Raw genomic sequence first — 144,179 nt, forward strand, 5'->3', positions numbered from 1 at the left:
AAACAAAAGTAGACAAATTAGAAAAATTAAGAGAGGTCACAGGAGTAAAGGAGGAACAAAAAGGATTGGTACAAGGGGTTCAAGAGAAACAGAGTGACTTAGAAGATCAGGTTTTACTTTTGCAATTACGAGAACGGGAAAGGACGCTCAAAATCAGAGGACTACCAGATTCTGACTATGAGCCAGTCCTAGAGACATATGTGACACAGACAATTTCAGAGTGGATGGGGGAAAGCACAGATTGGCTGGATGGTTTAGTTGAAAGCTGTTTCAGAATTAAATCGTTTCATTGCAGAGAACGGAAGCAGCCAGGAGACCTTTTGTTAACACTAGTGACAAAAAAAAGCGAAGGATGCAATCCTTCAGAGTAGCTTTGAAAATGATCTTGTGGTTGCTGGGCAGAAAGTAGGCATTTTTAGAGAAAATCCTCTGAAATTGAGATTAAGAAGAACAAAATACCGGTTTTTGACAATGGTTCTTAGGAGAGCCGACATTAGATGCAAATGGGAATTCCCTGAGGGTATTTCCTTTACATACATGAAGAGGAGATATAAACTGACACCAGAATTTCAGGTGAGATAATTTCTGGATAAAAATAGGAGAGACTTATACCCCAAACAAGACAGGGGAGACCCCCGAGCTGAGCAAGAGAAAGTCTTGGAACAACTTGCACTGGAAGAGGTGGCATCAGGGAAAATAGATATTGTAACTGACTCTGAAAATGGCCAATCTTAAATTATTGAGATGGAATGTTAATGGTTTAAATTGTGAAGCCAAACGACATTAAATTGAACATGTAATAGCAAAACAGAAATTAGATATACGGTAATTTGTCTCCAAGTGACACATATTGCAAAAAAGCACAAAAGGGTCTTAATTAACAAAAAATTAGGTATGGATTTCATCTCATCCGATAAAACAAAAAAGAGAGGAGTTGTTTTTTATATAAATCCTGCACTTGAACCCAAATTGATTCAGAAGGACGAAAAAGGCAGAATTTTAATAATACAAATTAAAATCCAGGGAGAGAAAGTGGTATTTAGGCACCTAATGCTAAAAAAGCATCCCCCCCCCCCCCCCGAAAAAACTAGAAACAGAACTACTTGAATTTGCAGATCCAAAGATTATCTTAACGGGAGACCTAAATGGAGTTCCATCTTTAGACAAAGACAGATCAGCCAGGAAAAAGAGCCCAAAGAAGGTAAATTGCTAAAACTTTTTTTTTTTTTGACATGACTCAAAATCTAAAGCTGATAGATATCTGAAGAATGAGACATATGTTTGATAGAGAGTATACCTTTTACAGCCATGTACATGATAGCAGCTCGAGAACAGATTCTGTATGGATTTCCAAAGAATTGGAAACAAGAGTCAAAAAGATTGAAATCAATCCCAGAACCTTTTCAGACCATAAGTGGAACTACAAAAAGAAAGCCAAATCTTGGACTTCCGGGTTGGCGCCATCGGCAATGGCGGACTCCCTCTGATCCTCTGAGGGACCAGCTCCGCGGAAATCGGGTCTGCACCGCTGCGGCGAAGCGGGGACCCTTTAAAATCACAGGCGGGTGAAGCCTGGGAACGTGGGACTTGGCGGGCACCTTTTGCGCCCCCCCCAATCTGCAAAGGAACCCAGTTACGGGCTCCGGAGCGAGGAGGGGAGTGTGGCGCGGTGCTGTGAGTCGACTGCTTCTTCCTAGGAGCGAAGCCGCACAGCTGTTACCGGAGAGCGCTGACTTCTTCTTGTGACAATTCGGACTTAAAAGCAACTACCCGTGAGTAGGAAAAAATTGGAAAAAAAGAAGGAAAAAAGGGATTAATTTGGAACCGAAGCGGGAAGGTATAAACAGGAAGTCCGCCTTCCGCTTTTTGTAAATAGATCAAAGCAAAGAGACTTTGAGCTAAAATCCTGAAAGACGTCTGAAAAGGACTAAAATCCTAACGTCAAATAAGTGATCTCCCCTCCTGGTTGCAGGAGAGGAGGGGGGGAAAGGTTGGAACGATATTTTCCCTGCAGAAAAGAGGATAAAGCTTAAAATCCACCGCTTAAAAACCTGGGAACGGGCTGCCAATGGACAATAGCAAAGCCGTATTGTGAAAAGCGCTAAAGTACTTTTTTGACAGCTAACTCTGCAAGAGAGATACAGTGTTTCTGGCGCCCCCCCCCCCCCCGGTATCAAAGTAACTGGAAACTAAGGGAAATTGATACTATCGTCCATTTGGTGGATGGGGAACTAAAAAAGACTATTTTTATTAAAGTAACAAGTTTTGATTGATACTGTGTCCCCCTAGTGGAAGTTGGAAACTGCTACAATAACAACTGGGCTGGGGGAAATTTCCACTGCAAAACAAATTCCAGCCGTGGGACCAACCTTGAGCCTTATCTAGAGTGTTATGGCAGATGGAAAAGAAAAGATAGAATTGCTTCAAGAAAAAACAACGAGGTCTGGTAGATCTTTTCGCACGGATATTGGGCAGCAGAGAAGAGCTTCAACATCTGGCCCTTCTGTACCATCAGGGGATGCTCCTGCACAACCTAAACCAAAAGGCATGTCAACTGAAGAAGTTTTAGCTGCGGGATTAGCTAAAATTAATGAATCTTTGGATAACCTAACTGCAGAAGTAGCTGAAACAAATAAACGAGTTGCGGAAGCATCAGTTAAAATTGACCAAAATACTACAAGTATTAATAACTTGGGACAGAAGGTGATTACTAATATGGAGACTATACAGAAATTATTACAGGAATCTACCACGACCCGAAAGACGGCTAAAGAAGCTAAGGAGATAGCAGTGGCCACAGAAGAAAAGATACCACCGATTCACAGACAATTGGAAGACCATAGGTCAATGTTGTCTATGATTGAACTGAAGGAGAAACAAACAAACCTGAGGATCAGGGCTGTACCTGAACTTGAGAAAGATAAGTTGAGTGACTTTCTTATGCAGGAATTTGCAGACTTCTGGAAATTAGATTTGGAGAAGGAAGAGTTCAAGATAGTGAGTGCATTCAGGCTCGGAAGAGGGGGAAAGAAGAACAAGCTGAGAGATTGCTTCATTACCCTCAGATCAAAAGAGGAGAGAGACAAAATCTTGGGTCTGCATTTCCAGAAGGCCCTGAAAATACATCAGTCAAGAGTGGAGAAATTCAAGGACATTCCGAAATATCTTTTGGAACTCAGGTCTAATTACGGAGATTTGGTTGCCCTGCTGAGAAGCAATAGGATTATTTTTAGGTGGGAATTCCCCCAGGGCCTATCTTTTAGCATCAAAGGAAGAAAGATTAAAATAAGATCAGTGGACGACAAACACAGATTTCTGAAAGACTACGGGGAAGATCTACAGAAAGAACTTGGAGAGGAGTGAAGACTACGGGAAAGAGGAATAATAGACAAAGCAAAATTACCTCTTGATTTGGACAGTTTGGAGAAGGTGACACCACCGACAGAGCAAGAAGAATCACTGGGTGCAGTTGGAGGAAAAGCAAGGTAATTACATCATGTCTCTGCAACTATTAAGTTGGAATTGTAATGGTCTGAATTCCCCTCAGAAAAGGAGAAAGATCTTTCATTTATTAAAAAAGGAACAATTGGACTTGATTTGTCTACAGGAAACTCATGTGATAAGGCTACATAGGAAAGTATTGATTAATAAAAGACTGGGTCAGGAGTTCATTTCATCGGATAAAGTCAAAAAAAGAGGAGTAGTGATCTATGCAAAGGAGAGCCTATCACCGAAATTCATTTTTAAAGATGACCAAGGAAGATTTGTGGCAATTGAAATTCAAATACATGGAGAGAAGTTTTTGATAGTAGGAGTATATGCACCAAATGAGGGGAAATCTGAATTTTTTAAGACGTTGCATGAGACATTGACAGACTATTTGGATTATAATGTGATTTTGATGGGGGACATGAACGGAGTGGTATCTACAAATATGGACAAGGCACAAAGGCAGGTAGTTACTAAAGATGGTAGACTACCGAAAACCTTTTTTGAGATGACAGATAATTTGGATTTAGTTGATATTTGGAGAACGAAGAACCCCTTGGGGAGAGAGGGAACCTTCTTCTCTGAAGCCAAAATGACATGGACAAGAATTGACCAAATATGGGTAACTAGAGGTATGGCACCAAAGACAAGAAAAGTAGAAATCTGCCCCAAAACTTGCTCCGACCATAACGCCGTGAAGATGGAGATGAACTTAACACCAATTGGCTCCTTCAGATGGAGGATGAATGACACCCTATTTAGAGATGAAGAAGTGACTAAGAAGGCCCAAAAGACCTTGAGAGATTATTTTGAGATAAATATGAATACCACAGTTGAAAAAAGAGTAATCTGGGATGCAAGAAAAGTGGTTATGAGAGGGTTCCTGATACAACAGAATACATTAAAGAAGAGAGCTCAAAATGAAAAGAAAGACAAAATTCTGGAGAAAATAAAGGAAAGTGAGAAGAGATTGAGAGCAAAACCACAAGAAATATTGAGAGAGATAAAGTTATATCAAGTACAATATATGCAAATGATAAATCAAGAGATAGAATGGAAAATTAGACAAATGAGACAAAAGACATTTGAGTCGGCAAATAAGTGTGGGAAACTGCTAGCTTGGCAAATGAGAAAAAGACAGAACCTAAACACCATTACTAATTTAGAAGTGGAAGGAAAGACTATACAGAACCCAGCTGAGATTAGAAATTGTTTTCAGAGGTATTTTAAACAATTATATACACAAGGGCCACAGAAAGAGATTGATATAGATCGATTTTTGAAAATAAATGGATTACAAAAAATCTCTCAAGAAAACAAATTAAGGTTGAACTATAAAATAATTGAACAAGAGGTAGAAAGTGCCATTCAGAACATGCAATTAGGTAAATCTCCAGGGCCGGATGGACTGACTTCTAGATACTACAAATCGTTGAAAGAATGGCTGGTACAACCTTTGAAGGAAGTCTGTAATGGAATATTGGAAGGGAGAAGGGCATCAGAGTCGTGGAAGGAAGCGTACATCACACTTATACCGAAAACAGAGACTGCAAAGATGCAGCTCAAGAACTACCGCCCCATATCATTGCTAAATGTGGATTATAAAATTTTTGCAGATATTTTGGCCAAAAGATTAAAAAAAGTTTTAGTAGAAGAGATTCATAAAGACCAAGCAGGCTTTCTCCCGGGCACACATTTATCTGACAATATGAGAAACATAATTAACATTCTGGAATTGCTACAAGAGAATATTAACACCAAGGCAGTTTTTATTTTTGTGGACGCGGAGAAAGCCTTTGACAATATTTCTTGGAGTTTTATGAAGAAGAATCTCCAGGGGATGGGGGTAGGACAAGAGTTTGAAAATGGTATAGGTGCAATTTATTCTGAACAAAAGGCCAAATTAATTGTCAATAATGTTGTGATGGAGGAATTTAGGATAGAAAAAGGAACACGACAAGGTTGCCCAATCTCCCCATTGCTTTTTATATCGGTCCTGGAGGTCCTTTTGAACATGATCAGAAGGGACCAATGGGTTAAAGGTATACAGGTCGGAGCTAAACAATATAAATTAAGAGCATTTGCGGATGATCTAGTTTTAACATTACAGGAGCCAGAATCTAGTACTAAAAGAGTTTTGGAACTGATTCAAGAATTTGGTCAAGTTGCAGGATTTAAATTGAATAAGTTAAAAACAAAGGTTTTAGAAAAAAATCTAACAGGGGCAGAGAGAGAGAGGTTTCAGAATGAGACAGGTTTAACAGTGGTTAAGAAAGTGAAATACTTGGGGATCAATATGACAGCTAAGAATGGGAATTTATTTAAAGACAACTATGAAAAATGCTGGATGGAAGTGAAAAAAGATTTAGAAATCTGGTCAAATTTGAAGCTTTCACTGCTAGGCCGTATTGCTACGATAAAAATGAATGTATTGCCTAGAATGTTTTTTTTTCTTCAAACATTGCAAGTTATTGACAAAATGGACTGTTTCAAGAAGTGGCAGAGAGACATTTCTAGATTTGTCTGGCAGGGCAAGAAGCCAAGAATAAAATTTAAAATACTAACAGATGCAAAGGAAAGAGGTGGATTTGCCCTGCCAGACCTTAAACTCTATTATGAATCAGCAGCTTCCTGCTGGTTGAAAGAATGGCTGCTTCTTGAAAACACAGACATTTTGGATTTAGAAGGCTTCAATAACGCATTTGGATGGCATGCATATTTGTGGTATGAAAAGGTCAAAGTGCATAAAGCATTTAAAAATCATATTGTCAGGAAAGCATTGTTTAATGTCTGGATAAGATATAAAGACCTACTTGAAAATAAAACCCCAAGGTGGTTTTCACCGATGGAAGCGAAGGCTGTGAAAAAGCTCAATATGGAGGCCAAATGGCCGAAATATTGGGAAATCTTGGAACAAGAGGGAGATAAAACTGCAGAGTTTTGAAAAGCTAAAAAACAAAGTGCGAGATTGGCTTCATTACTATCAGATAATGGAGGCATATAAATTGGATAAGAAAATTGGCTTCCAGGTGGAAAAATCAAAACTGGAAACAGAACTGCTAGATTCCAAAACTAAGAATTTGTCAAAAATGTATAATCTGCTGTTGAATTGGAATACTCAGGATGAAATGGTAAAATCTGTTATGATTAAATGGGCACAAGATGTTGGACATAACATTATGATGGCTGACTGGGAACAGTTATGGACCACAGGTATGAAGTTTACGGCATGTAATGCCTTAAGAGAGAATATTATGAAAATGATATACAGGTGGTACATGACACCAGTCAAGCTTGCGAAAATTTATCATTTGCCCGATAATAAATGTTGGAAATGTAAAGAAACTGAAGGTACATTCTTTCACCTTTGGTGGATGTGCCCAAGGATTAAGGCTTTTTGGGAGATGATATATAATGAAATGAAAAAGGTATTTAAATATACCTTCCCGAAGAAACCAGAGGCCTTTCTCCTGGGCATGGTTGGGTTGGCCAATTGGTGTTAAAGAAGGATAGAACTTTCTTTATGTACGCTACAACAGCAGCAAGAATACTCATCGCGAAGTATTGGAAGACACAAGAACTACCCACTCTGGAAGAATGGCAGATGAAGGTGATGGACTATATGGAATTGGCGGAAATGACCGGCAGAATCCGAGACCAGGGAGAAGAGTTGGTGGAAGAAGATTGGAAGAAATTTAAAGATTATCTACAAAAATATTGCAAAATTAATGAATGTTAGAATGACGCTGGATTGAGGTTAAGGGTTTTTTAGTAATAAGGTTATGGATTGTTAACAGGTGAAAACTTAAAGCTATAATATATTAAGATCAAGATAAGAATAAAGGTAAAGAGGGAAAGGATTTGCTGAATAAATAAATTGAACTGGAATACAAAGAGGGGAGGTGTGGGGAGGTCCGGGAAACAAGCAAATACAAGATATGTTATGAAAGATTGAACTGTTTTTAATTGTTTTTGGTTTTTGTATTTTTCTTTTTTCTCTTTTTCTTTTTGTAATGTTATGGAAAATCTTAATAAAATATTAATAAAAAGAAAAAAGAAAGCCAAATCTCTTTTAGATGGAGATTAAATGATGATTTATTAGATGATCAAAAATTTGTTGAAAAAGCAAAAAAGACCCTGACGGATTATTTTGAAATAAACAGTCAAGGGCAAACAAAATTATAGACGGTCTGGGACGCAAGAAAGGCTGTAATGAGAGGACTCTTTATACAACAAAACTCATTTAAAAGGAAATTGAGAGAGAAAAAAGAAATATTAGAGGCAATTATGAAAAAGGAGAAACAGCTGCCAAACAAACAAATAAACAGCTGCCAAACAAAGCAAATAAAGAGGCAGTAAAACAGGCAAAGGGATGCGGGTGGCGCTGTGGGTAAAACCTCAGCGCCTAGGACTTGCCGATCGCATGGTCGGTGGTTCGAATCCCCGCGGCGGGGTGTGCTCCCATCGTTCGGTCCCAGCGCCTGCCAACCTAGCAGTTCCACAGCACCCTCGGGTGCAAGTAGATAAATAGGGACCGCTTACCAGCGGGAAGGTAAACGGCGTTCCATGTGTTGCGCTGGCTCGCCAGATGCAGCTTGTCATGCTGGCCACGTGACCCGGAAGTGTCTTCAGACAGCGCTGGCTCCCGGCCTCTTAAGTGAGATGAGCGCACAGCCCTAGAGTCTGGCAAGACTAGCCCATACGGGCAGGGGTACCTTTACCTTTACCTTAAAACAGGCAATTAAAACATTACAAACCCAATAGTCAATGATTATAAACGAGGAAATTAGCTGGAAAAGAGTAAAACAAAAATATTTTGAGCACGCAAATAAACCGGGGAAGTTGTTAGCCTGGCAGTTGAAAAAAAGTGCACAAAGGAACTCCATAAATAAAATTAACATAAATGGCAGAATCACAGACAAGCTGAAGGAAATAAGAGAAGGATTTGTTAAATATTTTTCTGAGCTGTATAGACAAGGGAAAGAAAAAACATTTAAGATAGAAGAGTACATCAGAAGTAGCAATATGCCATATTTAAAAGAAGAACAAAGGAACATTATTAACTCCCAGATAACAATGCAAGAATTACTTGAGGCAATAAAAAGCTCTAAAAATGGCAAGTCTCCAGGCCCGGATGGCTTTACGGCAAAATATTATAAGAAATTAAATGAACAATTAGTGAACCCATTGAAAGATGCTATGAATGAAATATTGAACACAGGCGAAATCCCAGAAACATGGAAACAGGCCTATATAACAGTAATTCCAAAACAAGACACAGATTTGCTGCAAATTAAAAACTATAGACCTATCTCCTTGTTAAATAATGATTACAAATTGTTTGCAAATATTCTAGCTAATAGATTTTTAAAAATATTAAATGAATATATACATCAAGAACAAGCTGGGTTTTTACCAGAAAGACAAATGAAGGAGGATATAAGGAATATTTTGAATATAATAGAATATTTGGAGGTTAAAAATGAAAAGAAAGTGGCAATGATGTTTATAGATGCTGAAAAAGCTTTCGATAATGTTTCTTGGAAGTTCATGCTAAAGCTGTTAGAACAAATCAGAAGCGGTTCTAAGTTTTTAAAAGGAATAGCAGCAGTCTATTCAGAACAAAAAGCCGAACTAATTATAAATCAGGTGATAGCGGATAATTGTAAGATCCAAAAAGGAACGAGACAAGGATGCCCATTATCACCATTATTATTTATCCTGGTCTTGGAAGTACTTGCCAAAAACATAAGAGCAGATAAAGAGATTACAGGTGTAAAAACTGGGAAAAGTGAATTCAAGCTAAAAGCGTATGCAGATGACCTAGTGATAACAGTGGAAGAACCTAAAACTTCACTCCCTAAAGTAATAGAAAAAATTCAGAAATTTGGGGAAGTGGCAGGATTTAAGCTAAATAGGAATAAAACTAAATTATTAGTTAAAAACATGAAGGAAGAAGAAAGAACCGAGTTAGAACAAAACATTGAGATTGAAGTCCATAAAAAGGTTAAATATTTAGGGATTTGGTTAACATCAAGAAATATAAACCTATTTAAAAATAACTATGAAAAAATTTGGCTTGAGGCAAAAAGAAATCTAAAAATATGGAGTAGAATGAATCTCTCATTGTTAGGAAAATATCGACGATTAAAATGAATGTGTTGCCAAAAATGCTATTTCTTTTTCAATCAATACCAGTCATCCTGAAAGATGAATGTTTTAAAAAATGGCAGAAAGAGATTATGGATGGCTCGTACACCCCAGGTAGTGTGGTTGCTGACCTTGAGCCAGACATCCTGGAGAGTGAAGTCAAATGGGCCTTCGAAAGCACTGCAAATAACAAGGCCAGTGGAAGTGAACTATTTAAAATTTTAAAAAGATGATGCTGTTAAGGTGCTACACTCAATATGCCAGCAAATTTGGAAAACTCAGCAGTGGCCAGAGGATAGGAGAAGATCAGTCTACATCCCAATCCCAAAGAAGGGCAGTGTCAAAGAATGCTCCAACTACCGCACAATTGCACTCATTTCACACGCTAGCAAGGTTATGCTTAAAATTCTACAAGGAAGGCTCAAGCAGTATGTGGACAGAGAACTCCCAGAAGTGCAATCTGGATTTAGAAGAGGCAGAGGAACCAGAGACCAAATTGCAAACATGCGCTGGATTATGGAGAAAGCTAGAGAGTCCCAGAAAGACATCTACTTCTGCTTCATTGACTATGCAAAAGCCTTTGACTGTGTCGACCACAGCAAACTATGGCAAGTTCTTAAAGAAATGGGAGTGCCTGATCACCTCATCTGTCTCCTGAGAAATCTCTATGTGGGACAAGAAGCTACAGTTAGAACTAGATATGGAACAACCGATTGGTTCAAAATTGGGAAAGGAGTACGGCAAGGCTGTATATTGTTCCCCTGCTTATTTAACTTATATGCAGAATTCATCATGCGAAAGGCTGGGCTGGATGAATCCCAAGCCGGAATTAAGATTGCCGGAAGAAACATCAACAACCTCAGATATGCAGACGACACAACCTTGATGGCAGAAAGTGAGGAGGAATTAAGGAACCTTTTAATGAGGGTGAAAGAGGAGAGCGCAAAATATGGTCTGAAGCTCAACATCAAAAAAACGAAGATCATGGCCACTGGTTCCATCACCTCCTGGCAAATAGAAGGGGAAGAAATGGAGGCAGTGAGAGATTTTACTTTCTTGGGCTCCCTGATCACTGCAGATGGTGACAGCAGCCACGAAATTAAAAGACCCCTGCTTCTTGGGAGAAAAGCAATTACAATCCTAGACAGCATCTTAAAAAGCAGAGACACCACCTTGCCAACAAAGGTCCGTATAGTAAAAGCTACGGTTTTCCCAGTAGTGATGTATGGAAGTGAGAGCTGGACCATAAAGAAGGCTGATCGCCGAAGAATTGATGCTTTTGAATTATGGTGCTGGAGGAAACTTTTGAGAGTCCCATGGACTGCAAGAAGATCAAACCTCTCCATTCTGAAGGAAATCAGCCCTGAGTGCTCACTGGAAGGACAGATCCTGAAGCTGAGGCTCCAATACTTTGGCCACCTCATGAGACGAGAAGACTCCCTGGAAAAGACCTGTTGGGTTGAAATAAACGACAGACGAGTAGTGGGTGTCATCTGGGAGGCATCTCCTCGAGCATGTCTCGGAGAGTCCCTTTTATTGAATATTACAGCATTGCCTCGTATGTGCTTGCTGCTGATTGGTTACACGTGGTGCGTTACATGGGTTACAAGGGTTGCGTATAAGACATACAAAGGTTGCGTATAAGACATTAATCATCATTAGATAAAGGGAACACAGAGTTAGACAGGCAGAAGACTTCCTTAGTAAACAATCTATAGTGATTGATGTAGTGAGACTCGAAGAACGTACAGAGTGCACTTAACATTTCAGGGTGATAAGGAGAGGATGTATACAGATAGATAAGAAGAGGTCAGGACACAACATTCCAGGATGGTGCCAGGGTGGTGAGAAAGGAATGTACAGAAAGACAAACTATGCATCATCTCCCACTTTCTTTTCTTATGTGCGAGGTTTTACTATATGATGTCAGGGTAAATAAAACAGGGTAAAGAAGACAGGGTAAATAAGACAAAAATATTTCGGGATACGTGGTATGCCAGCGCATGCCCAAAGTTATTTCGTCCACATCTCCCTTATCATCTACTGCTGGTGCTGCCACTTTGCAAAGTGGGCGGCAATAATCTTATTGGGTGGTTGAGGGGGAGAGAAAAGCCGAGACCAGAGACGTATGAGACCAGGAATGCATTGGATGAAGCAGCATAGCAAAATTAATATACATAGTATGACAATAGCAGGGGACGCGGGTGGCGCTGTGGGTTAAAGCCTCAGCACCTAGGACTTGCCGATCGAAAGGTCGGCGGTTCGAATCCCCTCGGCGGGGTGCGCTCCCGTCGTTCGGTCCCAGCGCCTGCCAACCTAGCAGTTCGAAAGCACTCTCGGGTGCATAAATAAGGGATAAATAGGGACCGCTTACTAGCGGGAAGGTAAACGGCGTTTCCGTGTGCGGCTCTGGCTCGCCAGAGCAGTGATATCACGCTGGCCACGTGACCCGGAAGTGTCTTCGGACAACGCTGGCCCCCGGCCTCTTTGAGTGAGATGGGCGCACAACCCTAGAGTCTGTCAAGACTGGCCCGTACGGGCAGGGGTACCTTTACCTTTACCTATGACAATAGCATATTGAAAAAGATTACGAAGCCAACTCAGATTCGGCAACCAGCCGGTGAGCCACTGGGTGAATGAATCCCTGAGGCTAGAGAGTCCAATGTCCTGTTTAATGTGGTGAGTAAGATTTTGCAAATGAGAGATTTGCCTATGAATGGCTTTAGAATTGTCAGTAATATTGAAACAGCACATTTCATCCACTTGTTCACAGTCATAATGATGAAGCATCAGCAAATAGTCAATAGCAGCACGATTTTGCAAAAGTCCATGCTGGAGTTCACTCTGTTCTTTATTCAAAAGGTGAAGGGCTTGTGAGGTAAAATTCAAAGCTTTTGCTGCGGAACAAGCTAAAGAGTTAATGTTCTTACTATTCCGTACAGCTAATCCAGGGACTCCTAAGGGAGAAACAGCTAAATAAATATATTCAGATCTACTGGGAAGAAAAACAGAATCATCACAATCATTAGTCAATTCGACAGAGCGGTGATATCTGGAGCCAGGCAGATGATGCTTTTTGGGCAATATGATGGACAGACGGCTTAAACAGCAGGGTGTCCCATGGCTGATGTTTGCCGGAATATAATGGAATGTATAGCCTGGACACGACCAGAACCAGCCTTCAGGCAACTCTGTGTATTTATATACATAGGAAATATTTACATAAGTAGAGCAATTAAAATTATCCTTGCCCATTTTCACACAGTTGGTTTTTGTGCAATTGACCATACGGGCACAAGTTACATTAAAGGAAGCCACGTATGGTGTCAGTAAATCAACGGCCAAAGGTGGGCGTCGGCGCACTTGGGTACCCCAGTTATGGTAACCGGAATAGCCAAGGGTGCGGAGAGAGTCATTTTGGGGTAGGGATGAATAAAACCAGGTATCATTTTGTATATCAGAAGGATCATGACAAACAGGGATAAGGCAAGAGCCAAGGATTTCACCTACTGATACCTGCTGGGTTAGACAAAAGGAAGAAACATTGAGGGTTTTTGCAAAAGATTCCCACACATTTGTTGGTGTGGAGCTACCGCTAGTAGGAGCGGAAGCAGAAAGGGGCAAAAACAAAATGCTGAAAATGAGCACTATCATGGAATTCATGTTAAGGCAGGAAATAAGACACAGAAGCAAGTTATCAGGGGTTGCTTCTAGCTGCTTTTCCTTTCTAAGTTGTTCAGCTTGAGAGGAGAGAGATTTTATTTGGCCCCACGTCACTGGTCCGTTACGATTTCCCCGCTTGCGAGTCCTGGGGGGGCTGGGCGGCGCATCTTGAGTGATCTGGATTTGATGGTTGAACTGCGGTATCGGATTCTGCAGGGCTTGTTGCCACGCCATGGTAGAGTGCTGGAATCCAGCGAGTACCCTGTGGAGTAGAAACTGCAGCGTAACCCTTTCCCCAGGTAATCAGTTTAACTGGTTCACTCCACTCGTTGGAGGGTAATATTTTATATCGGACCAGCGGGGCTGGAAGTATCTCTTTTTGCTGGAAATGTTTTTGAAGTCGAGTATACGATTGATGATCCTGTATGGAGACATTCAAATGATTGAGAGTAAAGAGAACACTAGCCAGCCAGCCTTCTTTTTCGGAAAGGGAGGCTGGGACTCCGGCCTTCTTTTCCTGCCGAATTAAGGCAGTTTTCAAGGTGCGATTGGCACGTTCAACAATAGCTTGGCCTTGAGAATTGTAGGGGATGCCAAATAAATGGTGAATATTCCAAGTTTCACAGAACTGAGCAAAAGTTTTAGCACAGTATGCTGGGGCGTTATCAGTTTTTAAGGAATGAGGCTTGCCCATGACTGACATGGTACAAACAAGATGATTGCAAACATGTTTAACCTGTTGTCCCCTTTGAGGGGTGGCCCAAATATAGCCAGAAAACGTATCAATGCAAACGTGTATGTACTTCCAAGGTGAGAAAGGGGAAAAGTGAGTCACATCCATTTGCCACAACTGGTTGGCCTCCAGCCCACGGGGATTGACACCAGGGCTGGGGTGGCCAATCTGGTTAGAGCATTGAGGGCATTGTTGGATGATTGCACGAGCCGCTTCCAACGGAATTTTGAATTGGCGGCTGAGGGCTTTTGCATTCTGATGGTGGAAAGCATGACTTTCAATGGGGGAGACAGGTAAAGCCCTAAGCAAAGAATCTGCTTTTGCATTGCCATCAGTGATAAAGCCTGGGAAAGGTTGGTGAGAGCGAATGTGCACCATAAATAGTGGGTGAGTGCGATTGGAGAGAAGCAATTGTAAGGACAAGAAAAGACTCAAAAGATTGTCATCCAATAAAGGACTTACATAGCTGCCCTGTAAACGGGTTATAACATTGGCAACGTAAAGGCTATCCACAACCAAATTAATTGGCTGTGAGGAGAAATGATGCAGCACTTTAACTGCAGCTGCTAACTCAGAACGCTGAGCTGAATTTTGTGGGAGAGTATAGAGGCTGTGCCATTCCTCATTTTGTTGCCATGCAACCACCCCCCTGGAGGGGGCTCCGTCAGTGAAAACAGTAGGGGCATCCAAAGGGACAGGGGATAGTATGGAAGAGAAAGATAGGGAAAATTGTCTGCCCATTTGCAAGCGAGGGTCTGCAGGGACATGGCAATCCACCGAACCGACGAAATCGGCTAAAGTACATTGCAAATCCATGCTGGTGGAAAGAACAGTCTCCCATTGCTCTAGAGGCATGGGCACAATAATTTTGTGGCAATCAATACTGTCAGGGAGAGGCAAACGGGAAAAGATGAAAGGACAGAAACCAGCAGTTATAGAGAGCCGAAAGAGATTATAAGCAGCCTGTCATCAGATAGTCAGTCTGACGTAGAGGGGGAGGAGGACGAGCCAGGCACAAGTCAAGCTGTACACAGAGTAAACAGAAGGAGGAGCCTTAGCCGATGGGGATGCTAGGTAAGAAGAAAGAGAAAGTAAGATTAGAGGGAACAACTGCCCACAAGGGAAGGACGCATAATCGTAACGCTGGAGATGTACGTTTGAACTTTGTCTAATAAATCAAATAGTTTGGAAACTGGCTGGGAGCCCAGAGCCTTATCTATGCCAGCTGGCCAGCATTAAGCTTCTGACAAATACCAAAAAGACTTTTGCAGCGGCGGCGTCCCTTGCTGATGATCTGAGCAAGGAGATCCACTAAGGGAGTCACCGTGTTTTTTGGTGTATGATGTAAATACAACCATTCAATAATATGAACTTTTGGTGGGTCTGATTGAATAAGGGCTGCAAAAGGTTGGACAGAATCTGTCATTATGACTACGTTATTGCTCGATCAACCCAGTGGAGACGCATGATTTCTTTCAACTGGGCAATGGTTTTCTGTTGAGAGGAGGTCAGAATAATTTGCTCACCAGGTGATTGATGGCCTTTTAAGGCTGAAAAAAGCGGCCGTAAGACTTCCAGGGGGATTTAAAAGTATGGTCTTATCCAATTGATGTTGCCCAGCAATTGTTGCAGCTGGACATATTTCAATGTTTTTGGAACATTAAGCTCAGGGACTATTGGAATGGAATAACTAGCTATCATTTTGTGTCCCAGGTAATGAAAAGGAGAGGATTCCTGCACCTTTTCAGGAGCAATTCGCAAACCATAAGTTGACAAACAGGCTTTTATATCATGTTTCCATTGAGGGGGAAGGTGGGGGCCAGCAATCAGAATATCATTCATGTAATGATAGACTAAAATGTGTGGATATGGAAGACGGAAAGGCTGGAGGGCTTGATTCACATAATATTGGCACATGGTAGGGGAATTCAGCATTCCTTGTGGTAGGACTTTCCATTGATACCGTTCCGTGGGCTGGCTATTATTTAACACAGGGACAGTAAAAGCAAAGAATTTACGATCCTTCTCCTGTAAGGGGATGGAGAAGAAGCAGTCTTGCAAATCTATGATAGCCAATTTATAAGAATGTGGGATCACATTTGGTTTGGGCAGACCACACTGCAAAGGCCCCATGGGTTCAAGGATTTCATTAATTTTCCTTAAATCCTGGAGAAATCTCCATTTTCCACTTTTCTTTTTTATGACGAAGATGGGGGTATTATAGGGGCTATTTGAAAATTCTATATGGTCTGCCAATAATTGTTCATTCACCAATTGTTTTAAAGCAAGCAGCTTTCCCCCCGTTATGGGCCATTGTTCCACCCATACAGGGGTGGTGGATTTCCAGTTGAGGGGAAGTGCAAGCTTACTCATTAAATTGAATGGTAGCTTCTAATTGTTGTAGTAAGTCTCTGCCCCACAGATTGAGGTGGATTTTCAGCACACAGGGCTGGATGTATGCGATGGTTTCAGAGCTATTAGGCAGAGAAACAGGCAGCCACTGTACACTTTTGGAGGAGGTCTGAGGTCCTCCCACACCCCAAACCGCCGAAGCAGACTCAAGGGGCCACGTGGGATCCCAGCAACTACTGGAAATTACAGAAATGTCTGCTCCCGTGTCAATCAAGCCTTCCAGAATTTTGCCATTGATTTTATACTTACGAAGAAGCTTCTGCTCACCAATCCTCTGGATTACAGCTAACAGCTGTGGAGGGAAAGGAGAGAGCTGGTGCAAATTACTATCCATAATTGAAACAGAAAGATGAGAGGGGAGCACTACCAAATGCGCCCAAGACTCACCCTTTTTTAACTGCATGGGCATATGGCTCCAAAGTTGAACCATGATTGTGCCCACATAGTCAGGATCTAGGACTCCTGGAATAACCCTAATTCCTTCTTTGGCCGCAGAAAATTTGGGTAAAATTAAACCTGCGACTTTAGGTGGTAGTAGGCCCGCCAATTGGGTGGGCATAAGCACAATTTCACCAGGTAAAACAGCGTCTTTGGTTTCCTGATTGATTAAATCAATGGTGAGATCCAAGGGTGTATCTTTAGAAAATGTTTCAATAGTGGAAGCTAAAGGCAGAGGGCTCTCTAATTGTCCTGGCCCGAGAGCTGGGCCCCCATGGAGTTTCCCGAACTCCTGCACTGATTTGCCCAATGGTAGCCTTTTCCGCATTTCGGGCATTTTTTGGAAGGCTTAGTCTTGTTGGTATCACCATTCCTGTTTGCTCCCCCGCCAGGGGCTCTGCATTGTTTAGCAAAATGGCCTGGGCGTTTGCAATTAAAGCAATTGCCCATTGGCTTATTGTTGGCTTGGATAGCGCCCGCAAGCAAAGACATTGCATGGCTCTGGCTGCCGACTTCTGCACAGGTTTGAATCATATCGGCCAGGTCGTATTTAGGGCGATGTATAATTGACTGCAAAGCCTTCTTGCAATCGGTGTTTGCATTTTCAAAAGCCAATTTTTTCAACAAATTCATTTTGAGCTGTAGTGTTATCAATCTGCCTAGTGATTGATTCTTTCAATCTGTCTATAAATTGATGGTAAGGCTCCGAATGTTGTTGCTTAATATTAACAAAGGAGCTCAGTGGTTGTCCGAAAGGCGCGTTGCACACAGGTCGCGGTGCGACTGAAATGTGCAGGTGTCAATGTTGCCTGGGCTGGTATGTTATCATACTGACCAGCGCCAAAAAGTTGGTTGGCTGAATGCTGTTGATCAGCCAGGGCTACTGCGCTATGCTTAAATTTACTTTCAAAAACCACATACTGAGCAGGAGATAAAAGCATGCGCATTAGATCTTTCCAATCTTGAGGTAGCATTGTGTAACCATTTGCTATTCCCTCCAGCATCCCTATCACATAAGAGGATTTTAGGCCGGAATCAGTAATGGCTTTCCTTAATTCTCTCATAACGGAATAAGGAATCGCTTCATACATTACTTGTTGTTGTGCAGTTCCTGGGTTCACATAGGAAATGGGGAACGCAGATGGCATTTCCCCCGGCCATTCAGCCTCTCCCTCTAAAGAGAGGAGCCCTTGCTTCCTAGCTTGAAAAAGCGAGGCACGCACAGCTCCTGTAGGAGAGCACGCAGGGGCTGAGGCAGGCGAAGGAGGGATGGGAGAGGGAGGAGGAGGGGTGGATGCGGGCTGAGGCGTAGGGAGGGGTTGGCAGGGTTGCGATTGAGTTGGGTTGGTTTGAGGTAAAAGGGTCGGGTAAGGGGGGGGATTGTCTGCTGCGGCTAAAATGGCAGGGGCCGACGGAGATGCCTGACATGCCTGAAGGGGGCCTAAAGACCCTGATGTTGGGAAAGATGGAGGGCACAAGGAGAAGGGGACGGCAGAGGACGAGATGGTTGGATGGTGTTCTCAAAGCTACCAACATGAGTTTGACGAAACTGCAGGAGGCAGTGGAGGACAGAAGTGCCTGGCGTGCTCTGGTCCATGGGGTCACGAAGAGTCGGACAGGACTAAACGACTAAACAACAACAACAAAGGACCTTGCTGGGTGAGTTATCACAGAGCAGAAACAGAGAGAAACCTGTGTGGAACATCAGCCCGTGTGACTGGCTGCCAGTGTGAAACCTGCTCATTGGCCAGGTCTCTATGAATACCAAGAGCCTGGCATTCCTGTTTTTTTTGTTTGTTTTAAAGTTTTTATATCCTGACATTCTCTCATCTCACATTGGGACTCAAATTGGCTTCCAACATTCAAAAGAATCATTGTAAAATACAAATAAAATCAAACCAGTTTAAAAAATAGCTTAAATACATCAAAACACTAGAACCAGCAGTTAAAATCCAATTTGACCTGACAGTAGCTGAATGATCAGTATCATCTGCACCTTAGTTTCCAAAGGTCCATCCGTCTATTGGCGGAAGGATAGCAAAGAGGGAGCCAGTCTAACCTCTCTTGGGAGGGAATGCTACAATCGGGGTGCAGTTTCTTTCTTGTGTCACCACAAACAAAGCTTCCAATGTTGATTGGACCATGAGAAGGTGCTGCCATGGACTGGCTGAACACAGGTATGGTGGGAGGCACCTGCTGCGGAACCCCCAAGGGACAAAGTTCTCAGAGTCCGGGGATTGGTGGTGGGACCACCAATGGTCAGAGGGAGAAGCCTGGAGAAGGAGGTGTTGAAAGCTGAAGCACTAACAGGTTCTAGTGAGCAGGGGGAGTCTGTGACAGAGAGAAGTCCAGAATCAGAAGTAGAGGAAGAAGCAGGACAGGAAGGAGACCAAGAGGCAGAGCGGAGTCAGGCTGGTGAAGATACCAGGGTGTCTCCCCCTCCTGCTGCCACAAGCTCTGCTCACCTCCCCCTGGTCTCCCAGGACCAGGAGAGGCACAAAGAGGGAGGAGCAGAGACAGGTGCATTGGCAGAATATCAGATTGCTTGGGAAGGATCTTGGGAAGAATCTAGGGGAGGAGGAGATTTAGGCAGCTGTGGGAATGTGGGGACCTTCAGCCTCCACAACTGCCTCATAGGGGCAGAGTGTTGGGATACTGCCAGGGAGATAAAGTCCATCTTGACTCCACGTCGTCTCCGGACATCCATCAATCTCCCGTAGACACGCAGTATCAGCAATTAGCGACAGGAGCTCCAGAAATAGCTTCCCAAAGATCCAGAGCTCTTGCACGCTCTATCAGCAGATATGCACAACGGAAGATGCACACAGGAGAGCATTATTTAGAGGCTTATTCAGCGTTGATCAGAACAAAGAAAAGCCATGACTGCCAGCATGAGAGAGTTCCGGCAGTGAGAGAGAACCGAAAGCAAAAGACTTGCATTCTGGGAAACAGCCAGGACCTCCGATGCAGTCAAACTCTGGGCTGAGTTGACTGGCAGATGGGCCAGCTTCAAAGCATTCCACATCCCACGAGCAGTGGTGTTGCCAGCTAGTGTGGCAATTTCCTCCAGAGAGACGGACAAGACTATTATGTCAATGGCCCTTGAATCTTGGGTCTTCCATCTCTCTGTCAGAGGAACTGGAGGGGCCTCACTCACATTATGCCACACTCCAAACTGTTGCAGTAAACTCTGACACCACTCTGCCCATGCCTCATAATTTTGCCGATTTAGCTTTGGGCACTCAGCAGCTTCAGAAGCTGTTTGAGAAGCTTGGAAAAACTCCATCCCAGCTTTTCACTTTAGGCTTCAATATCGTAACACAGAGTTGCTGTGCTCATTAGGTCTGACACCCAGCTGACCTTGTTTCTTCTAAGAAGGAGTTAACTTCATTTACTCTGTGTGATTTATTGCTGGCTGGCTCCCTTACAAGTGCTCACCTGAGGATCTTAGCACTTGAGGTTTTAGCAGGGTCATCAAAACAAGACATTTTGTCTCCTGCCCTCAAGACCAGGCTGCTGAACTCAAGAGACTCAGCACTCTGTAAAGTGCACCCTCTGGCTTGGATTTCACAGGAACCTCCTACTGCCTCTCCCTAATGGAACAGGAAGGAGACCAACCCCTCTTGTTTCTGCTTTCTGTCCTTGATAGGTCCTGAACTTTGAAAAGAATCTATTGAAGGCCCTTCCAGATTCGATAGGGGACCTTGTCCAGCTGCAGACGCTTAATCTGAAAGGTAGGAGGAAATGCCTCAGGCTGCAATCCGCAGGGATACGGGAACATATTTCACACTAATAAAAACACACAAAAATAGATTTATAAATAGTTGTAGTAAAAACATCCAATTCCTGCATCTGCCCAAACGCCTGGGGTAACCAAGAATGTTGTTGCCTGGTGCCCAAGCAGTGACAAGGCTGGTACCAGACGGGACTTCCCCAGGGCAGCATTTTCCATTCTAGGGGTCGATAGGAAAAGAATTGAAAATAAAACTTCTGACATCATCAAGCCATTATACACACACACACACACACACACACACACACATCCAAGAAGTGCATTAATATCTGCGTCTTGCACATTCTGCCTTTCCTGGCAGGCAACAAGCTGAAGGAACTGCCAGCCTCCCTAGCCTACGGACCTTAGACATCAGCGAAAACCTAATGCAGGAGTTGCTGCAGGCACTGGCTCACATCCGAACACTGGAGGTACGTGCCCAAAGAAGTTTTTGCTTTGTTTGTGTTTGTGTGATGCAAAATTCATATTGAGCGGGAGGAAGAGGTCAATATGGAGCTGGAAAGGAAAGCTTTGCTTCTTTCAGATCATACTAGGATGGGTATAAGCAGCTCTTCTCTTCCTGGGAAGCTTGTGTGCCAATCTAGACTTGTACAAAGGGCATGAATCTCAAGACTTCTCCTGCATTGCTCATCAACTAAGACCCTCCTCCGTCTGTTGCTGAAGTGTGTTGTGATTACATCAGTAGTTTAGTGGCCAGTTCAGAAGTGCAGGGTCCCTTCTTGATGGTCAAAGCCATGCCCCTTCACAGCTAGATCCCTTTCTAAAATGCAACAGTTTTATACTTAGACAGTAATAATAATTAGTGATGCATTGCAACAATCAATGCAGATCTTCATTTGTTGCCTTTCAGCTAGATCTTCCATTTACTGTGCAGGAACTGTGCAAATGATCTGAAGTCCTCCAACATCTTCTTTCAGAGTGACTTAAGTTGTGATTCTCTTGGAAGTTCCAACAGAACTTTCACACTATTCTCTAGAAACCAAAGCAGCTTTTGTTTTCAGGGTTCCTAAATGCTTAACTGTGGAGCTCGCATAACTCTTTCTCCTCAGTATTTTCCCTGCTTGCTTTCTCCAGAGTAATCCTTGGAGCCAGTCCTCAGAGGATGACTCCTCTTCCTTTCATTCTGATTAGCTCAAATCAACACAAAGGCTAAGACTTCTTCCCAGTGGCTAAAACACCCCCTTTTATGTGAATTGGGTGACATTGGAGACTGGGGCCATGGGGGGGGGGGTAGTAATGGGTCTTCAACCTTCCATGACTCTGGACCACTGCATTTCTGGGTAGCACAAAAGAGAAGAGGTTGTAGCCAACTAAGTTCTGCTCAGAGTAGACCCATCAAAATCAATGGGTCAAAGTCATTTGTTACATTTCAAAGCATCTACTCTGAGTAGGACTAGTACAGGAGACAACCGATGGCCTTTTTGGCAGTGGCTCCTTGATTTTAAAAAGCCCTTCCTAGAGGATCTCCACAGGCACTGACCTTGCAATTTTTCCAGCAATTAGTTAAGACTTTATTGTTGACCAGGGCAATTTGAAAGGGGTTCTGTTTGCTTTCAGCCAGCTTTTGGGTTCTATGTGGCTGCCTTTCAGTCAGTTTTCTTGTTTTCTGAGGGATTATATTTTTCCTTTTATTGCATTTCATCATCATTATTGTGAGCCATCCTGGGATCTGTTTCAAGGAAGGCATTTTGGATGATGATAAAATGCATTTCAAAAGAACTTTTTTTGTCCACCTCAAAAGGAATTTTGCAGGGCTAGAAAAGGTTCAGAAATTAGCAGCTAGGAGGATAAAAGGGATGGAGCAACTGCCCTGTGAGAGAAGGTTACAATGTTTGGGCCTTTTTAGTTAGAGGAAAGACAGGTAAATGTCAGGAGGGGGACATGATAGGGGTATATACAGGTGAAACTCGAAAAATTAGACTATCGTGGAAAAGTTCATTTATTTCAGTAATTCAACTTAAAAGGTGAAACTAATATATGAGATAGACTCATGACATACAAAGTGAGATATGTCAAGCCTTTATTTGTTATAATTGTGACGATTATGGGGTACAGCTGATAAAAACCCCAAATTAACAATCTCAGAAAATTAGAATATTGTGAAAAGGTGCAGTAGCTATTCAATCCATAACACCTGCAATGGGTTCAGTAGGAAGCACAATCATGGGGAAGGCTGCTGACCTGACAGTTGTGCAGAAAGCCATCATTGAGACCCTCCATAAGGAGGGAAAGCCTCAAATGTTAATTGCAGAAGAAGTTGGATGTTCCCAAAGTGCTGTATCGAAGCACATTAATGGAAAGTTATGCAGAAGGGGAAAGTGTGGAGGAAAAAGGTGCACAAGCAGCAGGGATGACCACAGCCTGGAGAGGATTGTCAGGAAAAGACCATTCAAACGTGTTAGGGACTTCCACAAGGAGTGGACTGAGGCTGGAGTTAGTGCATCAAGAGCTACCACACACAGACGGATCCTGGAGATGGCCTTCAAATGTCGTATTCCTCTTGTCAAGCTGCTCCTGAACAAGAAACGAAGTCAGAAGCATCTTGCCTGGGCTAAAGGGAAAAAAAGAACTGGGCTGTGGCTCAGTGGTTCCAAGTCCTCTTTTCTGATGAGAGCAACTTTTGCATCTCATTTGGAAACCAAGGACCCAGAGTCTGGAGGAAGAATGGGGAGGCACACAATGCCAGATGCTTGAAGTCCAGTGTGGAGTGAAGATTTGGGGATCCATGCCGTCAGCTGGTGTTGGTCCACTGTGCTTCATTAAGTCCAGGGTCAACGCAGCCGTCTACCAGGAGATTTTGAAGAACTTCATGCTTCCTTCTGCAGACGAGCTTTATGGGGATGCTGACTTCATTTTCCATCAGGAATTGGTACCTGCCCACACTGTCAAAAGTACCAAAACCTGGTTCAGTGCCCATGGGATTACTGTGCTTGATTGGCCAGCAAACTCGCCTGACCTGAACCCCATAGAGAATCTATGGGGCATTGCCAAGAGAAAGATGAGAGACATGAAACTGAGCAATACAGAAGAGCTGAAGGCTGCTGTTGAAGCATCCTGGTCTTCCATAACACCTCAGCAGTGCCACAGGCTGATCGCATCCATGCCACGCCGCATTGAGGCAGTAATTGATGCAAAAGGGGCCCAAACCAAGTACTGAGTACATATGCATGCTTCTACTTCTCATAGGTCCAATATTGCTCTATTTGCAGTCCTTGTTTTGCTGATTTGATTTAATATTCTAATTTTCTGAGATTGTTAATTTGGGGTTTTCATCAGCTGTGTGCCATAATATCACAATTATAACAAATAAAGGCTTGACATATCTTGCTTTGCATGTCATGAGTCTATCTCATATATTAGTTTCATCTTTTAAGTTGAATTACTGAAATAAATGAACTTTTCCATGCTATTCTAATTTTCTGAGTTTCACCTGTAAGTGTGATGCACTGGGCAGAGCGCTAAAAATTAGTCAGGGAGACTTGAGCCCTGCTTGGCCACCAAACGCATCAAGGTGGCTCTAGAATTCAGCAAGCATGTTTTCATAGGAAGTGGCCTTATACTGAGCCAGACCGTTGGTCCATGTAGCTCAGGGCCATCTACACTGGCTAGCAGCCCCTATTCTCAATTCCAGACAAGGTTCTCTTCCAGCCCTGCTTGAAGATGCCGGGCATTGAAGCTGGGACCTTCTGCATGCAAGGCAGATGCACTCTGATTGAGCTACAGCCCCTCCCAAGGCCCTTCATTCCAGGAGAGGAAAGAGTCTCAGAGGTATCAAGCACTGTTGGGCTGGTCCTCTCCACCCTGCTTGCACTAGGCAGGTCCTCTGTTCTGCTCACCTCCACCCAGAAACTGCTGGATGGCCTCTGTGCCAGCGCTGCAGATGTCATTGGACGGGTAGGACATGGACAAGGCATCTAGGGTCAGTGTCTGCAGAATAGACAGAAATATAATTATTTTAGAATGTAAGAGGAGCCTGGCTACTGGATCAAGGCCCATCAAGTCCAGCATCCTGTTGCGTGGCGATACCCGCCCCTCCCACAGATGGAATAAATAAGGACACCAGACACCAGAATTTAGATTAATGGGCGAAAAATGGCCACAACTTTATTGATTACAGGTAAGAGCGGTATTGGCCTTAGGCATTGGCCCTAACAGACTATCCGGTCTAACTGGGAAGGGTTAAGCACCAACAGGGGGAGCCCCCGAGATGCACATCCCTAGGCGCTCCCCAAGGGGTTACCGCTCGGGAGCGCGCTTTAGGCCCTAGCCTCCGTAGGTTTCGGACGAGGCAACGCCCCCCGGAGTTCTTTAATGAACTACCCTTCAAGAATTGGGGGAGGTGATGGCGATCCTCCCCCCGTCCTCATTTGCATAACAATACCCCAGCCAATGCCTAATCGCCACACGAGCCCAGCTCGCCGCCAATACCCTCAAACCTGTAACCAATCCCTGATTCCCTGAAAAATGTCGGCCAGCCAAATATTGTTACCCGCATCAGAGAGATGCACGCCATCCCCGCGATAGAGTGCTTCCTTGCTAAACTGGATGCATGGGTGTTCAATGACCCGCCCACCCATCGCAGCCACTCTACGCGCCACCGAGCGCTCCAGGATCCTCCTGGCTCTATTCACAGCCACGGGATTTGCGGCGTCCCGCCAACAGCGCCTCTCAAGCAACGATGACCAGATTATTGTTATATTTGAATACGAAGCCCGCAACTCCTCCAGGTCATTGAAAATATTCCACATTAAGTCCACCCCTTTTCTATAAGCCAGGTCGTTCTCGCCCAGTGGGATGACCAGCGCATCAGGTGGGCCTTCGGCTGCAATTCTTTTTGTTACTGCCGGGAAGAATTCTTCCCAACGCATTCCATGCTGTGCAATCCAGGACACTTCGACATTGCTAGGGAGTTGCAGGTCATCGCACCAGCCCCTGGTAACTGCACGCAGTCTTGCCCAGTGTACAATACTGTGGCCAATGATCCAGAGACGCACCGCCCCAATACCTGAAATAAGAGAGTAAGAGAGCCGGGTCAGGGGGATTGATGGGGGAAGGGGGAGTTAATGTGGTTTCTGGATGTATCCCCTGTACATGTTAGACTTCCACCGCCCCATGCCCATTATCCTCTCAGCCGGTAAACCCATGTGGACAGCGGTGGTCGCAGCCCCAATGCGGAAAGAGTGCGCGGCATACTCCTCAGGTGGAAGTCCAATGCCCGTGATCGCCTTGCGCATAACCCTCGTGAACTGGTGTTTTGACAGGTGAGAGCCATCAGCATGTATGAAGAAAGGGCCACTTGCTTTTGGTCTTAAGCACAGAAACTTTCTAGCGTCCTTTACCGGGCAGGGGCCAGCCTTCTGAGTTGCCTGCAGGCGGATTAGAGCCCCTCTACCAAGTTGATCGGTCTTAGAGCTGCGGATTTTTAATATTACTTCTGAGCTTGACAAGGTTACATCCTCTAACAGGAGCCCCCTATTGCTACTAGATGGCTGGTCCTCACAGACCACCTCGCCTATGCGTAAGGCACCAAAGAAGGCGAAGGAAAATGCTGTGGAAAATAACCTGGCTTCATACCTGGACCAGCAGATGACCCTGAGCTTCTTACGAATTTGCATGAGTATGTCATAAGTTATGGGCCTTCTGCTGTCGGCGTTAGGAGGCCGAGACCTGCGCCAGCCCTCCAGCATCTTCCGTACCACGAAGTGTGCACAGGGGTCGACTGAGAACAGGCTTTGGAGAAGAACGATATTGCCGCTGAATGAATATTGAGGGTTTTGGGGGCCCTACCTAGATTGCGGAGGCGCACAAGATATTCTATGACCTTTAACTTAGACGGGGGCCTGCCTGGTTTAAACCGCTCTTTTTCCTGGTGAAAATATGTGAAATCTAACCACGCCTTGTTATAGGATCTTAAGGTTGAGGGTGCAACTGCTGACAATATCCCCTTTATTGCTTCTCGTTGCCAATACTCCAGAGGTGCTCCGGAAACGGCTGCAGCAGCTGCTGCGCATCCGGCACCAATGAGCGAAAGTGATCCATCTGGAAACGAGATAGAGCATCCGCAATGTTGTTATCTTTTTTTTTATTTTTTTCCCCTTTTTTATTTTTTTTAAAAGTTTTTTATTTATACAACAAGAAAAACAAACAAACAGAAAACACAAATACCAAATTATACACAAATTACAAAAATAACCATAGACACATAATATTCTTAGCAAACAATAAAACATCTATTGGTCTTAACACTAAAGACCCAACCTCCCGTCTATTCCATACTTCAAATTCATATTACTTATTGCCAATACACATTTTTTTTTCATAATTAAACATATTCTCATTAAATCTAATTTCTTATATCTACTGTATTTTTCGCCCTATAGGACGCACTTTTCCCCCTCCAAAAATGAAGGGGAAATGTGTGTGTGTCCTATGGGGCGAATGCAGGCTTCACGGACCTCTCCGCAAGCAGCGGGAGCGCTCCCGCTGCTTGCGGAGAGCTGCCTGCATGCTGAAGCCTGCGCGCGCTGAGCACACCCATCGGTCCTCGGGGATAACATGTCGTATCTCGGGTGGTCCCTCTCCTTCCATGTACTCCGGCTTACGGGAGAGCGCATCTGCTCTTACGTTTTCTTTTCCCGGTACGTACCGGATCTCGAAGGAAAACTTGGAGAATTCCTGTGCCCATCGAATCTGTCTCTGGTTGAGTACTCGCGCGGTCCTCCAGTATTCTAAGTTCTTGTGATCAGTGCAGACCTGAATCTTGTGTTGCGCCCCTATCAACAGATGTCTCCATCATCGGAACGGCGCATAGATCGCCAGCAGTTCGCGGTCATATACGGTATAGTTCTGCTCCGATTTGCTCAGCTTCCTTGAGAAAATGCACACGGTCTCCAGTCCCCTTTGGCTCCCCCCTGCAAGAGAAGGACCGCCCCAATGGCTCGGTCAGACGCGTCGGTTTCCAACCTCATGGGCTTTGTCAGATCCACATGCAGGAGCTGCTCTTCCGAAGCGAACGCCTTCTTCAGCTTTTCAAAGGATTGCTGGGCACTTTCTGTCCAGGCGAACTTCTTCTTGCTGCTGAGACAATCGGTGATGGGCGCTGTCAAGTGGGCGAAGTTCTTGATGAACTTCCTGTAGAAGTTACTGAACCCTAGGAACCTTTGCACGTCCTTCCGGGCCTTGGGGGCCTTCCACTCCAGTACCGCCTGCACCTTGCTCGGGTCCATGGCCAGACCCTTGTCCGACAACTTGTACCCCAGAAATTCGACTTCTCTGGCATGGAACTGGCATTTTTTCCAGCTTGACCCACAGCTGGTGCTTATGCAGTCTTTTTAGCACTTCCCGGACGTCTCTGACATGTTGCTCCTCATTGTCCGAATAGATTAAGACGTCGTCCAGAAAGGCCACGCAGTTCTTGAACAGCAGGGGACCCAACACGTGGTGCATGAAAGCTTGAAAGCAGGCGGAGCCTGATTGTAATCCAAAGGGCATAACCAAGTACTCAAACGCCCCCAGGGGGGTGAACATGGTGGTTTTCCATTTGTCCCCTTCCCTTATTCTAATCAGATTGTACGCTCCCCGGAGATCCAGTTTAGTAAAAAATTTTCCCCGCCTCACTTGCGTTAAAATGTCATCAATCCTGGGCATAGGGAAGGTCACTGGTTCTGACACCAAGTTTAGGGCCCTATAATCAACAACCAATCTGGGTTGGTTTGTCTCCTTCTTGTCCACAAAGAACACGGGACTGCCCCCCACCGCCTTTGATTCTCTTATGAACCCTCTCTTCAGATGCTTGTCAATAAACTGCCTCAACTCCTGCATCGCCTTGTCAGACATGGCATACAATTTCCCCGTTGGTAACTGCGCCCCTGGGAGCAAGTTGATTTGGCAGTCAAAGGGCCGGTGGGGGGGGGTAGTTTGTCGGCCTCCTTCTCGCTGAAAACTTCCCTTAGGTCAGCATATTGTCTTGGCACCTCCCCTTTTGTTCCCACTGCCAGCCCAGCCACCCTGGCCACAGTCATTCTTGGGGTCCCCCCCCAGACAGTGATCCAAACAGTACGTAGACCCAAAGGTGACTGACTGCTGGTGCCAGGACACTACTGGGTCATGCAGGGCTAGCCAGCTCATTCCCAGTATGATTGGAGGTCCAGCTAGCGTGGCCACGTGAAAGGCGATGGTTTCTGTGTGCCTGGACACCCTCATTCGCATTGGTGGGGTCTGGTGTGTCACTTCCCCTCCCAGAAGTTCCCTGCCATCTATGGTGCTCACTTGCAAGGTATTAAGTGGAGTTGATGCTCTAGGGCAAATTCCCTGCTGAAGAAATTGCAGGAGCTGCTTGAATCCAGCAACCCCTCAACCTTGACTGGGTACCCGTTTGGGAGTTCTAGCACCACTTCTACAGCTATAGCTGCCCTGGGGGGCTCAGGTTGGGGAACTTTTATTGGTTGTTTGCCTGGCTGCCTTCCCTCTTGCTGGGCAGCCAGGCCCTGTCGTTTCCCTGCACCTGTTCAGGCTCTTGCTTTTCCTCCCCACTGGCAGCAGTTCCCGCCATCCCTTGCCACGCCTTTCTCTGAGGGCAAACCCTAGCAAAGTGCCCTGGCCGTTGGCAGAGAAAGCATTTTTTTACTGTTTTCCAATCCTTTCCCTCCCTTTTGCGACCTTCACTGGGTTTCAAAACGCTGCTGGCCCTGCCCCCGTCCACTTCCATGGGCTCCCCAGCCTGGGAAAGCTCTCCTGGTATGGCAGGAATGCGGTAGTCAAGGCAACGTTCCCCTCCCTTTCCCTCGCGCTTCTCCTGAGCGCGCGCTTCCTGGCGTACTCCAATAGCAAGCACAGCTTTGGTTAGCTGATCCATGTTCTGGGGACGGGGCGCCCTTGACAGTTCGTCCTTCACACCAGCAGAAAGCCCTTCCTCAAATAGCATCTGCACTGGTTCCGAGTCCAGAGACCATCCAAGTCGGTGAATAAGCATGGCAAAACGTGACCAGTATTCTCGAACTGATTGGCTCCCCTGCTTGCATCTCATCAGCTCCCGCCTGGTCACACTCTGTGCCACTTCGTTTGAATACATTGCATCCATCGCTTGGAAGAACTTCTTAAGGTCCTTCAGGGCAGTATTCTGCGTGGCCATAAGGGGCCTAATCCAATCTCTAGCCCCGCCCTGAAGGTGCCCCACCACGTAAGCAACTCTCTCTAAGTCGTCTGCAAAGTCATTATGCTGCAGTTCTAGGGCATATTCTATTTCCGTTCGGAACGCATTATAGTCCTGGGGGTCCCCCCCAAACTTCTGCACCAACCCAGGTACCTTCCTGGCGATGGGGGTGGGTCTGACCTGTGCATCCAGAGCTTGCCTTTCATCCAGCCTCGCCGTTAGGAGAGCCACATGCTGTTCCAAGTCTCGGTTCCTCTCAACCAGACTCTCCCCTCCAGCTGCACTCTCTTGAGCTCCGGATCCCCTGGTGACGCTCATGCTGTCTCTCCTCCATGCTGCGCACAAGCAACGTAAGTGACTGACGGATTGCTGTAATGGTTCTAGGGATTGCTTGTGCGTAAGTTGCCGTTACTCATGGCTAGCTTGCATGGTTGAACCCTTTCTGACAGGGCAGCCTCTATCTCGTGGCTGCCTCAGTCGCTGGCAGAATCCATCAGTGGGCATTTCTTAAACCGCTTCCAACATAAAAGCTGCTTGATGCCCAATCTCCTCCCCCGTTGCCTGCGCGAAAGCTTTTTGCGCAAGGTGGGTGTGGGCAAAGGAGCACTTGTCCCCTCTCCGCTTGTCTCCTGCAAAGAGTCCTGGAGCCTTCTTTATCTTTACATTTCCAACATTTGTTACATCCCTTGTACATCTTAGCTAATTTCACTGGTGTTAAGTACCATCGATACATCATTTTCATCACATTTTCTTTTATAGTTGTACAAGCAGTAAATCTTAATCCTTCTCTCCACAATTTCTCCTAATCCTCCATATATATGTTATATCCAAAGTCTTTCGCCCAGTCAATCATAACTGATTTTATCTCTTCATCTTTTGTGTGCCATTCTAACAATATGTTGTACATTTTAGCCAAAATTTTATAGTCACTGTTTATTATTTCTTTCTGGAATTTCGACTCTTTCTCCGCAAAACCATTTAACTCAAGCTCTTTTCTAAACATTTCATTAATTTGGTAATAGTGCAGCCAGTCATTCACATATCTTTTCACTTCTTCATATGGCTTCAACGTCCATTTACCGTCTATTTTCCTTATTAGTTCTCTGTATGTTACCCATTCCCCACTCATATTCGTCTTTTTCACACATAATACCTCCAATGGTGACAACCACCATGGTGTTTTTGCCTCCAACAGATTTTTATATCTTTCCCAGACTTCTATCAATGAGCCTCTTATGGTGTGGTTTCCAAACCCTCTGTGTACTCGCTTTTTATCATACCATAGATACGCATGCCACCCAAATCTATTGTCAAATCCTTCCAAATCCAACAAATCAGTATTTTCCAATTTTATCCATTCCTTTAACCAGCAGAGGCAGGATGCTTCATAGTATAATTTCAGGTCCGGCAGGGCGAAGCCTCCTCTTTCTTTCGCATCAGTCAATATCTTAAACTTTATTCTCGGCTTCTTACCCTGCCATATGAACCTTGAAATTTCTCTTTGCCAATTTTTAAAAATCGCTGCCCCCCCCCCTGATTACTGGGATGGTTTGAAACAGAAATAACATCTTAGGTAGCACATTCATTTTAATTATTGCGATTCTACCCCAAAATGAAAATTTCATTCTTCCCCACACCTCTAAGTCTTTTTTAATCTTACTCCATGTTGGAATATAATTATTTTGTTATAAATCTATACCTCTTGGGGTTAACCAAACTCCCAGGTATTTAACTTTCTTAACCACTTCTATTTCTAACTGTTGCTGCACTTCCTCAATAACTTTTAAGTCCATGTTTCTGCACATCATTTTGGTCTTTTTTTTGTTTAGGCGGAAACCCGCCAATTGTCCAAATTGCTCTATTTCATTCCAAACTTCCCTTGTAGTGTCCGTCGAATTTTCCAGAGTTAAAACCAGGTCATCGGCAAATGCTTTAGTCTTATACTGCTTGTTTCCTAACGTTATCCCTTTTATCTGTTGGTTATTTCTTATTGCTCTTAACAAAACTTCCAGGACCGTGATGAATAACAGTGGTGAAAGCGGACATCCTTGTCTAGTACCCTTCGTTATTTTTATACTTTCTGTCACCATGTTGTTAACTATTAATTTTGCTCTTTGGTCTTTATATATTGACCCTATCCCATTCAATAGGTTTTGTCCAATGTCCATCATTTCAAAGTTTTTTAACATAAATTCCCAAGAAATATTATCGAAGGCTTTTTCCGCATCTACAAATATTAACATTGCTTGCTTATCAATCCTGTCATTCAAATATTCCAAAACATTGATTATGTTCCTAATATTGTCTTTCATTTGCCTGCCAGGAAGAAAGCCTGCTTGGTCTTCATGTATCAACTCCTTTAACAATTTCTTCATTCTATTTGCCAATATATTAGCAAATAATTTATAATCATTATTTAAAAGCGAAATCGGCCTGTAATTCTTAACTTGGGTTAAATCTGAATCTTGTTTGGGAATTAAAGTAATATATGCCTCTTTCCAAGTTTCTGGTATCTCATTTCTCAATAATATATCATTCATTACTTGTTTCAGTGGTGAAATTATGATGTCTTTCATTTCTTTATAAAATCTTGCACTGAATCCATCCGGGCCTGGCGTTTTCCCACTTTTTAACTCTTTAATTGCTTTTTCAATTTCCTCTTGTTCAATCATCTCATTTAGTTTGCTTTTCTCTTTTGTCGGAATTTTCTGCACCCCTTTCTCGTTCAAATATTCCTCTATTTTCTTAAGGTTGTATTTCTCCTTCTTTTTATATAATTGTCTATAAAAGTCTACAAATCCTTTCCTTATTCCCTTCGGATCATCTATTTCTTTGTCATCAACCACAATCTTATGTACCATGTTCTGTTCTTTCCTTTTCTTAATTTGCCATGCCAACAGTTTCCCTGACTTATTTGCGTGTTCAAAATTCCTTTGTCTCATCATTTTGATGTTCCATTCCACTTCCTTATTTATTATCATAGAGAATTGCGTTTGTAAAGTTTTTATATTCATTTTCAACTTTTTATCATTTGGTTTGTCTATTAATTTTTTCTCAATCTCCATAATTTGCATTAAAATTTCTTTCTTCCCTTTCTCTCTCTGTTTGTTTTTGATTGCATTTTGTTGTATAAAGAAACCTCTCATAACTGCTTTTCCAGCGTCCCACACTATATTGTTTTTGGTTCCCTTATTCATGTTGTTAATAAAATAGTCGCTCATCTGCTTTTTCGCATTCTCTACTATTTTTTGGTCATCAAAAAGACTTTCATTTATTCTCCAACGAAAGGATTTTTCTTCAAATCCTTTTAGAGTACATTTTATTGGGTTATGATCCGAAAGGACTTTGGGTTGGATTTCAATCTTTAAAATTATTGATATTAAATCATTTGTTATCCAGATTTGATCTATTCTTGACATTGATTGATTTGCTTCTGAATGATATGTGAACTGTTTTTCCAATGGGTGTTTTAGTCTCCAGATATCAATTAAATTACAGTTCTCTACCATTGAAAAAAAAGTCTTCGGTAATTTCCCTTCCTTTACTTTCCTGATGCTCTCGTTCTGTCCATTTCCATCGAGACCACTGCATTCATATCTCCCATTATTATAATTTTCTGATCCATGTATTCAAATAGTTTCTCCTCTAGATTCCTAAAGAAGTCTATTTTGTTTTCATTGGGTGCATACACTCCGACAATTATTATTTTCTCTCCTTGCCATTTGACCTGTACTGCCACAATTCTACCTTCTTCATCTTTAAATATTTGTTGGGCTTCTATTTTATTTTTTATGTAAAGAACCACCCCTCTCTTTTTAACTTTGTCTGATGAAATAAATTCATTCCCTAATTTTTTATTTATTAAAATTTTTCTGTGTCTCCTCATTACATGTGTCTCTTGCAAACAAATAATATCCAAATTTTGCTTTTTCAAATATTGCTGAATTTTAATCCGTTTTTTTTATCGTTAATCCCATTAATATTCCATGTCCATAATTTTAACGCCATGATGATTTTTACTTTATTTATTTAATAATCAATTTTAATTTGTTTTTCTTTCTTTGTCCTCTTCTTCTTTCTCCTCTTTCTCTTCCTCCGAGTCTTGGGTAACTTCTCCCTCTGCTCCTGCCCCCAGTGGTACGGTCTCTTCACTTCCCAGTTCTTTATATCTTCTCATAAATTTGTCCAATTCATCTGGTCTTGTTATTCTATGTCTCTTCCCCTTGTATGCAAAGGAGAGCCCTTCTGGGAATTCCCATCTGAATTCAATTTTGTTCTTCCTGAGAGCCTGCACCAAATTTTGATATTGGTTGTGTTTTTTCAGCAAATATAGTGGGACATCTTTAAAGATGATTATGTTATTCCCTCCAATGTTCAGTCTTTTCTCTCTTTTTTTGTAAAATTAAATTTCTCGTCTCTCTATCTTTAAATATCACCAAGCAGTCTCCTGGGAATTTCTTCGCTTTGTTTGTCCTCACTTTGATTCTGAAAGCATTCTGTACTGTCTTTGCAACTTCTTCTTCTTCCATCTCCATCCAAATCGCAATTTCTTTAATCAGTTTCTCCTTTATTTCTTCCCCTTGTGTCTCTGGAATTAATCTAAGTCTTAAATTACTCTCCCTCTGCCTCAGTTCATTCATTGAAATAGCATCCTTTAGTTCTTCCTGAGTTTTATTAACTTCTGCCACCTCTGCTCTAATCTTTTCCTCTCCCTTCTTTAATTCCTTGATCTCATTTTTGTTCTTTTTTGCCCCCTCTTCTAAATTTTGTGTCCATTTTATCATATCTCTCAACTGCCCCTTAATTTCTGTAATAGATTCATCTATTTTTTCCACCGTAACGTCAATTTTTTTGTCCACTTGCTCCAACTTGGATCCAATGTTTTTTTCACTCTTATGTATTTCCGATTTTAACTCTGATTTAAGTTCAATTATCATCTTTAATATTTCTCCTTTTGTGTCAGATTCCTGTCTTGATCCTTTTCTTTCTGCTGGTGTTCCTTCTCCTTTCTTTTGTGTGTGTGCCATTTTCTAAGTTTGTAAATATCCACCAGGGGGCGTTTTGTCGCTGTTCAACCAAATATATATTGTCTTTATTTCTATAATATCCTCCAAAGGGCCAGTAGGGGGTGTTCTAATTTTGCCCAACCAGCGTATTTATCACAAAAATAAATAGATGGTATTCTTCCCAATCCTTATTTTTTATATTTAAATTTTAATTCTTCTTGCCTCTTGGTTGGCCAAATCCAATATTTTTATCCGATGTACAACAGTCTTAAACCCCCTTCCGCCACTTAGTTTCACTCCAATTATAATCCAAAAAAGGGGTCGAAAAAAGGAGAACCAAAAAAAGAAAAATACGAAGGCTGTTCCTCAAAATTGTAATCCTTATGGCCCGCAGCTCTCCCACCCTCAAAAATAAGGTCTTCCCAGTTCTCAGAGTCACAAAAAAAAGAAAATAAGCAACAAGGGGAGAGACCGAAGTTTACAAAAATCTCCTGTCTCTTTTAAAGGAAGAGACCAACTTCCAAAAGGGGGGGGGTAAAGGGGGAGAAGAAGAACCCAAGTCCAAAAAGCAAAAATCAATCAGTCCGTAACTTTAAAGTCACACAAGATGGCGACTCCTCACCCTTCACAAAGTAAAACAGGGGGGGCGGTCTTTCTTCTTCTTAAATTAAAATAAAAAGCACAAATTTAGTTCATTTGTCTAAACCAGTATAATCCAATATAGCTCGAAGCTCTGCCAACTCACATGCAGAAGAAAAAATATCCAAATACTGAGAATGGGTATAAAAATTCAATCCATATAGCTTATTGCGCAGTTCTTTTGAAAACGAAAGTAATCTGGCCAAGAATGCTGCGTCACCCAGTTCTTTTCCAAAAACCAAATAAATCCCAAAAATAAAGAGAAAATAGTACCATCAAATTATAGGGAATAAAGCCGGAATATCTTCTCCCCCCATAAGTCCAAATTTAAAACTTTAACTCCACGAAGGGGCAGATCTTTTTGCTCAAAACACCTCCGTTTGTTTTTTACTCACAGTTCGGTCTGCTCTGTAAATAGTCCCTGCGTTTTCTCCGGAGCCCAGACAAAGTTGACCTTCTGTTTTTTCCTTTGTCTGTTTCGAATTAGGTCCGAATCCACAAATTTAATCTTCTCTTTAGTGTTCCTAATTCGAGTTCTTTGATTTGGAAAGCCGCTCGCTCCAGTGGGAAGGCTCGGGGCTTCGCTCCCTGAGGCTGGCAATGGCGTCCCGCTGTCGGCCCTTCTACACCGCTGCTCTCGTCTCCTCTTAAAGAGGATACTTGGCGGCCGGGAGAATCGCTCTTCTGGCAGCGCTGGGATCCTCGACCACTGAATATCCTTTCAGTGGATTTTGGGGGGTTACGGCGCCCTTGTAACACCCCCTTTAATGCCTCTTTGGAGCTAATCCCCCTCTCCCGAGGGGAATTCGCCTCCTTCCACCTCGCGATCCGACCTGATGTAAAGATAAAGAAGGTACATTTTATCATATGTGGTGGGAATGTAAGAAAATTAAAAATTATTGGGAAATGATATATAATGAATTGAAGAAAATGTTTAAATATACATTTGTTAAGAAGCCAGAAGCATTCCTGCTAGGTATTGTGAGAAATGAGATAAACAAGAAAGATAGGAAATTATTTTTGTACGCAGTAACAGCAGCGAGAATATTGTTAGCCCAGAAATGGAAACAAGAAGAACTACCAACACTGGAAGAATGGAGAATGAAAATGATGGACTTTGCAGAACTGGATAGAATGACAGGAAGAATTAGGAATCGACGAGATCAGAGATTTATTGAAGAATGGGAAAAATTTTCAGAATATATGCATAATTTAGGTGAAAAACAAATAACGCTTTTAACGTTTAGCGAAGCTTTGTAAAAAAGAAAGTTAAAATTATGGATTGAAAGCAGATTTAATTTAAGAAGTAGATAAGAACTAAGAAATGTGTGGAAAATTGAGAAGGGAAGGAGTACCAGCCAAGTTGAGGGAAGTAAAAAAATGAGAGAATGGTTTTATAAATTGTTTGAATTGTATTAATTTGTCTTATTTGTAAACTGAATAAAAATTATATTTTTTTTTAAAAAAAGAAGAGTCCTGGAGCCACCCCTCCGCTTCCTCTATCTCCTCCCCTTCTCCACTGGTGTTGCACTGATTTCCTTCCCCCGCGTATGGGCTATCCCTCCTTCTACTGGGACCCTCTCCACCATCATCCGGGAGCCCTCTCACCTCCTGCTGCTCCGATGGCAGTTCCCTGACATTCTATCTTCCTTTTTCTTCTTTAATTGCCAGGCCAAAAGTTTGCCAGGTTTATTTGCAAACTCAAAATTTCTATGTCTCAACCATTTTATCTTCCATTCTATCTCTTCATTTATTATCATGGAGAATTGCGTCTGTAAAATTTTTATACTTTGCTTAATTAGTTCATCATCTGGTTTTTGGAAAAGGATCCTTTCCTTTTTTCTAATTTCCTCCCATATCTCCATTTTCTTCTTCTCCTTTATTTTCCTTTGGAATGCGTTTTTTTGGATAAAGAAGCCTCTTATTATGGCTTTACCCGCATCCCAAACCGTCTCTAGATCTACTCCTTGATTTAAGTTGAACTTAAAATATTCTTCTAAGATTTGCTTAGCCTTCTGTACAGTGTTTTCATCGTTTAGCATACTCTCATTAAGTTGCCACCTTTTAACCTTTTCTTCTTTTCCTTTAAAGTTAACCCTGTGATCTGAAATTGTCCTTGGATGAATTTCTGCTTTTGTAATATTATTTAATAAAACCTTTGTTGTCCAGATCGCGTCGATTCGTCCCGCCGATTTATGTGGCTCTGAATAATGTGTAAATTCTTTCTCTGTTGGATTCTTAAACCTCCAAGCGTCAAACAAATTCAGGAGTTCTATTAATTGGAAAAATGTAGTTGGGAGTTTGTTCTGCCTCTTTTCTTTCTTCTTTATTGTTCTGTCCATGCTTGGATTGACTACTCCATTAAAATCTCCTAATAATATAATTCCCCCCCTAAATATTCTATGACTTTTTCTTCCAGGAATTGATAGAATTCAGATTTTCTTTCATTTGGTGCATAAATTCCAATAACTATCACTTTTGCATTATTGATCTTAACCTCTATAATCACTGTTCGACCTTTTTCATCATTGTAAAGCAGTTTTGGCTCCAGCTGAGGTTTCACATAGATTATCACCCCTCTCTTTTTTTCTTTACTTGATGTAATAAACTCAAGCCCCAATCTTTTATTTATTAATACTCTTTTATGTTTTTCCGCTACATGGGTTTCTTGCAGACAGATTAAATCATATTTTTGCTTAACCAGAATATGTTCCACCTTGTTCCTTTTTGATTTTTCATTTAGACCATTTACGTTCCAAGTAATAAATTTATAACCCATACTTTATTTCTTATGATACGTCAATGGGTTTAATGAAATAAAAATTTAAAAATTACACATTCAAGGTCTCAGTCTACGTTTAATAAATTCCCTTCTTAGATCTGTCTCCTAACTCTCAACTGTTTGTTCAATTTCCTCTGATTCTCCCAACAATTGCCTTTTTCCTCCGAGCAATGTTGTTATCAATACCCGGAACAAATCTGGCAGAGGTATATAGGTTTAGCCGAAGGCAGGAAAGGACAAAATACTGCAGCAGCGATGCTACTCTGGGGGAATGTGAAGATTGTTTATTTAAGACCGACACCACTGCTTGGTTGTCTGTCCAAAAGCAGACCCTATGGTCTTTAAATTGCTCAGCCCATATGTGAATTGCGACTACGATAGGGAAGAATTCTAAGAATGTTAAATCATGTAGTATGGGTTTACCCTGCCAGGATGAGGGCCATCATTGTGCACACCACTGACCTCTGAAGTAGACACCAAATCCCAAGGAACCTGCCGCGTCTGAATGCACCTGGAAATCCACTTGCAGGGCCATGCTATCTTGCCAAAGTGAAATACCATTATAGCCGTCTAATAATTGCAGCCAAACCTGGAGATCTGATTTTACAGCCTTCGAGAGGTGCACCCTATGATGCGGTGACCGTAAACCTGCTGACAGCTTTGCCAACCGTCCACAAAAGGGGCGACCGGGGGAAACTACACGGCACGCGAAGTTGAGGTGACCCAAGAGTGATTGAATTTGCTTCAGGGTAACCTTCCTTAGGGGCAATATCTGTGAAATAAGCTCTTTTAGGGCAACCAACTTCTCGGTAGGTAGGCGAGAAGTTTGGGCAAGTGTGTCAAGTTCAATGCCCAAGTAAGTCATCGTGGTGACCGGGCCCTCCGTCTTCTCGTTTGCTAAAGGGACACCCAGCTCCTCAGCCATGGACTTGAAGGCCTGTATCAAGGCCTTGCAGTCATTTGCATTATTTGCGACCAAAATAAAGTCATCCAAGTAATGCCCCACCCCTTCGGAACCAGTTTTAAATTTCAGCGTCCATTCCAGGAAGGTGCTGAAAGTCTCAAAAGCGGCACAGGCAATCGAGCACCCCATAGGCATCGCTTTATCAATGAAATAAGCACCCTGAAATTTAAAACCTAACCAACGATAGTCCTCTGGGTGAACTGGAAGAAGGCAAAATGCAGACTCGATGTTGCATTTTGCCATAAAAGCGCCCCTACCAAATCCCCGGACCAACTTCACTGCTTGATCAAAAGATGCATACTTCACCGTGCACAGTTCTTGGGGGATAGCATCATTGACTGAAGCACCCTTGGGGTAAGAAAGGTTGTGTATCATCCGGAATTCCCCAGGGGCCTTTTTTGGGACAATGCCGAGCGGTGAAATATGCAGCTGATCAATGGGAGGTTCCGGAAATGGACCAGCCACCCTCCCGGCCACAATTTCTTTCTGAATCTTTTTCATAGCAATGTCAGGTCTCTCTAAAACTGATTTCTGATTGGGGGGGCAACCGGAATTGAGGGTGAAGACAACTGGAATTCTAAACCCTTGGGAAAACCCCTCCCCTAGAAGAAGGGTGGCTTGTCTATTAGGATATAGGTTCAACAGTGTTCTTAGGGGTTGGAGCTTAATCAGAGAGTGAGCTAGGTCGAGGGGCAAATTAGTAGCGATTCCCTGTTGACCCTTGGGCAGGTCCTGAAGCGCCAGAGGGGGCACCCCGGTTTCCCTGGTGGTTTCCTTGCCACCTCAAAAGGGCTGTTGTTTGCCCTTGAAGCAGTTAATAGCCGGGTGGCTGCCTAAACACTTATCACATTCGTGCAAGTACTTACAAGAGGTGCGCTGGCAGGCCCCTCTATTGAAATCCCAGCATTGTTTACGACGTTTGGCGTCCACCTTACCGGGTTTTGCTTGGTCATGAGTTTTCTTTTCAATGTGAGGCCCCACATGCTCCATCCAGTAATTATTGTCCCTCTGATCCCAGCGCGTTGAGGACAAAAGCGAGGCATTCCTACGAAAATCCTCGTAGTACGAGATGACAGCCTCATCTCCCACTAATTCACGCACCCTTCTCACATGAGCCAGATAAGATGCAAGGTGCAACCCACGTTTTGGATAACCTCCTAAGACTATCCCTGGTAGCCATTGAGCCAGTTCTCAAATGTACGCTCCGCCCGAGGGGTCCTATATCTTTTCTTACCATAATACCTCTTTTTCTCCCCTTTACTCTTTATTTGTGCCGGCGGAAGCAACATAAACATATTTACGAAATCCCCGTTCAGTATCTTATCCCTTTTCCTCTTAGAAAGGTGATTTCCCAAGTTAAAATCAGTAGACGAGTGAGTTGAAACTTTAACATCCTCGACTAGCGCCCCATCTTTCCATTCGAGGGTCCCATTAAAAGTTTTACGGTGCGAATTGGCCCGCCTCTCATGGACCCACAAAGGGGCACCTGTCTCTTCGCCCTCCCCACAGCAAGTCTCCATGGGCGCATCACTATCACCCTCAGAAGAAGTACCTGTCTCATCCTCGGAGTCAGATGGGTCCCTTCTCCTGCTCTTCTTGGACACATGCTTCCTCTTCACTTTCCGCTTCCCTCCGCGGGAGCTACTGTCTTGCGGGGCTGGGTCATTAGACGCAGAAGCTGCCTGCTGGGGAGGCAACTCGTCATCCGAAGATGACCCTTCAGACGGACTGTGCTGGGCTGGAGTATCCTGCAAAACACTAGGAACACCTATTGCCTTAGAGGAGGTGGCCCTTGATGGCCTGGTCCTCTGGGTGCTGGCCTTAGGCTTCTGCGCCCCGGACTTGGCCTTCTGGGCACTAGACTTAGACTTCTGTGCACGTGCGGTTTGCAAACGTGTCTGGGGCCGATTGGTGCCTTGCTGCGTCGTGCTAGACGTAGCTGAGGAGGGTCCTGCCTGGCCCTGCTGGCTGGGGGGGGTGGGGGGCGTCAGGTATGCAATCTTGAGGTAGCTCCACTATGGAAGACGTCGGGGCTACCGGAGGCCCGCATTGTGCGTAAAAGGCTTGAATTGCCGAGACGAGTTGCGCTATAGCTTGTGGGTTACAGGGCGCAACGGGCACTAGAGCACCACCCAACTGGGGTGTTTGAGTGTTGCCCCTGTTTGCCATGTTAAACCCCCAAAATATGTATGAGTGTATGTATGTATGTACTGGATTTGAGTATCTATCTATTGATTATTTCTGATTATTAATATTATTATTATTCCTTTTATATATATATATAATTTTCTGCTATTTCTTTTTCTTTTTTAAAAAATATTTATTTCTTTATATTTATTTATTTATTATTATTATTATTTATTATTATTATTATTATTATTTATTATTATTATATAATATTTAATTATTCACCTAATGATTAAGTAATTATATTGGTAGTGTTGCCTACCAGCGGCTCAAAAATAAGGCAGCGGAGATGACAGCAAGCCTTTTAAAACTTTGCAATGACTTTCCCTCTATGAATAATTTAAAACGCAATAGCCAACACTGAATAAGAGTAAGCTGTGCCCTAGGGCCAGGAAAAGCAGTCAAAAAGCAAGCCTCTTGGGAAACAAGCAATGACTGCCCCTGTAGCTTGCCAGATTAAATATAGCCCTGTAAAGTAACAAATGCTAAGCCTTTATATTTTATCAACCAAATGAATTAAATTGCCAGATTGAGTATAGCCTTATAAACTAACAGATATACTTTTTTATATATATAAAGGCTTATTTAAATTAATTAAAATTCCAATCAATGAATTGCTTTGGCAAGGCAAAGCTCCTTGGGGCACCTCCGCACTTTAAGTAAAGCAGCCAAATGAAATATATTGCAGGAAAATATAAAGCCTTAAAACAATTAGAAATAAGCCTCCTATCAACCTTTAAAGTACTTCAATTAAAATTCCAACCAATGAATATTTTTGTCAAGGCAGAGCTCTTTGAGGCCTTTAATCACTTTAAATCAACCAAATGAGCTGTATTGTCAAATATATAAAGCCTTATAAGCTATGGAAGATCAGCCTCTTGTACGTCTGATTTACTGCTATTGTGAGCCAGCTAGCAGTGAATTATAACCCTCCTGTCCTGCTGCTATTGCTGCTGTGTTGTAAAAAGGCTGCCTGCCTAGCCTTAAAGAGAGCAACGGTGCCGCTTCGTGCTCAGCGATCAGACTAAACAGGAAAATAAGCCCCGGAGAGCAGCGAACAGCAATCAGGCTACAACAGGAAATAAACCCCGAAAATGTGATCAAGCTAAAGCTGGCGAATTAAACCGCTTTTTCACCCTGCGCCCCCCCCCCCCCGACTTCAAGCCCCAAGCCACAAAAACGCTCCCTTGCAGCCCCACAAACCCCGCAAATGTGGCGGTGCTTAAAGCAAACAACGCTCCTTTGCAGCCACACAAGCCCCGTACACGCGGCGGTGCTCCGCTGCGCAGAAATTGAAGTTAAAATCTGAACCCCCAGTAGCAAAACCTGAATGAATGGGTGCGCTGCATCCTCCGACGGCCGGGAAAGTAGCGAAGAGGAGCCGGGAAATGCTGAAGAGAAGCCGGCGTGAGCTGTAACAGGCTCAGCTGGTGAGCGGCGACCGAAGGGAGGAAAGCCGATCTGGTCCTCTCCAGATAGCGAAAATCACGAGCGGCGCGGAGGCGCGAAGCTCAGAGGTCAGCGCAGGGGGAAGCCGGCTGGGGAATAGGAGAAGGCTCGGTCCGCGGCACCTTTAGAGCAATGATCCTTTAGAGCGGACGAAGCGGTAGGATGGGTAGAATTCCTCACAGCGTGTTGCGCACGGGTAGCCAGCAGCGGGGGGATCGGGGAGCAACGACGACCAAAGAACCGGACCTGCAGAGGACCAGAAAAAAAACCGTGTGGGTGAAACAAGCACAGAAACCTGAACTAGATACAAACCTCAGAAAAGGACTAAACCGCGGCTGCTGCAAAGGAGGAAAAAGGGCGAGCCAGGGCTGCCCTGACCTTAAGTGCCCTCAGGTGGGCCCGCCCCCAGCACCACCCGATGGGCTGGCACTGCAGAAGATGGATACTAATAGGGATCCCTGAGTCCTGCGGGGCTGGCGCCAGCCCCGCAAGAATGTGGATGGGGACGTGAGCCCGCAACACCCCCCCCTCCTTAGTTCGGGAGTGGCTTTGAATGAATTTATTAATACGGTCACAGACCAGCTTCAACACACACAATATCACAAATCATAAAAAATATCAGAAATACAAGGAACAATATGACAATGACAAGGATTTAAATATAAAAATTAAAATTAATTGTTAACGTGCCCCCTGTAATTAACATTTAGGGGATTGGGCATTATGGGATACCACTTGCTTCCTGTGATTGATTGCAGACGCACAGAATTTAGCTACATTTAATGTAGTCTTGGGCTTCTTGTCCTCTAGCAGTAGTTTTAGACTATGGTATTCCGATTCTTTCCTAGACTTTTGCAAAACAGGTGTAATAAAAGTCAAACGTATATCCTCATAAAGACGACAACGTAATAGTACATGTGAAGCAGTTTCAACTTCCAACGAGCCACAAGGACAGACCCGTGTTGTGTATGGTTTACCCTCAAATCTGCCCTGAAGTAAGGCAGAAGGGAGAACGTTAAATCTGGCGAGGGTAAAAAACCGTATGTATTTGGGTATCTGAAGACCTGACAGATAGTTAGCTGGAAAGAAACCTCTCCCATGGTCCCTTATTGCTGGATGTTTGATCATTTTGCTCATGTGGCATTGTAATTCTACGTCCCAGATACGCTGGCGAATTGTAGTCCTAGCTTTCTCGAAGCCTGTCGCTATCAGGGTCTGCTGTGGGATCCCCAAGCTTTTAAGCTTTTCCAGCAGTGTAGCTTTCCATCTGGATTGGTAGGTATCTAATAAGGTTAAAGGTGCTGTCAGGGAACTGCCATCGGAGCGGGAGGCGGAGAGGAGGCTCCCGGACGATGGTGGAGAAGGTCCTAGTAGGAGGAGGGATAGCCCATCTGCTGGGGAAGGTAATCAGCGTAACACCAGTGGAGAAGGGGAGGAGATAGAGGAATCGGAGAGGTGGCTCCCGGACTCTTCGCAGGAGACCAGCGGAGAGGGCACTAGCACTCCGTTGCCCACACCCACCTTGCGCAGAAAACTTTCACGCAGGCAACGGGGGAGGAGACTGGGCGTCAAACAGCTTCTATGCTGGAAGCAGTTTAAGAAACGCCCACTGACGGATTCTGCCAGCGACTGAGGCAGTCACGGATCTTGAGGCTGTCCTGACAGAAAGGGTTCAACCATGCAACCTAGCCAGGAGTAAAGGCAACCTACGCACGAGCAACCCCTAGAACCATTACAGGTGCCAGCCCGACCGGGAAGAAAATAAGCTTTAGCCAATAATGGATCTCCAGTATCCATATCCGAGTACTAATAGGAATTTGCCCAACCTCCAAACGGACCGCTATGTTGGATACGCAAGAGGGGATCCCCAGCAGGCAATGAAAAAACTTAGTTTGAAATGCCTCTAAGAGAGTAAGGTTTTTAAAGCTGCAGATCTGGGATCCATATAACAATTGTGGTAGTATTTTGGCAGCAAAGACCTGGGAGGCTGCCGGTATGTGTTGGCCCCCTTGCCCATAAAAGAATCTTGTTAACGCTTTGGTAGATCTTTCTGCATTTGCAATAGTATTATTAATCTGAAAGCGCCATGAGCCCCTTTCCTGGAAGGTTATACCCAGGTATTTAAAAGTTGCTACCTGTTCTATTGAGCGATTGTCTATTCTCCATTTGTGCCTCCTCCTTTTTTTAGAGAACACCATGACTTTGGATTTGATGTAGTTAATTGTTAGTTGTTCAATGCTGCAATATTTGGTAAAAGATCTCAGAAGTCTTCTTAGTCCAACACAAGAAAAGGAAATTAAAACTGTGTCGTCCGCATATAGAAGGGCCGGGAGGGGCGTACCAGCCAATTTGGGGGGTGGGCATTTTCTTTCTCCATATTTCCTACTAGCGAGTTGATATAGAAGTTAAATAAAGTAGGCGCAAGGACACACCCTTGCCTAACCCCCTGATGGATTTGGATTTCCTTGGATAGGTGGCCCTGTTCGTCACACCTTACCCGGATCCGTGTATTTTCATATAGACTATGGATGAGATACAGTAGGCATTTGTTTATATTTGCGGCGCTTAGCTTTCCCCAAAGCCTGTCCCTCGGTATTAAATCAAAAGCAGATTTGAAATCTATAAAGGCCACATATAGGGTGTTACAATATAGAAGCAATGCTGCTGCGAGCTGATTGCTTGGAAACGTCACATGATGTTGGGAGTGTCTGTGGGAAACAGACAGCACCGGAATTAGCTCAGAGTGTAATATGAGCTGCACAGGAAGTGTTTGTTCAGTCGTCTGTTGGAGTTTGAAGAGAGCAGACATGTTTTTTGTAACACTGCAAAGACAGAAATAAAGCCATGTAAATACGTTTCTGTCTATCTCTTTCCCCTGCCGGGGGGGCAGGAAAGAGGGGTGTGTTCTTCCCACGCTGAGAAGGATCGCCTATCGCGACCTCTGCCTGGATCCTGCCGGGAAAGCAGACTGGGAGGTCAACAGGAGACCAAGCCGGGTGCCTGGGAGAGTTGCCAGTTTCTCCTGATAAAGGCTTGGAATCCAACATAGGGAACCTCCTTTTCTTGATGTATATTTCTCCGCAAGATGTTGGAGAACAAGGCCCTGGTCTAAGGTTGACCGATTTGCCCTAAAACCCGCCTGTGCTTCTGAAAGAATGTGGTTTTGTTCCAACCAGTCCGCTAATTTATCGCATAGGTGGGCTGCGTACAGTTTGCTAATGATACTTAGGAGGCTAATTGGCCTGTAATTAGCCGGATCTGATCGGCTCCCTTTCTTGAATAACGGGATGATGATTGCTAATCCCCAGTCCTCAGGGATAGTGGCCGATTGGTCTATGCTTGTAAATAGGGCAGCTAGCACAGGGGCCCACCATTCAGCATTAGCCTTAAGGAGTTCCGGTGTAATATTGTCTACGCCGGGTGCTTTTCCAGGTTTAAGGGATAGGATGAGCCTATAGATCTCTTCATTTGCTACTGGGGGCCATTCGGCGCCAATATCACTCGAGGCTGGGGGCATGGCCTGCAGATGTTGATTTGATGTATATAAAGATGTGAAGTAAGCCTCCCAAGTCCCAACTGGTATAGTATAATCAATTTCAATCGGGGAGTCTTGCCAACTTTTCGCAACTATTTTCCAAAAAGTGGCTGAATCTTTCCTTCGAGAGGCCTCTAGTAAACGTTGCCACTCCCCCCTTTGGGCCTGTAGCTTTTACTTTTTAATCAGATCTTTATATTTACGTTTGGCTTAGAACCATTCCGCAGGAAGCAGGGGTAAGTTCGCTAATTTGGAGTGGCTTTCTCACAGTGGCCAACCAGATGCCCCTATGGGAAGCCCACAAGCAGCACCCAAGTGCAACAGAAACACTCCCAATTTCTAGCAGTATGAGAGAGGGAGGAAACCACTTTCTCTGCATCATGAACAATCTTACAGGTGAAACTCAGAAAATTAGAATATCATGGAAAAGTTCATTTATTTCAGTAATTCAACTTAAAAGATGAAACTAATATATGAGATAGACTCATGACATGCAAAGATTCTCTATGGGGTTCAGGTCAGGCGAGTTTGCTGGCCAATCAAGCACAGTAATCCCATGGGCACTGAACCAGGTTTTGGTACTTTTGGCAGTGTGGGCAGGTGCCAATTCCTGATGGAAAATGAAGTCAGCATCCCCATAAAGCTCGTCTGCAGAAGGAAGCATGAAGTTCTTCAAAATCTCCTGGTAGACGGCTGCGTTGACCCTGGACTTAATGAAGCACAGTGGACCAACACCAGCTGATGGCATGGATCCCCAAATCTACACTTCACACTGGACTTCAAGCATCTGGCATTGGAAACTTCACACTGGACTTCAAGCATCTGGCATTGTGTGCCTCCCCATTCTTCCTCCAGACTCTGGGTCCTTGGTTTCCAAATGAGATGCAAAAGTTGCTCTCATCAGAAAAGAGGACTTGGAACCACTGAGCAACAGCCCAGTTCTTTTTTTCCCTTTAGCCCAGGCAAGATGCTTCTGACGTCGTTTCTTGTTCAGGAGCGGCTTGACAAGAGGAATACGACATTTGAAGCCCAGCTCCAGGATCCTTCTGTGTGTGGTAGCTCTTGATGCACTAACTCCAGCCTCAGTCCACTTCTTGTGGAAGTCCCCAACACGTTTGAATGGTCTTTTCCTGACAATCCTCTCCAGGCTGTGGTCATCCCTGCTGCTTGTGCACCTTTTTCCTCCACACTTTCCCCTTCTGCATAACTTTCCATTAATGTGCTTCGATACAGCACTTTGGGAACATCCAACTTCTTCTGCAATTACCGTTTGAGGCTTTCCCTCCTTATGGAGGGTCTCAATGATGGCTTTCTGCACAACTGTCAGGTCAGCAGCCTTCCCCATGATTGTGCTTTCTACTGAACCCATTGCAGGTGTTATGGATTGAATAGCTACTGCACCTTTTCACAATATTCTAATTTTCTGAGATTGTTAATTTGGGGTTTTTATCAGCTGTACCCCATAATCGTCACAATTATAACAAATAAAGGCTTCACATATCTCGCTTTGTATGTCATGAGTCTATCTCATATATTAGTTTCACCTTTTAAGTTGAATTACTGAAATAAATGAACTTTTCCACGATATTCTAATTTTTCGAGTTTCACCTGTAGGTATGTGATGCCTGAGCCCTGCCAATAACTGACCTGCCCGTGATGTCTTCCGGTTTCTCCCAGAATTATGAATCGAGTACAATCCTCCCTCCCTGTATTTACTCCCAGTGTTGGAACGTGACGGAGGTGAGACTTTGGTGGATGGAGTCGGCAGGATGGTCATGAAATATGCGGAGAATGAGGCTGAGTGGCAGGTAATTGCTGAAAAGCAGGCAGTGGTCTTCAAGTCAGGGATGGGGAGCGTGTTACCCTCTAGATGTCGCTGGATTCCCATTACCCTTGACCAACTGGCCATGCCAGCTGCAGGGGCTGATGGGAGTTTGGCATCCTAACAGCATCTGGAGGGCCACAGATTTCCCAGCCGTGCCTTACATGCAACCTAACAATGGTCACTGGCTCCCCTGAACTGTGAGAGGTGGTGTGTGTTTATGTGTGTGTCTGTGTTTGTGTGTATGAATGAGTGGGTGGGTTGTGTTAAACCCAGTTAAACCCAGGCTCCTTTTGTGAGAGCCAGTGTGGTGTAGTGGTTAAGAGCAGTGGACTCATAATCTGGTGAACCGGGTTGGGGTTCCTGCTCCTCCACATGCAGCTGCTGGGTGACCTTGGGCTAGTCACACCTCTCTGAAGTCTCTCAGCCTCACTCATCTCACAGAGTGTTTGTTGTGGGGGAGGAAGAGAAAGGAGAATGTTAGCCGCTTTGAGACTCCTTCGGGTAGTGATAAAGCGGGATATCAAATCCAAACTCTTCTTCCAAACTCTTTGTAATAGTGACATTTCCCATAAATATGCTGAGACACAACTGAATAATGTTATAGATTTCAATGGGATTCATGGAAGGGCCAAGTTTATTCAGCAGTTTAAACGACTGGGGCATGGAAGTGCTTAACTGGTTCTTGAGCAGGGCCAAAACCTGGGGGAAGGAATCTTCCGTCTCTGTAGCAAACAGCAGGCACAACAACATTTTGTATGGAATACAGAGCCAGTTCTTCTCAGAAGCAAGCAAGGGGCGCCCCTGAGGTGCTGGATGCACCACTAGAACTGGCGGCATGGTGTGAGTACCAAGTTTGGTTTTGCTCTCTGCATTTTTCCTGAAGTTGTTGAGCTGTGAAAATCATGTCCACTGTCCCCCTAGAAGGCTGAAAACCATTTTGGGATTCAGGAAGGGTCACCTCGGATAATGTTAAGAGACGGTTTGCTAAGATCCTTGCAAGACTTTTGCCGGCCACAGCTAACAGAGAGATGCCTAGATAGTTTCCGCAATCAGTTCTGTCACCTTTTTAAAAAGAGATTGATAATTTTGGCATCCCTGAAGCCTGCTGGGATCGCTTCTCTCTCCCTGATTTTTTTGATGAGCTTGTGAAGTTGTTGTGTAAGTTCAATTCCACCCACTTTGAAGATTTCAGCAGGTATCCCATCAGGTCCACTGGCTTTGTTGTTTTTCACTTGGTTAATAGCTGTACACAACTCTCCCAGATTTGGAGATACTGCAAGCTCATCTCTAATTTGTTTTTGCGGGATTTGTGAGAGGACCTCAGCAGCTATGGGGGAGTTGTGGTTAAGGAGATGTTGGTAGTGTCCTTTCCAGCACAGTGCAATAGCTTCTTTATCTTTCAGAAGTGTGGTACCATCTGCTGAGCGTAGGGGGCATATGCCATGATTTATTGGTCCATAGACGGTCTTTGTGGCTTTAAAGAGACTCTGTGCATCATGAGTGTCGGCTAAGTGCTGGATCTCTTGAGCTTTTTTTTTCCATCCACCAGGTGTTTTTTAGTTCTCTGGTTCTTAGCATTGGCATAGGTTTTTTTTTCCCTTAGTGGCACAGTTTCTATCACCAGTGTGGTGTAGTGGTTAAGAGCGGTAGTCTCGTAATCTGGGGAAACAGGTTCGCGTCTCCGCTCCTCCACATGCAGCTGCTGGGTGACCTTGGGCTAGTCACACTTCTTTGAAGTCTCTCAGCCCCACTCACATCACAGAGTGTTTGTTGTGGGGGAGGAAGGGAAAGGAGATTGTTAGCCGCTTTGAGACTCCTTAGGGTAGTGATAAAGCGGGATATCAAATCCAAACTCTTCTCTTTCTCCTCCTTTTTCAGAACAAATTTATGGACTATGAGAAACGGAAGGTAAGAAACATTTTCCATTGCTCAACCCTTCTCCCTTTTGGAAAACTGTTATGCCCTCCAGATGGCTCCCCCAGCTTGTTCCATTTCTTCACTGGACCCGCCAATTTCTGTGGGACAGTATTATTTACATACACGAGTGGCCATCATATAATAATGGTGATGATTATGATAGTGCCATCTGAAGAAAAATAGATCTGGCTCAGTTCCCTCAGTCAGCAAATTCATTTGCAGGATCATTAGGCGCGAGTGATCATGCTCTTCTGAAGTTTACTATACAGCGGAAAGGAGCAGCCAAGCATACTAGGACTCAATTTCTTGACTTTAAGAAAGCCGACTTCATAAAACTTAGGGAAGTGCTGGGTGAGATCCCATGGACAGTAATACTAAAAGGAAAGGGAGTGCATGATGGCTGGGAGTTTGTTAAGAGGGAGATAGTAAAAGCACAACTTCACGCAATACCAATGAGACGGAAACATGGAAGGTGCCTAAAGAAGCCAGGGTGGCTATCTAAAGAACCTTTAACTGAGTTAAGATTAAAAAAGGATGTGTACAAAAAATGGAAAAGGGGGGAAACCACCAAAGAGGAATTCAAACAAATAGCCAGCACATGTAGACACAAAGTCAGAAAAGCTAAAGCACAGAATGAACTCAGGCTTGCTAGAGAGGTTAAAAGCAACAAAAAAGGCTTTTATGGGTATGTCCGTAGCAAAAGGAAGAACAAAGAAACAGTGGGGTCACTCAGAGGAGAAGATGGTGAAATGCAAACAGGGGACACAGAAAGGGCTGAACTCCTCAATGCCTTCTTTGCCTCAGCCTTCTCCGATAAGGAAAACAATGCCCGACCTGAAGAATTTGGAGCAAATGATTCAGCAGAGGAAACACAGCCCAGAATAAGGAGATAGTACAAGAATACTTGACTAGTTTAGATGTATTCAAGTCTCCAGGGCCAGACGAACTGCATCCAAGAGTATTAAAAGAACTGGCAGATGTGATCTCAGAACCATTGGCAGTCATCTTTGAGAATTCCTGGAGAACAGGCGAAATCCTGGCAGACTGGAGGAGGGCAAATGTTGTCCCTATTTTCAAAAAGGGGAAAAGAGAGGACCCAAATAATTATCGCCCAGTCAGTCTGACATCAATACCAGGGAAGATTCTGGAGCAGATCATTAAGCAAACAGTCTGTGAGCACCTAGAAAGGAATGCTGTGATCACCAATAGTCAGCATGGATTTCTGAAAAATAAGTCATGTCAGACTAACCTGATCTCATTTTTTGACAGAATTACAAGCCTGGTAGATGAAGGGAACGCAGTGGATGTAGCCTACCTTGATTTCAGCAAGGCATTTGACAAGGTGCCCCATGATATTCTTGTAAAGAAGCTGGTAAAATGCGGTCTTGACTATGCTACCACTCAGTGGATTTGTAACTGGCTGACTGACCGAACCCAAAGGGTGCTCATCAATGGTTCCTCTTCTTCCTGGAGAAGAGTGACTAGTGGGGTGCCGCAGGGTTCTGTCTTGGGCCCGGTCTTGTTCAACATCCTTATCAACGACTTGAAATAATAAAAAATGCTTCAGCCAGAATGGTTGCCAGAGCACCTTACACAAGATGAGTAGCAAACAGTCCTAAACCTGCAGGTGTATAATCTAAGACATGGCACAAAAGGAATGAAGAGAGAAGAGGCAAACAAGTAAGAGGTGGCATTAGTTCTTACAAAGTTCTCGTAACAAGCAGCTTGGAAAGGAAAGGGTTTAAGGAGAGAGGAGGAGCTCAAAGTGAGCTGGTTTGCCAGCTGAATTGATGGAGTGGGCACCCGCTGTCCCGTCTTACTCTATGCTCTAGCTTGATGTATTAATTGCCCACTGGGTGGCAGCTGAAGGAGAGAGGAAAATTCAATGGAAGATGAGGTGGCAGAGTTGTGTCTGGACTATACCACTTCAAACTGCAGGTGTTGGCTCATACAACAATTGCTCCTCTGCCTACACACGCACCCCACCCCCCAAAGAAAAGTAGCATATCTAGCCTAACTTTTCCATGGCATACTAGATTTCTACATGCATGGGGATTATCTGTTGGGAGGGATTTTTTTCAGAAAGCTTTATTTGTAAGGCTAGATGACAACAAGCAAAAAACATGCAGGGGGATAACTCTTACTATATTTTGTGTGGGTGAGCTTTCAGTTAGGTCAGCTCCACCCCCCCCCCCACCTGCAGTCTGTAGTCCAAACACAGTCCAAACACAGGTTTGTTCACTTCCATCTGCTGTTTATGAACACACAAGCCCTGTCTCTCATCATGCACACTACAAGCCACAGTATGTTCACATGCTTGAATGTGTGTGCTGATGAGGCTCTTTGCTGGTCCTTCTCAGTAGCAGAAGATGCAGGAGAAGCTGAAGTTTGAGCACTGGTTGGATCTGGAGCAGCGAGGTCAAGCCCAGCTCATGCACCAGAGCCACGCCCACAAAGGGGAAATCCTCCAGAGGATGAAGGAGGTATCTTGTCTGTCTCCCTTTTCCACCACCACCCCAGACCCTCCTGTTGCTCCGTGGTTAAGCTGCTCAAAAATATTTCTAAGTAAAAGAAAATGAAACAGGTCATCCTAGGATGGATTGATAATTGCCCTGTAGGCAGTGATGACTGACGCCCATTGGGACTGGTAGGGCAGAAGGCTGGGAGCCCAGCAGTAGATGGTGCCAGAGCCAATGACAGGTAGAGACTGCTAAGTACTTTTGTCCTCATTCTCACTGCTGAGTTCTGCAAGGGGCCACACAGAGACTAAAAAGGAAGAAGCTGGCCGGTGGTGCTGCCACCCGCTGAACTGGTTGCAAGTAGGAGGGTAGGCTGGGGAGGCAGTGTCCCATTCACCCCGATGGACCAGCCTCCACTGCCCATGAAAGAGGTTCATACGTTTGCTTATTGTGGTTGGGAAAATGTGCCATTCTGAGGAATCCAGATGTAGGCTTACCCTCGAGTCGCAAGGTCCAGGGAGCCCTCTGTGGGAGATAAGGCTGTCCTGGAGATCAAGGAAACGGTCCTTTGATGCTGTTCTCCTCTCTGCTTGCAGGAGCAGGTGAGGCTGGAGCAGGGCCTGACCCGATGTTAGTTTCTGTTTGCCACTGAGCAGTGCTTTGGAGTCACAAGACTCTGTTTACATTCCACACATTCCATACTGTTGGAAGTCTCACGGGAGACGGATGTGACGTTACTGGTTTCCTGTTCCTTTGTTTCAGTTGCTCTCTGCTCTCACAGAGACAGGATGTGTTTTTTTTTTGTTTGCATAGTTAGGATAATAGAACCCTTTGCAATGTAGCCATAAATCTCATCATTTCTGCGTGGTGCTTTGATTCTCTGTGTAATGGGGATGTGCCTGAGGCCTCATCAAAGGCTCAGGTCGTTAATCACATTGGAGGTGATTCCGAAGGACTCAGCCGGAGGCAGATGAGCTTTATCAGCTCGGTCGAGCAGAGATTCCGACACCCGGCACCAGGAGTGCCTAGGAGAAGAATGCATGAAGCTGTTGGAGCAGCTGAAGCAGATGGAGCAAGGGGTTTCCAGCCGGATCAAGAACCTGCTGGAAGAGAACCAGAGGTCAGAGGTGGTGTTGAGCAACAGTCACAGGAGCTAGGGAGCTACGCTTGCAACTCTTGACTGTTTTTTTTTTAAAAAAATAATATTTATTATAGGTTTTATAATTACAGAAAAAAAGGAAAAAGACAATAAAAAGAAAATTAAAGAACAATACATCAAAAAAAAGAAAAAAAACAATACGTCAACACAACAGTAAAAAGCAAAAACATTTTAAAACACACCCATTTTCCATATCTTTATCTTTCAATAACTTATTTCCTCGACCTCCTCCCACCTCCCATTTTTGTATTCCAGTTAATAATTAAAACAGCAAATCCTTTTCATCTTCCATTGCTATCTATCATTTAATCGTCTTAATTTATTTTAACCTTATTTTACCATCAAAAAATCTTAATATTTATCTATACTTAGGTCCTTATCATATTTCTACTAAAGTCATATAATTTCATTCCACCATTTCCCAACATTCCTTAATTGTGCTATATTACACTAAATAAAATTTTTTAAAATTTCCCAATCTTTTTCCACCGTCTCTTCTCCCTGGTTTTGGATTTCGGCAGTCTTTTTTATCAGTTCCATGTAGTCCATCAACCTGGTGCTCTTGTATCTGAGGCTCTTAACTCATCTCCCTGTCCTGTCTGCAGATTTCTTTTAATGCCAAAGATTAAGTCCCAAAGGGTTTCCATCTTAGCAGCTCCTTGATTCCATCTCGATCCATTGGCCCATAGTCCATATTCAAAGCTGTAATCCAAAAGATGTTCCAGGACATACTCCAAAGGCCCTTTGAGACTAGAGGGCTCCGCATCTCCAATCTCTCCCTCAGTGCCTCCGTCCATACAAAAATCTGCCCATTTCCCCTTCCTCAGTCCAAATGGGGCACCATCTCTCCTTATCTGGCTCTCAAGCTCCATCGCCTCTAAGTTCCGCTTATGTCCATCAATTTGTTTCTGTGGGGCCAAATCCTCCTCTTGAGTTTCTTGAGATACAGAAGCAGTTTGTTCCATCGTCTCCAGAGCTTGCCATTTCAAATTGGGTTCCTGAGTCACATCCCGAGTAGTTCCTGTAATAATGTTCACTTTTTGTTCCAAATCAATTACATTTTGTCCCAAATTGTCAATTTTCTTTACCGTCAAGTCCATCTTGTCATACAGTTGTTCCAACAGAGCATTTATTTTGTAAAATGCATTCACTAGAGCTTCTTGTTTTGCCATTCTTATCCAGAGTCTTATCCAAGGTCACTTGTTTCACACACTTCTTGGTTCTTAGTGGAAAGTTCCACTTCACTGTTGCAACAGTTTCAGAGGCTCCCTCTATAGGAAACAATTTCTATTTGTATCTGTCCTTATAATTCCAAATCCAAATCGAATAACAAAGTTTGTTGTTGTTTAGTCGTTCAGTCGTGTCCGACTCTTCGTGACCCCATGGACCAGAGCACGCCAGGCACTCCTGTCTTCCACTTCCTCCCACAGTTTAGTCAAACTCATGCTGGGAGCTTCAAGAACACTGTCTAACCATCTCGTCCTCTGTCGTCCCCTTCTCCTTGTGCCCTCCATCTTTCCCAGCATCAGGGTCTTTTCCAGGGAGTCTTCTCTTCTCATGAGGTGGCCAAAGTATTGGAGCCTCAGCTTCAGGATCTGTCCTTCCAGTGAGCACTCAGGGCTGATTTCCTTAAGAATGGATGCATTTGATCTTCTTGCAGCCCATGGGACTCTCAAGAGTCTCCTCCAGCACCATAATTCAAAAGCGTCAATTCTTCAGCTATCAGCCTTCTTTATGGTCCAGCTCTCACTTCCATACATCACTACTGGGAAAACCATAGCTTTAAATATATGGACCTTTGTTGGCAAGGTGATGTCTCTACTTTTTAAAATGCTGTCTAGGTTTGTCATTGCTTTCCTCCCAAGAAGCAGGCGTCTCTTAATTTCGTGGCTGCTGTCACCATCTGCAGTGATCATGGAGCCCAAGAAAGTAAAATCTCTCACTGCCTCCATTTCTTCCCCTTCTATTTGCCAGGAGGTGATGGGACCAGTGGCCATGATCTTCGTTTTTTTGATGTTGAGCTTCAGACCATATTTTGCGCTCTCCTCTTTCACCCTCAATAAAAGGTTCTTTAATTCCTCCTCACTTTCTGCCATCAAGGTTGTGTCATCTGCATATCTGAGGTTGTTGATATTTCTTCCAGCAATCTTAATTCCGGCTAGGGATTCATCCAGCCCAGCCTTTCGCATGATGTATTCTGCATATAAGTTAAATAAGCAGGGAGACAAAATACAGCCTTGTCGTACTCCTTTCCCAATTTTGAACCAATCAGTTGTTCCATATCCAGTTCTAACTGTAGCTTCTTGTCCCACATAGAGATTTCTCAGGAGACAGATGAGGTGATCAGGCACTCCCATTTCTTTAAGAACTTGCCATAGTTTGCTGTGGTCGACACAGTCAAAGGCTTTTGCATAGTCAATGAAGCAGAAGTAGATGTCTTTCTGGAACTCTCTAGCTTTCTCCATAATCCAGCGCATGTTTGCAATTTGGTCTCGGGTTCCTCTGCCTCTTCTAAATCCAGCTTGCACTTCTGGGAGTTCTCGGTTCACATACTGCTTGAGCCTTCCTTGTAGAATTTTAAGCATAACCTTGCTAGCGTGTGAAATGAGTGCAATTGTGCGGTAGTTGGAGCATTCTTTAGCACTGCCCTTCTTTGGGATTGGGATGTAGACTGACCTTCTCCAATCCTCTGGCCACTTCTGAGTTTTCCAAACTTGCTGGCATATTGAGTGTAGCACCTTAACAGCATCATCTTTTAAAATTTTAAATATTTCAGCTGGAATACCATCACTTCCACTGGCCTTGTTATTTGCAATGCTTTCTAAGGCCCATTTGACTTCACTCTCCAGGATGTCTGGCTCAAGGTCAGCAACCACACTACCTGGGGTGTACGAGACATTCATATCTTTCTGGTATAATTCCTCTGTGTATTCTTGCCACCTCTTCTTGATGTCTTCTGCTTCTGTTAGGTCCTTACCACTTTTGTCCTTTATTATGGTAATTTTTGAACGAAATGTTCCTTTCATATCTCCAATTTTCTTGAACAGATCTCTGGTTCTTCCCATTCTGTTGTTTTCCTCTATTTCTTTGCATTGCTCGTTTAAGAAGGCCTTCTTGTCTCTCCTTGCTATTTTTTGGAATTCTGCATTCAATTTCCTGTATCTTTCTCTATCTCCCTCGCATTTTGCTTGCCTTCTCTCCCCCGCTATTTGTAAGGCCTCATTGGACAGCCACTTTGCTTTCTTGCATTTCCTTTTCATTGGGATGGTTTTCATTGCTGCCTCCTGTATAATGTTGCGAGCCTCCATCCATAGTTCTTCAGGCACTCTGTCCACCAAATCTAAATCCTTAAACCTGTTCCTCACTTCCACTGTGTATTCATAAGGGATTTGATTTAGATTGTATCTTACTGGCCCAGTGGTATTTCCTATTTTCTTCAGTTTAAGCTTGAATTTTGCTATAAGAAGCTGATGATCTGAGCCACAGTCAGCTCCAGGTCTTGTTTTTGCTGACTGTATAGAGCTTCTCCATCTTTGGCTGCAGAGAATATAATCAATCTGATTTCGATGCTGCCCATCTGGTGATGTCCATGTGTAGAGTCGTCTCTTGTGTTGTTGGAAAAGAGTGTTTGTGATGACCAGCTTGTTCTCTTGACAGAACTCTATTAGCCTTTGCCCTGCTTCGTTTTGAATTCCAAGGCCAAATTTGCCAGTTGTTCCTTTTATCTCTTGATTCCCTACTTTAGCATTCCAATCCCCTATAATGAGAAGAACATCCTTCTTTGGTGTCACTTCTATAAGGTGTTGTAAGTCTTCATAGAATTGGTCAATTTCAGTTTCTTCAGCACCAGTAGTTGGTGCATAAACTTGGATTACTGTTATGTTAAAAGGTCTGCCTTGGATTCGTATCGAGATCATTCTATCATTTTTGAGATTGCATCCCAGTACAGCTTTCGCCACTCTTTTGTTGACTATGAGGGCCACTCCATTTCTTTTGCGGGTTTCTTGCCCACAGTAGTAGATATGATGGTCATCCGAACTGAATTCACCCATTCCCGTCCATTTTAGTTCACTGATGCCCAGGATGTCAATATTTATTCTTGCCATCTCATTTTTGACCACATCCAACTTACCCAGGTTCATGGTTCTTACATTCCAGGTTCCTATGCAATATTTTTCTTTACAGCATTGGACTTTCCTTTCGCTTCCAGGCATATCCGCAACTGAGCGTCCTTTCGGCTTTGGCCCAGCCGCTTCATCAGCTCCGGATCTACTTGTACTTGTCCTCCGCTCTTCCCCAGTAGCATGTTGGACGCCTTCCGACCTGAGGGGCTCATCTTCCAGCGTCATAACTTTTATATGCCTGTTGTCTTTGTCCATGGAGTTTTCTTGGCAGGGATACTGGAGTGGCTTGCCGGTTCCTGCTCCAGGTGGATCACGTTTGGTCAAAACTCTCCACTATGACCTGTTCATCTTGGGTGCCCTGCTCGGCATAGTTCATAGCTTCTCTGAGTTCCTCAAGCCCCTTCGCCACGGCAAGGCAGTGATCCATGAAGGGGATAACAAAGTTACCATTCCACTTTTCTCCTTTTTAAGTGCCAAAAAAGCGATAAAAAAGATACCTGTCACTTATTCAACTGTCCATCAGGATATATTCCATTCCCAGTTATTAATTTTCTCAGATCGTCAATCTTTTTGACAGCCCGATCCCAGGCTCAAAACAGTGGTAATTTATCTCGTCTCGCTCACTCTCCTGCAGGTTTAAACATTCCACAAAGAATTCCCCCCCCCTTCTCCTCCTTCCGAGGGGAGGTTCGATATCTTAGATGGTGAAAATTTAATATTTTACAGAATACTTTCCCCAGGCTTTACCTTGCAACGTCTTTGCTTTGATCTGTTTACAAAACGGAAGGCGGACTTCCTGTTTAGACCTTCACGTTTCAAATGCCAAATTATAATGTTTAAATAATCCAATTTTCTGTTTACTTACGAATAAGTACTGTATTTTTCGCCCTATAGGACGCACTTTTTCCCCTCCAAAAATGAAGGGGAAATCTGGGTGCGTCCTATGGGGCGAATGCAGGCTTCGCGGACCTCTCCGCAAACAGCAGGAGCGCTCCCGCTGCTGGCGGAGAGGCGCCTGCATGCTGAAGCCTGCGTGCGCTGAGCTCAGCGCGCCCAGGCTTCGCGGACCTCTCCGCTAGCAGCGGGAACGCTCCCGCTGCTGGCGGAGACGTGCCTGCATGCCGAAGCCTGTGCGCGCTGAGCTCAGCGCGCCCAGGCTTCGCGGACCTCTCCGCTAGCAGCGGGAACGCTCCCGCTGCTGGCGGAGACGTGCCTGCATGCCGAAGCCTGCGCGCGCTGAGCTCAGCGCGCCCAGGCTTCGCGGACCTCTCCGCTAGCAGCGGGAACGCTCCCGCTGCTGGCGGAGAGGTGCCTGCATGCCGAAGCCTGCGCGCGCTGAGCTCAGCGCGCCCAGGCTTCGCGGACCTCTCCGCTAGCAGCGGGAGCCAGCACTGGGCTCCCACGGCTTGCAGAGAGCTGCCTGTTTGGGGGCTGGGGTCGGGGGAAGCTCGGGCTTCCCCAACCCCGCGCCTGGGGGGGAAATAATTTTTTTCCTTTATTTCCCCCCCAAAAAACTAGGTGCGCCTTATGGGACGGTGCGTCCTATAGGGCGAAAAATACGGTACTTAAAGTCCAAATGTCCACAGGAAAAGTCGGCACTTTCTGGCAACAGCAATGTGGCTTCACTCCTTGAAAGAAGTGGTTGATTCGATGTACCGCGCCGCTCACCCCACGTCGCTCCGGAGCCCCGAAACCGGGTCTCCCCGCGAGTAGGGGAGGCGCAAAAGGTACCTGCCGAATCCCAAGTCCACGGGCTTCCTCCGCCCGTGGTTTCTATTTTTTTTTTAATGATATTTTATTAAGTTTTACAACCAATAAACACACAATACAAATAAACAAAAACAAAGAAAAAACAATACAGTAACCTACATACAATATAACAACAAATATAAAAAGAAAAATATAAAAAATAAAGAAAAAGTTAAAATCAATCATTGTGTCCTTGTATTTTTTGACATTAACCTGGTTCTGCGACTTCCCCAGACCTTCCCACTCTGTATTCCAGATCTTATATTCTGACAGTAAATTCCTTCCCTCTATCATATCTTAAATTCAACATAATCTTAGTGTCTTAATATAATTATATTTCCATATATCTTAAAACATTAGACTTTCTTAATCTTAAATTTTTATGCTAATAATCTTTTAGGTTCAATCTGGTGTCCTCAAACATTCATTATCTTATAATATTTCTGTAGATAGTCTTTAAACTTCCTCCAGTCTTCCTTCACCGTCTCTTCTCCCTGGTCTCTGATTCTGCCAGTCATTTCTGCTAATTCCATATAGTCAATAACTTTCATCTGCCATTCTTCCAGCGTGGGTAATTCTTGTGTCTTCCAATGCTGTGCGATGAGTATTCTTGCTGCTGTTGTAGCGTACATAAAGAATGTCCTGTCCTTCACCTGAACCTGTTGGTTGACCATACCCAGGAGAAAGGCTTCTGGATTCTTCCGAAATGTGTATTTAAACACTTTTTTCAATTCATTATAAATCATCTCCCAGAAGGACTTAATCCTTGGGCACGTCCACCAAAGGTGAAAAAAGGTGCCTTCAGATTCCTTACATTTCCAACATTTATTGTCAGGCATATGATAAATTTTTGCTAGCTTGACTGGTGTCATGTACCATCTGTAAATCATTTTCATTATATTCTCTCTTAAGGCATTACATGCCGTGAATTTTATTCCAGTGGTCCATAACCGTTCCCAGTCAGCTAGCATTATATTATGACCAACATCTTGTGCCCACTTAATCATTGCTGATTTCACTTCCTCATCCTGTGTGTTCCATTTCAGCAGCAAGTTATACATTCTTGACAATATCTTTGTTTTGGGTTCTAACAGTTCTGTTTCCAATTTTGATTTTTCCACCTGGAAGCCAATTTTTCTATCCAATTTATATGCCTCCATTATTTGATGATAATGGAGCCAATCTCGGACTTTGCTTTTTAATTTATCAAAACTCTGTAGTTTATCTCCATCTTTTTCTAAAATCTCCCAATATTTTGGCCAATTGGCCTCCATATTGAGTTTCTTTAAAGCTTTTGCTTCCATTGGAGACAACCACCTTGGAGTTTTGTTTTCCAAAAGATCCTTATATCTAGTCCATACATTAAACAGTGCTTTCCTGACAATGTGAATTTTGAACATTCTATGCACTTTAACCTTGTCATACCATAGATATGCATGCCAACCAAACACATTGTTAAATCCTTCTAAATCCAATATTTTCAAAAAGTAGCCATTCTTTCAGCCAGCAAAAAGCTGCTGCTTCATAGTAAAGTTTTAAGTCCGGCAGGGCAAAGCCCCCTCTTTCCTTTGCATCTGTTAATATTTTAAATTTTATTCTTGGCTTTTTGCCCTGCCAGACAAATCTAGATATGTCTTTCTGCCACTTCTTGAAACAGTCTATTTTATCAATAATCTGCAATGTCTGGAATAAGAATAACATTCTTGGCAATACATTCATCTTTATCACAGCAATACGACCTAAAAGTGAGAGTTTCAAATTAGACCATATATCTAGATCCTTCTTTATCTCCGTCCAGCATTTATCATAGTTATCTTTAAATAAGTTCCCATTTTTAGCAGTCATGGTAATTCCCAGGTTTTTTACTTTTTTCACCACTGTCAAGCCTGTCTCATTCTGAAACCTTTCTTTTTCAATTTCTGTTAGATTTTTTGTCAAAACCTTAGTTTTTGTTTTGTTTAATTTAAAACCTGCCAATTGACCAAATTCTTGAATCAGTTCTAATACTTTTTTCACACTAGATTCTGGCTCCTGTAATGTCAAAACCAGGTCATCTGCAAAAGCTCTTAATTTATACTGTTTAGCTCCGACCTGTATCCCTTTGACCAATTGGTCCTTTCTGATCATATTCAGCAACACCTCCAGGACTGATATAAAAAGCAAAGGGGAAATAGGGCAGCCTTGTCGTGTTCCTTTTTCTATTCTGAACTCCTCAGTCAAAACATTATTAACAATTAATTTAGCTTTTTGTTCAGAGTAGATTGCTCCTATACCATTTTCAAATTCTTGGCCTACCCCCATACCTTGAAGATTCTTCTTCATGAAACCCCAAGAAATATTGTCAAAGGCTTTCTCCGCGTCCACAAATATCAAAGCCGCTTTTGTATCTATATTTTCCTGTAAAAGTTCCAAAATGTCAATTATATTCCTCACATTATCTGATAGGTGCCTTCCTGGGAGAAAGCCTGCTTGGTCCTTATGAATCTCCTCTATTAAGACTTTCTTTAATCTTCTAGCCAAGATGTCTGCAAAAATTTTATAATCCACATTAAGCAATGATATAGGCCGGTAGTTCTTGAGTTGATGTTTTTCAGAGTCTGTCTTTGGTATAAGAGTCACAAAAGCTTCTTTCCACGTTTCTGGAGCCCTTTTCCCTTGAAGTATTTCATTACATACTTCCTTTAAGGGTTGAATTAGCCAGTCTTTCAATGATTTATAATATCTTGCAGTCAACCCATCAGGTCCTGGAGACTTGCCTAATTGCATATTTTGAATGGCACTCTCGACCTCTTGTTCTGTTATCCTGCAACTCAATTTTGATTTCTTTTCTTGAGATATTTTTGGTAGCCCATTCACTTTCAAGAATTCTTCTATCTCTGTATCTTTCTGTGGTTGTTGATAATAAAGCTGTCTAAAATATTTTTGAAAAGCACTCCTAATCTCGGTAGGATGCTGTAAAGTTCTTCCTTCTACTTCCAAATTTGTAATAGTGTTCATTTTCTGCCTCTTCTTTATTTGCCATGCCAATAACTTTCCACATTTGTTTGCAGATTCAAATGTTCTCTGTCTCATTTGTCTAATCTTCCATTCAATCTCTTGATTTATCATTTGCATATACTGTACTTGATACAGCTTTATCTCTCTTAAAATTTCTTGTGACTTTGGTTTTGATCTCAATCTCTTTTCACCTTCCTTGATCTTTTCCAGAATCTTTACTCTTTTTTCCTGTTGTAATCTTTTCTTGGGTGCGTTCTGTTGTATCAAAAATCCTCTCATAACAGCTTTACTTGCGTCCCAAATGGTTCTTTTCTCCACCATGGTGTTCAAGTTTATCTCAAAATAATCTTTCAGAGTTTTCTGGGCTTTCTTAACAAATTCCTCGTCTCTAAAAAGAGAGTCATTCATCCTCCATCTAAAGGAACCAGTTGGTTGTAGGTTCATTGCCATCTTTACAGCATTATGGTCGGAGCAAGTCTTTGGGCAGATTTCCGCTTTTCTTACCTTTGGTGCCAGTCCTCTAGTGATCCATATTTGGTCAATTCTAGTCCAAGTCTTTTTGGCTTCAGAAAAGAAGGTTCCCTCTCTTTCTAAGGGATTCTTGGTTCTCCAGATATCAATCAGGTCCAAGTTGTCAGTCAGTTCAAAGAAAGTTTTCGGTAGTCTCCCATCTTTGGTGACTACTTGTCTTTGTGCCTTGTCCATATTCGTTGAAACTACTCCATTCATGTCTCCCATCAAAATCACATTGTACTCCATATAGTCCAACAATGTCTCATGCAACCTTTTGAAAAATTCTGATTTTCCTTCATTGGGCACATATACACCCACTATCAAATATTTCTGTCCATGATATTGAATTTCAATTGCCAAATATCTTCCATGCTCATCCTTTAAGACAAATTTTGGTGCCAGGTTCTCTTTAGCATAAATTACAACTCCTCTTTTTTTAACTTTATCTGACGAAATAAATTCTTGACCCAATTTTTTGTTGATTAAGATTTTTCTGTGGAGCCTGGTCACATGTGTTTCCTGTAAGCAAATCAAGTCTAATTGTTCTTTTTTTAATATGTGGAAAATAGATTTTCTCTTTTGACCCGAGTTCAAACCATTGCAATTCCAGCTCAAAAGTTGCAGAGACATGTTGTATTTCTTTCTATTCTGTTCCTCCAGATGCTTCCGATAACTTCTCCTCTTCCGGTCCCAGTGGTGTCTTTTTGTCCAAGTTTCTAGCGGGTCTCCGCCTCGCTGTGGCGGTCAGACCCTGATTTCCAAGGAGCGGATTCCTCCTGAACGGAGGAAATCCGCCATTACCAGAAGCACCAACCCAGAAGTCCTGACTGTTTTCACTCCCAGGCTGGGTTTATTGCACCAAGGCTCAAAGACACCTGGGCTGGATTTTCAGATCTGATGGTGTGACTCCAGACAAGGAGTTCAGTTAGGGTTGGGGAACAAATTTAACTGAAGGATCATGTTTCCTTCTGGGAAGGTTTCCAGGGGCCACTTGCCAGTGGTTTGCGGGGCCAGAGGATAAAATAGGTGGAGCATCACATGCAAATTATATATCGGAACTCTCTCACACAGCTGTCTATCCTCCCATCTAGTCAACCAAGAGGCATTATCAGAGTTCAGGGGCACATCCCAGCCAGTCAAAAACATTCAAGAATTTAAGTAGGGCTGGCAAGGGGGTTGGCTGGGGAGAGTTCCAAAGACCAGGCAGAGAGGCTTGGAGGGCCAAATTCAGCCCCTGGGTCTGAGGTTCTCAGCTCTCAAGTTAAGAGGTCAAACAGGAATAGCCCTGTCAGGACATCCCTGATGTTACCAAAATTCGTCCAGGATTTTTCCTTTGAAAGCAAATCCCAAGAGTCATGGTCTGGAAACGCCAGACCCTTCATAGCGGAATTAATTTTTCTCTTGCTATCTTTTACCAAGATCCTTCATCCTGTTGCTTCAGCCATGATTTTGTTCTGGTGGAGAGTTTATATAGGACTTTATATAGGTTCCACTCCATGCTGGACTGACAGGTGGTTGCATGAGCTCCCCCCTTCCTCTTAGAACTGAACAAGGACTAATAATGCCGTCTGGCGTTTTTTCCCCTCCTTGCTTTCTTTCTAGGCAAAAGCAGAGCTCTGAGTTCTCAAATCTCTGGAGAATGACTGGTGAGTGTCCCAGATGCTGTTGGCTGGGTAAGGAGTGGGGAGGATGATGCATTTGCATGAGAACATAAAAAAGTGTTGCCTGGGTCAGGGTCAGGACAATGGGCGGTCTAGTTCAGCATCTTGTTCTCACAGTGACTGACCAGATGCATCTTCTGACCACCACCAGCAACTCTCTGCACTTGGTTCCCAGCACCTGGCATTCAGAGGCATGCTGCCTCCATTGTAGCTTGTAGCCATTGATCACCACTGGGGAAAGGCCATAGCTCAGTGGTAGAACACCTGTTTTACATGCAGAAGGTCCCAGGTACCATCCTTGGCATCTCTAGGTGGGGTTGGAAAAAGCTCCCGACATCTTGGCTTCCGGATTGGCGCGCTGGGCAATGGCGGATTTCCTCCGTCTCGGAGGAGACCGCTCTCCGAAAAGAAGGGTCTGACCGCCACGGTGAGGCGGAGACCCGCAAAAAACCACGGTCGGAGGAAGACCGTGGGCTTGGGATTCGGCTCGTGCCATCAGCGCCTCCTCTACTCGCGGGGAGACCTGGTTTCGGGGCTCCAGAGCTGTTGTCAGAAAGCGCCAACTTTTCCTGTGGAATTTCGGACATAAAAGAACTTCGTAAGTAACAGAATTTGGATTATAAATTACTGGAATTCGGCACTTAATGGAAGGTTAAAACAGGAAGCCCACCTTCCATTTTGTAGAAAGATTAAGGCAAAAGTGGATAGAACTGGAGCCTTTGAAAAGTGTTCTTTTTTAAAGGAAATAAATTCGTCATCCAAGCCTTTTGAGCCCCCCCTCGGAAGCAGGGGAAGAGGGGGAGATTGTTTGACAGATAACAGCCCTGCTGGACAGTGAAATTTGATTTAATCTACTACCGTCTCGAGCCCAGGACCGGGCTGTCAGAAGGGGGGGGAAAAGAGAGAGTTTTTATAACCAAAAAATAATAACTAAGAAGGAATGGATTAATTGATTAACGAACTTTTCTTTTCGGAAAGAAAAAAGGGAGCTGAATTATAACTGTAACTGAAACGTGGATAAAAAATAACCAAAAGAAACTGTAACAGATTGTTGCAGACTGTTGTAGAAAGATACATGGGATTGCTATATTCTCTGATGGAATTTTCCACGCAGGCTGCAATCCTGCAGACAGAAGACAAGTAACTGACCTTGACAGCAAGATAACACTGGAAAAATAAGCCTGGGAATATGGAAGGAAAAATAACAGCTCTGTTTGAACAAGCTTTTAAAAAAGTGTCTATTCTTGAACTTGGTATATCTGAATTGAAAAAAAATGCTTATATTTTGGCTCAAAAAAGAAATAAATCACCAGATCCGGTTCAAGAAATGGAACTAACTCTGCAAGGACGGGTATTGGAGAAGAGGATGGAACAAACAGTACAGGTTCTGTCTGTGCAAGAGAAATCTCATGTGGAAATTACAGTAACAGAGCCTCAAATTGATGGACTTAAAAATGACTGTGAGACCAAGGAGTTTAAAGGACAGATCTGGAGCAGTAGTGCCACATATGGTATGAGTGACTTAGGTCTGACAAGGTACATTCTGGAGGGTGGCACTACGAGAAAGTTTGGAAAAGTGAACCTTAGCAACCCCAAAGAGAGTGTGGAACAAGTTTTGTACTATTTCTTGGCCTACAAGTGGAATTATAGAGTTTGGGCAAGCTTGTTGAAGAGGTTCAAAGGAGACGTTGGGGGGAAAGTGTTTTGGGACTCAATTTTAGGCTCGAAAAAGACTCTGCAGACAGGCCAGGAAGATGACTTAAAGGCCTCGGATATAAGAGAACCTGGCTGATTGACTGATCCCGCGGACTGGAAAGACTTTAAAAATTTGTAAAAAGGATTGGCAGTACCCGAAACCGGGGGGAAGAGATGGTGGGATAAATTGGGAATCTTTAAGTAAAATTTAATGCAATATGGTGTGAATAAGTACTCTTGGGGGATGGTGGAAGGATTTTATTTGGTTCCAGGGAAATAAGATAAAGAGTTTAAGACATTAGAATATAAAGGCATATAGGTTTTCTTTTTTTAAGAGCAGAAGAGTTAAGGTTACTTTCTTTTTTTTTCTTTTTTTCCCTATTTTTTCTTGCTGTTTAGGAAATTGGGGATTGGATAACCTCATATCTTTTGATGTCTATTTGTTTGGAGATATTGGGGAAGAAATAAGGTTAAAGGGGTTAAAAGTAAATAAGTAAGGAATTTGCCAACTGGATTAATAATTGGAATACAAAGAGGGAGGTGGGAGGAGGTCGAGAAACCAAGTTAAGGAAGAAGGAATTTGAAAAATGAAATTTTTCTTTGTTTTGTCTGAGTGTTTTTGTTTTGTTTTTCTTTTTTGAAACTTTTGTGTTGGTGGGGTGGGTAAGAGGGCTTTTTTTATATATACTTTTTTGGGTTTTTGTATTTCTTTTTCCTTTTCTTTTCTTTTTTCTCAATTTTTTTGTATTATTCTTTTCTCTTTTTTGTATGCAGTTGTGTTATTGGAAAAATCAATAAATATAATTTTTTTAAAATAATATTTCATTATCATCAGATAATGGAGGCTTATAAAATGGATAGAAAAAATTGGCTTTCTATGAGTGTCAAGAAAACTAATATGAGAGGCGATTGGGCGACATATAGCCAATTGCTAGTGAAAGAAGGAGGAAAATGGAAAATGAAACCATATGAACAAGTCAAAAAATATGTATATGACTGGTTACACTATTATCAGGTGAATGAAATGTTTAGGAAAGAGGTAAGAGAAGGGGGTTATACAGATAAAGACTCGACATTCCAATCTGAAATAGTTAATAAGGAGGCCAAAACGCTTTCAAAAATGTATAATTTGCTGTTAGAATGGAATTTAAAGGATGAAGAGGTAAAGTCGGTCATGATTCATTGGGCCAGAGACTTTGGTTACAATATACAATTGATAGAATGGGAAAAATTATGGAAAGAGAATTTAAAATTTACTGCATGTATGTCATTGAAAGAGAATGTGATGAAAATGTTTTACAGGTGGTATATTACACCTGTAAAACTGGCAAAAATGTATAAGACTTGTAATAAGTGTTGGAAATGCAAAGAAAATGTGGGTTCTTTCTATCATATGTGGTGGGAGTGTAAGAGAGTGAAAGAATTTTGGGAACAGATATATAATGAATTGAAGAAGATTTTGAAGTATACTTTTACAAAGAAACCAGAGATCTTCCTGCTTGGTATTTTGGGAACAGAAATTAAGAGAAAGGACAGCAATTTTTTTCAATATGCAGTGACAGCAGCAAGAATGTTACTGGCGCAAAGGTGGAAACAACAGGAAATGCCGACACTCGAAGAATGGAGGTCTAAACTGTTGGATTATGCTGAACTGGATAAAATGACTGGAAAGATTAGGTACTTAAGAGACCAAAAGTTTACAGAAAACTGGGGGAAATTTGTCAAATATCTGGAGAGCTTAAGTGATGGACAAATAACGCTAGAAGGTTTTAAAAGAGCACTGTGAATATTTGAGAGACATTTGTCTAAAGGAAAGTGAAGGAAAAATAGGTTTAATGGCAATGGTTAAAAAAAGAAATGCGAAAATTAAATATGGCTACGAAAGATTTGCGGAAAAGCTGAAGGAAGTCAAAATTAAGGACTAAGAGACTAAAATATGAAATGTGAAATATATTTTATTTGTTTGATATGTTTTGTTGTAAATTAATAAAAAATTATTTATAAAAAAAAAAAAAGAAAAAATTGGCTTTCAGGTGGAAAAATCAAAATTGGAAACAGAATTGTTAGAACCAAAAACTAAGATCTTGTCAAGAATGTATAACTTGCTGTTGAAATGGAATACACAGGATGAGGAAGTGAAATCAGTGATGGTTAAGTGGGCACAAGACTTGGGACATAACATAATGTTTGCTGACTGGGAACGGTTATGGACCACTGGTATGAAATTTACGGCATCTAACGCTTTAAGAGAGAATATTATGAAAATGATATACAGGTGGTACATGACACCAGTCAAGCTTGCAAAAATCTGTCATTTGCCCGATAATAAATGTTGGAAATGTAAAGAGGTTGAAGGTACATTCTTTCACCTTTGGTGGACGTGCCCGAAGATTAAGGCATTCTGGGAGATGATTTATAATGAACTGAAAAAAAGTGTTTAAATACACATTCCTGAAGAAACCAGAAGCCTTTCTCCTGGGTATGGTCAGCCAACAGGTGCACAAGAAGGATAGGACTTTTTTTATGTATGCAACAGCAGCAGCAAGAATACTCATCGCACAGTATTGGAAGACACAAGAGTTACCCACGCTGGAAGAATGGCAGATGAAAGTTATCGACTACATGGAATTGGCAGAAATGACGGGCAGAATCAGAGACCAGGGAGAAGAGACGGTGAAGGAAGACTGGAGGAAATTTAAAGACTATTTACAGAAACATTATAAGATAATGAACGTTTGATGACATCGGATTGATGGTGAATGGTTATTAGTAAAAAAGTGAATAGAAAAAGACCCAAAATTCTTCGGATTTAAGGAAATGCAATTATTTAATATGTATTAAGATTGTTAGAAAATCAAATTATGATAGAGGGAAAGAATTTGCAGACAGAATATTTGATTTGGAATACAGAGTAGGGAGGTCTGGGGAAGTCGGAGAAATAAGTTAACGCAAAAAATATAAGGAGACAAGAACTGTTTTTAATATTTTTATTTTTCTTTTTTGTATTTTACTGTTTTGCGTTTATGTGTTGTAGTGTTTTCATTTTTGTTCCTTTGTTGTGATGTTGTTTGTTTATTGTTGTTTCATGTTTATTGTAAAACTCAATAAAATATCATATAAAAAAAAAATATTATTTTTTTAAAAAAAGGAAAAAGCTCCCTCTCAGAAACCCTGGAGAGTCGTCATCAGTCAGTGTAGGCAATGGTGAGCTAGATGCACCGATGGTTTGACTTGGCGTAAGGTGGCTTCCTCAGTTCCTATCATCTTTTCATCCAAGAGTTTGTCTTATCCTATTGAAAAATTCCACATGCTATGCATAAAAATGTGAGGTGACCACTGCTTTCATGCCCAGGCTTCCCAGAGGCTTCCAGCTGCCCCCTGCTGGAAACTGGAACACTAGGTTTGATGAGCCTTCAGTCTAATCTAAACAATGAAAGAGGCAGGGCAGGCCTTGCCATTGGCTGACAGTTGAGGGAAGGGCATGCAGTGGCTGAATCTCTCCCTTTTCCCCTGCCAGGATCCGGATGGAGCAGCTGATGGCCATTACTCAGGAGGAGGATGAGCAGCTGCGCAGGAAGGAAGTGGCCTGTGAGTGTGGCTGTGGGAGTTCTGGGTGGGACCCTTTACACCCCAGGCATAGAACTACTTCTCCTGGCTATGTTGATTTCTACAGAAAGAATGTGGGATATTTTCCTACTCAAGGGCTGCATTCTCTTCTGGGCAGCCATCTGGGGGCCACATGCCAGGGTGGGTGGGGCCAGAAGCTAAAGTGGGTGGGACAACAAATGTAATTTTTTCCATTTGTACCATAGCCTATTTTTTACATACACATGCACAAACACACCTCCTCTCTGTCTTCCATTGTGACAAGCGAGGTATTTTTAGAATTCAGCCAGGCAAAAGCCCTTGAAGAGGGCCAGAGTAAGGCATTGTGTCTTGGAGAGAATTCTGGGGACCAGACAGAGAAACCTGGGATGCTACATTTAGCCCCCTGGGGCCTGAGGTTCCCCACCCCTGGCTTAGTGCATGGAAGAGATTGTTAGGATGCTTTCGATCCAATCTTAAGCGAGAACGTGGCCTGCAAAATTCTGCACGAATCCCCAAAAACTCTCCAGGGTTTTTCACCATTGAGATTTATGCACTCTGTATTTCTTCCCCCATCAACAACAAAGGCACTGACATTTTGGTTCCTCCTTCCCAAGAAGCAGAAACAATGCTTCCCTACCTACCCCTAGTTCTGCTCTTTGATCTCTCCTGTACACCCCCCCCCCCAGCCTCCTGAGCTGCTTCCTGATCTCTGGAAAATTTTGGTGCTATTCTAATGTGCGGGAGGAGACAGTTTTTGAACAGGCTCTTATAAGCTCAGGAGAAGACTCCAGGGCCCTGATGTCCTGCATTTTCTTTCCTCCACAGCGGCCATGCAGCAGATGCTGGCCGAGACCTATAAGAACAAGCTCCTGCAGGTGGCTTACGAGTCACGCCGGCAAGATCTTGTCAACCAGACTTGTTCCAGGTACTCCCAGAGAGAATGGGGCATTTCTCTGCTTTGTGGGGAGGGGACCATATTATTATTATTATTTAAATCTAACCTTTCATCCAAGAAGCATAATGTGCTTTCCTTCCACTTTTTATCCTCACAACAATCCTGTGAGGTAGGTTTGTCTGAGAGAGAGTGAGTGGCTCAGGCTCACCCAGCAAGCCTTGTGGCTGAGGGGTGATTTGATCCCGATTCTTCTCCCACAGGCTGACTTTCTGTCCACAACACTGTACTTGTAGAAAGGGAGGAGATGCTGTTGTTTTTATTTGTGTGTGTGTGTTGCTGTGATTAACGAGATAAAGGTTTTATACATGAGGTGAAATGTTTCTGCTTTCACCTCGCTAGCTGCTCTGGCTGGAAAGGTGGAGCAACCAGTTGATTAGACATTTTGATTCTGAGGGCCGCAGTCTGTCGGACTTGTCAGTAGCAGCAGTAGAAATTATGCCACAGGATTAACAAAGAGCACACTGGCCACCACATGCCCTCAGCCTGCAGAACAACACCAGCATCACTTAGCTTCTGCAAGCGAAGCCCTTCTGAACGTTCAGTCTCAAAGCTCTGTAAGTGCCACTTTGGAAATGCCGGGCTTTCATTTTTAGTGGAATTGCTGGCAAAGGTGGAAGCTGAATTTTTTTGCCACATAAATAGAACCTCTGTTTTGTTAATCACAGCAACGTATAGATTATGTGAGTGCAGGGGTGGGAAACCTCTGGCACATGGGCCAGTCTTGCTCCCCACATCCAGGGAGTCTAATTTGGCCCATGATGCCATTCCACTACCTGTTGATCAGCTGACATCACTTGTCATTTAGAGCGATTGGAAGTCTGACAATAGATGGTGACATGGGGGTGTGCATGGGGGTGGGGGGTCCCTCCATCCCCATGTACCAGAACCCAAGAACACCATGCTCACACTGGCTCTGCTAGAGTAAGCCAGAAAGGTGGGGGGGGGGGAGAGAGAGAGAGAGAGAGAGCGCTTGGGATATTGGCTCTGTTCCCTAAACCCACTGGAGTCACTTCTCTGCATCACTTCTAGTTCCCAAGGCTCCATAGGTGCTCCGGGAAAGGCTGAGGAAGCTGTTGTGCGTCCGGTGCTAACGAGCGGAAGCGGTCCATCTGAAAACGAGATAGGGCATCCGCAATGTCATTGTTAACACAAGGCACAAATTTGGCGGAAAAGTGGATATTGAGCTCTAAGCACAAGAGAACGAAGGAACGAAGAAGGGCACCCACCCTTGGTGACTGGGCGGCCTGCTTGGAAAGGACTGATACTACTGCCTGGTTGTCGGTGTGAAAGCATACCCTATGGTTACTAAATTCCTTAGACCACAAGTGCACCGCCACTACGATCAGGAAGAATTCTAGGAAGGTTAAATCTCTGATTATGGGGCCCCCCTGCCAGGCTGCGGGCCAGCGCTGGGCACACCATTGCCCCCTGAAGTAAACACCGAACCCAAGAGAGCCTGAAGCATCTGAGTGCATCTGAAAGTTAACTTGCAACGACATGTTATCCTGCCACAAGGAAATTCCGTTATAACTTTCCAAAAACTTCAACCAGACTTCCTTTAAGAATATTTTTTTATTAACCGACCAATCACATCAAATCAAACCAAATTACACAAATTCCAAATTACACAGCCGAATTTTAAATTTTTGTGTTTTTTTTTAAATAATATTTATTAGATTTTCCACAAATACAAAAACAAAGTTGCAAAAACAAAAAGATCAAATACAACAAAGTAAAAAGAGGAAAAAAGGGGGGAAAGCAAAAACCCAAAGATACATAAAAAACAAACACCCTCCCTCCACCCCACCAACACAAAAAGAGAACAAAAAACAAAAACATTCAAAAAGAAAAAATTTCCATTTTTCAAATTCCATCTTTCAATAACTTGTTTCCTCGGCCTCCTCCCACCTCCCCTTTTGTATTTCAGTTATTAATCAGGTCAGCAAATTCTTTCCATCTTTCACTGCTTACTCACTTATTTACCTTAATCCATTTAAACCTTATTCTGTCATCAGCATCACAATGTAAGTAAGCATCTAAAAAGAAATTATCCAAACTCCAATTCACTAAATGAAAAAAAAAAAAAAGAAAGGAAAAAACCTTAGATCATATACTTTTAGATCCTAATATCATATACCTTTATATCCTAATATCTTAAATCTTTATGTTATTTCCACTAAAGCCAGATAGAATCATTCCACCATCTCCCAAAAGTTCTTAATCAAGCCATATTACGCTAAATACTATTTTTAAAGGTTCCCAATTTTTCCCACCATCTCTTCCCCCTGGTTTCGGATTCTGCCAGTCCTTTTTACAAATTTTATCAGTCTTTCCTGTCAGCGAATTAATTCCCTCAACCCGGTTCCCTTATGTCCGAGGCTCTTAAATCATCTCCCTGAACTGCCTGCAAGTTTCTTTTCCAGCCTGAAATTGAGTCCCAAAAAACTTCTTTCCCAACGTCTCCTTTAATCCTCTTCAGCACGCTTGCCCAAACTTCATATTTCAATTTATAAACCAAGAAGTATTCCAAAGCGTACTCCACAGTCTCTTTGGGGTTGCAGAAATCCATCTTTCCAAACTTTCCCGCAGTGCCACCCTCCAACATATTAATCATCCATCCTGCTTTACTCAGTCCAAGTGGGGCACTGCCTCTCCAAGTCAGTTCTTCAACCTCCATAACCTCAAACTTAAGTTTATGTCCATCAATTTGAGGCCCAAATACTGGGGCTTCCACATAAAATTCCTCTTGCAGAGACAGAACCGGTTTAGATTGTTCCGTCCTCTTCTCCGATGGTCATCCTTGCAAAGTTGGTTCCACTTCCCGAACCGCACCTGTTGAATTGCTCACTTTCTGTACCAAGCTAAATACATTTTGTTTCAGATCAGAGATGCTCTGTTCAAGAATGCCCACTTTGTTTATAACTTGTTCAGCAGAGCTGTTATTCTATCAGCCATGTTCCCAGACTTTCCTTGTTTTTCCAATGTTATCTGCTGCTCTTCAAGGTCACTTGTCTGTAACCTCCATAAAATTTTCCATCCAAAAACAATGTAACAGTCACAGTTTCCAAACGCCCTCTATCTGCGACAGTTTCCTTTGGTTATTTTCCATTCGAGTTTCAATTACAAAGTTACAGATCAGCTCCTTTCTTTCCAAATACCACAAAATCAGTACCTAGAAAACTATATCTCTGATCGTCCTTCCATAAAGATATATTCCACTCCTCCGTTATTGTTATTTTTAAGTTATAAAACTTTTTGACAGCCCGATCCCAGGCTTGAGACGGTAGTAAATTAGGTCGGTTTTTTTATTGTCCTGCAGGTCTCAGTTGTCCACCAAAAAATATCTCCCCCTCTTCCCCTGCTTCCGAGGGGGGGGGGGTTCAGAAAACTTAAATGATGAAAATTTATACTTTGCCAAGTACTTTTCAAAAGCTCCAGCTTACAGCGGCTTTGCTTTGATCTTTCTACAAAACGGAAGGTGGGCTTCCTGTTTAAACCTTCACGTTCAAGTGCCAAATTCAAAATTTTTTGTAGTCCAATTCTGGTTAATTACGAAGTTTATTTAAGTCCAAATGTCCACAGGAAAAGTCGGCGCTTTCTGGTAACAGCTGTGCGGCTTCGCTCCCCGAAAACAGCGATCGATTCGATGGGCCGAGCCACTCACCCCACGTCGCTCCGGAGACCCGAAACCGGGTCTCCTCACGATTAGGGGAGGCGCAAAAGGCACGTGCCGAATCCCAAGCCCACGGTCTTCCTCCGACCGTGGTTTTTTGCGGGTCTCCGCCTCGCCGTGGTGGTCAGACCCTTCTTTTCAGAGAGCGGTTTCCTCCGAGACGGAGGAAATCCGCCATTATCCAGTCGCGCCAACCCAGAAGCCCCCAAATTTTAAATTTTTGTTGGGGGTACCCATATTTCAAGTTCCAAAGGGATCCAATCAACTTCTTGCTTCTTACTGCTGTTTTAATGTCCACAAATCTAACCTTATGATGTTCACAGTACTATCCAGTCCTTTCTTATTATTTTTTCACATCTCTTGTTGTTATTTTCATATATTTTTCCTTTCTCTTTGTGACCTCTGATAGTCTCCGCAAGCTGGTTAGAACAGTTTGTAATCCTGCGTGGATATTTTTTATTTTTTTTTATCCAGTAGCCATATCCAGACGTTTTCCATATAACATCACTTTCATACATCAAAACAGTCTTAGCGTCATTAATCTTCACCAATCTGCCTCCTTTCTCAAAACCTCTGAGGAGATTCACTAGGAATGCAGTCTGAAAACAAGTCCATTCTTCTTCCCGGCTATAAATCCTTTGGCAAGATGGCGACTCCGAATTAATTGCTGCGCCATTCCCAAAAGCTCTTATTGCTTCTCGGTCGCCATAAAGCATACTTTTGGTTAAAGTTTATCTCCACACAGACCTTAATCATCCTGCTTGGGTCAGTTTAACCAACGGTTCTAATGAGGAGGGGTTCTTGTAAGTCACATAGAAGGAAAGTAAAAAAGGTTCCCCCCTCATTCAGCCCCGTTGTCAACATACCCTGCCTTTGGTGTATCTTCATCGTAAAATATTCCTGTTTCTCCAGCCCATCGTCTTCTTTCGCAGAGGTCACTTAAATTAGCAGACTTCACTCCCCTTCTTCACTTGAAATATGTGCATTTGCTTCTTTTGTAATTAATTATTCCAAATCGCTGGAACTAGTGTGCGATCAGAGACAGCGTCCAGGAGAGCCGAGGTCCACACGGGGGCACTCTGCCTAGGGCCCTCACCCCCTTCTTTCGAATTAGGGGGTGATTTATGGGCACAGCAGGCAAGGGCAGTGTTCCCCATTTCCTTGGGGCAACAAGGGAGGCTGCCTACTCCCATAACAGCCTCTTAATTACCCCGTGTGGGTCGGAGAGATGGTATTGTCGGCCATCTTCCAATGCGCCCCCTAGTGGCCCCCCCCTTCAACCAGACTTCCAGATCAGATTTTACCTCTTTTGATAGGTGAACCCTGTGATGAGGGGATCGCAGACCTGCTGACAGCCTCGCGAGGCGGCCGCAGAATGGGCGGCCAGGGGAAACCACACAGCAAGCAAAATTTAAATGGCCTAACAGTGACTGAATCTGCCTGAGGGTAACTTTTCTTAGGGGGAGGAGTTGTCAAATAAGGTCACCGAGCGCAATCAATTTTTCTCTGGGCAGTTTAGAGGTCTGGGCAACAGTGTCCAATTTAATACCCAAGTAAACCATAGTTGTAGCTGGGCCCTCCGTTTTGTCTGCGGCTAGAGGTACACCCAACTCCCCCACTAAAGATGTGAAGGCTTCGAGAAGTTCTGAGCACGTATGTCTATTATCAGCTACGAGGATAAAGTCGTCCAAGTAGTGCGACACACCCTCAGAGCCTGTTCTAAAGCGAAGCGCCCAGTCCAGGAAGGTACTGAATGCCTCAAAGGCTGCACAGGCCACTGAGCAACCCATGGGCATTGCCTTGTCCACGAAATAAGCCCCCTCAAATTTGCAACCCAGCCACTGGAAGTCTTCCAGGTGTACTGGCAGGAGTCTGAAGGCAGACTCAATGTCACATTTAGCCTGCAGCGCACCGTTTCCAAATTTGCGAATCAGTTTAACCGCTTGGTCAAAGGAGGCATACCTCACGGAGCAAAGTTCCTGGGGTATCGCATCATTGACGGACCCTCCTTTTGGGTAGGATAGGTTGTGAATCATGCAAAACTCGCCAGGTGCTTTTTTAGGGACGATGCCTAAAGGGGATATATGGAGACCCTCTATGGGAGGGACAGAAAAGCGGCCAGCTATCCTCCCTGGTTTAATTTCCTTACAAATTTTCCTTCGCGCGACCTCAGGCATCTCCCTTACTGATTTTTGATTTGGTGGGTCACCTGAATTGGGGGGAAAGCTACTGGAATCCTGAAACCGGCACTAAAGCCTCCCCAAAGATACAAAGCAGCTGTTCTGTTGGGATAAAGATTCAAAAGGGTTTTTAACGGGGTCAGCTTGATAGGAGAAAACGCCAGGCCGAGATCGAAATGACTGTCGGTTTCCCTGAGGTCCGAATGGAGCTCCATGGCCACCCCTGGCACCCTGGTTGAAGAAGCCTCTCCTGCCCCGAAAGGGCTGCCTCCCTTCGATGCAGGCAGTGGCTGGGTGGTTTCTGAGGCATCTCTCGCACTCGTGGCTATACTTACAGATAAGCCGCACACAAACCCTGTTTCGCATTGGTCTTCCAGGATTTTGATGATTCCTGGGACTTCTTTTCTACATAGGGACCAACGTGCTCCGACCAATAGTTTTGGTCCCTCAAGTCCCAACACGTAGAAGATAACAGAGAAGCGTTTCTGTGGAAATCTTCATCATAATTTAGTGCCGCGGTCTCCCCCGCCAATTCTCATGCCCTTCTAACATGGGCCAGGTAAGCAATTAGATGCATCACGCGTTTGGAATAAGCCGCGCTGACCACGCCCATGAACACCTAGAACCCGTCCAGCCAATTTTCAAAATTACGTTCGGCCCTGGGTGTTCTGTACCTTCGCTTCCCATAGCTACGCTTCTTTTCCCCTTTACCGGTCATCTTAGCTGGTGGTAACAACGTAAATATGTAAATAAAGTCACCGTTAAGTATCTTAGTTCTCTTTCTTTGGGATAAGTGATTCCCAAGAATAAAATCGGTAGACAGGTTTGTGGATGTTTTTGTTGGGATACTGCCAGGGAGATAAAGTCCATCTTGACTCCACGTCGTCTCCGGACATCCATCAATCTCCCGTAGACACGCAGTATCAGCAATTAGCGACAGGAGCTCCAGAAATAGCTTCCCAAAGATCCAGAGCTCTTGCACACTCTAGCAGCAGATATGCACAACGGAAGATGCACACAGGAGAGCATTATTTAGAGGTTTATTCAGCGTTGATCAGAACAAAGAAAAACCATGACTGCCTGCATGAGAGAGTTCCGGCAGTAAGAGAGAAACGAAAGCAAAAGACACAACAGAAACATCCTGTGAACAGGAAATACGCAGGCTGTGACACAAACATCCTGCTCCCTTTTAAGGTGGAATGGAAATATCCTAACATCCTCCCCCTTTCCGTGTAACCTGTAGTACCTGTGGTTCAACCCAATTGCAACCTTTGTGCATAAACCTTAAGTTGTTTTTTGTTAACAACCTTCGACAACAGATCAGCAGGAATTTCATTTCCTGGCATGTAGGACACCCGAATAAGTCCTTTCTGAATACACTCTCTTGCACGATGTAGCTTAATCTGCAAGTACTTGGTTCTTTGCTTGCAACTCTCTGAGTTCAGCAAAGGCAAACAGGATCTATTGTCTTGAAACACTTGTATAGGACATTTCACAGACACTCTGATGTCCTTAAACAGTTGCATCAACCATTCACAATCCATGAGTGAAAATGACAGAGCATTGAGTTCTGCTTCACAGGAACTTAGGCTCACTGTCGTCTGCTTCTTGCACAACCAGTCAAACAGACAGTGGTTGTACATGTAGCATACTCCAGAAGTGCTTGTACCATCCGTGGTGTCACTTCCAAAACTTGCATCAGAAAAGATTTCAAGACCTCCAGTCTTCTGACTGGTGAACCTCAGCCTGTAGTGCATAGTCCCTTTCAAATAGCGGGCTATGCGCTTCAGAGCTTTCCAATCCTGAACAGTAGGATTATTAGCATGTCTGCTAAGCAGGTTAGTGCTTACAGCTATGTCAGGTCTTGAGCATCTAGCAATGAAATTCAACTTGCCTAGAATGCATCTGTACAGCGTTGTGTCAGAAAACGCTTCAGCAGTACTATCTACCTGGTAACCTGTCACCATCGGTGTGTCTGCTGGGTTTGCATCAACCAAATTCAACCTGGTTAATACATCAGCAATTTTCTGTGTTTGGTGAACCAGAAAATTACCTGCTTGGTCCCTCTCCACCTGCAGAGAAAGATAGTTGGATACATCACCAAGATCCTTCATGTCAAAGTGCTCCTTCAGCTGAGCTAGGGTGCTTTGGTACAAAGCCTGATTCTTCCAGAACATCAGAAGATCATCAACAAAACATAAACAATACAGTTTGTTTTGCCCCTCCTCCTTGACAAACACACATGGATCAGCTTTGCCCTGGTGAAAACCTAGGGAAAGCAACGTCTCAGTGAGTTTTGTGTTCCAACACCTGGCACTCTGCTTGAGACCATACAAGGATTTCCGCAGTTTACAGACCATTCCCTTCTGTATCTGCATTCCATCAGGTGGAAGCATATACAGCTCCTCCCCCAAATTCCCGTACAAAAAAGCTGTATTAATGTCATGATGGGAAACATGCAGTTTCTCCTCCGCAGCAATCTTGAGCATCAGTCGAATGCTCTCATATTTGATGGTGAGTGAGTAGGTCTCATGGTAATCCTGTCCTGGTACCTGTGAAAAACCTCTGGCAACCAATCTGGCTTTGTGTCTGACAACCTTGCCATTCTGGTCTGTCTTGGCCTTGAAGACCCATTTGCTGCCAACCAGTCTCATTCCTGGGACTACCGGTACCAATTCCCAAGTTTGGTTCCTGTTCAAGGAATCAACTTCAGCCTTCATGGCATTAAGCCAAGGCTCAGCATCTTTAGAGGTTAACTCCTGAACCTCTTTGAAGCTTGAAGGTTCCCACACCTTCTCTGAGCTACTAAGAACAGCAGTTGCTGTCTTAGCAAACTCATCAGCAAATCTCTTTGGAGGTCTGCCCTTGGTCGCCCTTTCAGATCTGCGTACTAGACGCAAGTCTTCTGGACTCATCTCCTCCTTCTTGGGAGAAAAACGACCAATGGTGAACAGTGGTTCTTCCAGTTCATTGTCAGACGCATCAGATGGTCTGACTGAGGCCTTTGCGCTCTTGAAGTCTGCTGTGTCATCACTGTCACTGACACCAGCAGCAGCGCCGCCCACTGAACTGGAATCTGAACTCTGATCATCATCATCATCATCATCCTCAGGAGCTTCCTCAGCTTCCTTAGCATCACCTGCTGTTTTCACATCATCTTCATCCTCCTCTGGGTAACTCTGGAAAATTCCCACATTTTCCCCCCACTTAGGATTGTACTCAACACTCCTTGTGAACTTAATGGACTTAGAGTCAGTCATCCATACCCTGTATGCTCCTTTTTCGTACCCCATGAACAAACCATGTGCCCCACGCTTCCCAAGCTTGTTGCTTTGTGGGGTGTGTACCCACATGTCAGAACCAAAGATTCTCATGTGCTTGACATTTGGTTTCTTACCAAACATCTTCTCGTAGGGAGTACAACCAATAGGTGATGACAATCTGCGATTAAACGTGTAAACAAACGTCGACAGAGCCTCCCCCCAAAACTTATCAGGGAGATTGGCATCATGCAACATTGTTTTCATTCCTTGCAGCAATGTTTGATTTGCTCGCTCCGCAAGCCCATTCATCCATGGCGATCTAGGCGTTGACAAGTCATGCTGGATTCCCTTCTCAGTCAGAAAAGTTTCAAACTGCTGAGAAGTGAATTCCCCGCCTCGATCAGTAAAGAGACAGCCGATGCGTTTACTGTGAACATTCTCTAACCAATCACAGAATGCCTTGAACCTAGGAAACGCTTGCGATTTCTGCTCAAGCATAAACACATGAATGTACCTGGAAAAAGAATCAATTAGAACCATGAAGTACCTTGCTCCACCCAAAGAGGGCGCAAGAGGACCAACTAGGTCTGCGTGAACAAGCTGGTAGGGTTTGGAAGCCTGCCTGCTAGACTCCTTGCCTTTTGGAGCAACCTTCACCTTGTTCTCTGCACAAGATACACATTTCATGTGAAACCTACAGGGTTTAATGTCCAAACCCTCAACCAATCCAGGCATCTTGGCCAGCGCCTGCCAAGACATGTGACAAAATCTTCTGTGTGCTTCGTGAACACAACCTGCATGAAGAACTTTGTTAGTTTGTGCAACACAACAAGAATCAACATTTGACACAGCAACAGCATTGTCATCATAAGTTATACAGAACAAGCCATCCATAAACTTTGCATGCAAAATGTCCTCTTTGCCTTTCCTGATGACACAGCCGCTCCTCTTGAAGGAAACCTGAAAACCACGCCCAATCAGCTGTGGGACACTGAGCAAATTGTTCACAGCACCTGGAACATAAAGTACATTTTTTATGGTAGTATGCAGACTTGCAAGTTTCACAGTCCCTTCTCCTGCGATCCGCAACGTCCTTCCATCAGCCAGGTGGACCTCACCATCTTGAGGTTTGAAGGAGATAAACAGATGCTTATCTTTCATCAAATGGCGGGTGGCAGCAGAATCAACAATAAATCTGGGCTGGGCCTTTGGAGTAGCTTTTCTGGCAAGCAAAACCTTGTTTTCCACTGGCGTGGGCTTAAACTGCTTGCCCCCCTGCTCCTGGCCATGAGACTTGCCTTTAGCCTTTGGTGAAGCTGTGCCAGCAAACAAAGCCTTGTTTTCCACTGGCGTGGGCTCTTCACCCCCCTTCTGCTTCTGGCCATCTCCTGGCTTTTTCCTTTGTTTACCTCTGGCCTTCTGGCCTCTGCAGAGGCGATGTCCTTGGTTCCCACGAGAAACAGAGCTCTCATCTGCCAACTCCTTGGCTCCCCCTGGAGGCTGGAATGCTGCTTGGGATGACACCACAGTCAGCTCCCCCTGCAGCTTGCAACCGGTGCCCACGGCATCCCTGCATTCACTTGCATTCCGAGAAACAGCCAGGACCTCCGATGCAGTCAAACTCTGGGCTGGGATGACTGGCAGATGGGCCAGCTTCAAAGCATTCCACATCCCACGAGCAGTGGTGTTGCCAGCTAGTGTGGCAATTTCCTCCAGAGAGACGGACAAGACTATTATGTCAATGGCCCTTGAATCTTGGGTCTTCCATCTCTCTGTCAGAGGAACTGGAGGGGCCTCACTCACAGTATGCCACACTCCAAACTGTTGCAGTAAACTCTGACACCACTCTGCCCATGCCTCATAATTTTGCCGATTTAGCTTTGGGCACTCAGCAGCTTCAGAAGCTTGGAAAGACTCCATCCCAGCTTTTCACTTTAGCTGAGCCCCTTTTCAACTTCAGAGGCTTCTTATCCATAAATCACGAAGCCTTTGGCTTGACTCCCAGGCCAATTAAGCCAGCCGGACATCAAAGGCACTTTGCCGCGGCATCGAAAAGCCTCACTTGCTTTCGCTTTTGCCACATACCTTAGCAGTCTGTCGCAGTCTTACTCTCCTGTAAGTGCTGTTTATCTGGGCCCATAACCTGTTGTTGGGATACTGCCAGAGAGATAAAGTCCATCTTGACTCCACGTCGTCTCCGGACATCCATCAATCTCCCGTAGACACGCAGTATCAGCAATTAGCGACAGGAGCTCCAGAAATAGCTTGCCAAAGATCCAGAGCTCTTGCACACTCTAGCAGCAGATATGCACAACGGAAGATGCACACAGGAGAGCATTATTTAGAGGTTTATTCAGCGTTGATCAGAACAAAGAAAAACCATGACTGCCTGCATGAGAGAGTTCCGGCAGTGAGAGAGAAACGAAAGCAAAAGACACAACAGAAACATCCTGTGAACAGGAAATACGCAGGCTGTGACACAAACATCCTGCTCCCTTTTAAGGTGGAACGGAAATATCCTAACAGTTTTTACATCTGGAACTAGTGCACCGTCCTTCCATTCCAAGGAACCATTAAAGGACTTGCAGTATGAATTAGCCCTCCTTTTATGCACCCACAGAAGAAGACCTGAACTATCCTCCCCGTGGCCCCAGTACTCCTCCATAGGAGTATCGCTATCTGAGTCAGATGAAGAGGTACCTGATTCATCCTCCGATTCAGACCGCTTACTCTTCTTGCTCTTCTTTGATGTATGCTTCCTCTTTTCTTTCCTCTTCCCTGATTGGCCATCCAGCGGTGCTTGTGCACCTGCGCGTCTTGCTGCCCCTGCGCTACCTCGTCCGAAGAGGAGCCTGAGGCGCCCTCAGCTGGAGCCGCTTGCAGTGGTGGGTTCTGAAAAACACTAGGGAGACCTACGTCCTTTTGTTGGTTAGTGGTATTAGAGCCCTGAGTACTTGCCTTGCCCTTCTTGCCACCCTTCTGACCCCCTTTTGACTTGCCTGAACTGGAGGACTGTGATCGCGTATTGGGCCGGTCTGTTGCGTCATTGCTTGCCCTCAGCGCTGCCGCGCTGGCTGCAGAGGTGCTGGGGTGGTTCAAATCGCTAGGGGGTGTATCCGGGATGCAATCTTGCGTGAGCACCACCTGCGCCACCGCCACCTGGCCTGCAGGCTTGCATTGCCTATAAAATGCCTCAAAAGTAGTGAAGAACTGGGCAAATGCCTGTGGGTTACATGGCATTACCAAGGCCTGAGACCCCTCCTGGTTCCCTTCTGCCCCCCCCCCCCAAACAGCGGAGTTCTGCTGATTTTCTTGAGCAGACATAATTATAATTCGGTACCCTTAATAACCTATTTCAGTAAAATCAACACCAACTGGTTTAGAATTCTATGCGCAAGATGCAAGTAATGCAGCAGTAGTTCAGCAATGTCAGCACTGGCAATTCGAAAGAAAGCCAAGGATGCCTACTCAATCCTCAATCAGATGTATTTTAATACAAAATGCTCAGAAAATTGTCAATCCCTGCAGGAATGCCTATGGATTCTGATCAAAAGTAATAGAAGAGTACTTCCTGTAAGCAAGGAGCTATGGGCCAAAGCTATAAGATGAAACTATAAAGTAAAACTATTAGGTGGAATCCAAAGGTCTGGGAGGGAAGGAATGCAATTTGATTGAAATACCAGAAGGAGAGAGTTATATTGTTTTATATTTATTAAGATGAGGAGCTCCCAGACTCTGTGGAGCACCTTAATTGAAATTAACCAATGAATTATTAGCTCAGAAACGCGTAAATAAAGACCAAACAGGCAGCCATGAACCATAAGAATCAATCAAGGTTTAAATCAAACCACAGGGAAAATGCCCTTTACAAACCACAAGTAAGAAATATAAAGGAGATCAAAAGAAAGAATCCCTAAACAGCATGTACTAGTTCCTATAAATTCCCCTTATCTTATGACAGACTTTGCAAAAAGGCCCCCTAAATCCCTTAAGGACTTTAATTGAAATCCACTGAATGAATTATTTATTGAAGTCTCTATTGCCTTATTTAATGCAATGAAGTAAATACTGAAGGTCTTTGTTGCCTTTGTGCTATCTAATTAAGCTTTATGTATTGCTGTTTGTTTGTTTATTTATTTATTATTTTTTAATGCGATGAATTTATTTAACTTAAATAAATTTAACTCCCGAAAAAGGGAGCTACCTTATTAAAATGGCCAGCCTTTGCCTAATATTAGCAAAAGGAATAGTATTTAGACAGCCGGGGGGCGAATAACAAAGTGATCCGGTTCACAGAGGCAGCAGCTGCTTGCGTTAAATGCCCAAAGAACGCTCTCCGCTGGGACGCGTTATTGCTAAGGAAGCATTATTAACACCCTAAAAGAGGGGTTATGGAGAAACCCTTCCAACGTTCAGATGCCTATAGCAAGATGGCGGCTGCTGTGAGGCCACATGGGCGGAAAACGGAGCGCTACTATTAAACCGGCACGAACAAAGGGATCTCGGAGGCACTGCTGCCTGGAGACTATATAAGCAGGGAAGCGCTACAGCTGTCCGTTGTGTTGCTGCCTGCTATAAAGGGCTGGCCAAGGAAACACTTCTTTACGTGAGTTGCCTCTAGCAAGATGGAGGTCACCCCGAAACCACGTGGCTGCTTTAGAAAGTGGCCGTGGGCGGGCCCGTAGCCCGGCAACAGCGCAGTCCGTCGCCTAGCTTCAGCGCACGAGCGGAGGCAAAATCAAACTAATAAGCAGAGAACAGCCGCCAAAGCACAAAACCCCCAAATACAAAAGCCGCTGACACACAAAATCCCCAAATGCAAAACCCACTGAAACAACACGCAAGACGCGCCCCTGAAGCCTCCCTCCTTACGCAGCACGAGCCCAGGCAGTGCCCCGAAGCACTGTGATTTGTGATTAAAGTTTTAAAACCCCCAGCAACAGAACCTGATCAGTCGGGTTCTCCACGTCTTTCCAAAGGCCAAAGAAATCACAAAGGAGGAGGTGGCGTGGATACGCGAACTGCGTCCAGCAAGCTCAGCTGACGAGCGGGCTTAAGGGAACGGCTGCTGCAACTCTCCCGGATGCAGTAGGAACCGGCGGCAAGCAATCCACAGGTGACGGTCACCAAAGCGAAGTGTAGACACATCTTCAGGATTAAAGTTCCTCAAGGGAAGCCGCGACCCTGCAACACGAGGCCTAGGAAAAATTGAGCACAAAAGAACCTAATACAAACCTCCCAAAACGTGATGACTGGCGCAGCGAAAAGAGGGCGAGCCCCGGTCGCGCCGGCCCTAAATAGGGCAGGCCACGCCCCCCCAGCCACCCGATTGGCTGGCTGGGCGGACAATGCGGCCGGGATTCCCTTATTCTCGCAGGGGCTGCAACCCAGCCCCCACGCACGTGGAGTGGGCGTGAAGCCCGCAACCCCACCTCCTTGCCAGGTCCCAGAAGTGGCTTTATCAGCTCAGCTTCCTCTGATTCCGTTCCAATTCCGGGATGTTGTCCAAATCTGTTATCTTTGATGGCGCAGCAACTCATTAATTGTCCAAACCTTCCTTTTGAGCTTTATTAAACCAGAAGCTTCCAAATTAAGTTATTAGGCATAACTGTTTGCAATATTAAACTGTGTTCCACAATATCAGTCATTTGGTGATCGATCAGCCTTTGGAGGCCGCACTCTTCCCCCTCCGGGCCCTAGAGGGGGGGCTGCTAGACATCCCTTAGCCTTCTCTTTCGCTCATAATGAATATAAAAAGCTTCTGCAAACAGCTGCACTGTATATTGTCCCAAGTTGTTATCTGGATTCATCACAAAGTCAATCAGCACGCAACTCCTGCTTGTCTCAAAGAAAGGAAAAGATATAATTTTTCATGCTGCGTCATATATAGTGGGAGCCATCTTGTCTCGTCCTGCATCTCCGTCAAATCCCTCAAGTCCCAAATGAGGCTGAGCGGTTAAATGCCTAATTATAAATAAAAGTCCATCTGTACTCTTTTTTTATTATTATTTAAGTTCTTAATAGGCTTCGCATAAAAAATCAATTGTAATTGTTAAGTAGAGAGAATAAAAACATACCAAACATAATCCAAACACCATGATGAGAATCTCTTTGAAGTCCAAACTTAACCCCCAGGAACTGTACACTTCTGCAGGTTTTTTCTCAAGCTTCTTCGATCCAGTCCGTGTCTGTTCATTGTCCAAATCTATTCATTTTCCCAAAAAGATGTTCCCAGCTATGAGAATGACATCGAAGGAGTGCCAGCCATTCCGTGCTCTGTGACCCAGTGTCCTGCCGCCTGCACCTTGATGCAGGTCGGCAATCTCGGACAAACCGCGGGTCTACGAAGCAGTCCTCCCCTACCCTGGGGAGGCTGTCAGGACTAATTACCCCCATATCAGCCCTGAATTACCGGCACAGCTGGGGTCCGGTCGTGTGGGAGTCAGCCATTTCCCACCACCAGAAACAGGAAGCTCTGGGGAAGCGTTCTCAAAAGAGTTCCCTTGCCCCTTTTCATCACAGCCCACCACTCTGTTTTGGCTTATATACACAGTGTTTTCTCTCCTGTTCTGTACATAATGATTTCAATTTATGAATTGCCTCCTATGAAGCCATTATGGTTGGGACTGATAGAAATTGTGCTTGAAAATGTCTACAAGTACTTACGGATTCTAAAGAAAGAGGGGGATTTTCCCTGCCAGATTTGAAAATCTATTTTGAAGCAGCAGCGCTTTGCTGGATTAAAGAATGGATACAACTAGAAGATACTGATGTATTACATTTGGAGGGATTCGACAATGTGTTTGGACGGCATGCATATTTATGGTATGATAAGGTAAAGGCCCATAATGCATTTTAAAATCATGTAATTAGGAAATTGTTGTACAATGTTTGGATAAAATACAAAGATCTTTTAGAAAGGAAGATGCCCAGATGGCTCTCACCAATGGAGGCGAAGGCCCAGAAAAAGTTAAACATGGAAATCAAATGGTTCAGAGATTCAGATTTATTATTGGAGGATAATGAAGGATACAAACTAAAACCATTTGATCAAGTTAATGATAAGTTAAATTGGTTACAGTATCACCAGATTAATGAATTGTATAAACTAGATAAGAAAAATGCTTTTGCTTCTGAAAAATCTAAGTTGGAGACAGAGTTGTTGGACTCTAAAGTTAAAAATCTGTCTAAAATGTGTAAGTTACTGTTGGAGTGGCATACAAAGGATGAACAAGTTAAATCAGTAATGATAGATTGGGCAAGAGATGTAGGACATAACATAATGTTTGAGGATTGGGAAAGATTGTGGAAGAAAGGCGTTCGGTTCACTGCATGTACAATGTTAAAGGAAAATATAATGAAAATGATGTATAGATGGTATTTGACCCCTGTTAAACTAGCAAAGATTTATCATAACTGTGATAACCTATGTTGGAAATGTAAAGAAAAAGAAGGAACTTTTTATCACATGTGGTGGACCTGCCCCAAGGTGAAAGACTTCTGGGGAAAGATGTATAATGAATTGAAAAAAATGTTGAAATATACATTTATAAAGAAACCAGAGGCCTTTCTTCTTGGAATAACAGGTTTGGAATTGCCCAAGAAAGATGTTAAATTGTTTTTGTATGCCATAACTGCTTCTCGAATAATACTAGCCAAGAAGTGGAAAACGCAAGAACTACCAACTGTGGAAGAATGGCAGATGAAGATGATGGACTTTTCGGAGCTAGCCGACCTGACCGGAAGAGTCCGCAACCAGAATGAGGAGGAGTACCAGGAAGAATGGACGAAATTTAATGACTACTTAGTTAAATACATTAAGTTAAATTAATTGGAAAAAGCTTGCAATTACCAGTTAGGCTTAGGATTTAATAATTCCTCACATTACTTATTTATGTTTAGTGCTGAATTGGGAAGAAAGACTGATGTTAAGTGATTAAGTTAAGATTTTAAGAACTTTGATTTGTAAAACCGTTAAAATGATATCCATTGAAATTCAACTAGGGGGATACAAGGAAGTCACTTAACAATGTTAAGAAGATTGGTTTTAATAAGGTTATGATTTATGTTTGTCTGTTTGTTAGTGCGTTTTTTAATTTTGTGAAAATCAATTTTTAAAAAATTGAAAAAAGAAAAAGTCTACAAGTAGGCAAGGTTTGTGGCAACTGGCTATTTTTCAAGGCCCACAACAATGGGGCCTGATGTTATTCTGGTTGGAACATGTTCCCCAACTGGCCAGGTGTGCTCTCCTGAACTTGCATGCTCTATTTTTTCAGAGTGATATGCAGAAGGCTGCATTTGAAGCCCTCCAGGTGAAGAGGGACCTCATGCACTGCCAGATCAGAAATCAGGTGAGTGGAAATCATGGGTTTGCAGGGACTGGGATTGGGTGGGATGAACAGTTGACAGTTTCTCACTTGGTCCAGCTTCCTTCTCAAAGCCATTGGAACAAGGGGAGCTCTCTGGGGCTCTGGACAGCTGAATCCTCTCCCTACCTCCCTCAGGCCCAGCAAGGTCTGCCTCATCTCAGTAATTCCAAAACAAGGACGAAATAAAGAGTTTATAACCAATTATAGACCAATATCATTACTAAATAATGATTATAAGATCTATGCACAAATATTGGCAACAAGATTAAAGACAGTCTTGCAGGATTGCATAAATAAAGAGCAGGCAGGGTTCTTGCCGGGCAGGAAAATGAGTGATAATATAAGAACAGTGATTGATATGATCGAGTATTTAGACATGAAACCGAGTAAGAAGGTAGCCTTTGTTTTTGTGGACGCGGAAAAGGCGTTTGACAAAGTATCATGGAAATTTCTTAAAATATTATTAGACCAGATGGACATGGGAGACCAAATTACAAGAGGGCTAAAAGCAATTTATGAACAACAAGAAGCAAATATAATAATAAATAATGACACAACTGATTATTTTAAAATACAGAAGGGCACCAGACAAGGGTGCCCACTTTCACCATTATTATTCATTTTTGTTTTGGAAATATTAAATCAAGAAATCAGACTGGATCAAGAAATAAATGGAATATCCCTAGGAGAGAAAATATACAAAATAAGGGCATTCGCAGATGATTTAGTCTTAATGGTGGAAACCCCAAAGGAAAGCATAGCAAAGGCTCTAGAAAAAATGGGAAACTTTGGAAGGGTCTCAGGTTTTGCTTTAAATAAAGAAAAAACGAAACTAATGGTAAAAAACATGGGAGATCAAGAGAAAAAGGAACTGGTAGAAAAATTTGGATTACAAATTGTAAAAAAAGTGAAATATTTAGGAATACAAATAACAATGAAAAATATAAATTTGTTTGAAGATAATTATAAAAAAAACTGGGAAGAAACAAAAAGAGAAATGGAAACTTGGACAAGATTGAATTTAACACTCTGGGGCAGAATTTCGGCTATTAAAATGAATATCTTACCAAAACTCTTGTTCCTTTTTCAAATGATTCCCATAATAGGTAAAGATGATTGTTTTAAAAAATGGAAAACAGACCTAACAAAGTTTATATGGCAAGGCAAAAAGCCACGGATCAAATATAAATTACTAACCGACATAAAAGAGAGGGGAGGTTTTGGACTCCCAGACCTGAGACTATATCACGATGCGGCATGCTTTACTTGGATCAAGGATTGGATCAAATTGGATAACAGTGACATTTTGGACTTGGAGGGATGGAACAACAGATATGGTTGGCATGCCTATTTAATTTATAACAAAGTGGCAGTACATAAAGAATTCCTAAACCACGTAATTAGAAATGCATTATACAAGGTCTGGGTGAGATATAGAAGGTTGTTAGAACCGAAAACCCCGTGGTGGGTCTCACCGTTAGAAGTAACATCTGTTAAAAAGAAAAATACTATAGGAAAAATGGCGACATACCAGCAGCTCCTAAAGGAAGAACAGGGCCAATTAAAATTAAGACCATATGAAGAGGTGACCCAATACTGTACTACATGGTTTCAATATCACCAAATTGCACAAATATTCAATCAGGATAAAACAATAGGATTTGAAAAAGATGAATCAAAATTACAAAAAGTATTATTACAAAACTCAAAAAAAATATATATCCAAAATGTATAATTTCTTATTAGAAGGGGAATTAAAGGATGAAGAAGTAAAAGAAGTTATGATTAAATGGGCATGTGATATAGGATATGCGATTCGGCTAGAACAATGGGAGAAATTATGGAAATATGATATTAAGTTCACGGCATGTTACACAATAAGAGAAAACTTTATGAAAATGGTGTACCAATGGTACTTAACTCCGGTAAATTTGGCTAAAATTTATAAATTAAATTCGAATACCTGTTGGAGATGTAAAAAAGAAATAGGAACAATGTTTCACATGTGGTGGGAATGCCAACCTATTAAGCAATTCTGGAACGAAATTTACGAAAAACTCAAAAAGATGTTTAAAATATCTTTTAGTAAAAAACCGGAGGCATTCCTTTTAGGTTTAATTACAAACGATATTCCCGAAAATCAAAGGAAAGTATTCCTTTATGCAACAACAGCTGCCAGGATGCTTATAGCAAAAAACTGGAAAGGGAGGAAAATTCCATCAGTGAAAGATTGGCAAATTAAATTTTGTGAATACATAAATCTGGCAAGACTCACAGCATTTATAAGGGGACAATCGGACCAGAAATTATTAAAAGAATGGGGTTGTGCAAAAGAATATATGAAAAAACATTGTTCTGGAGTAAGTATATTGGTATGTAATGAATGATGCTTTACAGGGTTAAGGGGAAAAATGGTGTATATAAAAAAAGTACAAAGATGAAAGTAACCTAACCAGACACAACAATACAGTAAGAGTAAATTTATTGAGGTTTTAGAACAAAGGAAGGAAGTCAATATGTGTAAATGTACGTAATGATATGTTTTTTTCCCCTGTAAATGTGTGCTTTTTCGTTTTCGTTTGGTTCTGTTTTGTTCCCCTTTTTTTCTGGGTTTTTTTTTTTGTATGTTCCATTTTGTTTGTTTGTATAGTATTCTTTTGGATTCAATGTTTGTAATTTTTGTTATGATTTTGCATTGAAAAAAATAAAAAATTGAGAAATAATAATAAAAAAAAGGTCTGCCTCATCTCCGGGGGCAGGGGGGAAGGGGCTCCATTTGCATTTCCATCCCACGGCAGCCCATGAACAGCATGATCTCCATTATTACACTGGTTGTCAGGTATTAGTTTCTTCATTCATTTTAATTTGTTTCTGACCTGCTTGTCAAATCCATTCTGGCCAACATGTAACACATTGCTTCTTAAGGTCAGGCTGTCCCCCCACAAGGGGCAGTGAGCTGTTGCCAGTGGTTTGAGGTGGTAGAGTTTGCAAGGTTGTTGGCGCTATCCCCCTGCCCGACCCTTAGCACTTGGCTAGCTGGGGTCCCAAGGCTTTTTCTTCTGCCCAGGGAGAGGGTTTCCTGAGAGGTGCTGGTGTTTGTGGTCTTCCCTGTTCTCTGGTGGTTTTGCTGAACTGTAACATGTTATGTACTGAAGTTCTCACCCTGGGCCAGCAGGGGGATACTGTAGATAGTTATGCAAATGAAGGATCGAAAGTGACATTCAGTGATTGGATAGTTTTAGAAAGTTGCAACAGTTACATTGTTCTGGGGCTCTATATAAGCAAGCTGACTGAGCTCCTCAGTTCTGTTCTGTTCTGTTCTGTTCCAGCCTACAAATAAAGAGCTGCTTTGGAAGAATCGCTGTGTCGTCTGATATGTTCACCCACAACTTAACATAACAAGCATCCAGTTTCTCTCAGAAGCCTCCTGGATGCTCAGTTGCTCTCGAGTGATCCTAGGCTGGCCAGCTAACTAGTGGGAAGAGCCATAGCAGAGTGGCAGAGCACCTGCTTTGCATGCAGAAGGTCCCAAGTTCAATCCCCAACAGCATTTCCAGGTAGGGCTGAGAAAAGACTCTTTGCCTACAGCCCTGCAGAATGGCTGCCAGTCAGTGTAGACAGTCCTGAGCTACATGGACCCAATGGTTTGGCTTGGATAAGGATGCTTCCTATGTTCCTAAGCTACCTCCACTTCTAGAGTGAAGTGGGTGTGTGTGGGTGTTTTTATCTCAAGGCTGGGGCAACCTGTGACCCTTCAGTTGTTGCTGGACTCCAGTTCCCATCAGCCAGCATGACCAGTGGTAAGGGACAATGGGAGTTGTACTCTGCCACCAGCTGGAGAGTCACAGCTTCCCCCAGTCCAGGTTTATTTCAGGTGTGTGAAACCTTGTGGCTCTCCAGATGTTGCTGCACTACAACTCCTATCACTCCTCTGCCACTGACTGTGCTTGCTGGGGCTGCTGGGAGTTGTAGTTCAGCGGCATCTTGCAGGCCAAAAGTTCCCCAGCTCTGCTTTAGCTGAAGGCTTGCACCTGGCCTTTGAGGAAAGGGCACCTCAGTTCCCAGGATAAGGTTTTCCCTTGGTTTTCGGAGAGCAGGGTATTTCATCATGATTTGTCAGGGTAGGGGATTAAGCTGCATTTCCAAAGACTCTTTGCGGCGGGCTTTGTTTATCTTTGGCCAGGGTTGATGAGAGTTGTGGTCCAAAGCATCTGGAGGATTTCAGGTGGGTGAAGGCTGTTCTTGAGGATCCCACTTGCAGTTTGCACACCACAGCGTCCAGCTGGTCACCATGAGGACTCCCTTCCCCAGAATGAAACTCCTCTTGGCCCCACACCAGTGACAGGCAAGGGGGGTGCTGTGGGAGAGACCTCTAGGTGCTCAGCTTAACTCTCCTTGGGCCAAATGAGTGCTAGAAACCACAGTGATGCAGTTATAGGACCAAGGTGCGAACAGTAGAGAGTGGAGTCCTTCCCGATGCAAGTAAAAACCAAACAAACCTCCCCCTCCCCTCTTTGTTTCATCTTCTGCCTAGATTAAGTTAATAGAGACAGAGTTACTGCAGCTGACCCAGCTGGAGTTAAAGAGGCAGCAGTTGGACACAGAGGTGCTGCATGTACGTCACCCTCTTTTGGACCTCTCCCTTGGTTCACGTTCTTCCCGCCCTGCTCTTCCTTCTGCTTTCTTTTTTTAAAAAATATTTTTTATTAACAGGCCAATCACATCACATTATTCAAATCACATTAGTTCCAAATTATACAGCCAAATTTTAAATTTTGTTGAGGTTACCCATACATCAAGCTCCGCACGAGTCCAAAATTCCGGATAACTCCAGACATCACTTATTTTACTGCTTTAATTAGACAGTTCTATTGTTACCGGAAAATGTGAGGTGAGTCTTAAAGAATGGGGGGGGGGCCTCCTGCTACAGTTCCCCCCTTCGGAGATAAGATTGCAAAGGAGAATACCGTGCAATCCTTTTCTCTGCAAAAGTTAGTAAAAGTCCGACATGGCATACCTAGAGTCCGGATTTTGTGGGGTTCGCAGGGGTTCCATCTCGATGAAAGTTGAAGGGGTTCCTGGTGGCAGTACCCGGTGGGGGACAAGCGTCCCATGAGGTGCAGGGTCGTGGGAGCGGAGAGACGGAACGCAGGAGCCGCACGTTTGACAGCAAAGTGGGAAGCAATGAACAGCGCAGCAGAAGAAAACGATGCAGACAGCTACTGTGATTACGACCAGGAGTCCGTTTCCCAAAAGTTGCTTTAGCCATGCTGATCCTGGTAGCCAGTTCCAGAACTGTACGTCAGATAAGCCTTTGAAGAGGAGTTAATTTAAAAAGTCCGAGTGCTTCCATAAATCTCTTCAGACTGATTTATGGTCAACTTGGCGTCCGGCACGCTTCCCCTGCGCGGACCTCTGCAAACATATCATCAGCAGTAAAACACTTCAGCAGAAATGCGCAACGTCACGTGTGATAAGGCTTAATCAAAAAGAGACGGCAGGTTCTTTTCTCTAGCTTCTTTTATTGTTCCAAAAACAACAAATACAGAGTTAGAATCCTCCGGACTGGAGCTGCATTTTTTTCCAGCTCTGCTCTCTTTGAGCTCAGCAGCTCAACTGGCACTTTCGCTTTCCCACAGAACATACAGAGCATTCCAGACTGCTCACGTCACATCCTGGCTTACGGCCCTGGTAAGCCCTCCCCTTCAGAGCCGAGGCACAGCAGATTAACTCCTTACTGCTCTCAACAGCCTTCATGTTGAATGTCTCTTAGCCCGTCTGTTAGTTTATGGATATTGTTAAGGTGTCCGGTGACGTTCAGGGTCTGATCTGAGACGTGTGTACAACACTCTGTTCCTACAAGGGCACAAACGCCTCCAGTCGAGGCTAAAATATAGTCCAAAGCAAGGCGATTTTGAATCGCGGTCTGTCTGACCTCTGTCAATTCAGTTAGGATGGATTGGGTTGCTGCGTTCGATTCTTCCATGAAAGTCAACAGGATGTCCGCCAATTTGAGAATATCAACGTGGTTGGAGCCGGTTCCATAGGCAGGGAAAAGGGCTTGGCCGTAGGTCTCCCCATTGGCAGTCACATCAGACAGTTCAGACAAATCCTTAGCCCTTTTGTTACATCTCCTTCCCGGGGGAAGGTCTGGGGTTACTCTGATTCCGGGCAAGATGAGTCCAAGGTAGCATGTGCCTCGGGAGTGGGGGCTGGCCCATGTATAACCACGGTGGCCGCACACCCAAAATAATCCCTGTAGGCAGGAGTCTATATGTCCGGTAAGAAAGGTACGGAAGAAGCACTGAGAAATTGGGGAAGGGTCCCAGGAATGGGGCAGATCCAGTACCTGTTTCCAGGCAGACAACAAATCTGGGTGAGTAGAGGGGTTGCCCTGTCGCCACAAGGTGATTCTACCGGTCAGGGAGATGTCAATGACGTACTTACAGGTACTTTCCCCAATCATCCGGTCGTTGCCACTGAACTTCCGACAGAGGTCACCTTTCGTGGGTCCGGTTAGGTAGATGTACTGGTGAGTTAAGTTTACGGCGGTCAGGTTCCAGGATTGTACGTTAGCAGAAAGGTGTTGTTGTAGAGTGAGGGGTACTCCAAGAAAGGGAATGCCACTGTGAAGGTGAGCCGGAGCATTGGCGCAGATCCAACAGTCGCCGGTGGTAGTCTGTTTTGCGATTTCGGAGATCAACTTTACATAGGTGTTGGAATGCCAGGTGGACAGTAGGTCGTTTGTGGGGGTTTGAGATGTCGACAGTTCCCCCCTTTGTCAAAGTGCAGTTCCCGTGGGGTACAGGGGGTCTTGTTGATACAGGTATGTGACGTTCGTGGCTAGCCCTCCACATCTTTGGGGCCCGGAAGTATCCCATTCAACGGGTGAGGTGGTGGAGTGATGCCAACCTTCGAGGTACGCTCTGCCGTCCCAGGTGGAGGCAAGGCCGATGTCCCAAATGCAGCAGTACCTTCGGAGGCAAACTCCCTGAAGGGTGGTGGGGCGAGGCATGGAGTCGGCTCTTTGGCAGTAGAACCCGTGGATCAGACGGTCGGTCAGGTGATTCCGGTCAGTGTAAACTGATTCACCCCCGCCGTTATCAATAAGTGTCCAATTCAGGGATTGTTGGGGTTCACCGTCGGAGAATGTTGTATAAGAGCCATTTATACAGCGGGCCCGATTCCAAAGGCCATCTCGGGTTAGTAAGAGTTTGCCGAGTGGGGTATAGGTCGGGGAGCGGACGAAGAGTTCCCAAGTTTGGTGGGCGGTAAGAGTAGGCAGTACGGAATGGCGAAGGAGAACACGGGTCTCCGGTACATAGAAGTCGAAATCTCCGAGGCGGTCTAGTGTTCCTTTCTTCACCATGTCAACAATACCAAAGTCCAGATATCTTTGTTCAACTTGTAGTCCTGGGCAGGAAATATGTGTGTCTGCGATAGTGGTTGCGGCGAACAGGTGAAGAAAGAGTAGGGCGGGGGAAGGAGGAGGTGTTGGGAGTCCAGTGGAGAGCATGGTGGTAGGTTGGCGAGTCGGGAAGTCGAAAGGCAAAGGGCGAATTGTCAAACAGGGGCTGGCGAATGGTGAAGGTGTCAAAAGGTAGAGCTGTCAAAAGGCAGAGCTGTCAAAAGGTGGAGCTGTCAAACGGCAAAGCTGTCAAAGCGAAACTGTCAAAGGCGGAGTTGTCAAAAGGCAGAGTTGTCAAAAGGTGGAGCTGTCAAATGGCAAAGCTGTCAAAAGCGAAGCTGTCAAAGGCGGAGCTGTCAAAAGGCAGAGTTGTCAAAAGGTGGAGCTGTCAAATGGCAAAGCTGTCAAAAGCGAAGCTGTCAAAGGCGGAGCTGTCAAAAGGCAGAGTTGTCAAAAGGTGGAGCTGTCAAATGGCAAAGCTGTCAAAAGCGAAGCTGTCAAAGGCGAAGCTGTCAAAAGGTGGAGCTGTCAAACGGCAGGCAGGGGTTTTTTGCGGAGACGGGGGCGGATTGGGGGCTGGTCTCCGTTGTTTGTGTTGAACTGTTTCTTTAAATCTAAAGGTTCATCATTGTTTTACCCAATGTGTATACCTTTAAGGGGCCAGAGCAAGGGCCAGAGCAAACTAACGAGATCCAGCTTTACAGCTGTGAAACACAGCAGGTGCTGCTGAGTTGCATTGATTAAGCTGTGTCGGGAATTGGCTGCAGTATATAAGGAGCAGCACCTAGCTCTGCCATTTACCCTGGGGATGGGTTGGTGGTTGGGTCGTGTTTGTTTGTAGATGTATTTGGTGTATAAGGAGTTTTTCTTTTTCTTATTAAAACCTTGTTTAAGTTATTTTTGAGTCCCTTCTTTTTAATGCAAGCTCTCCCCAGCAAGCTCTGCAGCGTTACTTTACTGCAAAAAGCCAACATCTTTGGCTATGGGCCCAGCTGCTGAGTGGATGACTGCATATTTTTGTACTCTGAGAAAGGTTTGAAAACTCCTTCTCCTGTTAGCGTAGTTTTTGTGGGTCTGGAAGAGTTCCAGAATGGTTGACCGGGTTCCAGAAGTTGAGAAGGCTCTAGTCTTCCCACAGCTAACAGATGAGAACTATAGTTTATGGTCTTTTTGGGTGGAGGCGCTTTTGACCTCTAGAGATGTATGGACCTATGTAACTGATGACCCTCCTGACCCTGTAACTAATGCTTGGTCGAAAGGAGATGCGAAAGCCAGGGCGATAATTAATTTGTCAGTCAGCGACCAGCAAGTACTCTATATAAGGAATAAAAAAACTGCCAAAGAAATGTGGGACAGTCTTGCAGCAGTGCATGTTAGAAAAGAGTCAGCGTCTGCATTGACGTATTTCAAGCAGCTGTACCAGACGAAGTTGCAGCCTGGTGGTGATTTGGCAGCACACTTGAGACGTCTGGAGGCAATACGCTGCAAATTAATTCGAAAGGACATGGAGATACCTGATATTCAGTATGTTTTTATCATCCTTTGTTCCCTTAATGAGGACTTTGATGGTATAGCTAGCCAGATATCTGCCGTTCCACCAGCACAATTAACTGTGGAAGGGGTAACGGCAAGATTAATGGGCGAGCTGGACAGAAGGGAGGCTTGTGCCATAAGCACTCCTGTTTCCAGAAAGAATGAGGAACACCATATGCAAACTTGTGGTGATACAACTGCATTTAAAGCTGCCAAGCGTTGTTGGTTCTGCAATAAGCAAGGACATTTTGCAAAGGACTGCAGAGCCAAAAGAAAGCAAAGTACTCCCAAGACCGTTTCTGTTCGTCAGTCACGGTCGTCAGCCCAGCAGCCGGCATCGTACCGTAAAGACAGAAACGAGCCGCGAGCTCTTCATGCTCGGACAACAGGTCGTAAAAGAATTAAAGGTGCCAAGTGGAATTCTTTTATTGTCGACTCAGGAGCTTCTCAGCATATCTGCAACGATAGAAGCTTGTTTATTTCTTTCGAAGAGGAAATTGGTAATGTACATTTAGCCAATTCACAAGTCTTGCAGTCGCTTGGCAGGGGTACTGTTAAACTTGACTCTTTAAACATTACGATAGCAAACTGCATTTACTGCCCATCAGTGGACAATTTATTATCAGTAAGATGTTTTGCTCGTCAAGGCATAACTGTGCGTTTCTTAAATTCAATGTGTGAGTTTTTTGAGGGGAACAAACGTCTATTGTATGCCCGGGAATCTGATGGTTTATATAGACTGTATTTTCGCACCTACTCCCAATCGCCTATAAATTGCAGAGCAGCACAGTCAAGCCAGGGGTTGAGGAATGTAAGGCCACATTCTGGGTGTGTCCATGAGGTGCACAGACTTCTGGGACACCTGAATTTTGCTGATGTAATTAAGACAAAGAATTTTGTTAATGGCCTCAACTTAAAACCATGTAAATTCTTTATGCAATGTCTATCCTGTTGCAAAAATAAGATCAAGGTTGCACGCAAGGGTAGGTGCTCAGATAGGAAAGTAACTGAGCCATTTGAGCGTGTACATTGTGATTTAGTTGGGCCACTCCCACCATCATTAGGAGGTTCTAAGTACTGGCTTACCCTGATAGACCAGTATAGTAGATATTGTTGGACTTATGCAATAGCTGAAAAGTCCCAAGCATTTGAGAAGTACAGTTTTTTGCAACTGGGTAAAAACGCACTTTAACAAACCAATTAACCTGTTTTCTGACCGGGGTGGGGAATTTGTTTCTGAGGATTTTGAGAAATTCCTGGAAGCGCAGGGGGCTACTCATGAGTTATCTTGCCCCCGAAGTCCCTGGCAAAATGGGCTTGTTGAAGTTGTGCAGCGTGACCTGCAGGCAGGGGTTAAAACTTATCTGCACGATGCTAATCTGCCCAAAGATTTTTGGGCTGAAGCGCTCAATGTATTTTGCTTTGTTAAAAATCGCAGTTATCATTCTGGTTTAGATGTCACCCCCTATGAGAAGCTGTTTAAAAAACGCCCTAATCTGAAATACCTACGCATTTGGGGTTCAGATGTAATTATGCATTATCCCGCTAAGCAGAAATTGGGTGAGCGTAGTGTTCAGGGAAAATTAATGGGCTACCAGCAGGGGGCGTACAGAATTTACGTCCCAGCAACTGGCAAATTTCATATTACCAGAAGCATGATACAAACTGTAAATTGGAATGGAATTGCTGTTTTCCAAGATACTGATGGTATAAATGATACTGAGGAAGAAGAGGAAGCAGGAGCAGCAGCAGCAGGAAATGGTGCTTCTGAATTAATGGGAGATGACAAAAAGCCTGTTGAATCTGATAATTTGTTTGATTTAAAGTTACAGGCACCCGAGGGGAGGTTAGATTCTCTTGAGTTTTCTGACCGTGAGCTTAGCCTACAGGCATCTCTTCAGTCTGACAATGATGGTTTACAACCTGAAACTAGTAGTTCACTTAGTCCTATTAAGTCTGAGGAGTCTGACTCTCCTTCTGGACTGAGACGTTCAGATAGAAAGAGGCAGAAGCCACAACGATTTGCAGATGAACATTTTAATACTGTGTATGCCAATAAGGCGGTTTTTGAGCCAAAAAGCTACAATGATGTTCAGAATTTACCTAAGCAGCAAGCTGTAAATTGGTATAAAGCTATAAACTCTGAGATAGCTTCTTTAAAAGAGCATAACACTTGGTCTCTTGTACCACAAACCCCAGATATGAGACTTATAGATTCAAAATGGGTTTATAGAGCTAAAATGAATGACAAAAATGAAGTTGTAAGGTACAAGGCAAGATTAGTCGCTAGAGGTTTTCAACAAATTCCAGGTGAAGATTATGATTTGTGTTATTCACCAAGTGTAAAATATGAAACAGTTAAGCTCTTGTTAAAAGATGCATCACAACGTGGACATTCTGTTTACCACCTAGATATAAAAACTGCATATTTGTTTGCAGATTTAAAAGAACAATTTTTTATGCGTGTTCCTGAAGGCATAGACGCCGCTGAAGGTTTGGTATGCAAATTAAATAAATCCCTTTATGGTCTGCACCAAAGTGGGAGAAATTGGCACCAAACTTTAGCAAAAGAATTGCTGGATATTGGTTTTTCACAAGGAAAGGCAGACAATTGTGTGTTTACAAAGGAAAGGGCAAACTCTGTAAGATATGTGTGTATGTAGATGACGTGTTAGTTTCTACAAAAACTAAACAGGAATATGAACAAGTAGTATCACAGTTACAGAAGAAATTTGATGTGGTGGAATTAGGCATAGCTAAAAATTACTTATCCATGCAAATTGAGAAAGGCAAAAATGGATCTTTTCTGGTTCATCAAACTGCAAAAATTGATGATCTTGTTGAAATGCTATGTTTAGAAAATGCAAATGGGAAGGAAACGCCTATGGTGTGTGGTTTCACCTTTACAGGTGAAGATAAGCCATTTCCTAACAAAACTTTGTATCGTTCTGCTATAGGCAAGCTAAATTTCATTCAAAGAATCTCAAGACCAGATATAACTTATGCTTTTCACTTTCTGGCAAAATTTGTGGAAAAGCCCACTACACAATGTTTCTCTGCTCGTAAGCGAGTGGTAATGTACCTTCAACATACCAAACATTATAGGTTGCAGTTTACATCAAGTATTGACAAAGGTTTTGAAATTTTCTGCGATGCATCTCATGCAGTGGAACAAAATAATTGCAGGGGTGTGTCTGGTATGGTGTTTTGTTATAACGGTTGTCCTTTTGAATGGAAGTCCCAGACACAAACCATTATTTATCTCTCCACAACAGAGAGTGAATTATGTGCATGCGTCCAGGCCACTCGTGATATAGAATGGTATATGCAAGTATTTGCAGACGCACAGATGCAAGTAACACTACCAGTAAAAGCTTACCTTGATTCCCAGAGTGGACTCGCTATCCTATGTTCAGAAACCAATACGCAGCGCACTAGAGTCTTAAGATTACGTTTGCAGTTTGTAAAGAAACTAATTGCTGATAAAATGATTGTATTTAAATATGTTCCAGGTGACAATCAAATTGCAGACATTTTTACTAAAGCACTTCCAAAGGTTACACATGAAAAACATGTACAAAGTATGCTTTATGTTTTTGTTCCACAATGATGAACCGCAGGGGAAATGTTGAACTGTTTCTTTAAATCTAAAGGTTCATCATTGTTTCACCCAATGTGTATACCTTTAAGGGGCCAGAGCAAGGGCCAGAGCAAACTAACGAGATCCAGCTTTACAGCTGTGAAACACAGCAGGTGCTGCTGAGTTGCATTGATTAAGCTGTGTCGGAAATTGGCTGCAGTATATAAGGAGCAGCACCTAGCTCTGCCATTTACCCTGGGGATGGGTTGGTGGTTGGGTCGTGTTTGTTTGTAGATGTATTTGGTGTATAAGGAGTTTTTCTTTTTCTTATTAAAACCTTGTTTAAGTTATTTTTGAGTCCCTTCTTTTTAATGCAAGCTCTCCCCAGCAAGCTCTGCAGCGTTACTTTACTGCAAAAAGCCAACAGTTTGTTGTCGGGACAATTTCAGACGTCCAGCGAGTTGGTGTGGGTGACGGGACAGGTCCGGTCTGTTGGGCCCGACTCGTGCCCCGAGCTGGTCCGGTCTGTTGGGCCCGATTCGTGCCCCGATCAGGTCCGGTCTGTTGGGCCCGATTCGTGCCCCGATCAGGTCCGGTCTGTTGGGCCCGATTCGTGCCCCGATCAGGTCCGGTCTGTTGGTCCACGTCTACGTCGGGGTCGTCGTCCTCTGTCGGTCGCGGGGGAGTAGAGTAGGGGGCGTTGTCGGTGGCGGAGTCGGGTGGAGAAGCAGGTTTACAGCGGGTGTGGTGTAGCCAGGCGGATTTCTCTGCTACCTTGACGGAGATTGGAGTGGTTAGAAGTACCTGGTAGGGTCCTTCCCAGGTGGGTTGCAGGGGTACTTTCTGGTAAGTCTTGACCAGTACCCAGTCTCCCGGCTGGAACGGATGGATGTTCTCGTCGAGAGGTATGTTCTGACTCACGGCCGCGTATTTGTGAAGAACAATCAGTTGCTTCTGGAGCTGCATTATATATTTGGTTAATTCAGATTCTCCAACTTCAAGTTTGGATGGGGGAAATTGGGTATTATATACAGAGGAGGGTCTCCCAAAAAGTAGTTCATAAGGGGATAGGTTCAGTTTCCCACGGGGCATGCCCTGAGATTATGTAAGACTAGAGGGAGGGCATTGACCCATTTGATCCCTGAGTCTTTGCAGAGTTTTCCAAGCTGGGACTTAAGTTGCTGGTTCATTCTTTCAACCTGTCCCGAGGAAGGGGGGTGGTATGGGGTGTGCAATTTCCACTTTACACCTAGGGCTCCGGCTATTTGCTGGACAATGTCAGACGTGAAATGTGATCCTCTGTCGCTGTCTATGTGTCTCGGGACTCCAAATCGCGGTATGATTTCATGTAGTAGAATTTTAGCGACTATGTGGGCTGTGGCTCGGCGGGTCGGGAAACATTCCACCCAACCAGTCAATTGATCAATGATGACCAGGGCGTGTTTATAGCCTTGGCAAGGGGGCAGATCTATAAAGTAAACTTGGAGACTTTCGAAAGGGACAAACGCCCATGGTCTGGCACCCGGTGGGCATCTGGCGGTATGCTTTGGGTTAAAGGTTTGGCAAGTATGGCAATTTTTTACAGCCGCCTTTGCAGCGAGAGCCAACCCTGAGGCATACCAGCAGCGTTGCACTGAATCTATTAGTTTGTCTCTTCCCCAATGAGTGCACTGATGCAGGACTCTTAGGTGTTTGGGCACCCAGAGTTTTGGCATTAAAAGTCTCTTATCCGGGAGGTACCGGACACCATTCTTCAAGAGAGCCCCTTGTTCCTCCCATCCTTTTATCTCATCTGCGGTTGCTGTTCTGTACATTTGTTCGAAGTCTATATCCGAGGGAACCTGAGGTCCCTGGAATTCATTATCAGCTGTCAGCGGCTGTAGGGCCGCTTCTTGAGCTACTCGATCTGCACAACGATTTCCTACAGACACGGGGTCCTTCCCCCTGGTGTGGGCTTTACAATGGACTACCGCTATGGCCTCGGGAAGGTGTATTGAATCCATAAGACGTTGCACCAGGGGGGCGTGCACTATTCGGGTGCCTGCGGCGGTGAGAAAACCCCTTTGTAGCCAGATCTGTCCGGTGGCATGAACTAACCCAAAGCAATACTTTGAATCTGTGTAGATGGTAACTCGCTGTCCCGTCCCCAATTCGCAGGCTCGGATTAAGGCAATAAGTTTGGCTGCCTGCGCGCTGTATTTTGCATGGACGGGGCGCGCTTCCAAGATGTCTGTGTCGCTAACAACGGCATACCCGCTTTTCCGTTCCCCTCCGACTATTTTCGAGCTCCCGTCAGTATACAAGATGAGATCGGGGTCTGTTAAAGGGAGGTAGTCTAGGTCCTCTCGTGGTTTTTCGGCGTGGCGGACCACTTGTGAGCAGTCGTGGTGAGGGGTACCGTCGTCAGGAAGAGGCAAGAGGGTTGCAGGGTTGAGAGAGTTTACTCTTCTGATGGTGACATTTGAGGGGCTGAGGAGGATAGCCTCATACCTGTTCAGCCTTTGTATAGTGAAGCGTTGGCATCCCTGTAAGCTAAGAAGGGTAGCTACGGCGTGAGGGACGTTCACAGTTAAATCGTGTCCCAAAACAGTCTCTTGGGCTTTTCCCAGTAATAATGCTGCCGCGGCCACTGCTCTCAGGCATCCCACGTTCCCCATTACGGTGGTGTCTAACTGGAGGCTATAGTAGGTGACAGGTCTGTTCCGTCCTTGGAAGGGCTGCGTGAGAACCCCAGAGGCTACTCCTCTGTTTTCATGAACGAATAAAGAGAAAGGTAGTCTGTAGTCAGGGAGTCCAAGGGCTGGTGAGGACCTCAATTCTCGTTTGATAGATTCAAATGCTTCGAGTGCCTCAGCGGTCCATTGTAGTTGGTCTGGGGCACTGTCATGGGTCATCGCAGTGAGGGGGCGTGCAAATTCTCCGTACCGAGGTATCCAGGCTCGGCAGAACCCACTCATCCCGATGAAGCCCCTGAGCTGCCGTTTCGTTTTAGGGAGGGGTAGTCTAGTTATGGCTTCAATTCTATCTGTGGTTAGGGCACGGGTGCCCTCTCCCAAGATGTGTCCGAGATATTTCACTTCCTTCTGGCAGTATTGGATCTTTTTCGGGGATACTTTGTGCCCTTTATGTGCCAATATGGTTAGGAGAGCAACGGTGTCTGATTTGCAGGATTCCGAATCTCGGCTACAGAGCAGAATATCATCAACGTAAAGCCTGAGAGCGGAACCCCCCGGGAGAGTCACATCTTGTAGATCCTGGTGCAATATAGAGGAGAAGATTGCTGGGGATTCTACGTATCCTTGGGGCAACCGAGTCCAGGTTAATTGACCGGCTTGCCAGGTGAAGGCGAATAGGAATTGGCTCTCTGGGTCCACGGGGATACTAAAGAAAGCGGAACATAAGTCTATGACAGAGTAAACTACAGCTCCCTCCGGGATGGTGCTCAAGAGATGGTGGGGGTTTGCGACCACAGCGTGTCTGGGAACAACGAAGGAGTTGATAAGTCTTAGGTCTTGTACTAGGCGCCATTTGACGGGGTTTGTATTGGGTTTCTTGACAGGAAGAAGAGGGGTGTTGCATGGGGAGGCACAAGGAACTAGGACTCCCATCTTTAAGAATTCGTTGATCATTGGAGTGAGTCCGTCTATCGCTTCAGGGGGTAGGGGGTATTGTTTGGTGCAAGGAAATGGTAGGTCCCTCCTATAATTTATTTTTACTGGGGTTGCAGATTTCAGGAGGCCAACTGACGTTGATTCAGTCCCCCATAGCCACGGAGGGACATTATCAAGGAGTTCAGGAGGGAGATCAATGGCCTTGGTGTTAGCTTCCTGAAGGACCCCTTGGAAGTTAAAAATGGAGTCGTTTGGCATGTGCAGATAAATTCCTTCTTGGCCGCATTGGTTAGTAGCGTTTAGTTTACAGAGCAGATCCTTCCCCAAGAGGTTGACGGGGCTAGAGGTCAGTAGGAAAGTATGTTTGACGGATAAAGGTCCGACTGACACCTTTGCTGGTTTGGAAAGGGGGCAATTGCGGGGGATTCCATCGAGTCCCATCACGGTCCTAGTTTCTTCCCCTGCAACTAAATGGCTATTGGTAAGAGTGGAATAAGTTGCCCCGGTGTCGAGGAGGCAGTCGTAAGATTGTCCATCGATTTGCATGGTGCAAATGGGGTCGGTAGAGGATAGTTGTAGGACTGGGCAAAGAAAGGGAAAAGAGGCGGGATCTGCTTCTAATTGTCAATGGTCGTTATATTCTTCCATAACCATTTCGTGAGTCGGGTTAGTGGAGCAGTTTACTTGCTTAAAAGGGTTTGTTGCATCTTGGGGTTGATTCCGGGGTCGTGGTTGTGGCCTCGTGCTGGGTTGCGCTTGGGATGGGGTTTGAGTGGGTCTGTACGATGGGGTTGGCTCTCTGTATCTGGGGTAAGCAACATCCCTGTGGTCTGGTCGGTATGGTTTGAAATCCCCATATTCGGCCCTCGTGTTTTCTGTCAATAAGGGGCAGTGTCTTCTTATGTGTCCTATCTCGTCACAGTTGTAACAGACGCGGTCGTCTAGTTTCCCGGGTCCCCTCGATTTGAATTTTTCTTTAAAAGGGGGGACTCCGGCTGCATAGGCCAGTACTCGTGGGGAATCTAGTTTCTGGTCTTTCTTTCTCCGCTCGTCCCTTGAATTAAAGACTGACTTGGCGATGGAGAGAATTTCATTTATTGTCTTCCCATCGTACCCCAGATGTGCATTTAATGCTTTTCGTATGTCAGCTGTTGCTTGATCCTTAAAGAATCCCTTAACGATAACTTCATGTTGGGGACTTTCCGGATCTATCCCACCCCAGGTTTTGATCGCGGAGACTAATCGGGTATAGTAATCCGATGGATGTTCATCCGGTCCTTGAAGGACAGCTTGGACTTTGGTCCAGTTTACTGTTCGCTGTCCTGCAGCTTTAATGCCATCTAGGATGGCTTTCTTAAAAAATTTTAGACCCCATGCGCCATTAGTGGTGTTGTAGTCCCAGTCAGGGTCGTTGAGTAAAGTCTGGGCAGTCAGTGGGGCCATCGAGGAGGGTCGGTTAGGTTGGTAGCCTTCCCGCGCTAGAGCCTCCCCCGCTTTGGCCAGGATCTCCCTTTTTTCTGCTTCATTGAAAAGAGCTCCGAGCAACATGTGTACATCCGCCCATGTGGGGTTGTGGGTGGAGAAGATGGTGGCGACCTGGCGGTGGCATTTGTCGGGGTCGTCGCGAAGGGAGGGCATTTTATCTGACCAGTTCATTAGATCTGAAGTCAGGAAGGGCTGGTGGGTAAAGACCATACGGGGTGGGTCTCCTTCTCTGGTCGGTGGTATAGGCAATGCTCTTAAAGGAAAGGCGCCCTCTACTTCTCCATTTAAAGTGATGTCTCTATTTCGAGTCCTGCTGGCGACTGGCCCATCCCTTTCTTCGTTAAGGGGCTGCCCGTTGGGTAGTGTTCTTAAATTTAAGTCGGAGTGGACCTCCTCCCCTTCAGGCGCGCTCTGAGTAGGACTAGGCTGGGGTATGTTGGGCGAGTTTTGGGAGGGGGTATTGGAAGGTGGACTCGCTGCGTCTGCCCCGGGCCCCGCTCCCCCTCCACCGGCTGGCTGAGGTGCCCTAGGTTCAGGATAATAAAACGGGACTAGAGTTGTAGTAAAGTTAGTATTTTTCTGAAAGCCATTCCTTGGTCAAGTAAGGGAGTGAAGCCTTGTGGGAAACCAACAAGCCACAAGGACCCTGGGAAAGAAGTTCTGTTGCTTTAACGCCAGACTAACAGGCGTCCAGGATGAGCAGTTTATGGTGGGAAAGAAAACTGATTTACTGAAGGATCTGGCACCTGGGTCCTATGCTATTCACATTTTCTCACTGATGTTATCTCCCTAAGTGCCTGCATCTGCATACCATCCAGGAAGGGAGGATACCCCTTGATCTGGCTCTGGGTTCTTAATTGCTCCAGCTGCCAAATGTTAGATTGATTAATCAGCAAGTCAGTCATTGGTGAATTTGAAAATAATCTAAAGTTATGATTGGTCTTGGGGGTCCGTTCCCACGTGTGTATTAGGGATAAGAGACCTGAGAAATGAATGGTCAAGTGCGCTTTGCAAATCCGCATTGAGCCCGGCTAGAAGCTACATCTAATTAGCCGACAATCACAGCCTATTGTTATGGAGAATTGCTGCTCGTTACATCCACGGACTTAGAGACTTTTCTATCCTAACCTACAAGTAGTGTGATGTAAGTAGAGAGTTAGTTATATTTTACAATGTTCTTATTTTGCTTCTGTAACCCTCAAGTGATGTGCCTGCAAGTTTGCATGTGTTCTTATGTTCTTCTTTTTTAAAAATAATTTTTTAAGAAAAGAAACTGTTTTAGTTGTGTGCCTTTCTGAGAATTAGCTAATCCTTGCCTTACGCTTGGTTACGCCTACCGTGTGTATTTCTGCCTGCAGATACAAAATGCAGGGTTAGGGGAAACCGGACTAATTGAGGCGCAGCCTTTCCCCTTGGGGCTGTGGCTTGGAGTTCCCCGGGTTAAAGGGGTGGTGGCAGCTACCAGTATATTTTGTCCTGTCTTGTAAAGTAGTAACCCCCGCTTGCCTGGGCTACTCAGGGGTCCTGTCTGGCCGGAGAGCTGAGACAGGGCAGTGTGGCCGAGTGGCAGAGGGCAGGTGGACGGTTACGTTACCACAAGAGTCCTGTCCAATTGCTCCTCTTGCGCCCTAATCTCGTCGTATGGAGGCGGTCTGGTTGTTTTTAGAACAGCCATCTGTCGTACGATTTGGGCTTGTTGTCTATGGAATAGCTTGCGGGCTTCGGCGAAGGCATTGAGGTAATAAAGTTGTCGGGGCTTTTCATCTGCTAGGTACGATTTAAGTGCCTGCATCTTTATGAGATTAAAGGAACCATGCGGTGGCCATTGAGAGGCAGGTTCCAGATGGTGGGTAAAGGCGACCCACGAGAAGTTACAGAGATCCCTCAACTTAGATTTCGAGAGTCCCTTCCTCCCTCTCAGTTCTTTCCAGTTTGAGAGAACGAACTGCAGAAGGGTGTCGGAGTCCTCTCTAGGGCAGAAAGGCTTCATAGAAGCCTTTTCGCCTGGAGGAGTCCAGTCGGAGTGTCTGGAAGCGTGGGCACCCATCTCTTCCAGTAGGTGTAATAGGATCCTTTTGCTTACAAGGTACGCTAAAGATAGAAGGGGTAGACACACAAGGAAAAAGGAAAAAGGGGGGAAAGGAAAGAAGGGGGGAAAAGGTGGAGAGGAATAATAACAGAAATTCAGTATTCAGGATATCCTTAACCAGTACAATCCCTACCTATTCAATGAACTACAAACATCTTGCCTAGAAACACCACAGGCTCATGCCTGGAAACCACGGGTCTGTCTCTCACCCGGAACACCACAGGAACACTCCTGGAAACCACGGGTCTCTTTCACCCGGAAAAACCACGTATCTTAAATTCTGCTTCAGTACTGTTCACAAGACTAACCCTAGTGTGGGGCCCCAGTTTATGTACTTCCCACTACTAACCACGACAGCCTCCTACCTAACCTTGAAACTAATTTCGGGATTCCCTACTGAACGCCTGCGCAGTGCAGTGCCAGATCGGGGTCCCGGAAAAATAAAGGTTTGAAAGGAAGCAAATGACCTTGCGTTCTCACGTACCCGGGTCATCCCCAACAAGGGTCGCCAGGCAGGAGGGGCGGCTTCATTTGCATAATTTTAGGAGAGTGCGAGAGAAAGGGAGAGATATATTAGTAGAGAGACGTTCCTGGACGACTCCGAGAGGCGACGTCTGATAGCAGACAAGAACCGTACTTCCCCGGGCGACTCCGAGGTGGAAAATGGAAAGGGGGGCTAGGACGTCCCTGGGCGACTCCGAGAGATGACGTCTGATAGCAGATAAGAACCGTACTTCCCCGGGCGACTCCGAGAGGGAAGACGGGAGGGATTAGGACGTCCCTGGGCGACTCCGAGAGGCGACGTCTGATAGCAGATAAGAAGTAAGGAAAGGAAAGTCCAGCTGTCGTGGGGACAATGTTTACCACCCCCCTCCCAATGTGTCTACTTCAAACCATACTCACGTTCGTAGACGTCCCTCGTAGATCCCGGGATCCTTTCCTTTTGCCAGCTCGACCCTGCCTTTGCTCCCTCTGGTTGAGCTTTTGGTGACTATTGATTACCGCCCGCAAAGAGGAGGTAGGGAGAGGAAAAAAGGATCCCGGGGCTAAGGTTGCCCAGTGGTGCCCGATCCCCTCTATCTCCCTCCTCACCTTTACAGGAGAACCAAGTGTCCCTGAGCACGGTCGCCAAAACTGTTACCGGAAAATACGATCCGAGGGCTCCCTTGGACAAAACAAAGACACCAACCAGAGCAAAATAGGAGCAAATCAGCAGCCAGTAGGCTCGGTCTTTATTGAAGAAAAGACTGTCGCGACAGGACTCCCACCGCCCACAAGGTGAAGCAAGATAGAAGCCCGGAACAAAAGGAGACCCCAACTTTTATTAGCTCCTAATCCCCTGAGTTACACCCCTAGAAGTACATCATAGTGACATCATGATTACATTAAAAACAGGAGGAGTCGGGGAGGGGTCATGCAGGTAATCTGAGCACCCTGACACCTGGCCAGAGCCCCTTTCTCCCCCTCCCATGAGTCATTTGTGGATATCAAAGGAAAAGGTGCAGTTTCCTGCCCCCTGAGGGGAATCCGGCCACGATCCCTTTGTCACCGTCTGCTCTGAATATACAAGTGTATGCAGTCCATTGTGCCCATGATAGCGCTAAGCCTGAGCCCATCAGGATGATTATCAAGTTGCCATGCCCACCGGGTACAGTAGAGTACGTGACTGCTCGCTCAGGGGATTATGGCTGACCGACGCCAGGTCACCCCCCTTTGCTAGTCCTTGAGATACGGAGTAGAATAAAAGTGGTCCGGTGGAAATCCGACATACGGCTGATTTTTAGTGAATTTATAAAGAAAGTTGTCCCTGAAGTTCAAAGCAGGTTCACCTTTCGGAAGTGGCTTGTTACATTTTGATTAGATCAGTCACGGTCAATTGAAGTCGGAAGCTTTGTATTTGTGAGCTGTCAAACGAGAAGAGACGAGCGCTCGCTGCCTGCAGTACCAGCGTAGCCGCCACAAGGGGCGCTGTTCGATAAAGCTGATTGGTTGAAACGGCCGCCGGCTGACCCTGAGTTCGGGCGGCCGGTCTACCAACAATAAGAATAGGGCAAAACGGAGCGTGGAAAACCCATTGAGGAAAATGGAAGGAGCGCTTCCTTATTTACGGAAGGCTTCAGGGGTGTCCCTCTAGAAAGGACACCCCTTGGGTCGGGGAGTGGAAGTGTGTGTGGGGGTGAGTGTGGTGCTTGTGCATTACGGTGAGGTGAGTCTTAAAGAATGGGGGGGGGGCTCCTGCTACACTATCCAGTTCGATCCGGATAGTCCTTTATTACTTTCTTTCTCTTCTTGTTGTTGTCATATATTCCTTTCTTTGCGATCTCTGATGATTTTCATAAGCAGATTGAAAACTGGCTCTCTGTGTGGATTTTTGTATTCTTCAAAGACCATATCGCTCCTTCTGCTTTCTGAGGTGTCTTGGTGCTCGAGGCAGGAATTTGGGGGATGGGATGGGGGATTCCCTGGTTCCTGCCTCCTGGGGCTTCATTTAGCATGCACTGCAAACGCTACTGCTTTTAAAGACCTGGGGATCCTTAGGAAGAGCCTGCTGTAGTGTTCAGAGGGGGAGGTGGTGGGTGGGCTGGCAGGAAAAAGGGGTTGAGATCTGCTGAGCATTCCACATTTTTAAATTTGAATCCCCCCTTTTTTTGCTGGTTTTGCTTGGTGTGTGTGTGTGTGTGTGTGTGTTTGGTTGTTCTCAAATCTCCACTCCAAAAGCAACATCCCCAAAGAGCACACCATCCTCTTCATTTGCTCTCCTCAGCCAGCAGAGGATAGAGTGTATTAATCACAATTAGTATCCCTGCTTTTATTTTACAAGGTGGGGAAAAGTGGTGGGTTGGGGAAATCCAAGCAAGGTTCTGGTTTTCAGGGTTTCAGAAAGATGCTCGAAAGTGGAGGGGGGGGGGGATCAAAGCCTGCTGAAATCTCTGAAGCCAGGGCAGGAGCTGAGCAAACTGAGCAACTCTTTGCCCTGTGGCTAGCAGAACAAATGGAGTGATGCAGAATTTCAGCTTCCATCCACCCAAGTGAGGGCAGAAAATTTGGGAGTAGCCAAAAACCATTTGGGGGACTCTGCATTAGCCATCCTTGTTGTAAACCAGGCAAGGGAGAAACGTTTGCCTCCCCTCCCCCAAAGTTGGTGGACTGTGTAGAGGATTCAATTAAAAAGTCCGAGTGCTGCCCATAAATCTCTCAAGACTGATTTATGGTTACCTTGGCGTCCGGCACACTTCCGCTGCGCGGACCTCTGCTTACACTTCTTCGGCAGTAAAACACTTCAGCAGAATTGCGCAACAGCGTGTGATAAGGCTTGATCAATGAGAAAGGCAGATTCTTTCTGTAGCTTCTTTTATTGTTCCAAAAAACATGCAAACAAACAGTTTTACAATCCTCCGGACTGGAGCTGCATTTTTAGCTCTGTACTGTCTGAGCACAGCAGCTCGACAGAGAACACTTTCGATTTCCCACAGAACACACAGAGCATTCCAGACTGCTCATGTCACATCCTGGCTTTTGGCCCTGGCAATCCCTCCCCTTCAGAGCCGAGGCACAGCAGTTTAACCCCTTACTGCTCTCAACAGACTGCAGCTCCCATCTCCTCCTGGCTGGAAACCATGCTGGCTGCTGGGGCTGCTTGAAGTTGCAGTTCAGCAACATCTGGAGGGCCACAACAAATTGCCTCCCCACCTGCTTTAAACAAACCTCAAACAGAAGGTTCTGTATGAGGGTGAGGGAACCTCTGGCGCTTTTGTGGCCCAGCTTAGCTCCTTTGAATCTGTGTTGCATCTGGAGGTTGGGGAGCAGGCAGTGGAATATAGAGATGGGGGGAGGGTGCATCCAGGATGGTCCAGGTCGAACTTCAAACCCTAGAGCTAGGACGATGTTTGGACGCAGCCTTCTAGGTGGGGAATATTTTACAGCAGCACTGCTTCATGGGCAGCCTTCCAGAGGCCCCATGCCAGTGGTGGGTGGGTCCAGAGGCAAAAGTGGGTGGAGCAACTGGTGTGACTCTTTGTTCAGTATGCTACATTCGAGTAGCGGGAAAAGTCAGAGGTTCACACGCAGACACCTCCCACCCTCTATCTCCATCAAGGCAAGCAAGAAGCATTATATCCCAGTTCATGGGCACATCCTGGGGTGGGGGGATGCAACCTGGGAAAATAGGGCATGGCTTGGGGAGAGTCTCAAAGGCCAGGTAAAGACACCTGGAGGGCTGCCTTCAGATCCCAGGAATCCTATGGTTCCCCATTGTGGATGCAGGCTTGAGCATCCCCCAAAAGGTGGCTGGAGCAGCCTCTGCTTTGGAAGGCTTGCACTAAGAGGAAGAGCCAGCTGCTTCCTCTGGGGGCAGCCACTTCCACTGCTGCACAGCCCTTATGGTGCATGCTTCCTAATGCCTGTGTGCTGCGTTTCAGGAGGCAATCACAGAGCAGCGGCAAGCCCTCACCTACCTGCTATTAGAAATTTCAGCTCCAGTCGTCCGAGCTGATATGGCTCATCTTCCTTTGAGCCCAGCAGAGCATTAAAACAACAAAGTCCACAACAGAAGGATGAGGCAGGTATGGTGCTACATTGCTATGCTTTATTACTAAGCTATGCAGAGATTAAAGAAATATACATCTCCTCTATGTGAGAAGCAGAGAGCAACTGAACAAAGGAAAACGAAAGAACAAAAGAAACAGGAAACCCATCTCCCTTTCCTGTGAGAATCCAACAGTATCTGGACTGTGGAATGTAAACACAGTCCTGTGATTTGCAAGCAGCTGCTCAGTGAGAAACAGAAACTAACACCTGCTGCAGCAGCTGCTGAAGGAGAAGAGGCAGTGGGAAGAAAAGCTGCAGGCCATCTTGGTAAGGAGACAACTCACCTGTGAGCCAGGCTGATTCTCTCTCTCACTCTCACACACAGGCTCAGCCTTCTGCCCGTTTCCACACCTGGTGGCTTTGCCCCTCTCTCAGAGGTGCTTTGGAGGAGGCCAGGTGTCAGGCTACACTCCTGGAGTCATTAAAAGCTGCACATGATGACCATTTGTTTTCTTGCTGATGTTCTTATCTTGTGCCTGAACTTGCTTTTTTAAAAAAATATTTATTAAAAGTTTACAAGTTGCAGAAAAAAAGCACAAGGAAAAAAAGGAGAAAAAAAGTAAAAAATACATAAAAAGAGAACAAAAAACACAATACATCAAAACACAAAAAGAAACAAAAACAATTAAAAACACATCCAATATTTATCCTTATCTTTCATTAACTTATTTCCTCGACCTCCTCACACCTCCCTTTTTTGTATTCCAGTTATTAACTATATCAGCAAATCCTTTCCCTCTTTCACTGCTTTCTGTCATTTAATTATCTTAATTTATTTTAACATTATCTTACCATCAAAACCTTAAAATTTATTTATACTTAACTCCTTATAATGTTTCTACTAAAGTCATGTAATTTCATTCCAACATTTCCCAACGTTCATTAATTTTACAATATTTCTCTAAATAGATTTTTTAATCTATTTAGAGCAGCTATTTTTCATATTTATGCACACACTTTACTTTATCTTCAGCTGAGCTTGTTCTTAGTTTCCTTCCTTTGGTACCGAGGAGTAGATCCCGGGGGAACTCCATCTTGACAGTTCCTTTATTCTCGACAAGTCAGCCCATACTCCATAGTCAGAACTAAAGTCCAAAAGATGTTTCAGGACATGTTCCAAAGGCTAAAGGCCTCCACAACTCCAATCTCCCTCTGGCCCAGATCCGAATCACAAAGTCCAGAGCATCCCTTCATAAGGGAGTCTGTCCAACTTTCCTTCTCCGATCTAAGCAGGACACCATCTCTCCAAATCTGACTTTCAAAATCAATCACACATGGCATCAGCTTAAATCCATCAAATTGTCTCTGTGAAGACGAGGCCTCCACTTTTATTGCTTGAAATTCAAGAGCAGCTTTTTCCATCGTCTTCTCCACAGCTTGCCATTTCGAGGTGGGTTCCTGAGTCAATGCCTGAATATTTTCTGTATAAATGTTCACTTTTTGTCCAAAATCAGTTGTTTTTTGTCCCAAATTGTCAATTTTAATAATTGTCACATCTGTCTTCTCATGAAGTTGTTCCAGTAAAGCACTTATCTTGCAAAATGCATTCACTAGGGCTTCTTGTTTTGACATTCTTGTCCAAGGTCACTATTATTTCTCACGGTCCTTGATTTTAACTGGAAAATTCCCCAGCTCCACTTCACTCCTGCAACAGTTTCAAAAGCTCCCTCTAGAGGAAACAATTTCTATTTGTATCTGTCCTTTTAGACACAGATCCAGCAACAAAGTTAATTTTCAATTTTCAGTTACTTTTTCTCCTTTTTAAATGCAGAGGAAAACAATGGAAACAATGTATATCTCTTATTTAGCTATCTGTCAGCATATGTTCTATTCACAGTCAATGAGTTTTCCCAAACCGTCAATCTTACTGACAGCCCAGTCCCAGGTTCAAAACGGTGGTAATTTATCTCTCTTCACTCTCTCTCCTGCAGGCTTAAACGGTCCAAAAATTTCCCCCTCTTCTCCTGCTTCCAAGGGGGTTTTAATATTTTTGAATGATGAAAATTTAATCCTTTACAACAGGTTTTTCTCAGACTTTAGCTTGCAATGTCTTTGCTTTGATCTATTTACAAAAAGGAAGGCGGACTTCCTGTTTAGAACCTTCCCGTTTCAGTGCTGAATTACGATATTTGAAGATCCAATTTTCCGTTCTACTTACGAGTAGTTGTTTAAAGTCCAATTGTCCACAGGAAAAGTCAGCGCTCTCCGGCAACAGCAATGCGGCTTCACTCCGTGAAAAAAGCAGTCGATTCGAAGCACCGCGCCACTCACTCCATGTCGCTCCAGATCCCTGAAACTGGGTTTCCCCGCGAGTAGGGGAGGCGCAAAAGGTGCCAGCCGAATCCCAAGTCCACAGGCTTCTCCCGCCTGTGGTTTTTAGTGGGTCTCCGCCTCGCCGTGGCGGTCCAGACCCTAGTTTTCGCGGAGCGGGTTCCTCCAGATTAGAGGAAATCCGCCATTGCCGGAGGCGCTAACCCGGAAGTCCGTGCCTGAACTTGCTTCTTTCCTCCTCCTTCCCATCCCTTTTTCCTTGTGTGTTATGTCTTAGATGTCAAACCTGAGAGAAGAAACTGTTTTGTTTGTCAGATGCTCTGGCAGGCTTTTTTGTGCAGGTATGGTGGTGAGGATGAAGCGCAGGATCAAAATGCTTTGGAATAAAACCCTGATCTCTGACAACATGTGTGCAAGGGGCAGGTGGCGAGGAGGCCCTGCTGTTGGTAAGAGCTATGGTCCTAGCATTTGCCTCTTCCTCTTCCTCTTCTTCTTCTCTTCTCTTCCCCCCAGGCCCAGGTGGTATTCCTGACTTGCGGCCATGCCTGCTGCTGCCAGACCTGCTCCGAGGCCCTGAGCACCTGCCCGCTGTGCCGCAAGGACATCGTCCAGCGCATCCGTCTTTTCCACAGCGGATAGCCCCACATGGGGACAGCGTCACTCCCATCATGTGCTTGCTTCTTCCCCCTCAACCTTGCGCACTGGGTTGCCAGGGGTGGGATCAATGATTCTTTTGGAGTGCTGTGTAGGCCAGTCCAGGATATGCACTACCTCCTTGCTCTTTGCGTAACCATCACCATCCTCTGCTCATAGAGCATGGCTGCAATTCCCCCCCTCCTCAACTCTCAGCTGTTGGCTGTGGCTGCTCAAAGGCCAAGATGGAGGCACATCTCTGGGCTGAGGGCAGAATGGTGCTTGCAGTTCCTGAAAAGCTACCCGCACATTTTGGGGAACAGGCAAACACCACATCTTCTCTGGCAGCCTGGCAGGGGTTATTTAAAGATGCCAGTCCCAACCTATGGGCAGAGTGGGTTCTAGGAGCTTCAGTACAGGAGAAGAGATTCCCTGCTGTCTGCCCACCTAACGAATCAGGGCTGGTGTGTGTGTGTATTTCTGTGGCTGGGTTTTAGGCCACTACTGGCTGAGCTGCAGCAGCACCCAGTGGAGCAAAAGTGCCTGGAAGCTGTCCCATCTGTCACCCTGGGAGAGAGTGGTTGGTGATTCCCAGCCGTCCAGCATCCAGCTCCCAATCTAGACCACTTTGAACTCTTTCCAGGCCAGCATTTTAAAGCTGCCACCCCCAACCTGGTGCCCTCTAGCTGGGATGACTGCATTAAGGACCCCACAAAGGGTGGGTGGATAAGTCAAGCAAGAGCCCTGGTTGGGTGGAGGTCTCGTCCCACCCACTACATGTTTTTCACTAGTGGAGTATGTGTGTGTTTGGTTCATCATCCCTCTCATTTCATTGGTCAGTAATTGACCTTGATAGTCTGCCAAGGCAACATCTCCTCCAGAAGAAACTAGCCTCCACCCAGTTTTGCTTGGCAGGTTCCCTGGCAGGAGAAAGCGGACACTCGCATTTGCAACTTCCAAGAAACAGGCCCCTGAGCCTTTTTCACTGCCTGACCGCTCACTCACTCTCATCGTCCTGTGTTCTCTTGGAGCCAGGTGAGTGAGGAAACATTTTGGCTTCTTCTGGCATTGCTGAACCACGACTTCCATCTTCCTCAGCAAGCGTGGCTAACACCCAGGGATTATGGGAGTTGTAGTTCAGCCACAACAGGAAGGCCAAAGGCTCCCTAGATCTGAACTACAGGATGGCCAAGAGGTGAGTTCTTTCCTTTTTAGCAAAGTCAGCTAACATGAACAGTACAGTGCTTTATTCTATCAGTTTTCTCCAAAAGGATCTGCAAATATTTTATAACTAAAAGGTAAAATGCATCAGAAGAATGAAGTGTTGTTTTGCCTGCCAGGAAGCCTTAGTCCCATTGCAGGTGTGGGGATTGTTTGTCACTCCAAATGAGACTGAATTACAACTCCTGTCATCATCCCTGGCCTTTGGCCATGCTTGCTGGGCCTGAGGGGAGCTGTAGTTCAGCATTGTCTGGAGAGCCTAAAGTTCCCCCACGCTTACAAGGAAAACCAAGAGGGGAGAGTTTGGCAGAAACCCGATGGAAGGGAGGCCTTGCCTATGCCTGGTCATGGAGGCTGTGCCTCAGTAATCCCTCTCCACCCACCTACCCACAATTCCTTGCTCATGGTGATTTGTGCCCCTTCCAGATAAGGGATAAGGTGCCTTGAGTCCCTGTCAGGAGAAACTGCAGGGTACAAATATAGAACAGAACCACAGAATTGTAGAGTTGGAAGGGACCCAGGGGGTCACCTAATCCAAACCCCTGCAATGCAAAGATCTCGACTAGATCATACACGGCAGATGGCCATCTAACCTCTGCTTTAAAACCTCCAGTGAAGGGTAAGTCCTCAGCATACCGAGGGAGACCATTCCACTGTTGAACAGCTCTTAAATGTCAGAAAGTTCCTCCTGATGTCAGAGTCTCCTTTCTTGAAGCCACTGATATTTGTGTGGGCTGGGTTTTAATAGGTAGCAGAGGATATATTAATTGCAATTTATCCCTTCACACACCCATGTTTGTGGGCTGAAACAAAATAAAGCATAGGAATTAGTCTATAAAACTTTGTTTTGAGCAAGTCCAGCTAACAAAGTAAGCTGGCTTCCCCCTTCTTACCCCACTTAAACAAAAAAACAGGCAGCAACTTGTAAAGTAAGATTTACAGTGGTGCCTCGCAAGACGAAAAGAATCCGTTCCGCGAGTCTTTTCGTCTTGCGGTTTTTTCGTCTTGCGAAGTAAGCCCATTAGCGGATTAGCGCTATTAGCGCTATTGGCAGTTTAAGGGCTATTAACGGCTTTTTAAGGCTTAAGGGATTAGCGGTTTTGCTGCTAAAAGGCTTTTAGCAGTTTAGCGCTTCAGAAAAAGGGGTTTTGGTGCGAAAAAAACCCTCAAAAATTTTCGTCAATTTTCGTCTTGCGAAGCAAGCCCATAGGGAAATTCGTCTTGCGAAGCGCCTCTGAAAACGGAAAACCCTTTCGTCTTGCGGGTTTTCCGTCTTGCGAGGCATTCGTCTTGCGGGGCACCACTGTACTTACTTTATAATCATGCATAGGTTCACAGCAACAGTAGCAGTAAAAACCTTGCAGGCAAAATATGGTATAGTTACAGTATAACCGGCTTCATGCATGTGCCTAAAACTCGAGCTAGCAGAAGCATGTCTGCATCCATCGCTAGTCAAAGGGAGAGTGAGAGCTACATGAAGTACTATATGCTTCTTCCTATCCAGGAGAGGAGCGGAAACAATACCACACAGCCAATTATATTTCTATGATCTGAGTATCTGCCTTTCAGTAATACACCTCTGTAGTATTAACCACTTCTCATACTAACTAGCAAAAATGTGCATTTGTTAGGTTTGTCTGCTAATCTCTGATGGCTTTTGCAGTTTGCAAATGGCTATAGTATCTCCTCTCAGTCTCTCTTTTTTATATAAATTTTTTAATTGAAAATTTCAACACAATGGTTTTATCAAAAATACATCATCCACATTATTATTATTTTTCCCCTCTATTTTCCCCCTCCCCCCTAAACAAAAAAAGCCCAACCTCCCACCCCACCCCCGGACTTCCCTCAGCTCCTTTCTCTGGTTTCTCAACACATATTTCTATCTGCATGTTATAAAATTGTAAAGATCCTCAAGTTGTCTATCTATATATTACAATAAACAGTTTGTGAATGTTCATTCAAAACCTTCCAAAAAGTCCAGTTCATTTTGTTGCTTCTTCAAATATTTCATAAAAGGTTCCCATTCGTCTTTGAAATCACAGTTTTCCTTATCACGTAGTTTGTGTGTCAGTTTTGCCAATTCCGCATAATCCATCAGTTTTTCTTGCCACATTTCTTTCATCGGGATTTCCTCATTCTTCCATCCTTGCCGCCGTTGTGGCATACATAAAGATATTTTTTCGTTTCTTTGGCTGGTCTTTTCCCACTATCCCTAATAAGAAAGCTTCAGGCATTTTCACAAATGTTAATTGGAACATTTTCTTTAGCTCATTGTATATCATTTCCCAAAACATTTTGATTTTACTGCAATCCCACCACATATGATAAAACGTCCCTTCTTTTTCCTTACATTTCCAACACAAATTTGAGTCAGTTTTATACATTTTCCCTAACTGTACTGGTGTTATATACCATCTATACATCATTTTCATGTAATTTTCTTTCAGTAAATAACAATCTGTAAATTTTAAGTCAATTTTCCATAACCTTTCCCAATCTTCAATCATGATGTTATGACCTACATCTTGTGCCCATTTAATCATTACTGCTTTCACCTCTTCATCTTTCGTCTCCCATTCTAACAGGATACTGTATGCCCCTTTCAGCAATTTTACTTTCCTTTCTACCACTTCTTTTTGAAATCTGGCTGTCGTATAGCTAAACCCTTTCTTATTGTCTTCTTTATATGTTTCATATAATTGTCGGTAATGTAACCAACTCTGAAAATGGTCCTTTATTTCTTCATAATCTCTTAATTTCCATTTCCCATCTTGATCCATAACAAATCAGTAAATGTGAGCCACTTTCCTTTCTTTCCGAGTGGTTTGAGCAGCAAAGCTTCATGTGGTGAAAGCCACCAAGGGGTCTTTTGTTCCAATAAATCTTTATATCTCTCCCACACTCTCATTAATGATTTCCTAATTATATGATTGTAAAAGCCTCTGTGTATCTTCGCTTTCCCATACCATAAATATGTGTGCCAACCAAATCTATTATCGTGTCCTTCCAATTACAATGCTTCCTGTTTCTCTAACTTCATCCAATCTCTGATCCATACAAGAGAAGCAGCTTCATAATATAATTTAATGTCTGGGAGGGCAAACCCACCTCTGTCCCTTACATCTGTCATTATCTTATATTTTATTCTTGGCCTCCCCCCCCCCCCCCGATAAATTTAGAGATCTCCTTCTGCCATTTTTTGAAGCATTCATCTTTTAGAATTATTGGAATTGACTGGAATAGAAATAACATTTTTGGTAGCACATTCATTTTTATCGCTGCTATTTTCCCTAACAATGAGAGATTCATTCTGCTCCATATATCTAAATTTCTTTTAACCTCAAGCCAGATTTTTTCATAGTTGTTTTTGAATAAGTTTATATTCCTTGATGTTAACCAAATCCCTAGATACTTAACCTTTTTATGGACTTCTATCTCGGTACTTTGCTCTAATTCTTTTCCCCCCTCTTCTTTTAGATTTTTAACTAATAGTTTAGTTTTATTCCTGTTTAACTTAAATCCTGCCACTTCCCCAAATTCTTGAATCTTTTCTATTACTTTAGGGAGTGAATTTTTTGGGTCTTCCACTGTTATCACTAAGTCATCAGCATAAGCTTTTAGTTTAAACTCACTTTCCCCTGTTTTAACACCTGTAATCTCTTTGTCTCTTTGGACGCAGGTGGCGCTGTGGGTAAAACCTCAGTGCCTAGGACTTGCCGATCGCATGGTCGGCGGTTCGAATCCCCGCGGCGGGGTGTGCTCCCATCGTTCGGTCCCAGCGCCTGCCAACCTAGCAGTTCGAAAGCACCCCCGGGTGCAAGTAGATAAATAGGGACAGCTTACCAGCGGGAAGGTAAATGGCGTTCCGTATGCTGTGCTGGCTCGCCAGATGCAGCTTGTCACGCTGGCCACGTGACCCGGAAGTGTCTGCGGACAGCGCTGGCTCCCGGCCTATAGAGTGAGATGAGCGCACAACCCTAGAGTCTGGCAAGACTGGCCCGTACGGGCAGGGGTACCTGTACCTTTACTTTTAATCTCTTTGTCTACTCTTATGTTTTTGGCAAGCACTTCTAATACAAGAATGAACAGCAATGGTGATAATGGACAGCCTTGTCTAGTTCCTTTTTGGATCTTGCATTCATCCGTTATTGCCTGATTTATTATTAATTTTGCTTTTTGCTCTGAGTAAATTGCTGATATTCCTTTTAAAAATTTAGGCCCACATTTAATTTCCTCTAATAACTTTGTCATGAATTTCCAAGAAACATTGTCAAAAGCTTTTTCAGCGTCAATGAACATCATTGCAGCTTTCTTTTCATTTTTAACCTCCAGGTACTCTATTATATTCAAAATGTTCCTTATATTTTCCTTCATTTGTCTACCTGGGAGGAATCCTGCCTGATCTTGATACTCATTCAGTATATTGTTAGCTAATATATTTGCAAACAATTTGTAATCATTGTTTAGAAGAGAGATAGGCCTATAATTTTTAATTTGCAGCAAATCTGTATCTTGTTTTGGGATTACTGTAATATAAGCCTCTTTCCATGTTTCTGGAATTTCGCCTGTGTTCAATATTTCATTCATGAACTCTTTCAGAGGGTTAATTAATTGTTCATTCAATTTTTTATAATATTTTGCCATGAGTCCATCCGGACCTGGTGACTTGCCATTCGTAGAGCTTTTTATTGCCTCTAAGAGTTCTTGACCTGTTATCTGGGTGTTAAGAATCATCCTTTGTTCATCTCCTATATGTGATATATTACTACTTTTAATATATTCTTCCATTTTAGAGAGATTTTCTTTCCCTTTCCTATATAAATCTAAAAAATATTTTATGAATCCTACCCTTATTTCTTTTGACTTATCTGTGATCTTTCCATTTAGATTAATTTTATTTATGGAGTTCCTTCGTTCGTTTTTTTAAACTGCCAAGCTAGCAATTTTCCTGGTTTGTTTGCGTGCTCAAAATATTTTTGTTTCACTCTTTTTATTTTCCAACTAATTTCCTCATTAACTATCATTGAGTATTGAGTTTGTAAGGTTTTAATTGCCTGTTTCACTGCCTCTTTGTTTGCTTTTTTTGACAGCTGCTTCTCCTTTTCTGTAATTTCTGCTAATATCTCTTCTTACTTTTTCTCTCTTAATTTCCTTTTATATGAATTTTGTTGTATAAAGAGTCCTCTTATAACTGCCTTACTTGCGTCCCAGACCGTTCGTAATTTTGTCTGTCCTTGACTGTTTATTTCAAAATAATCAGTCAGGGCCTTTTTTGTTTTCTCCACAAAAAAATTATCATCTAGTAAATCATCATTTAATCTCCATCTAAAAGAAATTTGGCTTTCCTTTTGTAATTCCATAATCAAGGAATTATGATCTGAAAAGGTTCTGGGATTAATTTCAATTTTTTTTACTCTTGTCTCCAATTCTTTGGAAATCCATAAAGAGTCTATTCTCGAACTGCTGTCATGTACATGACTGTAATAAGTGAACTCTTTCTCAAACAGATGTTTTGTACTCCATATATCTATCAAATTTAAATTTTGAGCCATGTCAAAAAAAGTTTTGGGTAGCTTACCTTCTTTTGTCTCTTTTTTCCTTGCAGCTCTATCTTTCTCTAACGAAGGAACTCCATTTAAGTCTCCCATTAAGATCATTTTTTGGGTCTGCAAATTCAAGTAATTCTGTTTCTAATTTTTTTAAAAAAATTGCTTTTTTTATCATTGGGTGCATAAATGCCAACCAGTATCACTTTCTCTCCCTGAATTTTAGTTTGTATTATTAAGATTCTACCTTTCTCATCCTTTTGAATCAGTTTGGGTTCAAGTGCAGGATTAATGTAGAAAACTACTGTTGAATAACTGCCCGGGTCTGGCATGTTTCCCCTGTGCCAGAATTCCCAGGGTCAGCAACAGAGCGGGAGCGTGTGCTTGATGTGTGAGTGAAGAGAAAAGTCCATACACTGTTTCTTGCTAACTAAACAGCTTTTATTTACATCGGACAGAAAAAACAAACAATTCCGTCAGAGACCGGTGCCATAGCGTGCATCTCTGACTCTTCTCCGGTCAGAAGTGAAAGTATCACACAAAGAACTCGGCTCCCGGATGTGGGAAGCTCCTCCCCAGATGCAGGACACATAGAGGTTAACCCTATAACCACCAAACCTCACACCCCCTCTTGCCCTGTATCTGGGGGAATGTAAGCATAACCACTTACCCCAAAAACAGACCTTCACAGAACTCCCCATGACGCTGGAAGGTCAACAGTTTCGTGAAACCATCAGCGAGGTTCTTTGCACTGGGACAGTATTTCAGTTGTACTAATCCTGACCGAACACTCTGGCACCCATTCTAGAACCGAATGTCTAGGTGTTTGGTCCTGGCCTTAAACTGCCCAGACTCTGCCAACTTCAGACAGGGTTGGTTGTCTTCCCAAACAGTGACGGGCAAACAATCCTCTCTGCAGATCTCTTGAACCAAGCACACATAGAACTTCAATTCCCTACAAATCTCAGACAGCGCACTGAACTCAGCCTCAGTAGAGGAGAGCACTATGAGACTTTGCTTCTGGGACTTCCACTCAACCAAAGTGTGATGGCCTGGGAATCTGATTCAGAGGCTGAACCGGAGGAATCCCAGACTGCACAGGAGTCCCCGCCTCCAGGGCCGGCTGAGCCGGGGCAGGGGCTTGAATCTGAAGGGCCTGCACCTGTGCCGGATCCTCAGGAGCAGACACCAGATGAATCCACTCTGGCTCCAGGGGCGATTGAGGGCCCATTGCCTGCAGGTGCTCCTCTCCCAGCTCTGGAGAAGATGAGGCTGCCTCTGGGTCCAGTAACCCTCCAGCCTCTCCTGAGCTGCAGAGGCTCAGGGCAGAGAGGCAGAGGGAACTAGGTTCTCTCAGGAGGAGTGCTCGCCTTAAGGCCAGGAGAGGCAAGTCACCTGTGGTCCGGGACCGCCCTAGGCCCCAGAGGAGATAAAGGCCAGTCAGCCCAGTCCCAGGTTGCGGGAGCAACGACGTTGGAAATCTGTTTCTGCCAGCACCCAGACCTGTTTTTCCGGAGTTCCCGACCACGCCCGGCTTCTTGCTTTGGACCCCGCTTCCCCCTTGGTGGACAGTCTCCAGACCCTCTGCCCAGGACCGGACTCTGACCACGCCTCACGGTAACCCCCCCCCCCCGGAACCAGCACACAGAGTCCCCAAACTTCACCACTAGGCCGGATACAGACTTCCGATCTCCAAAATTGGCATGGGCTTCCTGTCCACCAGATTCGCCCAATCGCTGTCTACCCAGCCTGACAGCTTGAGGCAAAAGTTTTTGGTATCTTGCAGGTAACACAGCATACGTTTGAGACCATTCCAGGCTTGTATGCTAGGGTTTGCAGCTTCCCAGCTGAGCAGATTGGTAGCAAACACTATGTCAGGTCTGCTCCACTGGGATAGATACAACAGATTACCCAGAGCTGACTGAAAGAGCTCAGCATTTTTGAACACTGCGCGTTCTACTTGCTGACTGTCTTTCACGTAGCTGGTCTCCATGGGTGTCCTGACCCCTGCACATTCAGACATTCTGAACTTCTCAAGCAGTTGCTCAAGCTTGCCTTTCTGACTGAGCAAGAAACTACCATCCTCAGTTCTAGCTATCTCCATGCCCAGGTATATCTTTACTGCACCCAGGTTCTTGAGCTTGAACCGTTTACCAAGCTCTTTGGCAAACTTCTCCACCTGTGTACATGTCTTTGAGACAAGGACTATATCATCAACAAAGGTCAAAAGCATCTCCTGTGACTCACCTGACCCTTTAAGGTACAGGCATCTATCAGCAAGACTTCTCTTGAAACCTAGCTTCTTTAAGGCTTCATTCAGACACATGTTCCAATTTCTGGCTGATTGCTTCAACCCATAGATCGATTTATGCAATTGTCAAATGATGCCTTGCCCCTTGACCTCAAACCCTGGAGGAGGAAGCATGTATAACTCTTCCTGGAGGTCCAAGTTCAAGTAGGCTACATCCACATCAAAGTGATGCACCTTCCAACCCCTTTGTGCAGCAATGACTAAGAGCATGCGCAGAGTTTCACTTCTGGAAGTAGGAGCATACACCTCTGTGTAATGCAGCCCCTTCTGCTGCGTGAACCCTCTGGCTACTAACCTAGCCTTGTACTGTGGTTCTCCAGATTCTGTGGGTTTAAGGCGATAAACCCACCTGCTGCTCACAGCCTGTTTGCCAGCCGGCAACGTTGTGAGGGAGAACACACCTAGAGACTCCATTGAGCTCATCTCCTTCTGCATTGCCTCTTGCCATTTGCTGGCTTCTTCTTGAGGCAATTTCTGAACATCCTCAAAACTTTCAGGTTCACACTGAGCCACCCCAAACCACACACCTGTGGCCTCAAACCTGTCAGGCAGTTTACCCTGTTAGTTTCTGTTTTGCCACTGAGCAGCTGCTTAGAGGCACAGGACTCTGTTTACGGCAGAAGTTCAGCATAATGCAGAGACCTCAAGAAGGGTGCTTTTGGGATGCAGCTGCCTGTAAACAGACAGAGTCTGTTTTAAAGACACAAGATACCTAGTGCAAGAGTAACAGAACCTCTTGAATTCGCGATGGGAATTCCAAAGCTCACAAAAGGGAATTATTTGGACTGGGTGCAGTATGCAGAAGCTCTGCTAAGAAAAGAGGGTCTGTTTAATGTGATATCAGATGCGCGCCCCAGCTCCAGTTACCCAAGAATGGGAGGCTAAGGATTCCAAAGCAAGGGGAACTCTGATGCTTATTGTGTCCCCTGAAGAGTTATGTCTTTTGCGTGATAAGGCCTCAGCCAGACAGATGTGGGACAGTCTCCAACAGTCACATTTAAGAACGGAGGCAGGTGCTTCTTTGTTCTTTTAAGCAAAGTTGCATGATACGGCACTTGTTGATGGAGCAGATGTATGTGCTCACCTCATGGAAACGCAGAATCTCAGGCATGAGTTGCAACAGCGTGGAATCACCTTTCCAGAGGCTGTGTATTCCTTCATGATTCTACATTCTTTGGGTTCAAGTTGGAAAGCGATTGCCAGCCAGCTTGCTGTTACGCTTACTTCTCAGCTAACTACTATAGATGGAGCCAAAGCTTTGAAGACAGTGAAACGCTACTCGTGTGGACGTCTAGGCCACGTAAAGAGGGATTGCAAACATCCCAAGGCCAAGGCAACAGAGCAGCGCAGCGAAAGCTCAAAGCATGGAAAAGGCAAAGGCAAAGGTCAGAAGTCCAGGACAACGCAATACAAGGCAATGGTCTCACGCTACACTCCAAAGGTCCAGAAGACGTCTAGATCTTTCTTCATTGTCAACTCGGGAGCGACCCGGCACATCTGCCGAGACAAACACCTGTTCGTGTCTTTTACTCCGCAGGAAGGTGCAATTCACCAAGCGGATGACCACACGATCTCCAGTCAAGGCTATGGAACAGTTGTTCTTCACAGCTTGAATGCATCGATACATAATGTTCTTTTTGTTCCAGATGATGCACACAACCTACTGATCGTCTCGCAGCTGGCTAACAGGACATAGACGTTTCCTTCAAGAAGAGGAAGTGCACCATCACCAAGAAATATGACTATGTATTGCACGCTGATTATGGTGATCATTTGTTTGTATTGCATTATGATGATTCTGTTGATGTTGTGCAGGATGAAACTTGTTGTACTGCAGATACTAACAAGGTTTTGCATGCAGGATGTATTCATGATTATCAAAGGAACTTGGTCACTTAAACTTCGATACAGTTTCCAAAATGCCTGCCTTAGTTGAAGGTATGACTATTAAACCCTGCAGGTACCACATGAAGTGTAAGGCATGCGCAGCAAACAAGGTCAAAATGGCTACAAAAGGTAAGGTGTCTAGTAGACAAGCTACAGAACCATACCAGGTAGTGCATGCTGATCTTGTTGGTCCTCTAACACCCTCTTTGGGTGGAGCCAAATACTTCATGGTCCTCATTGATTCATTTTCCAGGTATGTTTGTGTGTTCAATCTCAAGCAGAAATCAGAAGCATTTCCTAGGTTCAAGGAATTCTGTGCTTGGTTGAAAAATGTGCATGGTAAGCAAGTGAAATGTTTGTTTACAGATCGAGGGGGAGACTTCACTTCTCAGCAGTTTGAAGCTTTTCTGACTGAGACAGGAATTCAACACGACCTTTCAAGTCCACGGTCTCCTTGGATGAATGGACTTTGGGAAAGGGCAAGCCAAACATTGCTTCAAGGCTTGAAAACCTTGCTGCATGATGCCAATCTTCCAGAGAGTTATTGGGCAGAAGCGCTCGGCTGTTTTGTTTATACCTATAATCGCAGATTATCATCACCTATTGGTTGTACCCTCTAGGAAAAGATGTTTGGCAAGAAACCATTCATCAAGCACATGAGAATTTTTGGTTCTGACATGTGGGTTCACACACCACAAAGCTCCAAGTTAGGAAAATGTGGTTTGTATGGTATCTTTCTAGGATATCAGAAAGGTTCTTACCAGAGTAATGATGACTGACACTAACACAGTTGGCTCACTAGAAGTGTTGAGTACAATGCCAAGTGGGGGGAGAATGTGGGAATTTTCCAATGTTATCCTGATGACAGTGAAAGAGTCTGATAAACAGCAACAAAACCCCACATCCACTGATGAAGGTTCTGATTCTGAATCTGAATCAGATGGTTCAGAGGATTTCAAGAGTGCTAAGGCCTCTCTGTGACCCTCTGAAGGCTCTGACAGAGAATTTCAGGAACCACTGTTCATTATAGGCCACTTTTCTCCTAAGAAAGAAGAGAGCGTTGAAGACTTACGTCTAATTCGCAGGTTTGAAAGCGCCACGAAAGGTAGACCTCCAAAGAGATTTGCTGATGAATTTGCTAAAGCAGCTAAAACTGTAACTGCTGTTAATAGCTCCAAGAAGGTATTTGAACCTTCAAACTTCCAAGAGACCCAGGCTTTGGACTCAAAGTATGCTGAGCCATGGTTAACTGCCATGAAGGCTGAGCTTGATTCCTTAGAGAGGAACAAAACATGGGAGCTAGTTCCAACAGTTCCAGGAATGAAACTGCTTGACAGCAAATGGGTATTCAAAGCAAAGACAGATCAAAATGGCAGGGTAGGCAGACACAAAGCCAGATTGGTAGCCAGAGGTTTTTCACAGGTACCAGGAGTACCAGGTATCACGAGACCTACTCACCCACCGTGAGATATGAGAGCATTAGGCTTATGCTCAAACTTGCTGCAGAAGAGAATCTACATGTCTCTCATCACGATGTGAATACAGCATTTTTGTAGGGAACCTTAGGTGAATCACTTTATATGCTTCCACCTGATGGCGTACAGGTAAAACAGGGATTTGTTTGTTCTCTGAAGAAGTCCCTTTATGGTCTCAAGCAAAGTGCACGATGCTGGCACTCTAAATTCACTGAAGTGTTGTTTTCTCTAGGTTTTCAGCAAGGTAAAGCTGATCCATGTTTATTTGTCAAAGAGGAAGGGCAAAAGAAGCTGTATTGCTTATTTTATGTTGATGATTTTCTTTTCTTTTGGAAGCATGTCAAGATGTACAATGGCGCCCTAGCTCAACTGAAGGAGCACTTTAGCATGAAAGACCTTGGTGAGATAACCAACTACCTATCTCTGGAAATAGAGAGAGACCAAGATGGTAATATTTTAGTACACCAGTCACAGAAAATTGCTGATGTGTTAACCAAACTAAACCTGATGGATGCTAACCCTGTAGACACACCGATGACAACAGGTTATCAGGTAGATGACACTGAAGAAGCATTTTCTGACACTACACTGTACAGAAGTGTGCTAGGCAAACTAAACTTCATTGTCAGATGTTCAAGACCTGACATTGCAGTTAGCTGTAACTTGCTAAGCAGACAAGTCAACAATCCTACTGTTAAGGATTGGAAAGCTCTGAAACACATAGCACACTATTTGAAAGACACTATGCATTACAGACTGAAATTTATCCATCAGAAGTCTGGTGGTCTTGAAATATTTGCAGATGCAAGTTTTGGAAGTGACACTACAGACAGGAAAAGCACGTCTGGAGTTTGCTATATGTACAACCAGGGTCTATTTGATTGGTTGTGCAAGCAGCAAACAACAGTAAGCTTAAGTTCTTGTGAAGCTGAACTGAATTGTGAATGGTTGTTACAATTGTGTAAAGACATGAGAATTCCTGTAAAGTGTCCAATCCAGGTTTATCAGGACAACAAAGCATGTTTGGCTTTGCTGACTTCTGAAGGTTGTAAGCAAAGCACGAAGCACTTGCCATTGAAGCTTCAACATGCTAGAGAATGTGTTCAGAAATTCCTGCTGATTTATTGTCCAAGGTTGTTCCAAAGGATCAACACTGTACCTATGTACAGAAATTGGGTTTGTACTGAGATTGTACTGACACACTGCCCAGTGGTGTTCACAGAAAGGGAGAGAATGTTAGTGTCAGAGCTGGCTCCTGGTCCCAGCTCACAAAGGACCAACGCTAGCCGGTAGTAAAGTATCAAAGTCTTTATTGAAGAATAGTTTCCATTTCCAAGCCTCAGCGCCCCAGCTCTACGTCTAGAGTCTAGACCGGCGAAGCTCCATCTGAATCCCCGCCCCCTGTACACCAGTTTAAGACTCTAGCCTTACTCCACCTCTTCCGTCTCTCCTTTCTCCTCTGGGTCCTGCTACCCCCCGGGGTCCCTTCCTTCCTGGATTCTTCCGACGCCGACGTGGACCCCCCTGACTCCTCCGGCTCTCTACGGCGGGCTTTAGGACCTGGCTCCCTATCCGGGCTGCCAACTGCTGCACCCTCCTGTACATTTGAACTTGGCGCGCGCGCGCGCAGCCTTCCACCTTCCTCTCGACCGTTTCCTCGCTCTCCGATGGAGGCGTGGCCACTCCTGCCTCATGTCCTCCCGCTGGCAGCGCGCTGCCTGATCCCGATGCCTGGGACTCCTCCCCTCTACTGCACTCTGGTGTGGACGCTGGTCCGGATTTCCAACTGCTGCTCTCTGAGTCCCCCCTGGCCCCTTCTTCCTGGGGTTTCCCCCTAGGCACCCCCCTTGCTCTGACCATGGGGGCCTCTTTCTGTGAATCTTCCGATTCACTGGAAAGACTCAGAGACCTCGGACCGCTGTCATCGCTGACATTTCCTTCGGACTCCTCCCCTTCGCTCTCCATTTCCTCCCTCTCCTGTGCCTCTGCTCCTGAACCCCTGACATCCATCCCTCCCTCGAAGCCCCCCCTTCCCCCCTCCCCTCCCGCCGGTGAGGGTGCAGGGTGCTCCGTCGTTGTGGGGGTGAATGGCGGATACAGTTCGTCCCCCGTGGCGTGCATCCAGCCGGATAAGTCCGGCTCGTCCTCCGTGCTCTCGCCGACCTCGATTTCCTCTGCTTCCATCTCTGTGCCGCCGTGCTCGAACCCAACGTCCTCCCCCAGCACGTCCATGTCCATCTCTCCCCCGGTCACCTCTGGGGGAGTTGCCTGCCAAGGACCCCCCAGCCACTGCCTGCTCCACCGCTCCTCTGGTCGATCGTCCCACCAAAAAGAGCGGTCTGAGGCAAACCCCGAGGGCGATCCCTCCGGGGAACGTGTGTCGAGTGCCGGTTCTTCGTCCGAGGTTAACCCCTGGAATGTGCTGGCTGAAAGCGTGGGTGTGAAAAGCCAGTCGTCGAAATACTCGGCTGGCATGGGCCTGTGTGGGAACAAGGCATGAAACTCTTCCTTGAGAAGAGGCTCGTCCAGGGCATAGTCTGGCACCCAACGGTTGGCGCTGGCCGGGGTACCTTCGCTGGCGAGAAAATATTCTACTCCCTCTTCCCCCCATCTCGAGTCTAAAATCTCTGTGACCTGGTTGATGGGCTCCCCTCTTGGCGACCCCCTCCTTGTGGGCGTCTCCCTATACGGGTCTGGTGCCGTGCCCTGCGCCTGAAATCGGTGAGGTGCTTTGTAGGGCGTGAGCACTGACCTATGGAACACTGGGTGCATTCTGGATCCCTCCGGAAGTGTCAACCGGAAGGCCATTGGATTGATCTGTGCCTCGACTTGGTAAGGTCCTAGCTGCTTATGTCCGAGTTTCTTCTTCGCTAATGATCTGGTCGGCACTGCTTGGGCTGCTAACCACACCCAGTCTCCCACCTGTATGTTCTCCCCAACCCTTCTGTGCTTGTCAGCCTGCAGTTTGTATGCGTGCTTTGCTAGTTCTAACTGCCTCCGAAGCTGTTCGTGAACTTCCTGCAATTCTGACGCTAAGACTTCCGCTGCCTGTGGCTCCCCCTCCCCCAGTCTCTCTAATCCCGGGAAGGTTCTGGGGTGCCTCCCGTTGTTGGCGAAGAACGGTGTCACCCCCGTGGACACGTGCTTCGTGTTGTTGTAGCCGAACTCAGCGAGCGGTAGGTAGTCTACCCATGTTGCCGGCTGCTGATTCGCATAGCATCTCAGGTACTGCTGCATGATGGCGTTGACGCGCTCCGCTTGTCCGTTGGTCTGCGGGTGTCTCGCGGACGCTAGGTTGATCTTGACGTTCAGGAAACCCATCAGCTTCTGCCAGAAGTTCGAGATGAACTGTCGCCCCCTGTCGGACAAGATAGACCGTGGCAGACCGTGCACCCTGAAGACGTGGTCTATGAACAGTTTGGCGGTCTGTTCCGCCGTGGCTACCTTCGCGCACGGAATGAAGTGGGCCATTTTGGTGAACATGTCCACCACCACTAGCACTGCCGTCTTGCCCCTCGAGCTGGGTAAATCCGTGACAAAGTCCAGGGCCACCCTCTCCCACGGTGCGCTCGGTGTCTGCAGCGGTTCGAGCAGTCCCGCCGGAGGTTTGTGCACTGACTTGGCCCTTTGGCAGGTGTCGCACCTCGAGACGTACTCCGCAACCTCCCCCCGCATCTTGGGCCACCAAAAATCTCTGGCTACTAATTCTGCCGTCTTCTCTTTGCCAAAGTGCCCAGCGGTGGGTGCGTCGTGCAACTGCTGCAGTACTTTCGCGCGGAGGTCCTCTCCCGGTACGTAGAGGGCCCCTCTGCGGATGAGCAATCCATCGCGTATCTGGAACTCGTCGTCCTTCGCCGTGCCCTTGTGCACCTCCTCCATCTTGGCCCGTGCAAAGGGGTCTTCCTGCAGCGCTCGACGGACAGCATCCAGGTCCATGGTTGCTGAAGCGCACGCCCACGCTTCCGGTGCGAAAATGTGCTTGGCCGCTGCTGGTGCCGCCTCTTCGAGGTATTGCGGTTTTCTGGACAGTGCATCTGCCATGATGTTGTTGTCGCCTGGGATGTACTCTATCCTGAAGTCGAAATCTGCAAAGAACTCCGCCCATCGTATGTGCCGCTGGTTCAGGAACCTTGCCGTGCGCCAGTACTCCAGGTTCTTATGGTCCGTGCGAACCTGCACTGTGTGCTTGGCTCCGATGAGGAAGTGCCGCCACGCCTTGAATGCTGCATGAATGGCCAGCAACTCCCTGTCCCAGATGGTGTAGTTCTGCTCCGACTTGCTGAGCTTTCTGGAGTAGAAGGCACACGGTCTCCAGTCCCCATGCGGGTCCTGCTGCAACAGTACTGCTCCCACGGCTCTGTCTGAGGCGTCCGTTTCAACTCTCATCGGTCTGCTGGGATTCACGTGCAGTAGCTGCTCTTCGGAGGAGAAGAGACGCTTGAGATTCTGAAAGGACTGCTCCGCTTGCTCCGTCCAGATGAATTTTTTCTTCTTGGAGCTGAGCGTGTCCGTAATGGCCGCTGTCTGCATCGCGAACCCCTTGATGAACTTGCGGTAAAAGTTGGCGAAACCCACAAACCGCTGGACCTCCTTCCGGTTGCGCGGGCTCTTCCAGTCCAACACTGCGCGAACCTTGGCGCTGTCCATGGCGAGCCCCTTGTCTGACAACTTGTAGCCCAGGAAATCTACCTCCTTCCTGTCGAACTGGCACTTTTCCAGCTTGGCGTACAGCCTATGCTCCTGCAGTCTCTGCAGAACTTCCTTGACGTCTCCCTCGTGGGTCTCCTCTGATTCCGAGAATATCAGGATGTCGTCCAGGAAGCAGACGCATTTCTTGTAGAGGAGACCCGCCAGTACGTGATGCATGAAGGCTTGAAAACAGTGAGAGCCATTTTGTAATCCAAAAGGCATAACTCTGTATTCATAGGTGCCCAGGGGCGTGAACATGGCAGTCTTCCATTCGTCGCCCTCCCGTATGCGAATCAGGTTGTACGCCCCTCGCAGGTCCAACTTCGTGAAGACGCGTCCTTTCCTTACCGTTGCGAGCAGGTCGTCTATTTTGGGCATAGGAAAGGCCGTGGGCTTGGTCTTGGAATTTAAGATCCTGAAGTCGACTACAAGCCTCTTTTGGGGCGTGTCTTTCTTCTTCACAAAGAATACAGGACTGCCCCCCACTGCCTTCGACTCCCGGATGAAGCCGCGTTTCAAGTTGAGGTCTATGAACTCCCTGAGTTCTTGCAGCTCTTCCTCAGACATGGAATACAGCTTCCCAGTTGGCAGCGTCGCCCCTGGCAGGAGGTCAATCTTGCAGTCATAGGGCCTGTGGGGAGGCAGCTTGTCCGCTTCTTTCTCGCAGAAAACCTCCAAAAACGCTGCATACTTGAGTGGCACTGCTTGCAGCGTGCCTAATTGTAGCTGCTGGTCATCCTCTTCCCCTTCCGGGCTAGGCAGGATGCAATGTTCCACACAGTAAGAGGAACCGAAGGTCAGTTGGCGCTGGTACCACGCCAAAGCTGGGCTGTGCCTGTGCAGCCAACTCATGCCCAATACTACAGGCGTGTCCGACAAGCGGGTGACATTGAAGCTGATGACTTCTCGGTGATTCCCAATTTGCATCACCATTGGAGGCGTTTGCTGCACCACTTGCCCCCCCAGCAATTCCCTGCCATCCACCGTGACAACCTGTAGAGGCAGCGTGGCTGGCAGTAGTGCTATGTTGTGCTGTTGAATGAAATCCAGTCCTATAAAGTCTGCGTTACTACCAGAGTCAATGGTGATTGGCACTTCCAGAGTGCGTCCATTGGGCAGTTGGAGTGACGCTGTAAGCTGCACCACTGGTTTGGGTGGGAGGGGGTCTGTGGGCTGCAAAATTGCTGGGGATTGCTTCATTGACTTGTCTGGCTGGACCCCAGTGCCTCTTCCTCCAGCCAGACTCCTTTGTTTCCCTGTTGTGGTGTTTTCTGCTGAGTTGCGTCTGTGACTGTTGCCGAGGCTGCAGTGTGCTTGTGGAGCCTCTGGGGACACTCTTTCGCCATGTGCTGAGCACTCTCGCAGATGTAGCACTTCCTGTTCCCTCTAGGAGGCTTCATTTTGACTGCTCCCGGTGTTAGGGCTCTGGTAGCTGACTGAGCCCTGGCACCTCCGATCTCCATCGGTTCTTCTCCCCCTCCCTGCGAGGGTGTGGATTGAGCACGCGCTGCATCTTTGGGAGAGAAGGGAGGTGCTCTGGCTGGCGCCCGTCCCCAACGTCCTTCTTCTCTGTTCCAAGGACGTTCCTCCAGACGCACGCCGATCTCCAGCGCCCTCTGGACCACTTGCTGAGTGTTCTTTGGTCTCTCCCCCCTTGCAATCTCAGCTTTTACATCTGCATTCAAGCCTTCCCAAAAGAGGTCTCTCACTGGCGCAGAATCTTTCTCCCATCCCAGCGCATGAACTAATCCAAAAAAGCGTGCATGGTACTGCCTCACACTGGCTCTGCCTTGTTTGAGCCCGTGTATGTCCCTCCTGGCAATATTGATGTCTATCTTTGATAAAAAACACGAATCCATCGCTTTAATGAAAGCCTTCGCATCTTGGAGCGCCGGATCATTATCTCTCCATAAATTCCTCAGCCACGTTTTGGCCTCCCCATGCAAATGGGACAAGATAAACCCCACTTTCTCTCTCTCATCTCTAAAGTCTTTTTCTAGCAGATCCAGCGCAAACAGCAGGTCGGCTCTGAAGTTAGGGTACTGCTGTAAACTCCCGTCGAAATGAGATACCAGACTGCCCCCCCTTCTCCCCAGTCCAATGCCCTCTGATTTGGGTCCCGGTTGTCCCAGTGTAGAAAGCATTTCCAACCTGGTTCGGAGATCTCTGCAAGCGGCATCCATTTCCTCTTCCCTTTTCTTGGAGGCCCGTACCTCCGCGTTGAGTTGAGTTACTGCATTTCGCAGTTCTGTCAGTTGCTGTTCTGTAGTCATCTTGCCTGATTTGTGTGAGCTCTCGAAGCACCCCTCCTCTGCCCTCGCTGCGTCGACTCACGTGGCGAGGTTCTTGGTGCCAAAACTTTTTGAGATGGAGCTTACTGTCAGAGCTGGCTCCTGGTCCCAGCTCACAAAGGACCAACGCTAGCCGGTAGTAAAGTATCAAAGTCTTTATTGAAGAATAGTTTCCATTTCCAAGCCTCAGCGCCCCAGCTCTACGTCTAGAGTCTAGACCGGCGAAGCTCCATCTGAATCCCCGCCCCCTGTACACCAGTTTAAGACTCTAGCCTTACTCCACCTCTTCCGTCTCTCCTTTCTCCTCTGGGTCCTGCTACCCCCCGGGGTCCCTTCCTTCCTGGATTCTTCCGACGCCGACGTGGACCCCCCTGACTCCTCCCTCTCTCTACGGCGGGCTTTAGGACCTGGCTCCCTATCTGGGCTGCCAACTGCTGCACCCTCCTGTACATTTGAACTTGGCGTGCGCGCGCAGCCTTCCACCTTCCTCTCGACCGTTTCCTCGCTCTCCGATGGAGGCGTGGCCACTCCTGCCTCATGTCCTCCCGCTGGCAGCGCGCTGCCTGATCCCGATGCCTGGGACTCCTCCCCTCTACTGCACTCTGGTGTGGACGCTGGTCCGGATTTCCAACTGCTGCTCTCTGAGTCCCCCCTGGCCCCTTCTTCCTGGGGTTTCCCCCTAGGCACCCCCCTTGCTCTGACCATGGGGGCCTCTTTCTGTGAATCTTCCGATTCACTGGAAAGACTCAGAGACCTCGGACCGCTGTCATCGCTGACATTTCCTTCGGACTCCTCCCCTTCGCTCTCCATTTCCTCCCTCTCCTGTGCCTCTGCTCCTGAACCCCTGACAGTTAGTTTCTGTTTTGCCACTGAGCAGCTGCTTAGAGTCACAGGACTCTGTTTACATTCCAGAGACAGTCCAGGCTATTGGAAGTCTCATGGGAGACGGGATGTGACGTTAATGGTTTCCTGTTCCTTTGTTCCAGTTGCTCTCTGCTTTCATAGAGAGAGGGTGTATATTTCTTTGCTGTCTGTGTAGCTTAGAAATAAAGCATAGGAATGTAGCCATAAATCTCATCACTTCTGCTGCTTTGATTCTCTGCTGAACGGGAATGTGCCTGAGGCCTCATCAAAGGCTCAGGTCGTTAATTATTCATTAGGAGGCGATTCTGAAGGCTCGGCCAGAGGAAGATGAGCTTTATCAGCTTGGCCGAGTGGAGATCCCGACATACCCTTCATGGTTCGGGTTGATCTCCTCAGTGTGAGCTCTGGTACCCCCTCTGACCCACTAGGGCCAGCTAGACCATCCCCAGCATCAGAGAGCTCCCCCTCTGACCTGCTGCATCTTTTGAACCTTACAGCTGGACCTGTGGATAAGGATGGTTTGCTCTTTGGCTCTGTCTTGACAGCCTTTGGAGAGGTTCTGGGCTGCTCCTGCTCTGGACTCTGTTCCTCAGCAGCAGATTCAGTCTCCACCTCCTCCTCATCATCTGAGTCAAGAAACCTCTCTGAAAGAACATCTGGGTTACCATGTATGCATGTCCACCCACTTTGCTCACAGAACTCACCACTGCTGCGTACAAGCAGCTGGGACTGGTTGCCATCCAGATAGGCAAATCTCCACCCCTTGGTCCCTGGTTCATACCCAACGAAGATCATCTTCCTGGACCTTGGGCCACCCTTTCTGCGTTTGGCCTTTGGTATAAGAACCCAAGCCTCACAGCCAAAAACACAGAAGAAATGCACCTTGGGCTTCTTACCGTGAAGCAGAAAATAGGGTGTGTCCCCTACAACAGAATTGTACACGCGATTCTGCACAAATGAAGCTGAGCGCCAGGCTTCAGCCCCAAAGCGTTGTGGGAGCCCAGAATCAAACAGCATAGCAGCCACAGCCTCTTGCAGTGTTCTGTTCTTGCGTTCAGCAACACCATTCTGCTGAGGACTGTGTGGTGCTGTCAGCCTGTGACTTATCCCCTTCTGGCGGAAGAAATTCTGCAGCACAGACCCAGTAAACTCCGCCCCTCTATCACTCTGAAAGTTTCTGACTTTTGCAAAGACTTTCAATTCTACAGCTGCGATCCAGTCTTTTATCAATGCAGCAGCTTCCCCTTTGTGTTTAATCGAAAAGACCCAAGAGTTCTTAGAAAAATCATCCAAAAGAAGCAAAATATAGTTAGCCCCACCCAGTCTGGCTACTGGCATAGAGCCACACAAGTCTGCATGCACCAGCTCAAAGGGCCTGGTTGTTTCTCTGCTAGACTTGGGGTATGTGCACGTTTTCACCTTGGATTGCTTACAGGCTCTGCAATCTAAAAACTTATCACATCCCTTCATTTTACACCCCTCTGTGCACCCCGCCCGGGACCTTCTTGACATAATTCCAATTCAGATGTGCCAATCGTCTGTGCCATAAGTGGGCACACCCATCATGTGGTGGGACATTTGCACACTGCACTTGTGTTACCTCAGTGGGACCGTCATCTGCAATAGGTATTTCAACCACGAACAGCCTGTTCTTGCATTCAACACTGAACAGTTGTCTCCCACCCCTGGAAAAAGAACACATGTTATTTTCAAAACGAACTCTGAAACCGTCAGCTACTAATGCAGAGACAGACAAAAGACAACTGGACATTTCTGGAACCACATAAGCTTGAATCTCATGCTCCAAGAATGGACAGTACAAAGTCCCAGACATTGTCAGGGAGCGTCTGCTTCCATCTGCCAGCGAGACAGATTGTCCACCTTTTACAGCCTTGCAATTCCGAAGAAGCCCAGCAGATGGAACTAAAGAGTGGGTGGGTTCACTGTCCACGACGAAAGTCAGCCCAGCTTCCTGTTTACAGTCTTTATCCGTTGCCATGGAAGCTGCAAGATGATACTGAGAAGGCTTTTCTTTGCTTTCAGCTTGAGTGGAACCTGTGGAAGAGCCCCTTATCTGCGTTCCCGAGCCTCTGAACTTGGATTCCTGAGCCTCTGTCGGACAGTCTCTCACAAGATGGGAGGGGGAGCCACATCGGTAACAGCGTTTCATAGCAAAAGTCTTTACAGAGTACTCATTGCTTCTCCCTGCACCCCCGTTCCTGGGTGCACAGCTTCCAAAAGAACAGCCTGCGCCTGCTTTCCCCCTAGCTCTCTGCCTCTTTTCCTGTTCTTCACATGGATGTGTCGAAGCATAGAAACAGCTTCCAGGAACGTGGCCTTCAGCCCCCACCGGGCCCTCGGCTCCCTCTCGGCCCTTGGCTCCCACTGTGGGTTTGCAAACCCCCTCCAGTGCCTGCCAAGCGACCTTGGCCGTCTTGAGACCCTCAATATGGGGCAACAGCAAAGCATCCACGCTTTGCTTCAGCATGCTCAGCACACGCTGGTCCTTCTTCAGAGCAGCAGCTACGTCTGCCTCAATAGCTCCATCGGCTGCCTGGATCAGTGGGGTTTGCATGCACTCCCAGAGCTGTTTGCCCATCAGCCAATATTTGATCCACCTGGACCAATCCTCCCAATTGTGGCCATTCAATCACTCAAAAGGAACATTTAAAGTTTCATGCGATTGTGATTGCTGCTGCGCCATCTTCCCGGGGCTATAGCTTACTCACGCTTCTGCCGGCTGGTTCCTTCAAAGATACTTCCTGCAGCAAGCTCTGCTTTCACCAGAGAAATCATGACTGCCTCTGCCCCTTCACAACAGCAGGCAGGATCTCAGAGCTGGAATCTTCTTTGTTCCATTCTCACACTCAGCACAAACGTGGCCTGGGCCTTCCATAACCTGTTGAATAATTGCCCGGGTCCTGCACGTTTCCCCTGCACCAAAATTCCCAGGGTCAGCAGCAGAGCGGCCCCGTGTGCTTGATGTGCGAGTGAAGAGAAAAGTCCATATGCTGTTTCTTGCTAACTAAACAGCTTTTATTTACATCAGACAGATAAAACAAACAATTCCGTCAGAGACTGGTACCATAGTGTGCATCTCTGACTCTTCTCTGGTCAGAAGTGAAAGTATCCATTCCAGTCCGGCTTCCGCGCTGGTCATGGGACCGAGACGGCTCTGGTCGCCCTAACAGATGATCTCCGCAGGCAGCTGGATCGAGGCGGGTCGGGGCTGCTGATTCTTCTAGACCTGTCAGCAGCCTTCGACATGGTCGATCACGAACTCCTGGACCACCGCCTTGCTGACATGGGGATCCAGGGCACAGTCCTTCAATGGCTGCGCTCGTTTCTCTCTGGTCGGGGACAGAGGGTGGCGCTTGGGGGGGAGTTGTCATCGCGCCACTCCCTGGTGTGTGGAGTGCCTCAGGGTGCGATTCTCTCTCCGATGCTTTTTAACATCTTTATGCGCCCCCTCACCCAGCTTGTCCGGAGTTTTGGGCTGGGTTGCCATCAGTATGCCGATGACACCCAACTCTATCTGTTGATGGATGGCCATCCTGACTCGGCCCCAGACACACTGACCAGATGCCTGGAAGCTGTGGCTGGATGGTTACGTGGGAGTCGGTTGAAGTTAAATCCTTCGAAGACAGAGGTCCTCTGGCTGGGACGGGGCGATATGGGATTGAGGGGGCAACTCCCATCTCTTGCGGGGGTGCAACTAGTGCCAGCATTGTCCGTTAAGAGTTTGGGTGTAATCTTCGATACCTCCCTCTCTATGGAGGCGCAGATTACAGCTATAACAAAGGCGGCATTTTTTCATCTCCGCCAAGCTAAGCAGTTGGCTCCTTATCTCTCTCGCCCTGACCTAGCCACTGTGATCCATGCGACGGTCACCTCCAGACTGGATTATTGTAACTTGCTCTACGTGGGGCTGCCCTTGAGACTGACCCAGAAACTCCAGCGGATGCAGAATGCCGCAGCGAGACTCCTTATGGGGTCGTTGCTGCGAGATCACATTCATCCGGTACTATACCAGCTGCACTGGCTCCCGGTGGAGTACAGGATCAGGTTTAAGGTGCTGGTTTTAACCTTTAAAGCCCTGTACGGCCTAGGACCCTAGTACCTACGGGACCGCCTCTCCTGGTATGCCCCACAGAGAAACCTACGGTCTGCAAATAAAAACATCCTGAAGGTCCCAGGCCTCAGAGAGGTTAGGCTGGCCTCAACTAGAGCCAGAGCTTTCTCGGCTGTGGCACCAATCTGGTGGAACGCTCTGTCACAAGAGACTAGGGCCCTGCGGGACTTGACATCTTTCCGCAGGGCCTGTAAGACAGAGCTGTTCCACCAGGCCTTTGGTCAGGGCGCAGCCTGACCCCCTCCTCTGGCAATCTGCACAGGGTCTTGCTTGCTGGTTGCCATCAATTTGTTTTTGATTGATTTTATGGTGAAAAGTTTTTAGAATGTTGGATTGTTTTGACTGTTGTTAGCCGCCCTGAGCCCAGCTCTGGCTGGGGAGGGCGGGGTATAAATAAAATTTATTATTATTATTATTATTATTATTATTATTATTATTATCACACAGACAAAGAACTCAGCTCCCGGATGTGGGAAGCTCCTCTCCAGATGCAGGACACATAGAGGTTAACCCTATAACCACCAAACCTCACAACTATTCCTCTCTTTTTTGTTTTATCTGATGAGATGAAGTCCATACCTAGTTTTTTGTTAATTAAGACCCTCTTGTGTTTTTTTGCTATGTGTGTCTCTTGAAGCCAAATTTTGTTTGGCTATTACGTGTCCAGTTCGATTGCATTTACCTTTCAAACCATTCATGTTCCAGCTCAAAATTTTAAGATTGGCCATTGTCAGAGTCAGTTACAATATCTGTTTTGGGTGTTGCCCCTTCCAGTGACAGCCGCTCCAAAGCAGCTCTCTGTTCTGCTACTGGGTCTCCTCTGTCCTGTTTTGGGTCTAATTCTCCTCTTTGTTTCTGAAAGAACTCTCTCGCTTGGAATTCTGATGTTAATCTATATCTCTTTTTCATGAATGTGAAGGATATACCTTCTGGGAATTCCCATTTATATCTGATGTCTACTTGTTGGGCGTAGTGAAGGGTTAACCTTCTGTGCCTCGGAGCTGAGGGGAAGGGCTTACCAGGGGAATAAGCCAGGATGTGACGTGAGCAGCCTGGAATGCTGTCTGTGTTCACTGTGGGAATCGAAAGCAGTTTTGTTAACTGCGTAGCTCCGAGAAGGGAGCAGAGAAAATGCAGCTAGAGTCTGCGGGAGATTTGTCTGTGTAAATACGTGTTTTTGGAACAATAAAAGGACTTTGTAAACAGAAGTGAAGCCTCCTTTTTCAGACGTCTGCTGTGCAATTCTGCTGATGATTTTAAGACCCGCAGAGGGCCCGCGCAGAGGGAGTGTGCTGGACGCCATAAAGCCATAAATCTATCCAAAGAGATTTATTGGAAAGAGGTCGAATTCAAACACCACAGGTTATGGAAGTCAACGCGAAGCGTGTGAAAAAGGGCTTTGAAGCAGCTGTGTGCTGAACGTCAGTTTGATCGATTGCCGAGGCTGCAGAGGCAGATCGGAGAGAGCCGGAAAATGCCAAGTTTGGTGTTCTGAGTGAGTACAGCCAACAGAAGGGAGAAGGGAGGAAATGGCTCTGAGGGACAAACGTGGCTTTGGACTTGACCTGCCATGCCAGAAACTTAATTCCAGCAATTGGCTGGAATGGTGCTTCCATGTAGAACTGACCCTAGTTGGGGCAAATTTGTGGGGTGCAATTCAGCAACCACAAAAAGCAGCTGGGAGCACAGAAGCTGAGAGAGCTACAAGTGAAGCGGAGCAGCGTGTGCTTGCTTTTCTAGCTGAAAATGTGGATGCCCATCTAGTGCCTATAGTCCTGGATGCAAAGAGGCCAGAGGCAGCTTGGCTAGCACTCCGAGAGGCTTGTGAGGCAGGAGTGGAAAGCAAGGGCCGAGAAGTGGCTGCATCAGAACAGGAGAGGCAAGATGGCGCTGGCTACCCAGCTGGGAGGAGCTGGGAGCAGCCCCCAAGGGGGGGGGGCGAAGGAACTGTTCCTGCAACTGTTGCTTGCAATGCTGCTGGTGATGCTTTTGATGAGCCAAAAAGCTGTTTGGATGCTGAGACGTGCCTGTGTGAGGAGCTTGGAGAGGGGCCAAGAGTTGAGAGCCCTATACCCACAAGAGGGGGTGCAGGAAAACGTCCTGGGAGCCCTGGGAGCAGTGGGGGGGGCAGTGAGCAGTGAAAGCTCAGAGAAGCCTCTTTCTCCAAAGGCTGCCAAGAGTTGTTTACGCCGAAAGCCTAGCCATGAGAAGCTGAATGCAGCTAGAGGCTTCAAGGCCAGCCACCTGGAGCAAGTAGAGATAAGAGCTGTGGACTTGTGTGGGAACGCTGAGACAAGTCCAGTCTCCATGGCAACTGAGAGAGTTGCATCTACGGAAGCTGTGAAGGTCGTGGGCAAGTCTTCCTGCCGGGAAGAGTCTGTTGCCGTGACAACCAGAGAGAACAGCTACAGAAGCCCCAAGGAGGGGGGTAGCGAGAAGATTGTTGCTATGGCGACCCAGGAATGTCAACAACACAACTCTTTAACCGTCATAGTTGATTCAGGCGTGACGAACACGCTGGTGCCATCTAGCTGTCTGTTAAGGAATTGCAGGACAGTAAAAACTGAAAAATATGTGATTATTGCGGACGGAAGTCGGAAAAAACTGACCGAGATGGGTTTTTTCTTCTGTCCTTTTCTTAAGCATGAAGTCAAAGCTTTTGCAGTGCCTGGTTTAACTAACTGCTTGTTAAGTGTGCATGATTTACTTAATGATGGTTGTGGTTGTGGGAAATTTTTAGATTTCAATGCATGTAAACAGGCCAAAGTTGTGACATGCTCCTATCCAAAGTCAGAGAGACAGACCACACAACCCTTTGAATTGGTTCATGCAGATTTGTGTGGCCCCATGTTGGTTGAGTCACTGGGAAAGTCAAGGTTCTCGCTGATCTTGATTGATGATTTTTCAAGATCCGCTTGGATCTTTGCTTTGAGGTCTAAAGGGGAGGCAGCTAAAGTGATCAGGGATTGGATCACAGCGGTGGAGGTAACCTATTCCACCAGAGTTCGTGGTTTTCAAAGTGACAGAGGTTCTGAATTCACTGGTTCTGCTTTGCAGGATTTCTTTAGGGAGAAGGGGATTAGCCACAGATTGACCGCTCCTTACTCTCCACAACAGAATGGTGTGGCAGAGAGAAAGAACAGGACGGTGCAAGAAGCAGTGTCTGCGATCCTGTGGGACGCAGGGCTACCCCAAAAGTTTTGGTCTGAAGCTTGGAAATATGTGGTGCATACGCAGAACAGAGTGTACAACTCTAGTGTGGGGAATACACCATATTTCTTACTGCATGGGAAGAAGCCAAAGGTTCACTACCTTCATGTGTTTGGTTGTGAGGCCTGGGTGCTCATCCCAAAGGCTCTACGCAAGAAAGGCGAGCCAAGGTCAAAGAGGATGATCTTTGTAGGGTATGAGCCTGGGTCAAAGGCCTGGCGGTTTGCATACCCAAGTGGCGATCAGTCTAGATTGGTTGTGAGCAATAGTGCTGAGTTCTGTGAACAAGCTGGTTGGGAACGTCTGCACGCTAATCCAGACGTGATTTCACAACAGTTCTATGACTCAGACGGTGAGGAGGAAGAGGAAGTTGCTGCTGGGGACCAAGGTCCAGAGCAACAAAGTCCAAGGCAGGGACAGCTCAGGATCCCTCAGAGGGGGGAACCTAGAACACCTCCTCAGGCAAGTGTCAACCTTGAGCAAAAGAGTGAGCCTTCTTCACCTGTTGAGCCAGCTGTGAAGCCCAAGAGGCGCAGCAGGTCAGAGGGGGAAGATGCTGGAGTTGAGGAAGAGTTAGCTGGACCCAGTGAAGCAGCAGGGTCACCAAGATTCACACTGAGGAGATCAGCGAGGACAAGGAGACCTCCTGATCGGTATGAGGCTTCAGGTGTCTGGGTAGGTTCAGCCAGATGTGAACCTGATTCCTTGGAGGATATTCAGAGTTTACCTGAGGAAGAAGCAGTTGAGTGGCACAAGGCAATGGGCAAAGAGATGAAGTCCATAAAAGATCTAGGTGTGTTTTCACTCACAGAGTTGCCACAAGGCAAACAGGCTG

General features: G+C 45.1%; 1 protein-coding gene across 1 annotated transcript; it reads left to right on the plus strand.

Moving 5' to 3' along the window:
• Positions 1 to 19,043: 19,043 nt before the first annotated feature.
• LOC310668785 (E3 ubiquitin-protein ligase LRSAM1-like) lies at positions 19,044 to 115,874 on the plus strand (the record flags this gene model as incomplete). Its single annotated transcript, XM_083422114.1, is given in 17 exon segments — positions 19,044 to 19,067; positions 20,535 to 20,619; positions 20,980 to 21,011; positions 48,083 to 48,199; positions 50,095 to 50,124; positions 52,497 to 52,616; positions 53,189 to 53,194; positions 53,612 to 53,712; positions 64,737 to 64,753; positions 64,756 to 64,780; positions 70,008 to 70,078; positions 70,904 to 71,003; positions 86,464 to 86,524; positions 88,426 to 88,500; positions 93,053 to 93,133; positions 112,643 to 112,702; positions 115,596 to 115,874. Coding segments are annotated over 17 exon segments (1,131 nt in total). The 3' UTR covers positions 115,722 to 115,874.
• Positions 115,875 to 144,179: the final 28,305 nt, after the last annotated feature.

Source organism: Podarcis tiliguerta (assembly GCF_965153285.1).
Source record: "Podarcis tiliguerta genome assembly, chromosome: W".
NCBI lineage: Eukaryota > Metazoa > Chordata > Lepidosauria > Squamata > Lacertidae > Podarcis > Podarcis tiliguerta.